Source organism: Pteropus medius, unplaced genomic scaffold (genome assembly GCF_902729225.1).
Source record: "Pteropus medius unplaced genomic scaffold, Ma_sr-lr_union100, whole genome shotgun sequence".
Classification (NCBI taxonomy): domain Eukaryota; kingdom Metazoa; phylum Chordata; class Mammalia; order Chiroptera; family Pteropodidae; genus Pteropus; species Pteropus medius.
Genome location: NW_024347791.1, coordinates 8,350,442 through 8,471,757, shown reverse-complemented (window position 1 = coordinate 8,471,757; position 121,316 = coordinate 8,350,442). Strand labels below are relative to the sequence as shown.

The window sequence follows — 121,316 nt, the reverse complement described above, 5'->3', positions numbered from 1 at the left end:
ATTAATCAGAGGGGAAGGAGTAGCTCTGCCTGGCTATGCAGCCCAGGGGGAGAACATTTTGAGATGGGAATTTAAACATTCTTCATCCAGACTCTCCATCTTATCTCCTGTATCAGTAACCCCTGAAACACGCCACCCTCTTCAGAGGAACCAATGCCCTGAGAAATCCAAGTGTCTTAGCTTTCCTACCTTAGAAGGTGATGCCATTTCTCTTCTTTTAATCCTTATAACACTTTGCTTTCATCACTCGTTTGATACCTAGTACATGCTACCTTATCTTTTTGTGACCACATCGTATTGCCAACCTTTGTAATTTCTATTTTGGTCAGAGGCCAGTTTCCATTTCTTTATATTCCTTTACAACTATTACGGAGCCATGCACACGATAGACAGTTAATAGCTGGCTTATTTTTAAGTTAAGGAGTTAGTATAAATACTAAGTGAAATATTTATCATGGAAAATGGAGTAAAGAAAAAAGCACACGAGTAAAAAAAATATCACCCATGGTCACTCTTCTTAGGACTAACCATTACCATTTTTGTAGAGCCAAGATATTTTATCTTGAATTCACGAAGTCAGATTTTTCTCTCATTGGTGGGGGTATGAGAGGTAGGTCTCAGTCATGTCTTTTCCTTAACTTTGTACACCTTCTATAGCACTGTCCTCTTCATAGAATAACCTCCTCCATTTATTTAAAAAGACACCCCCCCCCAGCAAATGATGCCACTATCAGCTGCTTCTAATTAACCTCCCCTGGCTGTTTCAGTAAATGACTCAGCACCTGGACTTCTTAGAGCGGTCAGGTTTTTTTGAATCAACCACATAAAATCACTCAACACTATTCTGGAAGTTCAACATCAACATTTCTTCCTGTTGCCTTGTTTCTAGAGTCCAAAATGGTCATGTTAGAACCTTTGCTACTACCCTTTAAAAAATGACTGGGCCAGAAGGTGTGAGCCAGTCAGTCTAGGAAAGCGATTCATAATATTTTCCAGTATGAGAAGCCCTTTTTAAATGAAAAAAAAAAAAATGTGAGGAACCCCAGATGATTGTGGTTGGATATTTAATATTCACTGAATGAACACACACACATTGAGGACTTAAAATGAGAATATTAAATGGAAATAGTGAACTATATTGGGATATCCATCTTAAAATCCCAAATTTTTATTCAAAGATAGTATTTCACTCCCTTTTAGTTCCTGAGCTATGTTCTATTAGATTTCCCATAATATATCCTGCCTTAGAAAGTCTTGCCTCTTATATAAGACATAGGCGGGAATGGTTTAAGTATTTTGGTTTTCATCTGAACTTGAGCCAAACCTGGGGTTACATAATAGATATCAAGATGACAGGCACACCTTGATAGATGTGGGAACTTTTAAATCCTCTCAAAATTCCTGAATGAGTTCTTCAGAATTAACTCTCTGAATTGAAAGTAAGTGTTCTTTTATTATTATTTTTATGCCTATAGCACCTGTTCTTCCTAGGTGGTCTCCCATACCAAGTACTAACCAGGACCGACTGTGCTTAGCTTCCAACATCAGACATTGGGCTTGTTCAGGGTGCTGTGGCCGTAGACCATGGATTGTGGATCCACTGGGAAATGAACCCAGGGCCTTCTGAGTGTAAAGCAGACATGCTAACCACTACACCATGGAACCACGTCCAAGAGTAAGGGTTCTTTGGTGAGCTCACTCCTCCTACTACTTGATGGTATTTCAGGGAAGAAGCTGATTGCAAAACATCTGAAGTCAGTATCTGCTAGGATTATGTGAGGAAGTTTGATTTTGGAGTGATCTATAATCTCTCAGGAGGTCATATAATCTCTCAGGAGGTCATAGCTTCAAAGGAAAAAGAGGATTTTGATAGTTTTAATAGGTATATAACATTGAGAAACTCTTGCAATAATTCCATTCTCCCAGTTATTTGTTATCAATAAGTTGGGAAGCAATGAGCGAGGGTTTTGTAAAAATTATAAACACATGTGAACACATCTTAGTTATCTGGCAGGTGAATGGAACGATGAGAAAAGGAATAGGTCAAAAACACCAAAAAAAAAAAAAAATTCCAGAATTGCTCCATGGCTTGGGGCTTAAAGTATTTGTGGGGTGAGATCTCTGATGCAGCTGTATATATGACCAGATCATACACTTGCTCAAAATCAAGCACCAGGGAAATCTTATTAGAGCTCCATAGATTTCAGTGATGGATATACACACAGATGTTGTCCTTGGTACAGGAAGTTTGGAGAGAGATGCATCATTGGCTGTTCACAACACAGCTTGAGGCGCTAGTGTCCAATGCTCAAGAGAATTAGCCCTACAGAACATTTGGCAAGGTATATATATAAAACTCCAGAGAGTCTAAATCTTAAAGAAAAAAAAAATTTTTTTTCATAGGCTAGAAACCAAACTGAGCAATTATACAATAATTGTAATGAGTTATTTTATCTCTAATAAATAGCTACCTAGTTTTCATACTGGTAGAAGAAAGAACTAGCTATTAACCAAGGAAACATTAAATTAAGAAAAGATGGAAGAAAGAAGTTCTTTAAAAAATAACATACTGGTCTGGTTTAAACTTAAAGTCAACTAAGAAAGTCATTTCTTACAATTATAGTCTAAGTAAAAATGAACCAAAATGAATAAATTTGTTTAGGGAGTCTATCTTCTTTATTGCTGTGGCATAATTTATCACTAGTTGCCTCTGGCTTACTTTAGGGGTTCGTTGTCTGGGGCTTATTTCCTTTAAACACTGTCTCAAAAATAGAGATTTCCTAAAACAGTATTAGAAAGCTCTTACTTGAGATGGTTGCAGAGATTAACCTTAATTTCAACTAGAGTCTAATCTTCTCTGGATTTGGCTCAATGATAGGACAGCTGTGTTTATAAAAAAAAGATCAAAGTTTTGTGTTTAACCACCATTAGAAGCAAAGATACCAGCAGCATTTATTGCCTTTTACTACAAACTAAGGAAATAGGCTCTGAACTCAATACAGCACTAAAAATGCAGTTGGTAGAAATGCTTATTTCATACGCCTTTAAATCTATTGGGTTACTCAAATTGTTTGCAAAGGCTGAGAAACCTGGTGGCCTCCCCTTCAACTTAGTGTTGTTCATATGGATTTTATAAATTTTTATGTAAGTGTTACAAGTCCCAAGGTTGAATATTGTTAAAAATTAGTTGAGAAGGCAAATAGCTATATAACAGACATAAGTTAAACAGAAATAAGCTGATACTAAGAAATTTCCAGGCAAATGTAACTTGATCCTACAAAAGGGCAACAGTTGTTTTTACTAAGGTAGTTCAAAGAACAGCTGAAAAGGTCAGAAAGTAGATTCAATGCTTTTGTATTACATTTCCCATTAAGGCTGTGTCCATGCATACAAAAGAAATTGGTTCTGCTGAGTTTGAGTAATGGTTATGTCATCTAATGTGCATTCATTTTTCCTTTAGTGAAATGAGATCCTCAAAGCTGACATCCTAATTATTTTGTTGTTACTGTGTTTAGTTAATAAACAGTTGCTATACATTAAAGTCACGTTAATATTAAGAAAAGTACCTATTTTTTTAAAGGGCATATTTCTTTAAATATATAATTAGAAACGAATGTTAGCTGTTTTGAAAATCTTTTCCAATGCCCGTTAAAATAAATGTTTTTGAATCAGCAAGGTGTTAGATTAAAGAAACAGAGTGTTCTCTCCTGTTCCTGTTCCTGAGGACACTGACAGCTTGATAATGATATACTGGAACAGAATGCTGCTTCTGAGGACCTAACCAAGCTCTCATGAGGAAAATGTGGAAATGGACCATCATAATGGTAATTTTTATTTGTAAATTTTATTTGAGTTCAGAATTAAGGCTATTACTGGTATGGCATACAGTTGGGTTAAATTGAGTTTAACTTTTTGAGCTACAGAAAAACATGGGAAATAATCTGGAACAAATACTTTTTCTCTCCTCAGAAATTAGCGTTGGGCACAATACTGTCTCATAACTTCCCAATCAGCATTTCTGGGATAATGTCAGATTTTGGACAATTACAAAAAACCAGACACAAATGTGCAAACCAGATTTCAGTTTCTTCTCCACTGACATGAGATTTAAAACAGCAACAGGAACATTTCTAGGTCAGTGTCAGTATGTAGTTGCAAATTACCAAAGAAACAAATTGGAGTGCACGGGTGTGCAATTTTGAGTTTTGGCATGGGAGAGACATCGAAATATTCGCAATGTACAAGCCAAATCATAAAATAAAATGGGATGTATGATCCCATCATTTTGTAAGAGAAGGATTTAGTTATGACATCTTGCAGATTTGTGATATCCTGACTTTTGCTTCAACAGTCCTAAATAATACAAGTTTTAGAACATCTATACAACTTTTTTTTTTCTTTTCACAATGTAAGTGAAGCAATCTTGAGGAAAACTTAACTTCAACAAAAGAAAAACCATCTTAGACATATTTATAAACATGGAAAAACTAAAACTAACTGGGACACACATAGGCACACACACAATCAGATCTCATGTTATTTAGCAGGATTAGAAGTGATGACCAATAACTAATTCCCCATTAAACATTTCTTCCTGCCTTAGTCTAATTTAAACATAGTTTACTAAGAATAAAGTTTACTAATGAAATAGAATATCATTACACTATTAAAAGTAATTGAATACACTAAAGTTTAACAACAAAGTATACATTGTAAAGTGGTTGCATAGCCTTGTATGTAAGATCTAAAGAAAGAAAAGGTTACAGTTTTCAGTGCTTACTCAGGATAAAATGTATACCATTCCTGAAAATAAGAGGTAAAGATATCCCTCTCATTTTTTGAGAATGTCTTACCTCATAGTCACCATATTAATTTCCACCATTTTTTCTCTTCAGGGGAACATTATCTGTCTCTCTTTGGCACAACTATTTACACAACCACCATGAGTTATCCCAAGGCAGCTTCCCTTAACATGTAATAGTTCTATTGAGTAATTTCATCAGACAATTTTCATATTTGGTTAAGCCCTTATTCCAGAAAACCTATATCCTAGACAGCCAAATACCCAAGCCCAATATACTCACCTCTTCAATCTCCATCCCTAAACATAACCCACTCAATTCCTAAGTCAACTTTACTAAGTGCAAGAAAATTTTCAAATATATTGGTTCAATTTGTCATTTCAGGACGTATCCCTTATTATCAGGATATGTCCTGAAATGACAAATTCTTTGGCCCATTCTGATGTTTTTATGGTTCTCTGTTGCATCGCAGAGACTATTAAAGGGAACCATGTCAAAATTCTCTGCCCTTTGCTTTTTTTAAGTTCAAAATCTGTTTATAAAGGGGTAAGGGAAGCTATTTCTATTAATTGGTAGTAATATTTTACTGTATTATATAATATGGAAATTGCTGTAATTTTTCATCTGTACTTTAAAACATATAACAATTTATACCAAACATTTACATTATAAAACTTTCTTAAAAATTTTAAAATTACCTGCAACATTTCCCTTTCTTAAAGATAATTTTCTTGGTTCCCTCAGATACTTATAAGACATCCCATGAATAGAAAACTTGAGTCAAAAATATTTATTGGGAAGGGGGAGGAAGGTGGGTAAAAGAGGTCAAATATGTGGTGACAGAGAGAAATCTAACTATGGGCAGTGAACACACAATGCAATATATATATCACTTACTGTTGAATTGTACACTTGAAACTTATGGATTTTGTTAACCAATGTCACCATAATAATAAAGTTAGTGATACAAAATAAAAAAATTATTGGCATTATTAAAAATAAACTTCCAATTTCTCAAAAATAAGAACTATACATCTCTGAAATAAAAATACCTACAAATCTCTGAACCGTGTGGCAGACACTTGTTAGGTATTTTTAATCACCTTTACTTAATCCTCACAGTCACTCTATGAGACAGTGATTCCTATCTCTATTTTATAAGAGGAAATGCAGCTTTAGAGATGGCATTAACTCACAGAAATGCAGAGTTTGTAGAAATTTATTTAACTCTATACCTACTGACAAGCAGAACCCTTAGCTTATACTCCTCTGATTACATTACGATGCACCATTAGAAACATGATATGGCTGCCTTACATAATAATGATTTCAGTGAGCTTTGAGACTGTGAACACAGTTCTAGTGCCACTGGATGTCATCTCAAAAGCATTTAAATTTCTTGATTAAGAATGGTGAAGATTTATAAAAGGTAGAGGCTGTTAAAAGTATTAAATAAGTCATTTTTCAAGGTAAGCTTTATCCCATACACCAGATGTTCTAAGAATGCTGAGACATCCAGTCAAAAGGAATTTGCACAGTAAACAGGGTTGACTAACATAATCAGTCACAATTTAAGAAATCATTTTTATATTAAATTGAATAATGATCCTTTACAATTCCTGAAGAAGTTGTAAGACTCCTACACATAATAGATTACTAAAAAAATGCATATACCCACATATACATATTCAGCTACTTCCAGAGTAACAGTGAAAGGAGACCTTTTTCTCCTTTTGTAAATGTTTGTGTCCCTGAGAACTAGGGAAACAGCATATAATTAAGGTATAGAAGATGGGATATACTTTGGAAAGTGTATCCCAAAAAGTTTGTACTTTTGATAAAATCAAAAGCAGTTTCTTTAGTCATCTCTTTTCTAGAGCTGCTGAGTTAATTATAGTCAAGAGATGATTAAAGCGCGCGCACACACACACGCACACATAGAACAGAGTAGGAATATAATTTTTCAAACCATCAATCTTTTATTTAACAAAAACAAATGGGACATTTCTAGAGCTTACAGTATATTTAATATAAAAATAAGGAATTCTACCAAATATGTACTAAAAATACAAAGTTTATGGATCTAAGGTATCCAGAAAATTTATTTTACATTTCAGTCACCCAAAACAACAGCTTGTGGTCTCCTCCAATTGCACATAGTGGGAGAGTTCTATGCCAGGAAAGGCCAGATCCAACCGGAACAGAACCAATGAGGACGGGCTACAAAACAGGTGAAGAATTAAAGAAGCTCAATAAATCATCCAAGTTAATAAACAAAAACAACCCTTCGAAAATAAGAAATGTTTTGAAACACTGTCTATTTATAGGAGAAACCTCATAGGTGAAATAAGCATTATTTGTTTGCAGCTGGCTGAAATGAAGTATATAAGTAATCTATGAAAAACTGGTACAGCCCAGGCTCAAATATTTTTGCAGTCTAAACCAAGCAAGCAAGCAAAATTATTATATTTAAATGGAGGAAGTATAACAGAAGAAATAAAATGCTTCTTATATGAATATTGATAAAAAGTCTATTACCTCTAGTGATTTAAACAACTGGCTATGACCAAAAAAGTAGAAAACATAAAATTAAAAATATATATGCCATAAAACATCTCCACATTACCTGAGGGTGTCCTAAATGATGGATTTGAAACTGGCTTGCCATTTTGCCAGGATAACCAGTGGTTGCAAACAAGTTTTCATTAATTGTGGACCACCTAAGAAAAAACAAAGGATAAACATAAGCATAGTATCTTATTGATAACTACAAGCTTTTCTGAAACAGGTTATTTGTTTTTGTACAAAAATAATAATTTTATAACCCTAAATTTGATAATATGGCTTGACAATTAGACTGGGAATTCCAGGGAAGTCAATTTCATTTTCTCATTCTGTAAATATTAAGTGTTTACTGTGTGCCTCTTTGTTAAGTTCCAAAGTTACACAAGGTTAACAATTCCCTTCTTATTACCAAAAGGCTGACAGTGTGGTAGGAGATACAAGAAGGCATCAGGCAGATACAAAGTATTTCACAGTATAATACATTAAAAAACACTTTTAATGTTCTTATTGACATTTGTTATAAGTTAACGATAAACTCATGTGTTTAAACTCCTTGGGATGATACAAACACCCAGAATATATAGATAGCTGAATATTTACGTTTCAGGGCAACCTAGATATTGGAATATAATGAGTCAATGAATCAGTGAGTGTTAATGGAGCTCCAGCGACATGCTCAACATTATAGTAAGTGCAGTAGTGTGCTTGCTTCGGCAGCACGGATCCTAAAACTGGAAAATATAGTAGAGGAGATATAAGAAAAAGAAAGGATTCCTTGACAAAAAAAAAAAAGTATGGCAGACATTATTATTTGCTTGTCCAACAGCTATTCAACCTCTTTCCTTTGCTAACTGAACCCCAACTACATTCTGGCACAGTGTGTCAGCCCCCAAGGTATGAGACACAATTGGTTCAAGGCAAGGATAGCAATCCCCAATGAAAAGGGAGTGCTCTTTCCTCTCCTCTTTGGACAATGTGATATGAAGCTATGATGCCTGGAACTCTGGTAGTCAGTCGTCTTATGACTATGAAGCAACAAGTTCAAAGTCTCGCCATTGAGCAGGCAGAGGGAAAGGTTTGAACTCCTGATAACACTAATGAGCTACTAAACCAATCCTGAGATTGCTTCCTCCAGATTTCTTGTTTAGTACCATAGTTCATTGATTTTAAAATGTATACTTACATCTCTGAAATCAGTATACATTTTATAATTCATGGCATTCTTACATTTAGTTGAATACATTTTTTTCTTAGGAGTATATAAAATAATGGTGTCTCCAAGTTCTACAATTTTATTGGGGATATTTTAGATTGGTATAATATAGCATATAATAAATGTTGTACCGGTTTTAGTATCTGTTAGTAAGTTTTCCTAGTACTCGAAACTGAAAGCATCCTAAACGTTATACAATGGAATGTTGTGCAAAAATAAGATGAAGAACAAGGTAGACGTGTATGTTAATTTAAGCAAAAAAGAGCAAATTACATATATATAATATCAAGCAAGTTCTCATTTAAAGCACAAAAATGAAATGTATTTGTGTAAAACATGGGTCCTACATTTTATATCTTTATCAGAACGAAAAATTAAAAAGCATATGCTCCAAATTGTTAGGGTGGTACTGGAGTGGCAACATGTTTTGTTTTAAAAAAATTTTTAAAAAGAATATTGAAAAACCAAATCACTCCCCTGTCTAAACCAAAAGACAAAAACAAAAACTTAATTAAGAAAGGAAAACAGCCATTTATAAAGAATCATAAAAAAAAAATAAGACCTCAAACACACAATATACTGCACACACACACACACACACACACACACACACACACACACACACAAACAATCAGGGCAAAGGAGAGGATTGAGAAAGTATTCTAGATGGTGACACAGCATGAACAAAATAACCAAACTCAAAAAATCAAATTATAGCTCCAACAAAAACAGTACATTACTTGAATAAGCAGGCTCGATCCATGTGGACAGGTCTCTTTTCTTGAGGGTAACTAAAAGATAATATTTTGGATTTTATGAATTATGTGCTGGTCTCAAGTAGAGGAACTTAAATTAAGGTTTAAAACCTATTTTCTTTTTAAAAGAAACAATGCCCAACATATTTAAACTGTGACAAAATTCCAAATAAGCATGGGATTAAAATAGATGAAATGTGATAAAGACAGAAACATGATTTAGAGCTATTACAGAACACCATCATTCAAGAGGGTCAGTGTTTTTCTTCTTTTTTTTTTTAACATTGCTCAGATCAAAGATTTCCTCCTCTGCATTTTTCTTTCAGGATTACTATCAAAATAAATCTGCAAAGCACAGATGCCCACCTCTGTTCTGTAAAAACCCACGGCTCTGGCCCTTCTATAGGAGACACTTGTTTTTGCTCTATAGTGAGGGCGACGAATACAAAAATGGCTCAGTGGGTCACGGAGCAATAGTGACTGATTATTTTAGTAAGCAATAGATAAACATATTAAGGAAGTACCTGGACCGAGTAATATCCCAAATTAACCAATCATTCCCTGCAACAGCTCCAACTTTGAAGGTGTTTTTTAAGCACCAGTGTGCTGACATTAATGGCATCTGTTCTGATTCAAGAGATAAAATAGCCTGTTGGGCCAAAAGATCATAAAATCGTATTGTTCCATTCTTCTCTGCAACCATCAGCTGTAAGACAGAAAAATAAAGAAAATTCAACTACCTAATTCACTAGCCGATCTGAGAATTAGGCGAGATTCAATTTATACAGGATTGAGCTTTGAACATGAGTGAACTGCGTGGCCACTTATAGGAGGATTTTTTCCAATAAATATACAATTGACCCTCCATATCCCCAGGTTTTGCATCCATGGATTCAAACAACGGACCAGCAGTAAGACCTCAACAAGTTTAAACACTTTTCATCTCAGTCTCCTCTTCTGAACCCAGGTCTGAACCCAGGTCTTGAACCCAGGTCTGTCTAACTACGATGCTAGATTGTGAAGACTGAAGAGTGAGTGGTCTGGTGTGTAATTATGGTTAAGTAATTTGCTCAGCTCTAGCAAAAACCAAATTACATAACCAAGGGTGAGGAAGGACTGGAAGTGGGAGGAGACCAAGGAAAACTTATCAGGACCTACTAAAAATACTGGAGATTTTCAACCTGACTCAAAATCTTGAGGAGATCGGGTATAATTTATGGACTATGGAAGGGCCAAGTCTATCAGGGCCCAGGTTCTAAACGAAGAGGGGCAATAAAGCACGGTGGGTTAAAGTGTACAACCTGGGTAGCCACACTGCCTGGGTAAGTCCTAGCTCTGCCCTCAGGAGCTATCTAATCTTGAGCAAATAACCTCTCAGTGCCTCAGGTCCTCATTAGTAAAAACAAGGCTAATAACATTACCTACTTCATAGGACTCCTGGGAGACAGTATGAGTTAACACATGTAAAGCACTTAGAACTGTATTAGTACAAAATAAGCACTCAGACAACATTAGCTATTATAGGTTGAAGTCAGACTGAAAGCTCAGCTCTAGCAAAAAAATCTGCTTCTTATTTACTATTTCTAAAACTGTCCTCAATTGTGACAATAGATTTTGGGGGCGGGGGGAGGTGTTAAAAGCAGAGTAAAAGACTTAAGTTTAGGAACTGCTGGATCTAAAAATGTTATAGGAGAATTTTTCCTTTAGGACTTCTCAGAACCATAAACAGTAATATGCACTGAATTTTCATGGAGGAAATATCTTAAGTAGCACAGAACCAGACTGAGATCAGATCTGTGACTGTGTGATCTTGGGCAAATTACTTAACCATCTGGTGCTTCAGTTTTCTTATCTATGAAATGGGTAATGCTACCAAGCTCAGAGTGTTCTGTGAGGACTACATGTGAGAACACATGTCAAGTACTGTGCACAGTTCCTGGCATGGAGAAAGCATTCAACAACTGTGGACGACTACACCTCATTTCCTTTAGGCTCTCTAACCTTTTTCCTTAGGGCCAGAGTCTGAAGGTCCTCAGACCCATCTCTCTGATCCCAAGACATGTTAAACTCTTGGTTCTGTTATTATTGCTTCTTGAAATCCTAGCTTCATTGGATTTAAGAGTTTAGTTTCTGGAGAACTTTTGATTTTTGTATCTTTTACTATTAAATGCTAGAATTTGCTTTGTGCTTTATATATTAAATGACACTTGTGTAGTTTATATCTCATATGATTTTCATAAAAATTCTATGAGATAGGTAATCTTTTCTGGCTGCCTCATTTTTAGAACCAAGCATAACAGAGCAAAAATTCTGGGCTGATCTGACAGAGTAGACCACTGAGAACCACTAGATTGTGTTAGTAGTAACAATAACATCAATAATGACAAACAGCTAAAGGTGGCTGACTGATTATTATTCTCTTTTAAAGATTTTATCAATGTTTACTCATTTCTGGTTCATGAGCTTCCACTTTACGAGATGAGAAAAGTAAAAGCAGTGTTTGAGAGCTTTTGTAACTTGCCAGAGATCACACACTTAGTAAGTAGTGAACTGGGATGTGACTCTAGGCATTTAACTCAAGAGTCCATACTCTTAATCACTTTTGTGTCATCTTTCTGTATTTTAGGTTTTTAAGTTTAGTATTGACATGTTGAAACTCGTATTTTAAGATCAGTCTAACTAAAGCAGGCAAGAACAATCAAAGAGTGGACAGCCAAAAGATTTTAGAAAGCTAAGGCTTACCAAGAGCTACTTGTGAGAACAGAAAAGTGAAGAATGCCCCTTAATGATAGAGAGAAATGTATTCCAGTAACAGTGAAGGAAAAGTTAAGGGACCTAAAAAAGTTTGTGTTATAGGGAAGGAAGATATCAAAGCTAAGTTTAGGATTCTGGGTTTACGTGACTTAGAGCAGGGACTTACAAACAAAAAAAAGAGATGGGATGGGGTGGGATTTTAATGATATCTACAAGAAAAACAGAAATTAAAGCATATGGGAGAAATGGATCTGAAATAACTACAAATTAAGAATTAGATAAGTTTTGGGATAGAGGTTGTAATAAATATTCTCATTCCTCATCTAGGTCACAGTTTTTAAAAGTAGCATAATGTATTTATACAGGGCAATATGAATATTTTGGTAGAATCCCTGATTATGCTTCAAGTAGATTCACTGCTATAGGGGAGAAATCTAGCTATAAAACAAAATTTAGGACCGGGTTCAGAAATTATACTTATACATGGAAATAATCCCTATGTATGTAACATGAATAAATTAGAAAACTTCACTCATGCAAATATACAGAGTATAATTCTACTGATGAAAAATCCAATAGGCCTAAAACAAGTTGCCATGGAATCCCAGGGCTCAGAGAACTTACATAGTCTGGGGCACCTCAACTCAGGACTACTTCCTCTGTAGAGGCTGTGAGCATATCTGATTAATCCTTCATTATGTTATTCTTCTACTTACCAGATTTTTTTTGATTCTAATACTTAAGGTCTATGTTGCTATATGTGCATGTTTTTCTCTTTTATAAGCCAGTGTGTAACATAAGGGCAAGGACTTAATTCATTATTTTACACTCCCTTACAATAAAGTGTACAGTGTGAGAACTACCCCTTCCAACAATTCACAAATACAAGGTAAAAGAAGAGTTGACAGAGGAGAAAGAAAAAGAGAAGATACATGGAAAGATGCTCAAGAGGACATAAATAATGCAGCTTTAAAGACAGAATGAGCAAGGTTTCAAGAAAGAAGTGAGCAAAAGTATAAAAAGCTGCCTTGAGATTAAGAATGGAAAAAAAGCCCATTGGACTTGTTAAAAACATCACCAATGACTTCTGAGACAGTAGTGGAGACCGAATGAGATTATAGAGTTAGACCAAGGATTGGGGAAAGATGAAGTGAAAGGTTCAAACATTTAGAAATAGGTGTGAAGAAAATAGATTAAAATTAAAAAGGGGAGACAGAAGAATGTACTGGTTAAGAGCAAGAAGTATGCGGCAGGCTGCTTGGGTTTAAATGCCAATTTTTTCAGTTACCTAGCAGCTGTGTGATCTTGGGCACGTTATTTAGCTTCTCTAAGCTTTCTTTGATTTCCTTAGCTATAGAATGAGGATCATCATAGTACCTATCTCATAAGGCTGTCATGAGGATTAAATGAGCCAACATATGAAATGCTGACAATGGGCCAAGCGTATGCAAGTACTTTATGTTTGCTATGATGAATGAAGCTTTTCTTTTTGTGCAAGTGTGAGGGCAGAAGAGTCAGTGGAGAAGTATGAAGACATTAGAGGCCTATGAACACAGGATGCCTAAGGAACTGGCATCTGCTCTAAAGAATTTAAGGATTAACTTTAAGAAGATGAATGTGGTAACTTCTCAGATTCTAGGGAAAGATAAAATAAAATGAGTGATGCCCAAGAGAAGGTACCGGAGGATGAGAGAACTCTTGTCGAATGGTTTCCATCTTCTGAATGAAATTAGTTAAGGTCAAGTGGTATTTTTAGAATTTCAGAAAGCTCTACTTTGAATAGGAATTGAATATCACTGCAGCTAGGTAAAATCTGCCTTATGCCTCTGATGTTTTCTGTTTATACACTATGGCTCAGAAGCATGGATTTAACTTTTTTTTTCTCTTTTATAGCCTGGGCATCAGTTTTTAGATTGCAATTTACCAAGGCAGGGAAAGTGTACTCTGAATAACTGCCATTTATGGATGATGGTTGTTAAATAAAAATTATAGCTTTTAAGGTAGAGATTTCTAGATGAATCTAAATACATATGTGACAATTAGAGTCTCTGAGGTGAAAGTCATTGATTTCTTCTCCTCCATATTACATATGTATATGTTTTTTTTCAGTTTGATAAAAGAAAGCTAAATTATAAATAACAACCTTAAAAGTTTCCTCGGGATGCCAACACACACTCATTCCAGGGGAATGAAGAACAAAATGAGATGTCTGTAGTCCTTCCAAGTTCCAAATCCTATGAAAAGAAAAGGAGCATGATTTTAAATATTTGATATATCACTACTAAAAAAAGAAAATTTCCATGAATTTACTCAATGCTATTAACTAAAGATTAAATGGTAGACATCTGTACTTAAAGTATGTATTTTAAAGAAAATTAGAACATAATTATTTTAGACAGTGTGAAAGAGGTATGAAGAACTTAATTTTTACCATATGTAATCATGGAAAAACTGTCACGTACATTTTCTAATTAGTTTAACACAACAACACAATAACCAAATTCAATTATTCATATACTCCTTATTTTGTGGGCAGAATCTTAAACTTATCTGGTTGTATTCCTACATCAATAGTCATTTCAATTAGCAGTAATTTCTACTAGGGGAGCAAACCCTCCCCCATCCACACACACCAGTGCTTCCATTTTCAAAATAACATATAAAGAAGCTAGTATGAGCTGATGTGAATTTAGGGAGACAGTGATATTCCATAGTTGCTTATTCCTTCTGCATTTGGGTTTCCAAGCCAGGGGCTACCTTCTATTTTATATTTTTTGATCTGGCTCACCTCCCTGATTCTTTTTCTCAAAGGTGGACTTGATTGATATAGCTATCAGATTCAAGGTGGTCTGAAGTAAAAGATACTTGACTCCTTCTAATATCCCTCTCCTCAATACTTGCAAATCCATAGCAATAAGGATCAAGCTAATCACTGACATGACTTTCCATCTCAATTTCTTTACTATCCCAAATGGAGATCAAGACTCAGAAATCTTAGTAATTGAACTTTGTTGTGAGATGTGCTAACCACCACCCAAATTGCTAGTTTTCCAGTTCATTTTCCACACTCAGCCACTGTTGTATCTTACTGGTACAGAGGGTGGCACAGAGTAGGCATGGCAGGAGACAGAAATCTGGTGGGTGTTTGGCAAAGTGCGTACAGAATTCTGGTCCTTAAAAACTGAACCTATTCATTAGAATGCCTTGGACAATTTCTTCTGGGTTTTATAGTTCATACCTCATTATGGATCATAAAAAATTTCAACAAACTTAAACAATATATTTTTAAAGTCCAGGCAAAAATTTACTTCAAAGAAAGTAGATGTTTATTGAACAATGCTACTTATTCTGCATCAAACCACATTATTCCAAATGTTTTTTCTTCCTTGGAGAAATTATAGGGTCTCTAATATTGAAATATCATAGTAACACATAACTAACATAATGTTTTTCAAAATGATGACATATTTGATTAGATAATTTTGAAGCATACTCTTTTCTCTTGCCAAATCAATACTTTTCATCTGTATTTACAACACAAGGGAGAGAATTAGAATTTAATTGAAGAGGGGAATCACATTTACTAAGAATTTATGCAATTCTGTTTCACTCCCCATGATGAATAAGATTATTAATTATGGCAACTGAATATTTCTTTCCTCTCTATTGCCTTTTGCATAATAAAGTGCTGGGCTAACATATTTTTACCACAATTAAAATAGTAGGAATTTGTCTTGCTAATTCAGTGAGTCCCATGAGAGAACGGTTTGAAGGCTCTATTCTTTTGATCTTATTCTAATATGTATTTGGTTTTTGTTTGCTTTTATATAAATCGAATAAATAGATAACAGAATATTTTCATAATTTTTTTCTCTTTCAAATGAAGGAAACCAAAAAGGTAGAAAATATGGATAATCTATAAAAACAGGTCAATTAATGAAGTGTATTCCTATCCAATGAAACAAATTTTTTTCTAATTTTTAAACAGCATTTTATCTGAAGAGAACCTGACACTTTAAAAATAAACAACTTAAAAATAAGAAAGGTGATCCAGATTACTTTACAGGACTAGGATAAAATGATTTATGGTTTATAATTATATGCTTATTAAATAATTCTCAGTGGTTGCATAATCCAAGTACTAAGTATGCAAAATATAACAAATTAGGCTGAAATGAGTTATCATAACTAAATTAGCTACAGATGGTACACTTTAAGTTGTTAAGTCTTATTCCCCTTTTTGATAGATTCCATAATTAAGCTCTTCTCAAATCCTTTTGTGGAGCAGAACACATTTTTCTGTGTCTTTACTACATGGCTCGTCTAGTTAATATTAGTCTCATCAGATAAATCTCTTTTTTTTTTTTTTTGATACATTTTTTACAACACAGCATACATAATAAAAATATACAAATCTTAAGCATACAGATCAAAAAGAGCACAAAGAGAACAGTACCCAAATTAAGAGATTATTTCCAGAACTCCAAAAGTTGTCTTATGCTTCCTTCCAGCCATATTTCCTTGCTCTCTCATAAAAGGTATCCAGTATCCTGACTTCTAACACCAGAGCTTCTTTTGCGCGTTTGAAGATAATATAAATGGCATCACATGGTATGTATTTTCTTGGTCTAGCATCTTTTACTTATCATTATTTTGTGAGATTTACCAACATTGTTGCATGTTGTTGCACTCTCTGTTCATTCTCATTACTGTATGTAATATTCCATTAATTAAACTGCAATATACTTATCCATTCTACTGGTGGCAGACATTTAAGTTGTTTCCGTTATTACCAATGCCGCTATAAATCTTCTTGCACATGTGTTTTAGTGAATACAGAAACCCACATGCCCAGTGCCCCACTATACACACACACACACCTGCTAGGTACAAACCTAGGTGTGGAGCTGTTGGATCATAGCTTACAAATATGTTCAACTTTAGCAGGTATTGTCAAATAGTTCACCAAATAGGCTGTACCTCATTTTTCTTTCATATTTCTTTTAAATTACTAACTGAAAAAGCCTAAACTTTCTCTAACACATTTTCTGATATCATGTATTGATGGATAAATTTGCATCGGTTTTAAAATGTAGTGAACACAACATATACAGTAAAATCTCTCTTAACTGACCTCCTTCTGATGGACTCTTCCTTTTCCCTCTGTGGAACTGACAAGAAGAAGGCCACTTCTTAATATTCTTACATGTGCATTGTTGTAGGCTTACCAAGAGGGAATATGGGTTCTTTGCTAGCAAACCACTGTTTGTAAGTGACATAAACCCATGCTTATTAATATAAATAATTCATATTACATAAGCTGACAGAATATGAATGTGAAAGAGTGTCAATGAAATTAAGTTGATGCCAACTAACTTGTCTGTTAGGGAGTTCGATGTAGAAGAAAATTTCTGCTACCAAATGTTTTTGACAACAGAGTCAAAGAAGGAATGGATGACATTAAAGGACACATCTGTATCCATTTGGTCCTCTGTAACTGGTATAGCGAAATATATAAGGTTAGTTAAGGTAAGTTTCTAAATTAAAAAAAAAAGCCTCTTAAATCAGGTACATGTGACAGTTACAAAAGATTAAGCAATAAAAATCATAAAAATCTAGATATATTTGAATTAAGACTGCTTAGCAAGTGTTGTTTTCATTGTAGGCACTGTATCATGGATGTGGCTTATGCAAAAACAGAGGTCCAATGGTAATCAATGAACTCATAAATTAAGGGGGAAAAAAAGCCTTGGCCTAATGTCAAAAGATTGGCAAGTTGACAAATTCATATATATGTCGTATAGGAAAATAAAGTAGGTAGACATCCCTTTAAAATGATTTCCTGAGTTTACTGACTTTTGCTTATCTAAGAAACTATGAGTTTAGACCCTGTCAGATAAGGGAGTTTCTACTGTAATGGGAAAAAAAATTCATAAATATGGAAATTCACATATCACTATTTCCAAATTTGTTAATATATTCATTTATAATAAATAAAACCACCTAAAAGTTAACTGTAACTATATAAACAGACTTTTCAGAAAAGTGGTACATCACAGAAAGAAAAGGTTTCACAGCCTTGTTAATACATATAATCAAACATATGGAAAGTAACAGACCATTTATAAAAGTAGAAAAATATAATATTATCAAGTTAAACTACCTTGATCCAAAATCAGGAGCTACAGAATATATATGTATGCCTATTTAAATGTTTGCAATGAAAATTTCAAAGAAAAAGGTTTTAAGGTAAAGTTAGTCTGCTGCTATATTAAGAAGCCAATAATATAGAAGACTGAATCAAAGGGCACTGGAGTAAAAATTGCATCACTCTTCAAGTGTAGAAAAACGACAGTTTCGACCTAATTTGACTATAATTATAGCATCTCCAATCACTCCCAATTCTGTGGTCCTACGTAGAACTCTAACATTTAGCTGTAAAATGTATGGATGAAGAGCTATACAGATCTAAGATCATGAATTACATCTACTTTACTTTTTCTAGTTTTATTATTAAAATTATTTGGTAGATTATTGTTAAGTCATTTCAGGCTGAGTGCTTTCCAGCAGAACATCAAGTATTCCCACCATATATTACTTAAATGTAGCTGTCCCATTTAATAAGATCTCATTAAGTTGGTTGTTGGCAGATTGGGTATATCCTAGATATTCTCAAAGGTCTTTTAAATTGTCAGTTAGTAGAGGGAGATGCTCCCTCTGAGAATTCAAAAGGAAATTTCCTGGGTGATACTCTGTTCTTGTTATTCTCCATTTTTAATTGGCAGCTCATTGTCTATTAGGGAGTTCAATCTAGAAGAAAATTTCTGCCACCAAATGTTTTTGGCAACAGAGACAAAGAAGGAATGGATGACATTAAAGGACACATCTGTATCCATTTGGTCCTCTGCAACTGGTATAGCGAAAAATACAAACCACAATCTAAAAGACATGACTGGATCACATGAATCACTGTATTAATTAAATATGAAAGCAAGAACAAACATAATACTAAGATGTGATGAGAAGGGACTAAATGTTATAATGTTATTAGGTGTAGGAAAGGGACCTCCAACATTTTTAGACAAGAAACATATTTTTCACTGAATTTGTGATAGCAAAATGAAGATTTACCCCTTTCATTTCTAAATAATCACTAAGTTACTCATCATGCTATGGATATTCAAAAAAGAGATAGACATGGTGTATTTCCTTAGTAAGGGAACAATTAGGAAGAAAAGTGAAAAAATTACAAAATAATTCAGTGCTAAAATATCTGGTTTTAAGTACAAAATGAGTTCAGATTTGGGGAACCATATAATTGAAAGCACAAATCTAGGGTTTGATGGACAAATCTTGACAGTGGGGATGGTAGGTTAGAGTGGTGAATAAATAAACTCAGCTCGTGGCTCAGACTACAGAAAACTTTGGCAGCTAGGCAAAAAGCCTCAAGAGCGGAGGCAACAAAATGGCATAAGAGTATAAAATAAGAATTTTGTAAAGAGTACTTTCAACATGTATGTTTCAAATATATTCAGAAATAAGACTAGACTAATTCTGCTTTTTTGGTAAGAAACTACTAAGCAAGTAATCTTAATGTACTAGTAGTATTAATGATAAAAGAAATGCATTACTAGAAATTTTACTGACTTAAGATTAAAAAAATTCTAAGGGTGAAAATGAGAGATAATTACTTAAACTTACTATTTTACCCTTCAATAATTAAAAATAATGAGTCAAAAATAGGTCAATAATCAAAGGCTGTGTTGTGTTGGGAAAGGAGAAGTGGCCTGTTTCAAACATAACACTAATAAACAACTATACCATACAAAAAACCACCTACTACTGTACATCTTCAGAGACGTGGAGAGGTTAAAAAAACAAATTTAGCAGAAACTATCACAGTGGTGAGAAAACTACCTGAGGCCACCCCAGAGGAGAATTAACATCTTATTTAACTTACATAGATAATCAGATATATTTCTGAAGGATAGGAATTGTGAGAAATTTTGTTACATTTAAAAATAAACCTCAAAATTAAACTCTCAATCACACATACAAAAATACCATATGGTAGTTTTCGAGCAGATCATATGTAATGATTTTATCTTCAAGGACTTTTCCTAAATACAAATACCAGTTATACTACCTTGCAAATATTAGTATTTCATTATTTCCAAGAAAAATTTTGATATACTTTATAACTTAAAATTTGGCTGTATGCTGTAAATGTGGGCAAGTATTCTTATCAGTCACATCAGTAGACTTTCAAAATAAACCTGAAAAATGTTTATGGATATGACTTTCATTTATATAATTCACTTACTGCAACCACATGAGGGCCACATAAAGCAGGCTTAAGTTACTGCAATCACTGATATGGTAATACGCTTTATGAAGTACTGGTTTTGTATTTCATCTACAAGGGCACAAGAGAGAGAACAAAGAATTGAATGCTAGAGAGTACCGTTACCAGTATACGATCATATAAAATTTCAGAAAATTCTTTTATCACTTTATAACTTTCATTCTATTATAATCTTTCATTAACATATTATTTCATTGATTGAATTTTAAAAAGTCTACAAAAGTGATTAACAGGTTTTGGTATAATTTTTGGATAGTTCTTATAAATACAAAGTCCTTATGTTCCATTTGCTGGAGACAAACTATTACCAAATTTAACACAAACTGTCTACTTTATCCGCTTCTTAAAGAAAGCTCTTGTTAGAACTATGAAAGAATAGATCTTCTTTAAAATGTTATCAAAAATTAGAGAGAATTTTAGATGACAAGCAGAGAACTTTATTTTTAGAATTATTTAACCATGACATTATAATGAATAATATAAATTCTCCTGATTTCACTTTGTACCTAGAATTATTTAGACACAGTTTATTTGCTCCTAAATGGAGATTAACATCCCAAGGGATGCTTCCTTGGCCTACCTTTGAAGGCTCTTTCTCCCCTTCATTCTCTGTTTCCCACAAGGACTCTTTTTAAGTAGATCACATATTTTGTGATTCCAGTTGGGGTAAAGATAGGGGAGGAAAACTCCATCTTAACTAGGGATCTTGAAGACTCTCAAATATACATGAACAGAGGTAATTTGGAAAGAACTCAGCTAGCATGGGGTACAGAGAAGACGTGAAAAACATTCTTTTTCCTCTTATAAAATTTTTCAAAATATGACACTATTGGCTTATGAGTATCTTAAGTAATTTAGTATTCCCTTATCCAGTGATTTGTTTAAATCCCTAAAAAAACATTCTTACTCTATATTTTTTATATCCCACTACTCCCATTTCTTAAAAAAATGATGACAGCTAGAACATGACAAGTACTAATATCCCATGTTTTATAGTCAAAGTGAATGGCAGGCACATTACTTGCCTCTATTATTTTCGTCTTAAACTAAGAATTCCTTGGTTTCTTCTAGAAGCCAATTTTCCTTCACTATAAATTTTATCTATTATTTTAAAAGATATTTGTGGGGGAGGAGGAGGAGGAAAGGGATTTACTTGACATCCTTTGTAGTTACAGTGAGTACTGGGTCTTCTATTTCTTTTGTATCCCCCAAAGTACTAAATGTTGGCTATACTAAACATGTTTAATAAATACTTGTTGATCTGACTTGTTCTTACAGAACAGTACTGTTTTTAATATACAAGAACATCTGTTATTTGGCACTAACTGGGAATGAGATGTTCTGTGAGTTTTTAAAATAATAAGCTTAACCCATTAAACACTTATACACCATTTTTACCTTCTTTTGGAGGTTGGGGATAATAAATCTTTCCAAATGAATATGTACTATTTACCTCTCACATAGAATTTTAACCTTCTTTTGATGATGCTGGGTCATAATTATGAACACCAGTATTTATATTTTCCTGTGCGTATGCATACAGATACACACAGATATTTATGTTTATGTGTATAAGAATTTATGTTTATGCATATTTTTGCATACGGTGAATATAACGAATGACCATAAAGGATATGGTATAGAACATGAGGCTGAATGGCTAACAATCCTACTATTTACTTGAGAATTTTCTTCTTTGACACATCTCCTGTCAGATGCGTTGTCTGATAATGACATCTTTTTTCTAAAGACATGGTGACAATTTTATTCATTCCTTTACCCACTTACTCACTGAGTACCTCCAAGAGCATCCCTCCAGGTGCTGTGATAACTCTGAAGTGGTAAAGCATGGCTGATTCCGCAAACTACCTCATTAGTGAAAAAACCAGAGTAGTCTACACTAGAATAATTTTCCTCATCTGAGAAAAGTCTGTTTCTCCTCACTCTTCTTCCTCATCTGAAAACTGAGTCAATGAAGTGTGAAGAGAGGACATGACATCCTCATTTCAAGAACTGAGTATTTTAGCAAAGATATTTTTCAAAAATCTAAATTCTTCACAAGCAGAAGTACAATCCTATTGATTTTATTAAACGCTACATTATGCCCAATTTTGATTAAAATATACAGGTAACACGAACATCTGCTTTTTCAATATTATAAAAAGACCTAAACTTCTTAAAGAACCTTAAAGTAGAAATAGCATAGTGTAGTGCTTCAGAGCCAGACTGACTGGGATCCTCATCTGCAAAAAGGGAATAGTAAGAGAACACATCACATAGGATTAATTCATATGAAATACTTATAATAATGCCTGGTCACATATTATTATCTAAGTCAATAATTCTCAACAGGTGGTGGTTCCAACATCTCAGGGACATTTTTGATTGTTCTAATAATTGGGGTGCTCCAGGCATTTGGTGGATGAGAAACAGGGGATGCTGGATATCCTACATTGACTTTCAAATGCCAGAGTGAAATTTAGAAAGACCTCACAAGGTGGGCACATTTCAAGACAGGAGATATGTTTTTTTGTGATCTTTGTTAGTACTCCATACCATGGCAAAAACTGAATTATTTTGATACCATCCATATAAAAACTGGCTGATTTGCAAGAATATTATCTTTCCTTATTTTATCAACTTGACATCCTATAATTTGTCTTGCCATGTTATTTCTATTTTGATCAACATTATTTCTCTCTTTTATTTACCATATTTAGTTTTTTTTTCTGTTACTCCGGACAGGAGTTTTTATCCCCTTAACTAGTTTTGCTCAGGGCTATGACACTGCAGAACTCCAGATGGCACTATTTACATTGTACGCTATGCAAACCATATCCCTGGAACTGTGCGACTTGGCAGCCTTGCCTCTGCCCTGTGCTTTCCTGTTATCTTATTTTTCTGACAGTCAAATTTATTAATTGTAAAATGGGACAAAGACTACCTCACTGTGTCTTCTTATGTAGTTGTATCTGAGTATATATACATTGTGTTGTTTTGTTTTCTTTTTTATAGAAATGTATAATATAATTAAGGTACAATAATATTTTTTATAATTATATATTTTGATAGGTTATATTTCCTGAATTTCATTTAAGATTGTATAGTAGGCATTAAAAAATATGTATTAAAAAAGATGGTATTGGGATTGATAAAGAACCACAGACTTAACCCAATTTTCTTATGAACTTACACAGTTTACAAAATGCTAAAACTAGATGAAATCTTATATAAAATTTAATTTGTCATCTTCTATAATCACATTTCATGTAGCACCTTGGTTCATAGTTTGAATAGCTATATTACAGAATGTAGAGAAGAAAGATCTAAAATATTCTTAGAGACAAATACCATCTCAGGACAAAGTTGAAAACTGTCACTCAGGCTGAAGAGTGAGTACGAGTGAGTGATTTAAGATGCAGGTAAGCAGACTGCCTGATACTCTTATTCCCCTACTTAACAGCTTGTTCTTTTCTGTAAGTTCCATAGCCTCTCTAAACCTTGTATCCTCATCTTGTAAAATGATCTATCTGAGAGTGTAAAAATTGAACAAATTTACATAGGTAAGGCTCTTAGAGTGGTGGTGAGCATAAAGTAAAGCACTCGATACAATATTTAGTAATATTCACTTATTAATATTACAATTCATATATAGGAAATATATACCCCTGTAAGTCTTAGAAAAGCCTAAAATGGTTCTGAAACCATTACTCACAGGTTTAAAAATAAATCAGTAATTACTGAGTACATAGCACAATGACCAGCACATGACAGACACTTGATATTTGTTGAATGAATGAGCTAATCTATAATTTATTCTCAGTGCACGTACTTGTTTTCTATAACAAGAGATAATAAGTGACAAGTTTTAAATGGATAGACTGATATACTAGTGCAGTGAGAACTATCTTCATTTTGTCTGATTCAGAATTTGGCAATTTTCAATAAAATACATTAACTTTATGAACCTGTTCAGGGGTTAGACAGTTTTGAAATGGTGTCCTTAAGGCCACAAATCTCCTAGCTGATTATAATATTGTATTTCTCTTGGAGATGCCAAAGTTAAACATCAGAGAAATATGCATAGATCAAAATACTGAATTTATTTTAAAAATTATATTTTTAAGTTGGAACTGATTCAGAGAGGAATATCCCTCAGCTCTTTACAGTAAAAAATGTTGAGAATCCACACTGTAGGACTTCTCCTATGACATAGTCTCTTTTGTTATATATACGTGATAATGTAATATTCCTTTGCATAAGTTATACTATTTTACATAATATGTCTTAGTATTTAAGAAATTTTATTTGCTTATTCATTTGTCTTATCCACCATTTAAACTGTTTTAAAGTGTTTAATTCAGGGGCAGTCAACTTAGTACATTCACAGTGCTGTGCAACTACCTCCACTATCTAGTTCCAGAACAATTTTATTATCCCAAAAGGAAACATCGTACCCATCTGGCAGTGACTCCTAGTCTCTTCTCTCACTGGTCCTAGCACCACTATCTGCTGTTTCTATAGATTTGCTTATCCTGGAAATTTTATATAAATGGAATCATAGAATATTTTATGTCTAGCTTCTTTCACTTAACATAATGTTTGTAAGTTTGATCTATGTTGTAACAGGTATCTGTACTTCACTCCTTTTTATAGCTGAATGATATTTCAATGTATGGCCATACCACATTCTGTTTATCCATTTATTTATTGATGGACATTTGTGTTGTTTCCACCTTTTCGCTATTGTGATTAGTGCTGCTGGGAATATTCTTTTACAAGGTTTTGTCTGAACACCTGTTTTTAATTCTTTTGGGCATATACCTGTACCTAGGAGTGGAATTGGTGGGTCACATATTTAACTTTTGGAGGAACTGCCAAACTGTTTTCCATGGTGGTTGCATCATTTTACATTCCACCAGCAAAGTATAAGGGTTCCAATTTCTTCACGTTCTTGCCAACACTTGTTATTTTCTGTTGTTTTTTTTTTTAAAGAATTTTATATATATGTGGCTATCCTAGTGAGTGTAAAATGCTATTTCATTGTGCTTTTGATTTGCATTTCCCTAATGACTAATAACATTCAGCATCTTTTCATGTATTTATTGGCTATTTGTATATCTTCCTTGGAGAACTGTCTATTCCAGTTCCTTGCCCATTTTTTAATTGGGTTGTCTTTTTTATTGTTGAATTATAAGAGTTCTTTATATTTTGGTATGAGGCCCTTAACAGATACATATGCCCAAAGGTTTAAATTTTGATGAAGTCCAATTTATCTTTATTGCTGCTGTTGTTATATGCACTTTTGGTGTCATATCTAAGAAACCACTGTCAAACCCAACGTCAGGAAGATTTGCCCCTAGGTTTTCTAAGAGTTTTCTAGCTTGCTGTAGCTGAAGATTTTTGCACTTATGTTTGTAAGGGATATTAATCTGCAGTTTTCTTTTCTTGTCATGTCTGTCTTTGGTATTAAGGTAATGTTGACCTCACAGGATTAGTTAGAAAGTGCTTCCTCTTCTTCTATTTTCTGGAAGCATTTGAGAGAATGGTGTTGATTCGTCTTTAAATGTTTGATAGAATTCACCAGTGAAACATCTTGTCCTGGGCTTTCTTTGTTGGGAAGTTTTTGATTACTAATTCAATCTCGTTATTTGTTATAGCGCTATTCACATTTTCTATTTTTTTCATGAGTTTTGACAGTTTTGTGGAAATTGTCCATTTCATCTAGGTTATCTAATTTGTTAGTATATAACTGTTTACGGTATTCTTATTACCCTTTTTATTTCTGTAAGACTGGTAGCAATGTCCCCACTTTTTCTGATTTTACTAATTGGAGTGTTCTTTTTTTTTTTGTCTAGCTAAAGGTTTGTCAATTTTGTTATAGCTTTTCAAAGAACCAACTTTTGGAGTCACTGATTCTCTCCATTGTTTCCCATTCTCTATTTCTGCTTCTGTTTTAGTCTTTATTTTTATCTTCCTTCTGCCAGCTTTGGGTTTCCCTTGTTCTTTTTCTAGCTCTTTAAGGTGTAAACTCAGGTTATTGATTTGAGCTTTTCTTTTTTAATGTAGTGTTTCCAGCTATAACTTTTCCTGTGAGCACTGCTTTTGCAGCATCCCATATTTTGTATATTGCATTTTCATTTTCACTCATCTCAAAGTATTTTCTAATTTCTCTTGTGATTTCTTCTTTGGCCCACTGGCTACTTAAGAGTGTGATGTTTAATTTTCACATATTTGTAGATTTTCTAGTTTTTCTTCAGTTACTGATTTCTAGTTCGTTCCACTGTGGCCCAAGAAGATGATTTCTGTAATTTCAATCTTTTAAATTTTATTTAGATTTATTTTGAGGCCCAACATATGGTTTATTCTGGAGATTGTCCCATGTGCACTTGAGAAAAATGTGTCTTCTGCTGATGTTGGGAGTCTGGAATGTCTGTTAGGTGTATTTGGTTTATAATGTTCAAATCCTCTACTTCCTATTGACCCTCAGTCTAGTTATTCTATTTAGCATATCTTTTTAAAACATGGTATCACCTTCATATGAAACTACTCCCAAGGTGACACAGGCTTTGACTGTGATTGGACAAAGATATACCTTTACCACCAACATGCAGACCAAGACCATAGAAGGCATTATTTTGGTATAGTAATAGGAATGATTCCTGGGATACAAATGGTTTTTTCCTTGGCCCAAATTGACAGCTGCCATTTTGCTGGTGTCTTTATCTGCAAATTGGCAATTCTATACTGTGAGTTAATAAAGAGAGCTGTATTGAAACATTTTTCTATTGTAGTTGGTCTCCTCAGAATTCCTTCTTTCCTTTGTTACTCTGAGAGTGTATGACACTAGTCTTCCTTACTTTAAACTTTCTGATTTACTTGTATCTTGTTTCTTTTAAAAATTTTGTCTATATTGCTTACTTTTGGCCCAAGAGGTTTGACTTTAATAGCCAATCAGAGCATCCTTTACTTCTGGTTGGCAAACTAAGCTGATGAATTCTAAATTTAGCTCCCTAGCTATTGCTACAATGACGTTATCAATCCCCAAATCTCACTAGCTTACAAAAATAAGCATAAATTTCTTGCTCATGGATGTGTAGGAAGCTCTATTTCATAATGCCAGATGGGTCCGTATGTGCTCCATGTGTTTCTCATTTTGGGACCAGTAGCTATCTAGGACATGCTCATTTTAAAGCAAAGACAGAAGCGAGTAGGTCAAGACAAACCAAGTAAGACATTTAAAGTGTCTGCTTGTGTCAGACCTACTAACATTACATTGGCCAAAACAAATCACATGGGTAAGCCCAACAGAGTGGGAAAACCTCCTCCTATGGGAGTGGGGAAGAGAGAGCAAGCATTTGCTGAACAATAACACCATCGACCACAGCCTTGCAAAATAAGACAAGTAGGGGCAATGTAGTGAGTTTTTCAAAAAGTTAAATTTATTTAAATTAAAGGACTTACTTTGAAGTTAAACCCTTTGTTCTTTTTAGAGTAATAATGTTCTTTCTTTTATAAAATTATAGTAATAATAGAAGGCAGTAGAACTTTCAAAGTTCTTATTACTTAACAAAATAAAAAGTTGGCAACCCTCTGTCAGTCGCCAAAATTTTAGGACAATTTTACCAGTCTACAAAAATCCCAAAGTCTACTACAAGAAAAAAAATAATCACAGACCACTGAATGTAATCCCAGGACTCTCTGGCTTTTGTTGACTATTCAGAGGCTACTCCTTGGCTTGCAAAGACATTCATTTTCTCCCTTCTCAGGTTTCATTATTCCAAATGCTTGTGATTAGGAAAGTCCATGTGTGAGAGAACTAAAATGTCATTATTTATTTCTAGTGATTTAATCTAACTTTTACCTTAAAAATGGTCCCTTTTACTCTTCAGGTCTATATATAAACTTGGTTTTGTAATACTTGGGGCCCTAGAATCTTAATGTCGTATAAATCTTTCATGTCCCTGACATGAAAGTTTTAACAGGCCGTACATAAAGAATAATGGCCTATGACTCTGTAACTTTAAAAAGATGAGCTCTTATGAAGATTAAAATTTAAAAACTAGCTAGTGGTTTTACTTCCAATGTGAAAGGACACATTTAATATCTATATACATTTATGGGTATTTATAAATACTAATGATTTGTCATAGCCTTATCAAACATTAAAACTGTGCAAAATAGCAGCGTTTTGTTTGGTTTTGTCCCCTCTCACAGTACTATTAAAGCAAATGAAGCAATTGGCACTCCTATGATGACTGATTCACTCACTTCGCTCCTGACTCCACAGCTTATTCCCACCTCCTACTCTGGCTCTTCATCTTGTTTCTTACTTGTGATATTCTCCAGCTTTAGGCGCTATTAAAATGTTATAGCTACCTCATCGGTTCCAAACTGGGGGTGGGGTGGAAGAATGTGATACTGAAATGTATTACATACAAAGAACACCTTGTATAGAGACTTCTGAATTGGTCAAAACACTAAGTTTTCCATGAGTCTTGCTTTTGCAAAAGAGATTCACAATTCATTATTAAATACTAACTCATCAGACAGGATCTGTGAAATAACTTCACAATACGGCAACTGCCTTTTATTATCCTACTGATTTTGCTCAATATTAGAGAATTTGACCCAATATATATTTAGATTTCATAAATGTGCAAATCTAAAATAAGAGGCAGATACGTACCTATGAATCAGCAAGGGAAGCTTCCAAAATGGGATGAGAACTTAACTCATCCCATGTTTTGAAAGTCATGTTTGTGTCATACTTACAATTTAAATGAAGTATGTTTCTTTTACAACAGCTTGTGGGGTATATATAGAAGTTACATTTTCCCTAACTTTGAAAATGTAATTCTTATTAAAATAAGGTGAAAATTTAAAAATGTGCTTATATCATAAGCAACATACCTGCAGGTATGATCATCACTCACACTTGCAATTTCTTGGCCTTCTTTGGGATCAAACACCAAATCATTAATGAAATCTGAGTGGCCCTCTAAAACCTGACATAAAGGGAAAAGTTAATAAGAACATAGGGAAAAAAATCTACAATATTCCTACTTAATATTTTTACTTCACAGCCTTAAATGCTTTCACTGCATGCTTCTCTTTTCCATAAATATTTCTTAAGCAATCTGCTATTTTTAAAGCATGATTTATACACCCACTTTTCTGGAAGGTTTATCTTGGAAAGAAGCTGATTATTCAACACACTGCTATTAGCTTGATCTTTCTTTTCTAGTATGCATTTCTTACAAAAACACACACTTTTTTACTGTACCTGTCCTCATATTACCTTCTTTCTTACTTGTTACATAAAGCTTAAATAAAAATTAAAGCTAAGAGAACTTTCTAGGGGCACTGAGATAGAGTCTCCTTCAACTACCTACCTCATATCTGCTGCTCTGCACACTCACTGTTACCTAATAAACACACAGTATGAACTTCACCTTCTAGGGTCTTTATTCACTTGTTTAATGTGACTGCCAGCACTGGAGATAGTGTAATAAGGACACAATGAAAACCACCCAGAAATCCTCTTCTGGCTACAGAAGGGAAAAAGTGGAAGGTGCAAGATGGAGGGCTATGTGAGCAGGCAAAGTTCGATTAGTTTAAATCTTTATAACTGAAATCCTTAAACAGACCTGTTAAATATCAGATACTTAAATATTTTAATGGATATTGTTCTTGCTTCCTCCATTCCTTCCAAAAACTTGAATTTGATCTCAGTTCTAAGATTAATTGAGTAGTTCTATTTGGAACTGTTTACTATTTAGAAATATATCATGAGGAAAAAAAGGATTTGATTTAAACATTCCTGTGTAACTTTAACTCAGATCCTCCAAATCATTCTCCAAAGTGTATGTCACAGTCTATAGACAAACTAAAATAACATTAAATATTTAATGTCTATTACAACTAGCACATTAACTTTTGATGGGTTAAAATATTATGTGCCACTTGGCTATCACTGGTACAGCCTTAATTAACATACATAGTACACTGTACTATTGTATAATTGTGTATAGCCCACTGTATATAGCTCAGATCATATTTTTTACTCTTTTCTAAATTGTTGGGAAGGTTTACAGTTTATCTTTGTTTTAAAACATTATTCATATTTTTGATTTACTAGAAAGTCATGAAGGCAATACTGTTCTCGCAAAAAATATGATGCAATTTCAATCCAAACTAAGAGGTATTTGTTTAATTTTTTTCCTAACTTTACTGAGATATAATTGACAGATAACACTGTGTAAGTTTGAAGTGTACAACATGATGATTTGATACACATATATATTACAAAACGATTACCACCATAAGGTTAGTAAATACCTCCATCACCTCACATAATTACTATTTTGTTTTGTGTTGAGAACATTTAAGATCTATTCTCTTAACAACTTTCGAGTATGGAATACAGCATTGTTAACTCTATTCATCATGCTGTACATGAGATGCCCAGCATGTATTCAACTTATGACTTGAAGTTTATACCCTTTGATCAACATCTCCTCATTTCCCCCACTCCTAGCCCTTGATAATCACCATTCAACTCTGTTTCTATGAGTTTAACTTTTAAAAATTCCATATATAAGTGAGATCATACAGCATAGTTGACCCTTATACAATACAGAAGTTAGGGGTGCTAACCTGCAGTCAAAAATCTCCGTATAACTTTGGACTCCCCTCATACTTAATTACCCTCAGTATCTGCTGGAGACTGATTCCTGGTTGCCCCTCTCCCCAACTTTGTGGATTCCAAAATCCACAGGTGCTCAAGTCTTCTATGTGAAATGTCTTAGACCAATGAATCCATGGCCCTCCACATCTGCGGACTGTCAACCATGGATCAAAAAATACAAGTATTTACTGAAAAAAATCTGTGTATAAGTAGACCCATGCAGTTCAAACCTGTGTTGTTTAAAAGTCAACTGTATTTGTCTTTCTCTGCCTGACTTATTTTACAGGGCTAGTTCTTATACCAACAGAAAACACATATATAGGGCTTACTATGCACAAAAGCATTGTTCTAAGTGTTTCATATAAATTAGCTCAATCGATCCTCATAACCCTATGAGGCAGTTGCTATGATTATCCCCATTTCACAGATAAAGAAATGAGCACACAGAGACTGGAAATGTGACCAAAGTCTCACTGTTACTAAAGTGGTAGAGTTGGGCTTCAAATCCACATGGGTTGGCCCCTGTATCTGTGCTCTAAGCAATCTGTAAACCTGCCCTGCACAACGAGGTACTGATCGTTTGTTTCTTTGAAGTTCAACTCATATTCAGTGTGTGTTCATGTCTATTATATTCCTACTATGCCAACTGTGAATTTCTAATTCTCCATCATCTGCTGTGCCTATCCAATATTTTAATTCAATAAGTGATATCAGATTTATACTCTGTAATCCTTTCTAAGAACCTAGGTACTATGGCCTAAAATACAGTAAATGAGACCCTAAATTTCATACTTTAAAGATGACCATAAAAAGTCATTTTAAATTGGAATAAATCAAATTTAAAAAGCAAAAAAAAAAAATAAATGTATGTTTTAAGATAAACTATAAATTTACGAATTATACTTGTCAACATACCTTGTATTCATTTTTATCTTGAAGATCGGAAGTAAACAATCTAATTTTCATATCAGCAGCTGAAGTACAAAATCTAGAAGTAAAATAAAAACGAAACCACTTTTAGTCTCTGTAAGTAAAAATTCTCCACCTCCTCTACCTTCTCCAGTCACCAAAGCTATTTTCATAACTTATAATTGTGCTTTCCGTTGGACAGAAGGGGTATGCTATGGCTCTGTTGTAAAAAATGTTATATAGCCATTACTGAAAATAGAAGGTACTTCCATTTTTTTTTTGAAAACATACAAAAATTAGTATATTCTGGATGTACCTTGTCAATGACAAAAGTGTACAATTTTATTATAAATCATGAATTTAATTTTTAACTTCTTCTTAAAAGAATAAAAGGATGGATTATAGAAGTATCTTCATTTTAGCTAAGTCAATATTAGATATTAAAAATACTGTTACACATTTACCTGTCTTTGGCTTCTTCAGTTATCCATAAGCCTTTTTACTTTTTTTCTTCCAAATAAATTAAATTAGATGAAAAAAAAATATTTTTAAACCTATAAAAGCTGGTATATTTATATCTACTAAAGCTGGAGTAACATTTGTACTGACCTTAAACTTTAAAATATTTTTTAGTAGTTTATCAATCTACGGCATATTAAAAAAAAAAACCTAAGCAATAAACAACTATTTTTTTTTAACTTTTAAAGTTAACCTTTAGTCCTAAAATTTTTAGATTCTCAGCATATTAGATTATGGCTGAAGAAGAAAAAAATTATATTTATATATTGAAAAACAAAGTTTTATTTCCAATTGTTTTAGGTAAATGAGTATCATACAAATCTAAATTTCTTTAGTTTTGACTATGTGAAAGTTAACCATTTATTTCTCAACCAATTATTTAATAAAATTTAAATTATATAAAAGCAAGGCTCCTACTCTGTAGACCTAGACGTGTGGGCAAATCTCTGCTACCACAACTCTTTTCAGTGGCTGGGGAGGGGTCCATGGAGGACTTCGGGGATATACGTATCTCTTTTTGACATGTATGCTGCCTTTCATACATACAAATAAAAGATAAGAAAAACTAAAAACCAAAACTCATTCTAATTGCCTTCCTTTGAATCTGTCCTGTTACCATTTTGGATATTCATTACTTCCCTTCTCCCAGGAGAATCCAGAACAAATCTGCTACATTACTATTGTGAGGGTCTCCGAAAGCAGCTTTTCTCATAGTTATGGTTTAAAGAAATCATTTAAAAATCTCTGTTCAAAAAATCTCATCGTTAAAACAGATTAAGGCTATTTTAGTAGATTTAAAAAGCAATATCTCAGGCAAAAGAGTTTGTAAAGAAAGTATTACTAGAAAATGAGGCCAACTTCAGTAAAAACATCAGAGAACAAAGGAGTTACAGGGGTCAAAGTATCTTTACTTAAAAAGAAAATTAATGAAAGAATTTTATTAGGATTAAAAAAAAAAAAAACCACAAACCACAAAACTTTATGGCTAACCTGGTGTTGCTCCCCTCTTCTCCAAATCTTTGCTGTTTTAGTTTATACATGTTAAGGACATTTAAGTCGCCCTTTAATTAAACCAGAAAACCTGAGAGAACTGCAGTAAGGAGAACAGTTTATTCTCCATCAAGTGGGTATGGAAAAAGAGTTGAAAGGGAGAGGGGGAGGAAAGGAGCGAGAAAGGGAGGAGGAAGCGGGGAGATGGGAGAAGGGGGGAAGACAGAGAGAGAAAGAAGACAGAATTGAAGGGAACTAAATGCTAAAGATAAAACAGTAGAAAGTGTTTCTTTCTAACTGTAAGATAAAAGTTAATAAAGGTAAGAGATGCAAATTTATACCTCGGTCATTTCTATAGACCATTATTCAGTGATGAAAAATATTATTTGCTGTGAAATTCTATGGAAAAAGAAGTAAAATAGGAAGTAAAAAACTTACATATACAGTTTAACTAGAATTGTATCAAGTTATTTATGAAAAATGGAAAGGATTGGGTACATAGAGAACATTAAAAATTTTCTGCATTTTCTAAATTTGATATAACAAACGTATATTTTTACAGTAAAAAATATATAATTTGAAAATAAAACGGTATGTCAGTTTGTTCTAAAAATATTGTTTTTAAAATTAATGGCTGGTTAATGTTTTAAATTATTTATATTGGTATAGTCCCCAAAAGGCTTTAAGAAACTTATCAAAAAGCAACAACAAAGATGAAACAATACAGCAAATCCATTAAAAGAAGTCAGGAAAACAGGCGCCACACAAAACCATGGAAGGAAGATGGTTTCTATGGCTTTTGCAGTTTGATAGAGAATGCAAAGAGACTGCTGACTGACTCTAGCTCCGGAGTCTGTGAACACTTCCTTTTTATAAAAGGAAATGAACAGCATACTATTAACAATGACATATGTATGTTGACGAGAGCTGTTGTGTAGATTATTCAAAATTCAGTTAGCTAAAACCTGTGAAAGCTTCTAGAACAAAACACAGAACGTCTTCAGTCTTGTTATAGGCAAAATTCCTTAGATATGAAATAGAATGCACATGGAAAAGTGCTCAGCATCATAGGTCATCAGGTAAATGTCACTGTGGTACCAATCAGAAGGGCTAAAATTAAAGGCTGACAATAATAAATGTTAGAGAGCAGGTACAGTAAGTTGAATATCTTTATATTATTGGTGGGGATATAAAATTATGGAACCGCTATGGAAACTGGTACTGTCTTAAAATGGTAAACATACACCTACTCTCTGATTCAGTAATTCTACTCCTAAGAAAAATGAAACTATATATGCACTGAAAGTTGTACAGAGATGCTCTGTTGTACATAGCAGCTTTAGTCATAACAGTTAAAAACTGCCAACTACTTGGTGTCCATTTATAAGAGAACGGATAAACAAATTGTGGTATATTTATACAATGTAATGGAATACTCAAAAATAAAAAGAAATGAACCGTTGGTATATACGACATGGATGAATCTCAAAAACATTAAGCCAGATACAAAAAATATTCTGTATGATTCCATTTACATGAAGTTGTAGAATAGGAAACACTAATCTGTGTTAATATAAACTGGATCAATGGTTCCTTTGGAAGGGGATGGGGTATAGGGACTGACTGGGAAGGAGCACAAAGAGTCTTTTGAGGGTGACAGAAATGCTATGTATTACCAGTGACTGGGTTACATGAATGTATGTATTTGTCAACACTGATCAAACTTCTACTTAAGAGTTCAGAATTCCACTGTATGTAAATTATCCCTTATTTTAAAAAATTAGGTTAGCTTATAAGAGCTAACTTATGGTTAGCTAAATACTGTTTACTAAAAGAAGATCTATCTTTTAGATATGATATTTGTGGAAGAAAGGTTAGTGTTCTGTCACAAACCTTAAATGATCTGACATATTATTTCCCCTGTGAAGAAGGTTTTAGCAGTAAGTGCTAAGGTTTTTCTCAAAAAACTGTTCTTTTCAAATGCTTTCACAAAAACTGAAGCCCAAGGATTATAACTATAGTTTTATGTACTGCTAAACATAAAAACGTGACCTTGGTAGTATGAATGATTGATGACTCAACCAAATTTAGTTATTTTAACAGAGATATGTTTTCAATAAGCGGTAAATGTAGTGAAGAACTGTGAAGACTTAAAATGATTCAGATGAATCTCAAGTAAAGAGCTTTGTTTAACATGTGTTCAAGGCATCACTGTCAAGGCTACATATTTAAATCACAAATTCAGACAATAAGCCTAAATTATGAAATAACAGCACACATTAAAATATCTACTATCTGGAATTGGGGAAAACTAGAGGAAAAATGTTCCTAATGATCAAAGGCTTCAGAAGATCATTTAACACAAAGGACATAAATAAATACTGCATTTAATAATTTTAAACTTACTTGATTACTGGAGGCAATGAATCAAGTCTAGTCTCGGGGCTCCAAGCTATGCCATCGACCCTGACTCCGTGGTGAAATGTTCGTAATGTTTTATACTGAATTCCTTCAATGTCTGCTTCTTCTTCCTAAGCACACACAATAAATAAGTTAGGAGAACAAACAAAACTGTGTATTTGATTATGATGAAGAATTTATCAGGAGGCCATGTACAGTAAGTCCTCACTTAATGTCAATGATAGATTCTTGAAAACTGTAACTTTAAGCAAAACAACGTATAACGAAACCAATTTTACCAGAGGCTAATTGATATAAAATAGAGTTAAGTTACTATGGCATATTTCTGGTCATAAAAACATCACCAAACTTCTAAATAAAGACTCAAAGCACTTCTAATATTAAACACTGAAATAAATGTGAGCTATGCACACATAAGAAAGATTAATAACAACAAGAAAGTGATTTTCCAACCTGCTTATTCCAGTTAGGATCCTGGGTGGCCAGAGCCTCTCTCAGCAGCTCACAGTGTAAGGCGGGAACCCACCCTTGACAGGACACCCTTCCATCACACACCACTCACTCAGATTGGGACAACTTATCCAGGCCAATTCACCTCACATGCACATCTCTGGCATATGGGAGGAAAGAGAGTCCCTGGAGAAAATCCACAGACATGGGGAAAACATGCAAACTGCAGAGACAGTGGCCATGGCTGGGAATCAATATTTTTTTCTCATCAACATTAAAATAAAATGAAGTTGAACTAAATGACATTATTTGAGGACCTGCTGTACATTCTTCTGAAAAGTTCAAAAGCAGATTAAACATTGAGATTTAACTGGTTTATTGAACAACAAAAATATCCAAAGCTACCTAAGCCTCACAAAACAAACAGTAAACATGTTATGCTTTATCTTACTCAGAAAACATTTTATTCCTACTAGTAAACACAATTCACAGCAAACACAATGAAAATGGAATGCTCTAAGAATCAGAATATTCTAGGTAAATGAATTACCATGCATGGATTATCGACTGACAATATAGAAATACACACCAAAGTTTTGATATGCATAACTTTGAAACCCTATGACTCAAAGTCATTATAATGAGTATCAATGATTTTCACAAAGTATTACATATGGCACTATACACGTGTAAGATGTTATGAATTATTCATCTATACTATTGCAATCTATGAACAGTAAATATGCAAATAACCTGGTTAATTTAGTCTTTCTGGTATTTGATTCTGGGTAAGATGTTTAATAAAGTCAGCTTATTTACCTGGTTCAGTACTTCTAAAATGATTCTAGTTTGTTCTCATGGGAAGATGAGGAAAATAAATAAATTTTAAAAAGTCAAGTAATCTATGTCTGGACAATATGGACGATAACCTGAAAGGCTTTCTTATTAAAAAATAATGCAAAAATTCAAATCCAGAGAAGCAACTGGGCACTGAGGCATGTGGCTATCTTAAGGACATCGACCCACATCCAATTAGTAAGAACTTCAGTTTGCAGGGGACTCAAGACAAAGCTCAGTGCCCGCACAAGAAAGATGCAGATCAGAAACCTCTGCATAGATCCAGGACCTTTAATGGGGAAGTAGGACATCCCTCAACCTCCCCCCGCCAAATAAAACTGCCATGTAAAATACCTACCATGGGTGAAGGCCAAGAAATAGAAGAAGCCACCTGTGAGAATCTCAACCATTTAATGGCCATAACATGAATTTAGGGCTTGAAGTCACATTAATTATGTGCTCTAGAAAATGAGCATTTATTTCAAAATGGTCATATGTTGGGTAGTGGCCCCAAGCATCTAACAAAGGCTTTTTCTCTTTGGGCGAAATACCTCTACCCAGGTTTCTAAAAGTTCCCATAGATACAGTTCATGTATCTATGCATGTATTCCTACATGTGAAAGAGTTCCATAAACACAAACAGAAGAATCAAACTTGCAAAGACATTAAAAAACTAGATAGAAAAAAGATATATTTTAAGGCAATAGAAGAGGTAATCAAGTCTTAGTAAGCAACGAGAGATTACCAATGACCAGGCAGATTTTAAAAAGAAAGAAATAAAACTTTTATAACAGAAAAAAAGAAATCAATGCTGAGTAGCTAGAAGGCAGATTTGAAAAAAAAAAAAATCAGAAGATAGCAAACAGAAGATAAAAAGTGATAAGAGGGAGTCAATGAGAAGCTCCATCATATATCTAATTTGGGTTGTAGGAGCGAATAGAGGAAATGGGTGAAGAGGCAATATTTGAAGTGATAATGGCAAAGGATTCTCCATACTTGATGACAGGCACCAATATACATATTTAGAAAGAACAATAAATCCCAAGCAGCTTAAATAAAAATAAATCTGCATGCAGATAGATACAATATAGTGTAACTTCAGAACACACCCAGGAATTCTCATGGTATACACATATAGAGAGAAGAGGAGGAAAGAGGGAGATTGAGTGAGTGAGTGGAAGGGAGGGAAGAAGGGAGAAAATAATTCTTAGCAACAGCAGCCAAAAATAAAAGTTTCCAATAAAGGAGACTTCCTATAAAAGAATAATAACTAGAATAACCATCAACTTCTCGGCAGAAACACATGCAGGAAGACAGTGGAATGGTATCTTCAAAATGATGAGGAAAACCCTAGAATTGTAGACACAACAGAAAAACAAAACCCAAAAGTTGGCATCAATAAACTCTCACCAAATGTTCTCCTAAAGCAGAGCCTGGCAAACCATGGCTCGCAGGCCAAATCTGGCTCATGAGCTTAGAGTCATTTTTATATTTTTAAGGAGTTGCAAAAAACAAAGAGTTGGCAACAGACGCCTAAAGTGGCTGGCAAAGCCTAAAATATTTACTACCTGGCCCTTTACAGAAAAGTTAAGTAGTAAACTTTTCCTGTGGTAAAAGATGTGTTTTCGGATGAAGAAAAATAACCCTAGAAGGCAGGCCTGAGATGTAAGGAATAGTGAATAAAAAAATCAAAAGCAAACAGGCCATTAAATCTAAACAAATATTAGCACATAAAACGCCATCAAATTTGAGAGTTGAAAAGAAAAATGAGAGAACTAAAATATAACAACAATGTAAGTCTGTAGGGGAGAATAATAATCCATGTGTCAAAGGTCCTAGTTTTGTTCATGAAGTTAAAGATATCAATGTTGACTTTGTTAAAGTATGCATGTTAAAGTGTCTTTCGTAACCATTAAAATACAAATGGCACTAAAACTTCCAAAATATCAGGAAGGGACAAAATGAAAGGAGCAGGTAACAAAACACAGAAAGAAGATAAAAAAAATGCATATTGGCAATATTTTCACTAGTAAAACTAACAGTAACTCATATATTCAACAGAAGAATAACTTGTACAGTCATATTGTAAAACACCATACAACAGTGAAAATAAATGAATATGGACATGGAGGAATCTAACAAATATAATGTCAATAGCAACAAACTGTAGAAGAAAATACTACAGAATAATTTCATCGATATGAAGTTTAAGACATGAAAAATATATTGCTTTGCAACACCTATACATGTGGTAACTCTATAGAGAAAAACAAGGAATGACAAATGCAAAATTTCAGACATAGTTACCACTTGGGGTGAGAAGGCAAGGCAATAAGGGAAGAATATCCTGGGGCTTCCAATTAATTGCTAATGTTCCATTTCTTTAGCTAGGTAGCTGGTATATAGTGATCTTCTTAATTATTATTCTTTCTAACTTATATAGATAATATATATTTTAAATATATTTTATAAGCTTAAAAATTGTGATTTTAAAAGTAAAGAAATCATGGTTTTGTTACTTAAATCAATACCCTAACTGGGTCTAGAGACTAAAGCAAAATATTTTGTGACAAATTTTCCCAAAGAATCTTCTGTATTGACTATAGATATCTTTTATAAAAGTTTATAGGTTTGTAAAATATCAGGGAAAAGTCTAGAGTAGGTAAAATTTGACATTTAATGGAATAGTATATCTACATGGAATGGAATTATTTGAATCTAAATGCAAAATTTTATAACATTTTAATTTAATCTAGTGTAATGTATTGATTTTTTCCAGGATAGCCTTTGAGATCTTAGCAAAGTCACTTCACAAATATATTACGTGTCTTTCTCTATATAATTCAGATAACCGATGACAATAAATTTAAATTCCATATGAACTTAGAGTTAAAAGCAAAAAGTTTTTCCATAAATGAAAAAAGGATAAAAATGCATTTATCAAGGAAAGAAAAACACTGTCAAATTTTATTACTTCATAATTTGTGTGTATAATAACTGTATGGCTAACAGCCAGATATGCCAAGGCAGCAACCACTAAGCAATTTTAAAATAACATTAGAAGTCTAATCATAGCTGACTTCATAGTTTGGGTTACATCTATTTTTCCACACTTGACAAATCAATCTTCTAAAAATGAAGTTCTTACCATCAAAACACACACTATTTTGCTACTGTTACAATGGTGTTGACAATTAGGTCCTATAATTTGTTATCCAAAGTATATATGGAATCATTGGGTGGTCGTGGGGATAAAGAAATCCCAGGGACTATATAGCCGGAGCTTTATGTATTACCAGTGAAACCTTTTTTCCTGGCAGCAATGTCAGCCATTGAGCCAACTAAAAGGCCAGGGTGTGTGTGTGGTATAGGCAGACAAATGCTATTTTGGGTTTAGTTTGGGTGTAGGCAGTATTGTATAGGCAGGAAATTAAGATACTTTGGAAAACTTGCTACAATACAAATCATTATACAAGGTTCCAGCATATTTGAGGTTGGGGCAAAGCCAGGTTGACGAAAGGGCTATTCTAAGGATATGAAATTGGCAGGCCTTTCTACCACACCCATTTAAGGCCAAATACAGAATTTTAGTTAGATGAGACTGTAAAGTTTACCTAGTCCACTTCTTTCAATGAATGCTTGAATCTCTAGCACAACATCTAAAAAAGGACATTGTACAACCCTTCTCTGAACACTTTCAGTGACAGGGAACTAGCTACTTCTTGGGGAAGCTTATTTCATTTGGGGGTAATTCTAATAATTAGAAGAGTTCTCTTTAACATTAAATCAAAATCTCTTGCCATGTAAATTCTACTTCTGACTGCAAATTCTGCTCTCTGGAACCATGCAGAGGAAGTCTAATTCAGTGATGGCAAATACCAGGCCATAGCTGATTCCTCCTAGGTGAATACACTCAAAGGAGATTCAGCATGTCTTAATGCACTATAAGCAACAACTCCACTCAAATAGAACTGACAATACAAAATACATTTATCACTGTGAGTCTAATCCCTCTTTTATATGACAGTTTAAAACATTTTCATACAACTGTGAAATTTGTCTTCAAATACATTATCTCATTTGAATTATAATACACTGCTGAGAACTGAAGTAAGCATTAGATATTACTGTCAATTTACAGAGAACATAGAGCCGTGCTGTCCAGTATGGTAGCAACTAGACACATGGGGCTTTGAAGCAGTTGACATGTGGCTAGTTCAAGCTGAGATGTGCATACTTTATAAAGTACAAAATCCACACCAGATTTCAGACTTAGTATAAAAGAATGTAAAATATCTCATTAATAATTTATATTGGTCACAAAATTGGTCATAAAATATTTGAATATGCTAGTAAAAATTAATTTCATGTTTTTCACTTTTCATAATGTGGTTACTACAACATTTAAATTTATATTTGTGGCTAACATTGTATTTCTATTGGACAGCACTGAATTAGCTCCCTTTGGCAGTTTAATCTTTGCATTGATTCATGGCGAATATCCAGGTGACCAAAAACCAGTCACAATTCTCTCTTTTAGCTCTAGCGGTCTATCATTTTAAGACTTTATATTCATTTGTATTAATTTTAGTTTGTTCAACTTGACCCATTAATTTAATCTATTAAACACTATTTGGATTCTGAGCAGAATCTGGCATACAGTAGATGCTCAAAAAATATTTATTAAATGAAATCTGCCATCCAAAGCATTTAGGTATCCTTTTCCGCTTCATGTTCTATATAAATTGAATGTGCTTGCCTAAGTGTTTTATCCAAGTCCCAGCATTGGCCTTAATTCATTATTGATGACCCTCTGAATAGACTTAGGGCAGTGCCCTTGCTTTTTTAACATATGTATTACCAGTTCCCTGCACCAGATCTGCACTTAACGCACATTTGACAAATAATGACATCAATATTACTATCATTGAGCTCAAATTTCCATCATATTCAAAAGAACACCATGAGACTCTGAAAAGTGGTTTGCTGAAATTCAAATTCTCTATTGGCTGTGTTTTCCTAACAGTACTAGAATAAAGATGGCCTGAAAGGAATGTGGAACTCTTCAATTCGATTTACCTTAGACAAGGAGGCATTAAATTGGGTACAATGGAACTTGAAGGTTCCATTTGTATATAAATAAAAGCAATGATTAATATTGCTTAACTCATTAGATAAAAAATAACTTCAAAGGGAAGTAATAATTTATTCTGAAGTCCCAAGGGCAAATTACTGGAACTCAATTCTCTTCCATAAATGTTTGAACCATGGCTTCAACCCATCTGAATAGCAGCACAGAAAGAAAAGGACAGGGGTTTAAAAATAGGGTCTAGATCTTGTTTTTTCATTTACTAGTCATACAAATTCCTGAAATTCTTTGAAGTAGGATGGAAATTCCATGAGGACAGGAACAATTGTTTAACCATATCTACAGTACTTGGCACAGAATATTATTTGTGTTCACTACTTAACAATTAATAAAAATGCAATTCTTTCCTTAGGTAATTTGGGGATAAGACCTACATTGGCAGTCTCGGAGGTCTGAGGAGTAAATAGAAACAAAGCATATGACTGCAAACCATATGGGGCAATACAAATGTTTTTGCTAGTTCTTTTTTCTCATTTTGTCATTTTCTCTTTTTGCTCCCATTTCTCTCTCTGCTACCCATCACCTCCGCCTTTCCTTTTTCCTACTTTTTTCTCCCTTCTTGACTTTCTCCCTGAACATTTCTTAGCTGAACATAAAACTGGAGATAAAGCTAATATTTTTTCAATATTTTTGAATTCAATATTATGTTCACAGCTATTAATTTTAAAAACAAGTAAATATTTAAATTGAAGGGGGCTGCTTTGTTCTTTTGTAGATTGGTAGTATGAATTAGAAAAATGGTTTCCCTTCAGTCTTTTTCAAGAGTGTGTTATATTATTCTTTTTAATGTGACTTTTTATCATCCTAAACTGGGAGTACAGCTAAAGTCAGTCTGAGGGTCATACTTAGCCTAAAAGCTAGAAATTCCTACCCCAACCCTAAGAGGCAATATGGAATAATGTAAGAGCTCTTGTAGTCTATTCAGAAACCAATACACTGAAGCCTTAATTCATACTTTCCTTTTAGGATAAAATAAGCATGCAATCTAATTTTCTATACTTTATATATTTATTGCACTGTAAAATGCTGAATTATAACATGTCAAAACATTATAAGATACTGAACTGCCTCCTGAGTAAAAGAGGGAACACTATTTATAAATATCATTCTGGCGATAGTTATTTTACATCTTTAAAAACTGGTCACTCTCAAATTACCTCATTGATTAATCTTAATTTGAGAAATACTGTTCTATGAATAATATTCTGGTAAACAAAAGTTTAACCAGAGATTCCTGATATTCAACTATTGTTCAAAGTCTCTGTTACATGTAGAACTAGCTTCCCTGTGAGAAAACATGGTATGTGCTAACTACAAAACAATCTTAAATATGGGGCTGTGCCTGAGTGTCACAGTTGACCAAATCAACGACAGCTAAAACATATGTATGTATTAAATGTGCCAGATGCCTTCCAGGAACTTTATATGTACTAATTCATTATATTTTCCTAAAACCCTAATATTTTCCTCATTTTTATAGAAGAGAGATTAAGTATCTACACAAGGTCATATAGCTATTCAGAGGTAAAGCCAGATGGAAGTAAAAACTTAGGCATTTTGGCTCCAGAGTTCATTGTCTTAATGACTATGCTAAACTGCCTGTTCAATTAATATGATCCCATATTTTGTATATTCTAGATGTATGTTTTGTACACTTTAGATGTATAAAAAGTATGCAAGTATATTAATAGAAAAGTAGAAAATCATGACAGATATAAAATTTCCTGGAAGATAGTTTAGGCTTTCAACATTAGTTTGTTTCCTATCTCAAGGTGGAATGTAGAAAAATTGGATTAAATAATTTATTAGATCTTATTTAATTGGTATTTCTCCTGTATATACTTATGGTCAGTTAATCATAACCTTCAATTATGAAAATATTCGTAATTTCTAATTATGAGGCAAATGAGAAGACTTATATTGTTCTTTTTCACTAATGTTTGCACACATCTTAGGCATATAATACTGGTAATGTCTTTGTAGTTCTTCGTATCATTTTTTTACATTCAAACTCAATATACTTTCAACGTTTAGCAAAAGTTTACCAGTTTTTACTTTTCTTATCAGTGAAATATCTTCACTGTCATTCACTGCAATTTTGTACACTAACCTGAAATGTACACATGCCAATGACCACGTAATTATTGCCACCATAGGCAATTAGGTTTCCTGAATCCCCACTCTCAAAGGGATTAAATTCTACCACATGCACATAATCTTCACAATTCACAGTGTAGGTAGCACTTCTTGTGGCATCTTGCTTCATCTTGTATGTCAAAGGTTGAGCAGTTGTAAAAATAAAACAGCCTTCTACTTGGACAAGGTCATGAAACTGTGGATTACAGCACAGATACAGTTAGATAGAAACAATCAAAATGTTACTTTCAGCAAATGAATCAAAGTAAGAACATTATTGCAAATGCCAGACAGCTCAAAAGAAATTATTTAAATACTCTGTGAATGATAACTGCAGTATAAATCATCATAATTTTGTTTAGATTGTCTAAAAGATAATAGGGAGTATTTAAAAACAGAATCACTTTAATAGTAAATATATTTTAAAAAATTAATGTTAATATTTACAAAGCACTATTTGCAGATGCCATGTTATGCATTTTACTGATATTATCACACCAAATATTTGCATAAACTAAGACGGAGGTACTAGCTATGGTTCTCATTTTACAAATGAAGAAATCAAGGCTTTAAGACGTTAACTAGCTTGCAAAGCTTGTAAGATGAACCAGAATTTGAAAACTTTATTATGTGTTGGACACCAGAGCTAGAGAAGAAAAACAAGAGCTCTCAGTCTTGAAAGAGCTCACAATCCAGGGATAGTCAATGGTTCAGCGTGAAAAGTGCTATAAGCAGATAGGAAATACAGGACCTAGAAGGAGTGCCAAAAAGTGTGATATAAAAATAATATTCATAAAACCAGGCACAAAATTTCCATTAACCTGTCGTGGCCTGGTGTGCACTCTGGAAATAACATTCCTAGATGAGACTTAAGAGTTTTTGTTGTTGTTGTTTCAATAGGATGCAAAAGTGGTCCTGAAAATAGTTGGGCTCAGTAACAAACACGCAAATACTGATGAGTATTTAACTAAGAATCAGACGAGATGAGTCCAACCTCACGGAACCTATACACTAGTAACCTTAACAAGTGGACACCCTGGACTGAACATTTGTTAAGTGTGACTAGCAGGTGAGATGCCCTCAGACGGACAGCGGTGTGGGAAGTGCAAAAGATTCAAGGCTAAGATCCTCGGTTCCTATTTTTATTAAAGTAGTGCTCGTTCTCACTACTTCATCAGAGTCTAACAGTACAGGGTGGGCTGGACTGGTCTCTCTGAAATTGGAAGTGTAGAAGAGGGAGAGAATAAGAGAAGTTCCTGCAAAGAAATCCGAAGCCTCTTCGTGTCAGGCAGGCCCCGCGAGACCCCGCTACCGCCTCCCCCAGCCAAGATCGGAGAAAATACGGGTGGAAAATCCCCGGGGAGCGCGGGGTGGTCAGTAGCAAACCGGTGCGGTCCCCAGGGCTCGGTGATACGCACCGGAGACCGCCGAGAAGCGGTCAGAAGCAAGCTGATCTCGGTAGAAGGATGCCGTGGCTCGCGTCGATTCTGCTTCCGAGTCAGAGGGCGGAAGCGGCGATTGGCTCCCACGCCCTCCCGCGAGATTTAAAATGTAACCGGAAACGACTTGAACAGCAAAGAGACTGCAGCTGGGTGGGACCTTACTTCAGTTGAGTGTGCAGCACTGGGGTCTTCCCCAAGCCAGGTGAGTCTCACGTCTTCTTAACCTGCCTGTCACACTTTCAGTGTTGATTGAAGTCGCGAGTATTTCGGTGACAGCCAACTGCCATGTGACCAATTGGGGCATTATTTGTGCAGTGGCTTCGCTGTAGAGCCTGATTGGGTCAGGGAGTATTGAACAGAGTTCACAGTATCTAGTAATGGGTGGAGCTGAGAGGCTGAGGCCCATAGGGACCTACTTAGGTTCATTATTTAGGCACTAAACCAGATTTTTAGTCCCCAAACATCCGAAGACTCCAATTCTGGTACATTCGCTCTCCGTATTGAATCCTCCCAAGGGACGTTTTGAGCCTGCATTCTGACAATGATAGCAGTGACTGTCGTTTTCTATTGAGCACCTATTAAGTGCTTGGCATTAGGTGGGTTATTGTCTCGGCAACGTCTCATAATCTTATAAGGCAGGAGATATCCTCCCCATTTTACAGATGAAGAAATATATGCTCATAAGAGATTTTAAATACTGAAGGGCATACAGCTAACAAATAGGAGAGCCTGGATGCCGATCCTTGACTTTCTGACTCAAAACTAGTTTTTTTAATCATCTCACACTGCTTCCCCAGTGACAATTTTCCATCTCACAATTTTTGTTCCAGTGCAGCTTGGAATCCCGTTTTGTAAAGCAAGTATTCTTATCGCTTCAGCCTTCTAGTGTTTTCGTGCAGTGCAGCCTGACATTTAGAGTGCTTGCATATTCATTATCTCATTGACTCCTCATAACTGGCTGGAAGGTTTTATTCCTGTTTTCTATCTGATGTTACCTCACCTAAAGCAGTCAAGTGTAAAGATTATTGCCTAGGCTCACATAGCCTGCTGGCTACTAGAAAAATTGAGACTAAACCAGAGTTGGCAAACTCTCCGCAATGCCTGTTCTTGAGCAGCCAGCTCCCAAGCCAGAAATGTATTTTATATGTTTAAATGGTTGGGGTGGGGAGATCAAAAGAAAATAATATCTTGTGATGTGTGAAAATTATGTAACATTCAAATATCAGTTTTTATTAAGTTTTGTTGAAGCTCCTTTGTTTATGTATTATCCATGGCCATTTTCACACTGGAAGGTCATTAAGTTGAAGAGTTGTAACAGAGACTAGCCTGCACTCCTCAAATATTTACGATATGGCCTTCTCCAAAAAGTACTGACCCCTGAATGAGACTGTTGGCTTTTTTATGTGCCACGTACTATTTTAGAAACTTAACTTGTATTTATGTCATTTACTTCTCATGAAACCCCATGAGATAGGAACTGTTATTATTTTCATTTGTAGTGTAAGGAAGCTGAGGTAGGGAGAAGTGACATAACTTGGGAAAGATCTCAGGCTAGTAACTGGTGGAGCCAGGATTCAGAACAGTCTAATTTCAGATTAGTCTTTCTTTTTAGTAATCTGAACTCATAGTACCTTTAAATAATACCAGTAAATAATTTACTACTAAAGATTTATTTCAGTCATATTGATCATCTCACTGAAGCTTTTTCTTATAAGAGATGAGGGGGATATTTTGAAGAGAAATATAATTCTTAGCTATTTACCAGGATTTGTGTTTATGTAGATACTTTACCTTACAGTCTTATACCTGTATCTTTAAGTTGAATCACTGATTATGTATAGAATTATTTTATAAATGGCATATGCCCATTTTCTTGATCATATAAACCCAGATACACAGTAAATATCTAAGATTTTGTTTATGCCATTAAAGAAAGAAGAAAAAGATCACAGAAGGAGTAAATAAATGGGATGTGTACAGTACAATACCTCAAATAAGATAATATGTGAATATGTTGGAGACTGGGGTAAAAAAAACACACAACTTTTTAGCAGGCACGCCTGTAAACTTAGAGAAAGGAATTGGCTGCCTTACATAGGCTTGGGTATGTAAAACATTAGAACTATCTCCAATTATTTTGGAAGCTTTTTGTTTGTTAGGATAAGTTATGTAATATAGTGATTTAAGAGCACAGCTTATGGAGTTAGGCGTCTTGGGTTTAGGTCTGTTTGATCATTTGCTAGCTAGTGACATGGGGTATCAGTTTTTTCCGATGTAAAATGAGGATAATAATAGACTTTCCTCATAGGACTCTTGTGAAGATTGAATGAAGTAATAAATATGAAGCTTTTGAAAAGTATTTGGTACCAAGAAACTTCCTAAATTAGATATTGTGTTGGTTATCTATTGCTGTTTAACAAACCACCCCAAAACTTAGTGGCGTTAAAACAACATATTTGCTTATGATTCTGTGGATCAGCAGTTTGGGCTGGACTCAAGTAGGTGGTTCTGTTGGTCTTTTCCTGGGATTGCTCCTGTGGCTGCAGTTCATCTGGCAGGTCGATTGGGGCTAGCTAGTCTTAAGATAGTCTCACTGGCATGTCTGTGAAATGGTATTGGTTGTCAGTTGGGGCACCTTGATTTTGCTTCATATGACCTTTCCAGCAGGCTAGCTTGGACGTCTTCATATGGCAGTCTGAGAGTGAGAGCTAATGCCTCAAGGTTTTATGTCAGATGGCCTCAAAGACCACCTTCTGGTTGGATGATTTTCTGAGAGAACTTAGAGGACTCAGCATATAGTTGTACTCACAGCTATAATTTCTAACAGCAAAGAGATACTAAGCAAAATAAGCAAAGGAAGCAAGCGCATGGGGAAAAGTCTAGGGGAGACCGGCACAAGCTTCCAAAGTTCCTCTTAGTGGAGTCACACAGGACATGCTTAATTTCTTTAGCAACGAGTTGTGACAACGTGTGAAATGTTGTGTGCCAGGGAAACTGTTTAGAGATTCAGTGCCCAGAATATTTGCTGGGGACCGAACACGTAGACATCCTCTGTCTTTATTCCAAAATTCCAGACTGAGAAGAAAAGCATGTGTTCAGCATAAACTGTATTGTTTGTGCAAACAACTTAGGCACAGTGAGCCCCTCTTACTGGAATCCCTCCTGAAATCTAAGTTCCCAGATGCCAACCAAGTGCCAATCTTGTAAGCAGGATTTTCAATGAATAGCAGCTCTAGGCCTGGAACTCCCACGATGTCCTTCTTGACACTTTCTGTTGGCCAAGTTAAGTTACAAGGCCAACTCAGATTCAAAGGGGTGGAAAAATGGACCATCTCTTTTGGGACAATATAAGGACGAGGAGAAATTGGCTTTGTCACGCTGCCCCAATCTACCACAGTTACTACCACCTATCTCAGAACAAATATTTCTAAATACAACTTTAATTAGCTATGTCTGTGTCTTTAATTATAAGTTCATGGAATTGGTGTATCTGTTTTGTATGAAATTTCAGATTGAAGGTTGAATTTTGTTGTTTCAAATGATTTGGCTTAAGAAGACTAAAGGAAAGGAAAATATGATTGGGAAGAAATTGTTTTATTCTGTTTTCCTAAATTTAATTAAAAGTAATCTTAGTAAATATGAAATGACCTCTCATTCATTACTTATTTTTCTCTAACTCTGCTTGCTTACATATGTTAAATATTAATTTCCAATTAAAATAAAGCTTTTTAACATTACATTCTGTCCTACTTTAAGAGGATGGCTGTGTTTAATCAGAAGTCTGTTTTGGATATGATTAAAGAGTTCAGAAGGAATTGGCATACTCTTTGTGACTCTGAGAGAACTACTGTATGTGGTGCAGACTCCATGCTCTTGGCATTGCAGCTTTCCATGGCAGAGAATAACAAACAGGTTAGTAGACTAAATACAGGTTAACTTTTATTTTAAGTGAATTTTGGTTACTGCCCATTTGAATAAACTTTGTTAATTTCTTTTCAATAGATTTCCTCCTATGATGATACCAGTGTGCTGTTTACACAAATGCTTCTGCATATCTGTGTCAAAAATTACTGTTGGATTTGAAACGATTTGTTTAAAAATTAAGGTCTTCATATGTATATTTTAACATAGGACATGCACATTTGATGTTTAACTTGAAGTCTTCAGATAAACATGCGACTATTATGTATTATGGTTAAAAATTATTTTTACTTTATGACTTTTTTTTTTCTCTAAAAAATTCTGGAAGGCACACAAAAATAATGTTTACTTAAATATAATCAAAATATTTTTGACTAATTAAAGACTCTGTAGTTTAGATTAATTGTTCCTAGGCCAGGCTATGAATCAGAATCATTTGGGAGGGCTTTAAAAATATATTGGCTCCTGTGCCTCAATCTTGGAAATTCTGATTTTCTTAAAATGCACTGAGACACTGGAAATTACTTTTGTTTAATCTCTCCAAAGTGATTGCTACATAGTTGGCTTGGGCCAAACCGATCTTTGGAATGAACTCTACCTTGTTCAGGTAAGAGAAGGATGAAGGTAGGCTCAGTGGTAAGGGAAGACTTCCTGACTTTTAAATAGTATACTTAAGGGAAGGGAAGTCTTTGGATGGGAAAGGTTTAAAGAAGGGATAAAGGGAGGGGAAAGTTCAGAAGAAGCATCCAGGGGGATCAAATTCATGATGGTTTGAAGATGGTAAGGAGACTGTCTTGACTAGAAAAGATTTTTAGAGTGTGGAATTGGTTTCCATGGATCTGCTGAGCTAGGTAGTGAAGTGACATTCTGATGAATTATTTTAATCCTATATGCGAGTCATTCCCAGAATTTTAGATTTCATATACCAGTAAAATTTCCAAAAAAAAAGAAAAAGGACATTGACAGATTTGAACATTTCTCCTGTTGGCAAATAAGGCCATTAAGAAAAAATAATTACAAGAACCATCATTTTGAAAAAGGACTATTTTAACGCCTAAAAATTAGTAATTATGTTATCTCAAAACAAGAGATGATCTTTCCTATGCCTGGATAATTGGCAGTTTTGCATATTTAAAACAATCTATATTAAGAAATTCTGAACATAGAAAAATTTTGACAAAATTTTTTACTAGTCATTCTTTCAACAAATATACATTGAGTTTTTACTATGTGCTAGACATTCTATGCATTAGGAATATAGCACTGAAGGAAATCATTGCTCTTATGGAATTAATCTTTTATTCAAGAGAATAGCTAGTACTCTAATAAAGATCTTTAGTGTTTTAAGTCATAATAAGTGCTACAGAGATATAACTCAAGAATACATGGAGGACTTCTTGCAATTTAAGATAGAGTGATCAAAGAAAGCCTCATCTAGAAGTTGCTGTTTGAGCAAAGATTTGAAAGAGGGGAAGAAGGAGCTAGTCATGGGGATTTAGGTGGGAAGGGACTACTAGGCAAAGGGAGTAGTAGATACAAGGGCCCTGAGGTGAGAATATGCCTGGCAGGTTCAAGGAACAGCAAGGAGGACAATTACAGTTATTTATATAAATGTTAATTTCTTCTCTTTCTTCCTCCCTTCCACAGATTTATTTTCCTTCCTTCCTTCCTTCCTTCCTTCCTTCCTTCCTTCCTTCCTTCTTCCTTTCTTCCTTCTTCCTTCCTTCCTTCCTTCCTTCCTCCCTTTCCTTCCCTTCCCTTCCCTTCCCTTCCCTTCCCCTTCCCTTCCCTTCCCTTCCCTTCCTTCCTTCCTTCCCTTCCCTCCCTCCTCCCTCCTCCCTCCCCTCCCCTCCACTTCTCTTCCCTCATTCTTCTGAGCTTTTGTGTGCCACCAGGCATTGTGATAAGTGTTGGAGTTAAAATGGTGAGCAAAACCAGACATGACTCCTTAAGCTTATTGCATAGTAGGTGAGGCAGACATTAAGTAGAAAATAATACAAATAAGTGCAAAATTATAGCTGTGAGAAGAAGAGGCATATGATGCTATGGGACCAGGGAGTTGACCTTGCTCAGATCAATATGAGCTCTAAAGGAAGGAGAGAGGTTAACTGGGCAAAAGAGTCAGGGGCAGGATACGGATGGAAAAACAGCATATGCAGAGGCCCTGTGGCAGGAGACTGGAGATAGAGTTTGGGAAAATGCAAAAGGGCCAGTGTAGTTGAAGGGGTGATCAGCGGTGGTGGTTACATGTCCAATTTTTTTGTTCCTTAGTTTTAATCATAGTCATTGTTAAAAATCAATTTTACTTAGGTTTGTTGAAAAAGGAAGTAGCACTTTTTTGACATTTTATTTTGAAAAATATTAAAACTTCTAGAAAAGTTACAAGAATAGTACACTGAACTCATGTGTGCTCTTCACTTAGATTCACCAATTATTAACATTTTGCCACATATGCAATCATTCTTTTTATGTTTTGTATGTATATTTTGAATGAATATTTGATATTTTATATGTATGTAAATATATAAAATAGGCACATGAATATATTGTACACACATAAACACACACACACACATATATACTCATACATGCATACATACATGTTGTTATTACTCTGTATGAACCATTGAGTCTTTATCCCTAAACACTCTTGGGGTACATTGTGTGGGTTTTGACAAATGTATAACGACATGTAACCGCTATTATAGTATCGCACAGAATAGTTTTATGTGCTAAAAATCCTCTGTGTTCTGCATATTCATCCTCCCTCTCTCTAACTCTTGACAACGACTGATATTTTTACTGTCACTGTAGTTTTGCCTTTTTCAGAATGTCATGTGGTTGGAATCATATAGAATGTAGCCTTTTCAGATTAGCTTCTTCCACTTATATGTATTTAAGGTCCTCCATATCTTTTTATGGTTTGATAGCTCATTTCTGTTTAGCAGTGACTAATATTCCATTGTATGTATTTATTACTTTATTCATTCACCCTGTTTTACTTTTCTTTCAACCAATATTCAATGAGATATTCAATATTTAATAGTTTTTTAGTTTGATAATTATTGGATTTTCTGCCATCATCCTAATTATTTCCAAAAGCTCTTTTTTTGTTATCTCTATTTTAAAATATACTGTTCTTGCTTCAAGGGTATTATATTTTTTCCTTTGAGATTATTTTGTTGAGGTTTTCTTCTTGCATAATCTGTTTCCTGTAAGTTCCTTGTTTTTGTTAGTTTTATTTGGGAAGAATTTCCTTTCTTCTTATTAGAGACTTTCTTACATGATGATCTGTGGCCATCTACTTACATTTAAGTGGAGCACTAGCATGCTATTGGCTGCTCTGTATGCAGGGTTACCGCTCTCCATTCTGATCTGCCTGGCCTTTGGTTGGGGGAGGGGGGAACTTTGATGCCAATATCTTTGGGAAATCTCTTGGAACTGTTTCCTCAGAAAAGAGTCTTCTTTCTTCCTGCATAAATGGTGTAAAGTTGAGCTGCCGATGTGTTGGGAGCCTGAAAGGGGTGTCAGAATTTAAAATATAAACTGTCATGTGATTCTTATGGTTTTCATTTGTGTACTCTTCTCAACTGCACTCTTTAGTCCAGAGACTGTGTTTTACCCTCTCCAGGGAATAAGCGTCCAGTTTTCTGCCAAAGCAGATGACTGCTGTTCTCTGTCTCAGCCAAAATTAGGTATTAGGCAAAAATCTAAGTGAAGGTTACCCAGAAAGGTAAGTGCAATACTGAGGCTACTTCAGAAATCTCTTCACAGGCAAGTGTTTCTGAACACTGAAATCTGCTGGGCAGATTTTTTTTTTCTAGTGGACATGTTAAGAGAGTTGTCCTTAAGGGGCTTTGGCTTTATATGGCAGGGTGGGCAGGGAGGGTCTCTGATCCAGCTTCCTACCTTTCTTGAGCTCTGCTTTGTCTCTTAAACTTTGTGCTCGGGTTCAGAAAAATCAGATTTTCTTGAGTGCCAGGGAGTAGTAGACACCAGCAAAACAGAGGCCCACCGTTTGCTTACCTCTCTCTGGCACTTTCTTACTGTTTTTGACCTTTTGTAATTTCCTGTTTTTTATGGACAATTCTAGTCATGCTTTTCCTATTTTTTTCCTGCAGTTTTAGGTATTTTATACCAGGAAGGGCATCTCTGTATATCCAGACACACATGTTAATGTGTCTATTATAGAATTACAGCAGATGGTATATATTCTTTATACATTCTTTCTGCATCTTGTCTTTATTATCCAACATTATTTTCAAGACCGCTTCAGGTACTGATAGACAGAAAAAAATTGATCTATTTCATTCATTTCAACAGTCATCTTTTGTATGATTGATACATTTTATTCATTTTTGGATTTTGGATTCAATTTTAGGTATTGCAAACATTTCTGCACTGAAATGAGATGTCTGTGCACTGATCCAGAGGTTCTCTAGGCCCCATACCCAGCAGGTCATATGACAGATACATCTATAATTTGACTTGATGCTACCATACTTCTCTTCAACTGGCTATTGGAATTTACATTTGTGTCAACAGGATAGGAGAATACCATTTTCTTATCTCTGTCCATTTTATACGTTGTCAAACTTCATTAGAAAAAAAATTGGTACTTCATTTAAATTTTTCTGGTAACCAGAGCATTTAAGCATCTTTAAAAATGCTTATTTTACCATTTAGGTGTCCTCTTCTTAAACTGTCTATATATCCTTTGCTTATTTTGCTGTCGAGTTGCTCGTGTCTTGTTCTTTCTTACTCTTTGAAAGAGTTCTATTTGTATTTTAGATACTCTCTTTGTTTTATGTACACTTTATTGATACCTTCCATTGTGCCCCATTTTACCCACTTTCACTGGATATGCTTTCCTTATGTTATTTTACCAGTATTTATATGCCAGACCTCTCTACTGAGTCTTGCTTTGGTATGATCAAATACTCACTGGACATTTTACCTTGATGTCCTATTGATGTCTCTGCATCACTTTTTAAAAATAGACCACATCGTTTGCTCCCTCAATTTACCTTCCTATTCAGATTCTTATTCTCAGTGGTATCTATCATTGTTCACTTCATCACTGAAGCTAGATCTTATTTAAGGGTGACGTTAGAGTGTTTTTCCTTTGCTCCCCATTACAATCCATATCTAAGTCTTGCCAGTATTACTGCTGGAGCATTTTTAAATATCTGTCCTTATTTAATAATCTGAAGAAATGGCATTAAGATAGGTAATGGATTCTGGAGATATTGTATAAATGGAAAGGGCTGGCTGAAGTTTAAACCTTGGTGACCATATACTAGGAAATAATGAGAGAGAGAAATTGAGGCAGTTATTAAGAATCGTTGTTTAGTGATTGAGTGCCATTATTCTGGAATCAAACAGAGCATGTTTAAATCACCTCCTATTGTTTATTTACTTGTTTATGAATAATTAAAGAATAAATTAATCAACAAGCTAAGTGAAATATAGCCTGAAAAAATTTTAGTTATCTTTGTAAAAAGTTTGACATATCGAAATATTCAATCCAAGTCAGTTTTTCTTCAGGGCTTGCGTATGTAGTATTCACTTAGGATCTCTTTTTACTTGTTAATTTTCTATTTGCTAATTCACTATATTCACTGTGAAAGTTCAGACTCTGGGAAGGAAAGGAGGGGTGGTGAATTGCAACTGAGTTTTTCACAGTTTGTGTAGGTGTGCGCACATGTGCAGTAGAGATGGACTGCAGTTCAGTTTTAATTTAACTCTCCACGTACAGAGTTAGCTTAGGCATTTCCAACTGTGCCCAGACTGCCAAATCACTCAGCAGTATGAAACAACATACACATATGCCTGCAGGTGCATTCATAAGTAGCATAGAGTAATAAAACAGTGGAGTTGGTTGTATATATCCTTCACCTATGTTTTTCATCCCATGTTAGCAGTCTATTTAGGTTTTTAATTCCCTGAAGTTTGAGAACATGAGCCCCTAAAGTATAGTCCTTATAAATGAATTTGACTACAGTAAAACTTTTGAATACTTAGAATTGTTAGTCTGTCTATTGGCATGTTTGTTTTCTTAACTACTTTAGTGGGGAAAAAGAAAACATTAAAATAATCTTTGAGTTATAGGTTTTTTGCGTGTTTTCAGAGGAGCAAGATATTTTTGCTTAAATCATATGACACCTCTTTGGCAGTTTTATATGGTTGAAGATTTAATCTATATAGATTTCATTGACCTTATTATATGGTAAGTATATATGACTTTATTAGGTTGCAAATAATATATTAGCTTTTTCTTTTTTTGGAATTGGCTTCATAGTTAGACTCTAGCAATTATGTTATACTTTTCACCTAAAAAGCCTTAAAAACATTACAGAGAAAGATATTAATTTTATAACTTAATGGAAAGCAATCATACCACCTGTGGTTGACTGTCAGATTTGAAAATGACCTAACAATGACATAACAAGAAACAATTTTAAAAATTAGATTACATTTAAAACAAAAAGTTGAAATTAATTTTAATAAAATAGTTTATTTAATAAAAAAAATTTATTACATTTATCAGACCTCCCCCAGCAAACTAAAATTATTTTACTTTTAATAGGAAGAGAAAGGAAACTGATATTTTTGATTATCAGCCATTTATCAGGTATTATTTAATCTGTACAATCTCATTTTATAACCAGGGAAACTGACTCTGGGGCATTTCAGTATCTTACCCAAGTTCACACAGCCAATTAATGCTCTCATGTAGACTACCCTTTCCCTTTTGTTAAAATTCTAGTTAAAAATGTAAAGTTTATTTAAAATTTTGAATAATTATAAATAATTTTGATAAAATATGTGAAGTAAAAGTGCTCTAAAAAGTGTAACTCTTGCTTTTTCTCATTTTATTCTCGTGAAATACAATCCTTGCTATGTCCATCAAAGAATTAAAGCATTGAACATTTTGAACTTCCTTCAAAAAATTAGCCAGCTGGCATGTTTTCCTAGGAAAACATTTTCTGATTTGACCACAGACTCTCTCTCAATCAGTTGTTACTGGTTTGAATAATAGAATATGCTGTCATGGTGGGCACCTGATCATGAAAACTGATATCTAGAGTGCATTTTTATTTGGATTTAAAATGTTTTTACAATCCCAGTATAAACACTGTTAACTAGTCAGAACCTTTTCTCACAAGATCAAGGACTTGCATAGTTTTACTTTAACTAGTTATAGTCAACAGGATGAGAATAGATTGTACATTTACTTAATTAAGCAAAATCTTAATTTATTTTTAACATGAAGGATGTTATACCAAACTAGTTTTAGGAATTTTTGAGATAATACAATTTAGTTTTGAAACTCTTAAGTAGCTCAATTTATTTGACTTAAATGCCACTTGGAGATTTTATAGTATGTAACCTTTATGAGATTGGGAAGTAAAGTATATAGTTTATGACTCAGAACTGAGAAATTACAAATCTGTCTTGATTTTAGAATATGGATCCAAGTTTTGAGAGTTACTGATTTTTTGGTTGTTTATTAAACTAATTTTATGAAATATTAATTTTTACCAATGTGATGTAACAGGTCCCTACTCTATGGACAATATGGACAATTTTCTTAGTTGCCTTTATATGGATGAGTAAAGAGTTAATTATTTTAAGGCAGTTTGTATACTTTGTCTTAAATTTGGATTGTAACTAGATATCTGGCTGATCTTTATAAAAGATATAAAAATATATTTTGAAAGAGTCAGATATATAGACATAGTACTATATTATTTGATTCTGTTTGATTTCTGTTATTTTTTATTGGCTAAATATGATATTACAATTTAGTTCCAGTGAATTATAGTTCTATTGCAATACCCACCTATATTTAAATGCAATTATTGGAAAGTTCTAGGTGTTAGCAGAAAATGCTAACATATTAACAGAGCTTAACTGTGGAAGAGAGTGACATTGATACATTTCACAAAACCTCACAGGGATACTTAAAAATATTTGTTACTCATATGCAACATTGGAAAGGGATAGTTAGAATTTTTTATGGAATTATGGTTGGCCATTTCTGGAGGGCACCATTATTAATGTTTGGGATATAAAGTGGGAGCAGAATACAATCAATTAAAAAATAAACACCTTCAGAATGTTCACTGAAATAATTTGATATTAAAGAGACAAAAAGAACAATTTTGCTTGATTAGTAACACCTGACAACATATAGTAAGAAACCTGACTATGGCTTTTTAGCATTTGTTTGCTACAGTATAGTGTGTCCCTGAGGTTTTAGCAGAGATATTTTGCTTTCCCTGGAAGAATAATGAAATAAAACAATTTAAAAAAATTTAATTTTATAATCATGTTTTAAGACTAATCCTTAGGATATGTGGTATGTGGGAATCCATTATGGCATTGACAGTTTTAAATAAGAGATTAAAAATACATCAGCTGAAAGAACTAAAAGGAACTAAATATTAATAGAATCAAATGTTTCTCTAATCAGTAGTACTTAAGTTCAGCTTAGTGCCTACCCATTTCCTCTACTTTGAGTAGAAGAAATTTAGTGAAGCTCAGGTAACAGACAATGACTATATGCCAATTTTGTCATGGACAAACTTGTCATAGTTGTTCATATTTTATAAAATCATCAAAATCTTTTATATCTGATTTTAAAATTATTTCACAACTCAACTTGGATGTTCTTTACAAATCCTCAAGAATTCATTGTATACTTTTCTATAACAAGATTCAGTTTGTACTTCCCATCTCAATTATAAGTTAATTAATATTCTGGCACCCAACTTTATCGCTTATTTTTGGCATTGTCTCTTTCAGCATGGTGGAGAATTTACAGCTTCTCTGAGTGATGTCTTATTGACCTGGAAATACTTACTACATGAGAAATTGAACCTACCAGTTGAAAATATGGGAACGATTGACCATTATGAGGACATTAGGAGGACTTACGATGGTTTTTTAAAGAATAGTAATATGTTAGATCTTATCGATGTTTATAAGAAATGTAGTGTTTTGACTTCTAATTGTGAAAATAATGCCAATGTATCTCCTGTAAGTATTTTTTTAAACAATTCTATCTTAAATTAAAATTTGGCAAGATTTGTTTTTATTTTAAACTATGATATCAAGCTTTTATATTAACTTGATAGTACTTTTATTTTTCAGATCATGTTAAGAATGGAAAATTTAGCTACCTGAAAGCTAGTCATTACTTGAAAGAAATATTTTAGTGGTAGATTTTGTTGAACTTGTGTTATTATTGTTTGGTCAAAATATAAGACCAGCTTCTTATTAGATTAAAAAAAATGTTGTTTTTTTTTTTTTGAACAAAGAAATCAGTCCCAAATGCATGATTTCTTGTTGAATTAAGTCAAAGATAGCTTTTCTGTTTTGCTCTCTTTGTTTAATGTGCATCTCTTCATCTGGAATATGTTGTATAAATGATTGCTATGACTCTTTCTGTGGATTAATAATAATATTTTACTGAGATGGGAGTATCATTTTGTGAGGCTAGCATGATACAGTATACATGAGATAATATACACCTTTTTTTGCACATATATTCATTCTTTTTTATGGTGTATAAATTTTAAAATTAATGGAGTAGCAACCCTTGCTGTTTGGTTTTGTCTATATCAGAATTAAACTGTTTTAGAATATATTTGGTTATATGTAGTTTGTTTTATAGTGTTGAAAATATTTTTCTTTATCTTACCATTTACTGAGTGTCAATAAAGTAGTAACTAAATAATGGTAATAACTAAATAATTATAGCTATAATTAGAAGAAAACGTTTACTGTATTTTCTAAGATATTAAATATTTTATAAATATTTCTATCTGATACATGGGAATATGATTTGGCTGCTTATAATAGAAATCTCCACGATGACAGTGGTTTAAGAAAATGGAAGTTTATTTCACTTTTTTATAAAAAGATGTCTAAAGGTTAAGTATCCAAGACTGAAGTGATATCTCCATGGTTATCAGTTACCTAAGACTTTTCTGTCATTTCATTCTCCTGTCTTACTTTTTGACCTCTACCTTCAAGATTATTTGTAGTCCAAGATAGCTGTTACAGCTCCAGACATCGTAACAGCATTCCATGCAACAGGAAGTAGTAAGAGAGCACAGCACTCTGCTTTTGAAGAAACATAGCTCTTTTTCTTCCATCTCTTTGCCCAAAGCTTAGTCACATTGCCACATGAGGAAGCTAGGGAGGATGGAGAATATAGTGTTTATTCTGGGTAGTAACATGCCAGAATAATAAGAAAAACTCTGTTAGTTAGTAAGTAGGGGAGAATGGATATTGGTGGGCAGTTTGCTATCTTTGCCTCATTGAGCTATGATGGAAACCTTTGTCCTGTTGTAAGTTTCTCAAAACACGCATGCATCCATTTACATACATACAGACACCCACCCATGCGCATCCACAGTACAGTAAAGAACTTGTGAGTAAGGATAGTATTTTTTTATTCCTCTCTAGCTATATATTTTTTGCTTGTTTGTAAAAATGGTTTTTTACGGTTAATTTAGGCTAATCAAACATAAATATTGGATTGTAGGACCAACAAAGATCTTTCGGGAAGCCAATGAGAGTATAATCCGCCTGAGGTCTCTGGACACATTATTTTCATCTTATCCTTTGCCCTAAATCCTCTAATAAGTCGCTTCATTTAAGCGAACCAATATATAGTATGAGATATATAAGGGTCTACATTTGAGGGAGTTCTGTGTCTCCAAATATCAACATGTCTCCTCTGCAGAACATCAGGAATGAAGCAGGAGCTGCTGAGATGGTAGTAAACGAAGTAGAACATTTTCTGTATTTATACCTAAGAAGACCAACAACTTGATCTCTGATACTTAGGTTTGCTCTAGGGAAATTTCCAGTGAGGAAAAAGTGAGCAGGAAAACATACCCCTAGATTAAGTTCTAATGCTAAAAGTGTCTTTAAAGATATATATCAGAAAATTCCAAACAATTCTGAATTTCAGGATCCTGAAATTTCATAATTCTGATAAAGTTTGTTTATTTCTTATTTAATGTAGCCTAAATAAGGCAGGAATTATGAGGAATTAAGATAAAAGTAAGACAGGGCTGCTCCGGGAACATGATAATTTGACTAATGTCTCTTTGTCCTTTATTTCCTACTTTATAATCCCTTTCTTGAGGAACATGGATGCAGGGCCCATGGGCACCTGGGAGCATATAAGGCCTCAGATTATAACGAGTCAAAGTAGAGAGCATTAGTACAGAGCTTGCTTTCTCATGGAATGAGCAATTATCTGGTGGACAACATCAGAGACCTAGGCTAAGGAGCAGAAATGGTAGATCCTAAGAAGAGCTTAGCAGCTGTCAGAGATCTGGGAACTCTCTAGAGGAGGTCAAGAAACGCCCTCTGTGAGAGTGTCAGGATTCCCTAACTCTCCAAAAGCCTACGAGTAGCTGAATGGATGGGCTGACTGTTGGTGAAGCTTGAGAGACCACAAGATGATTTTTCCTTGGCCTAAGCAAGTGACTCGCAATCTGTTTATTTTTCCATTGCTGCTCTATAATGAGCAGAGACCATGTCAACTTGCATAACTTGTAGAACTGTCATCACTTAAGGTACCTCTACAGTCAGACTTGGCCCCAAAGAGCCAATGAAAAAAAGCAACAGCCACTTAAGGAATTCCAGCAGCCAGAGAACAATGAGTCAACTGAAAACACACATACCCAACAAAATATTGCTGCTGGAGGAGAATGACAACAACAAATAAATACTCAAGGAGATCCCAGGGTACACCCAAACATAAGACTTTCTAGATGTTAAAAAGAAAGAAGAGAAAGAAAAGTTTCCCAATGCAATAGACCCAAATTAGTATCCTGGAAGTCAAATACAATTAATATTTAAAGCACAGAGAAAAAAATATAAAGAAATCATGAAGGAAAAGTTAAGAAATTTGGAGTTTGGATCTATAGGATTTAACATGCAAATGATAAGAACCCCAGAAGGAGAAAAAGGAACAGATACCAAGGTATCGTTTACCAGCCCAGTTAAGGGAGGGATTTGTGAAGATACGCAAAGATTTTAAGAATGTCATCTTCACACCTTGCGTGAAGAATTTACCTTTCCAAAGACCATAATAACTAAACAGGTGAACTGGAACAGTTATCTACCTAGGGAACGATGGTAGTGAGCAGTAAAACTTGGAGTGTGTGTGTATATAGTTAAAATGGTATGGATAGACTGGAATATGTGTGCTAAAATGGAAGGTTTACACTAAAGGAAATTCTAATATTAGTTTAGAATTAAAACTGCTAAACATTGTAGTTTGTTGAGGGTTAAAAGCAGGTATTATCACTTTAAAATAATAGAGAAATATGGATCTAAACTGAGTGCAGAGAAAGTGAAGATAACTATTAATGGAATGGAAAAATATGGTACATTTTCCAAGTTATTAATAGGATAAAAATAGAATGAGTAGCAACTTATCAAATCCTAGGCTTTCTAGTTTTTTTCTTTTATATGAACTCTTTCTATCAATGGAATTTTGGCACATGTTACTACTTTTTAAGAAATATATATTGGTGAGCTATTTTAGTTATAACTTTTCAATATCTGAGAGGAAAAGTGGTTTGCAATCTTATTAGGTTTTGTACCTTCGCTCCAGGTTTACTCATCAGGAATTCCTTAGAATAAGTGAAATAATATGGAGATATGGCAGGATGAAAGCAAATATCTCTTTATAAATTATATTTTCATGGAAACTATTTTGTTTGAAATATTGTGCTGCATTGGACACTAGATTTACTTATATTCCAAAATGAAGCATTTATTGTAGGCCTGAGGTTAGACTTTTCTTAGTCTTTAATTTTTTTCTTTTATAAAAATAAAAGGCTCAGATTAAATGTCTAAGGTTATCTTTTAACTCTAAACTTGTAAATACAGATGCTGTTGGAAACAGATTGAAGCTTTTTTGTTAGGAAGTTTAATTTCCATGTCTACCTCTTGCTGACTGCTAGCAAAAGTCAGGTAACACAGTATATACTGAAGCATCAGTGACACTGCATAAAGCTAGGTGTGAAATATTTGTTATAATTGGCATAGCATTTTATAAGTAATATCCTGTATTTCCTACAGAGTCAACTACGGGATTTTCTGTCTGGTAGACAGTATGCAATAGATGATGAAACCGATCTTTATGTACCGACATCACCAATGAGTCAACACAACCAGGATAACGAAAAGGTAATCATAAATTGTGAATAAATTAAAGCAGGATGTGATCCCCTTTGAACCTCTATGAATTTGATCACACATTACAGTTACTATTTTTTTAATTCAAAAAAACTTTTAATTTGTTTAAATAAAACTGTATTTGCAAAGAGCAATACGTTGGAGACTGGTGAGAGTTACTTCATGGTTTTAGGCCAACGTAACAGGCACTGTGCAAAAACAGGTATCACTCTCAGTATCAGAAAAGTAGTTGAAGGTCCAGATTGCCAGAGTTCTTTGAATCTTCGTCTAGTGTCCCTTGGTAACTGCAGGATTGGTTCCAGGACCCACCTCAGATACCAAAATTCACAGATGCTTAAGTCCCTTATATTAAATGGTGTAGGTCATGTCTAGATTACCTGTAATCCCTAATACAATGTAAATGCTGTGTAAATAGTTGTTATACTGTATTGTTTAGGGAACAATAACAAGAAAAAAATACATGCATATTCAGTACAGATGCAGTCATCATAGGCCTAACTACATAGCACACATCAGCAACAATGTAACTTTCTTTTGTTTTGAATATTCTTATTTTTTTCTCCTGCCCCAAATCTTGACAAAACATATCTTTTCTCAGTACATCGAGGAGTACATTCATACATCAAGAGGGTAGATAGTTTACACATCTCTTTTTCGATCTGTCTTACAAGCTCTACAGGGTGGAAACAATAATTGTTATTGTGCCTTTTAATTAAGAGGAATGAACTAATTTGTACATGTAAAATGACCTAAGCTTTTAGAATTTTGACTTACAGATATGAAACATTATCTTAAAGGTATGCCCATGAAAAAAGATTAAGTAAATAGAAACCTATGGGTATTTACTGTAAGTATATAGTTTCCTCATTTAAAAAGTGATAGTTTCATTGTGTTAATCCTCTACTTTTTATCTTTTGCCTTCTTGGATTGTATTCTCTAGGAAAATTTTAGCTACTAGTTAGCTGATGGATTAGATTTTATGAGGACTGTTAAAGTAGCAGCCATCCTCTCAGCCATTTTTCTTTTACTTGCAGAGTTCTAATTTTTCTTTTTACAAAGTATTTTTGGAAGGCAATATATTTCTTCTAAAATCCCAAAGTAACTTTTTGGGCCGCAGTTCTGCAAAGATACATTTTTATCACCAAATGTGCTTACTAATGCTATACCAGAGTCCTCAAGTATATGATCAAAATGAATTTGAGAAACAATATTTTTGTTTCCTTATTTTATTTTACTTCATTTTATTTTTCCTAAGGTACTAAACTGTTGCTTTAGAAATTCTGGAGTAATGAAGAAAAATAGAATAAAGGCCCCAAAAGAAAATCATCAGTTAATTAAAAAATTCTGCCAGTATATTCTAGTCCAACTTTTTTTTTTGTCATTAAATGTAATTATGTGTTGGCAAAGAAAGTAAAAAATACTTGTATAAATTGTTAATCTTAATTTAGAAAAACTGACTTCAAACTGAGATTGAATATGTGCACTTCAGTAATAATTAAAGGATAGGAAAAGAAATTTGGAATTGTCAGAAAGCTTCAATAAAATTGTTCAACTTCTAAACAAACATTGCAAATACTCTGTGGTATGGATAGAATCAGTTTATTAAACAAATAAACAGAACAGTATCTTTATTTTTGGTATCTTGGTAAAAGCTTCAATCTTGTGGATTTTTTCAATTTAGGCCCTTGCTTCTGGACATCATAACTGTATTTATGTGGAATGCTTTGCCAGAGAGCCTCTTTAAAACCCACTTGCAAATACAAGAGCAGAGAAACCATAACTGCCATGTTATCTGACCATAATGATAGGAATAGATTTCCAATTGCAGCCATGGTTAAAAGAAACCCTCTAACTGTAAAGACTCCAAGATGTTTTTCCTTGATGTTTGCCGAGCATCAAAAGGACAAAATTTGCCAACCTTAAAGAGCAAAGGGTAGATGGGGGAGATTTAAGACCTGGTTTTGTACTCAGTAAGGATCAGATATGTACATACTGATAAATCCTCATTATTTCGAGATAGCAGAAGCACAATGAAACTAAACGTAGTTTTATGAAATTAACTGTAGAACAAGTAAAAATGTTTCTGATTACAGTGTGAATATCACTATTTCTCTACCTTGATTTTTTGGCAAATTGTGTTACTCTTCCTAAATATCAAAGGGTTAAAGAAGAGAGATGTTTCAGATTGTATTGCACTGTGAAGTTCAAATAGAAATCTTCGTATTATAGATTCACGTGAAGTATTGTGATTTACTATAAAAGTAAAGATAAAAGGACATTTGAAATATAAGCAGAAAATTATGCTATACCTTAGTTTATAAAACTTTAGGACAGATCTTAAAGATGATTTTAAATTAGTTGTACCTTAGAGTACTTTTTAAGGTAATGTGATAAAAACATATGAGCACTTATTTGATCCCACATAAATTATCAATAGTTTCAATTTCAAAATATCTAAAAGGGCCAACCAATTTTGAAATATCTAAAAGGGCCAACCAATTTTGAAATATCTAAAAGAGCCAATCTATGCAGAGAATTATAATTGGCTGGTATGCAGATTTATAAAACAGGGTGATAAGAAAAGGAGTATGTGAATAGCTGGCCACTTTGTATTGGGGAATTAGGGAGCCACTCTGCAAAGATAATAAATGCTAGTATCTCTAATATTTTAGGAAAAAAGTTCCATTGAGTTAATGTTTAAAATTCTTTTAATCAATTTTGCTTAAATTATATTTTAAGTCTATATTTCAGGCAACATTTTCCTGTCCAATGAGGCTTTTTTTAATTGACCCATGTTTCAAGAATTGTTTTTCACATAAAATTTAAATAAATCAAAAGCACGTTATTTTTAAAAATACTTTTTAAGATGTGTATTAACTTGAGACTTCCTTAATAATTATCTATGAGACTTCCTAATGACTTGTAATTTTTTCTTGCTACCTTCTTAATTCACTTTATTAGCTTTATTTGACTGTGTATGAAAGAACCGATGCTCATATCAAGTTCTCTCAAATATTTATCTTGTGCGTGAACGATCTATAGCTCTGTTTTAGGCTAGTTACTGTCAACATCAACTATTTTCTTAGCATTTGATTGACTCTTCATTTTAATACTTAGTTGGTTATTTGGTATTGTCAAAGTCAGTATCTTAATAATTCTCCCCAAATTTAACTATTTAATTCTGCCCTTATACATATTCCTGTAAGGGACATAGGTATAGGACTAAATAGTGCCCATTGGCCCATGCCCTAGACTTCAGGGGGCTTTATTTAGTGGCATATGTATGCAGGGGAATGGGATTAGGCCTCATCAAAAATGGAGACTTTGGACTGTATCATTTTCTAAGAACCAATATTTAATAATTATTAATAATTATGATAGTTGGTATTTACTCATAGCTTTTCATCATGGCAAGTTGGTTTCATGAGCAAGGATATGTTAATTGTCCAACTCAAACTTTTGGTTTATTTGGCAGTTCTTTTTCCTAAAGATCTGAGTGAGATATTGTTATTGAATGATTGTAAATATTTTTACTACATATAAAAAATTATGGATTTAGAACAACTTCAAAAAAGAAAATAACTATTTTATTGTACAGGTGAAGTTACTAGCAAAGAAAATTATTTGCTCATATTTAAACCTGCTAGTGAATTCAAAGAATGACTTGGCTCTGGCTCATATTCTCAATATTCCTGATAGAGGACTTGGAAGAGAAGCCTTCACTGATTTGAAACATGCTGCTCAAGAGAAACAGATGTCTATCTTTTTGGTATGAATATGTTACATTTTCAAGAATTTTCAAATAAAGACTCTTTGAACATTGGATCGTATACCTTACTGTAGAATTTTTATAACTTTAAATTGTTACTTAATGTTTTTGAAAATCCACAGGATTTTTATTTTTTACTATATCCTTCAAATTTGGTAAGGGAGAATTTCTCTAAAGCAGTTTTTTCCTACATGTATGCTATAGAATGCTAGCCAAAGGCAAAAAGCCCCTTTTAAACACTTCTTGAATAAATGTTTCCAAAGGCAAAATGTTTGGAAACAGTATATACCCTTATTGGATATACATAAATTCATGTTTGTATATCATAAGCTCCGAGAAATCCTGCCATGAAGAAATCTTAAGTTAACCTTGTTATTTAATCTATTGTTTCCGAAGTTATTTGACTATGAAAGTTTTCCTCAAATTATTGAAATTTCATAGAATTTGTCTTTCTTAAGATGTGTTTTGGAAAATACCGCTTTAGAATATTTCATTTTTGATGGAGATGCTTTTAATATATAGCCATTATATATGTATTTTTATCATTGTAAAGGTAAGGCTTTTTGAATTGCAAGTGATCAAATAATCTGAGGTTGTAAAACTAGATCAGACTTAGTCTATCTGGGCTAAATTTTTATTTTACAAATAAGGAAGCTACTGTTTGGAAGAGTTTAATTAATTGCCCAACCTTGACTAAATCGACACAGTTGACACTGAAAACCCCTTTGTTCCATGTAATAATTTCAGTAGCCAGTAGTCAACCTATATAAGAATATGTTTATAAATTAATTCTTTATAGTCAATGATATACTTTTATGAACATATCGTGCCCTTAATTTGTCTCCTAACTCAGCTTCTGGGTGTCTGTCGGTGTTGCCATCATCCTTGCTGGCATGAATTCTTCATGGCACCTGTTTCTTTGATTATCTGCTTCTGAATCAGAATGTGCATATGTCATAAAAGTGCTTCACTTGTATACCCAGAATTATATAAATGCATGTAACAATAAAGTAAATTATAGTTTTAATTTACTAAATTATTAATCATAACTAAATCATCTGTTTTAATCCATAGGTGGCCACATCATTTATTAGAACAATAGAACTTGGAGGTAAAGGATATGCACCATCACTATCTGATCCTTTAAGGACACATGTAAAAGGATTGTCTAATTTTATTAATTTCATTGACAAATTAGATGAGATTCTTGGAGAAATATCAAATCCAAGGTAATGGTTTTTCATAATTTACAAATGTGTGTAATTAATCTATCTTTAAAACTTCACAGAATTCGAGGTAGGAATATAAGAGCTAGGAATATAAGAGCTATTGAAATGACCAGTCATCAACCAAACAGTAGGGAGAAGAAAGAAAATATATAGATGAATAAAATATAATCATGTGACTAATCCCCCTAAATTTCTGCCTCTCTGTGATTGCAAAATTTTTGCTAAAGTCAAAAGACATGTTCGAATTAAATTTGATTAGAGAAGAAGGTTTACCATTTACCTTTATCTGGAAGAAACAGTTTTTTAAAGACTGAAATGACCTAATAGGTAATTCCTTTAAACTTTTTATTTGGCAATAAAGGAAATGCATATCAAAAGTAAGTAAGGTAATTGATAAAGATCTTATGAATTCTCTGTTCTATTTTTTGCTAGTTTTTTTTTCCTCATTTTATTACGCATAAATCTTTGATTCATCTGGAATTTGTATTCATATGATTTTGGAAGTAAGATTTTTTTTAAATCTGATAATTATAATATAGGTATATTGGATTGTGAGTGATTATTAGATTAATTTAGGAGGCTGAAGTAGGTTCTGTATTCTAGCAATTGTGGTAGATCACTATCAATTTGGTTGGTGTGCCATTGCATAGTACTAATAAAATAACTGGAATTTATTGAACACTTATTATGTGTCAAACGCTGTACTGCGATCTGTATGGGGATTATCATTTATCACAACAACCTTACTATATAGGTACCCAATTTAGAGAGGAAGACACTGAAGCACTGGGATTAAGTAATTTACCCTTGTCTCACTGTTAGTAAGTAGCAGAGCTGGGATCTGAACTCAGCCAGTTCTGACCCTGGAACCCATTCTCTTAATTACTACATCTTATTACATGAAACTTCTTTCCATCTTGAGATTCCAAGAAGAATTTTTTTCAGGATTTTATTCTGAATTGTATCCTTCTGTCTTTTTATATGGATATCCATTACAAGGAAGTAAATTTGGAAGAAGGTTTTGAATATGACTTGTAGTCAGTATCAGTGACATCTTATGAACTCCTAGGTAATACAATGGCTGGCCATTTTTTCTGAGATAATTAATTTTTAAAAAGTTTTTTTTTAGCAAAGTGATACATGTATATTTCGTTAGTCAATAGACATAGACACATACTTTTCTTCCTTTATCCTTCTAATACAGTTATATGATAATTTCAGGTTAAATCATTAGGTTATATTATTGTGACTCTATAAATATTGCGTCTAGCTAAGCTATATGATATATTGTGATTATACTTTTTTTGTATAAATTTTTGCTTTTTTCTAGAGTTATAATTATCTTTTTTCTTTATATATTTTTATCATCACTTCTTTATCAAGCTTGTCAACAAATCTATATAATTTCCTCTTAGAATTAGGTCATTTATCCATTCTGATTTTTGCCCTTGAAGACATTCTTTTTGGAGAGTCCTCTGTCTTCATTCAATCTGTACTTTTGCTCACTAGGCTTGTTTCAGAGTGGCAACAATGAAGCTTCATCATCACCTTATGAATTTTCGTTGCTTGTGCCTTGTATTCTTGATCTCATGACTTTATTTTTGATTGGTGTACCCCTTATTTTTCTCATGTAGCTTTCTGAGAAAAAGTAAATGAGAGACAAATATCTTTATTTTACTTTCATGTTTAATTAGGTGATCCTACCGTGTTTTATTTATTTAATCTTTAAGATTATCTACTTCTTGATGATCTTTGTTCTATCTAAATTGAGTGTTTTTGTTTGTTTTGGTCTCTTTCATGTTAGAGATATTCCTAAAATGTATGGTAATTCTGGATTGTCCTTTCATATTTAAGAACAAAGCTCTATAAAGGTGATTAGCAGCTCTGCACACTGGACTTCATTATAGTTTGGTAGTCAGTGGCTCTTTGGTTGAGGATTCTCCAAATATCAGTAACGGTAGGTCTTTTTGAGGAGACTTTCCCAAAAATGTCTACAGAGGAGGTATCCTTTAGTCTCTTTCTGAAAGCTGTAAGTCTGGCTAGCAATATTCTAGGATTTGAGGTAGTGTAGGTTGATACTGAGTCTCCTAGTTCAACATGTAGCCTTTTACTCAAAACCTCTGTTTTCAGTCCTTGGTGCTTCTAGGTCTGGAGCTTCTCTGGCTTAGTTTCTTCAGAGTGAACCTACTTTCCATGCCGAGGTGAGAGAAGTGTGCTAGCTTCACTTGTCAGAAGAAGAAAGGATGGTTAGGGGTCTAAGTGTTCATTTTTTAGATTTCCAACCAGCTTTCTTATTTGCAACCCCACTTTTACCATAGTCTTTAATATTTTCTTTAATATCTGAGAATATCATAGGTTGTTTTTTACTGGTGTCTCTTTTAGCAGTTACTTAGTTTTAAGCTTTCTCTGTTCTGGGTAGTCAGTCACCACTTGTCCATCTACTTTTCATCTTTCCATACTTTCATAGTATTGTCTCTGCTATCATTGGATATTGTCTTCTCTCCCATTTTCTCTTTTTTCATGGATCTAAAAAACTTTCACCTTTTTGTCACTTTCGTGGGATTTTGGGGAGGGAGCAGATATAAATGCATATGTTCAATTGAATGTGATTTGTTAAAATTACATTCCCTTTGGAGGAATTTCTGGTTGGGGTAAGTTATCAACAAAGTAGAAGTATATTGGTACATGCACATTTGTGCAGCAGGGTAGAAGTAATTTTAGAGGCATCTAAGGTGAGAGAATAGACTTAAGATCTTTATATAAATTCTTAAATTCTTCAGTAAGTTATCAGCCAGTTATTTTGGATATTCTGTCTAGTTATAATGAGTAATTACTCTGTGTTCTAGGGAAGACACTGAAGAAGTGGGTGTCAAAGTAATGGGTATATTCAGACGAGTATCTGGATAGTCGACTTGAGAAATCTTTATTTTCTTTTTTAGGATGATTTTTTGTATATATTAAGTATATATTCATATCATAACTTTAAAAAGTAAAGTTATTAAAACTTGAAAACATATCCTTCCTATGCACCAATAGAAGGATATACAGAGGAAAGCACAGTTGACCTAGTTTTTGAGAGTCAGGGATAAGAATGTCAGGAATGCTTACCTGGAGGGTTGTTGCAGTTGAGCTTAATCTTGAAGGATGAACTTGAAGTAATTAGCCAGAGAAGGAGAATGGGGGTGAAATGAAGCCCAGATGGGGAGAAGGAAGGATATTTCCTACAGTGAGCACAATATATGTAACCTATTGGGACATTGTTTCATCAGTTATTCATTTTGTCTTATAGTTTCAACTTCCTCTTCTACTAGTACTTTAGCCACACGATTTATAAAGATTTTAAGAAAAAAAACAAACTGTCTTCTCATACCATCATCTTTTTCAGTTCCCTCTCCTTTTATAGCTCAAATTCTTGAAAAAAAAATATTGTTTTTATTCCACTTCCCAATTTCTAATTATTTGTTATATATTTCTCACTAGACTGTAAACTCTACGAGGGCTTTTTTGGTTTTCTTCACAAATATTCCCTGGTCCTAGCACAGTTTCTGGCGCAGAGTTGACACTCAATATTTATTAACTTGTCTGTACTTAGCTGATTCACACTCATTCATTTTTCTACTCTATTGAAGCTGTTCTGCCAAAGATCACTTATGATCTTTGAGTTGTAGTCTTTGGTTTCTTTTGAGTCTTCAAATTTGATCATTTTCTCTCTTAGAACTCTTTTTCTCCATAACTTATGAAATTTCATTCTCTTATTTTCCACCCAGCTTTCTGACTATATATATTCAAATTCTAAATCTATATTTTAGTGAAATTCAAATCTCTTTCCTGAATTACAGAAATATTTCTTTGACTACCGATGTGTTGTTACCTCAAAGGCAACTCAAACTTAACACGTCCCAAATTAAATCTTCCATCTTTCCCTGAAAACCTGCTTTTCCTCTATAAGTACTCAGCTTGATAAAGTCTCTCTCCCTCCAGTCACCCAAGCAGAAACCTGGAACAGGTCTTAAACTTTTTTTTTCTCTTTTCTCTATCCCTTCAGTCACCAAGGTCCATCCACCAACATTTTTGACATTCTTTCTCATCTTTATTCCTTTAACTACTGTCTTATTTCCATTCTTTATACTGTCTCTTTTCAGACTGACTTCCATCTTTTCTTGTCTGGATTTTTTCACTTATTTCTGATTTGTTCATTCTGCTTCCAGTCTTGAGTTGCCCCATCCTATTGTCCTGAGCGCTGCCAAAGATCTTTCTAAAACAACAAATTTTACTTCCATGATTAAAACCCTTCAAAGAGTCCATATCAGGTACAGGATAAAATTAGTATGATATACTGATTCTGTACTCTAAATCCTGGCTGTATTTTTCCCTTTGGCCTCTGTCTCGTCATCTTAAAACTTAAAGATAAAAATGTATTTAATTTTTGTAACTGAGGATAAGTTTGTACTACTTGTCTTGTAATAGGGTGATGGTAAGGAATCACAATTATCTATGAGTCCAAAGAAAGATGAGGAATAGACAGAGGGAAGAAATCAAAGTATCTATTCTCATATCTTTCCATGGCCAAATTTTCATTGGGCCATCTTAGCTATAGTTTGGCTGCATTTCTACCCTTTGCCAGTAGGTGCCACCATAAAATGCATACAATATTTTACCTGAAAAATGTTTTAAATTAGAGGTTTCAGTTTACATAAATTAGTTCTCTTATTTTCAAATATTTAAGATTCTGTATTTCAAGTTTATTACACAGCAACTTTTTAATTCACACCTGCAGTATATATATTAGACTAAATATTATACATTTATAAAATATTAAATCTGATTAAAAATATCCACTCCAAAATCCTAATGTTACATTTCTCTCATTTAAAAATACTTTAGAAGCATTTTGATACATTTTATGTAGGACCTTTAATCACATTTAGTTATTAGAGATATAATTCATTTTAGCAAATAGTTATCAAATTCATGAAGATGGTGAGGAAAAGCCAATCACTCTATATAGTAAAAGTAGTTGGTAATTATATTAAAGTAGTAACAATCATTTCTGCATTATTGCTTATTGTTCTCTTTCAGTCACTATGTTTTGATACAAGCTTAGGAATTTAATTTTGTTTTTGCTCACTAGCCTCATTTTTCTTTTTCTGCTCTAGGGCTCTAATGTGATGCATTTCATAGTCAGGAGCTACAGTTTGCCTTTCTCACCTAAATTCTTCTATTAATGTTTATCCAGAATAGTCTAGGGATCGTTCCTGAATACCTCCTTCTTCCCTTACTGCCACACTCAAATCCCTCCATACCTTCAGTATCTCAGTGTATCACGATCAATTGTGACCTCTTAAAGAGAGAGTTTTTTTCGATTTTTTTTATTTCCAGTGCCTAGCACAAATATCCTGATGTCATTTGAGTTAAAACTTCAGGAGTTTCTAGGCTTTAGAAGCAAGTGTTTGAATTAAGCCATTATGTTGCTGAGCAGATATTTGAAGAGTTAATGGTTGGGTAGTATGTAGTGAATGTATAGCAACAGACCAGTCATAACAGTAGTGCTTGGGGTATTTTGCCAGGTCAAAATATTGACCTTGACAAGTATCTAAAATACAAATCTTATAAATTTTTTTTCTAAATAAAATATAAGCAGTGAATTATATCATCTTTAAAATTTAGCATATTTGTTCCTGTGGAAGGAATGAGAATAGGGAGGCAAAGGTGACTTCAACCTAATATCATTTAGTGCTTCTTTTTTTTTTTGATTCTTGTAATTGCCTAAGACATTCTTTCATATTTTATTATCCTTTTGACTCTTTTCCAAAACTCTTTTCCATTAGAGATTAATTACCAGAAAAAGCACATAATGTTAATTGTGTTTTCACTTTGGCTACATTTCATTCAATTATTTTCTGTGCTTTTAATTGAAAATTAAGAAAAACTTAGTTGAAAAAGAAAGTTCCTGTATATGTAAAAAAATTCTTTGAGTTTCTTAAGGGTTCTGACTATGGATGTGTGGCAGACCAGGTCTGCCGATTGACCTTTCCATTGACAATAATTAATGCTGGATAACATACTTTAAAAATGCTTCTTAATGCATTGATGAACAGTAAAATGTAATGACAATACAGGCCAAAAACTAGGGGAAGGAAGAAAGCCAGAGAGGGAAGTCAAGAAGGGAAGCCAGCTTTTATTTTGAGAGTATTTGCTGAATTTGTTGATTTGGAGAGTCTGTTCTTACAGCCACCAAAGTCTGAGGGGACAAGACAAAACCCAAGGACTTCCCAAGGTCAGGAGTCTATTAGTACATACTCACCCTACAGAGCTAACCCCTTAGTGTAAAATGAACTAAGATAAGGCCATTAACCTGATAAAGGGTCTCTAAGAAAACCTACTTAATGGTAAAATGTTTTAGCATTCTATTTAGGGTTTGAAAAAGACAAGAGTTCCTGCTTCTAATCGTTTCTTTTCAATGTTAATAGTAGATGTCCAATTCACTGTAGTAAGGCAAGAAGGAGAAATTGAAAAGGAAGTACAACTCTAATTGATGATGATATGATTATATAGGTGCAAAACTCCAAGAATCTAAAGATCAGTTATTCAAATTAATAGAGTTTATCAGTGTTTGTTGGGCACAAGGTCAGTAAACAAAAAGCAATTGTATTTCTATACCATCACTGATAGCAAATGTTAAAAAAAAAAGCTTCAAAAATATAAAGTACGCAGAATAAATCTAATAAAAGCCATAATAGCTCCTTCCTCCTTGGAAGGTTCAGATGGAATTTGAAAGTCTCTGGTTGCCCTCTCCCACCCAGGGCTTTGTGTCCTGATCACAGTGTTACTAGAGATTTTTGTCCTCAGGAAAACCCCATTCATCCTGTACGCCCACCACTCACAGCTTCCAACTTTCCACTCCAGCTCTTGTTTATTCCTTTCTTGGGGAGAGATTGGGTGATTCTTGGAGATTTCCTCCTGCCAAGCTCAGTAAGATGTTCCCCAAAAGTATCTAGTCTGTCACATTGTAAGTGGAAACCCCCTAAGTGCTTTGGTATTGCTGCTGCTACTACTACTACTACTACTACTACTACTACTACTACTACTACTACTACTACTTTGGATAATAGTAAGTATATATCTTTTGTCTTAACTATTAAAAACTTCAGATTGTTGTATGCAATAATGGTCATTTATTCAACAAACATATCAGTCATTCATTCTGTGAGCCAAGTGTAAACTGGTAATATGAAAATTAGTAAAATACGGTTCTTTCCTAAAGGAGCTAATTTTTTCCTGAAATGTTTCCCAAGCTCGTTTAGTCATAAGAATCACCTGTAGTACTTTTAAAACAATGCAACTATTCAATGTCCGTCTCTGGAGATTGTGAATCAATAGGGTGGGATCTGGAGCTGATCTTTTAAACAAATACTGCACATGATTCTGCTGATCAGGCAAATTTGGGAGACACTGGTCTAATGCACTACCATACATCATCTCTCTCCATTTTTTTTCTAACTTTCCTTTTCTATTTGGACCAACTATTTAAATGTAAGCAATTGTATTTCCAGTGATTGTTAGGGAACTTGGCTTGTTCCCTAAAAAAAGCCTGGCAATGAGCCGGTGAGGATGAAAACTTCAATTCATAATTTCCTTTATGCCACTGTAAAATTCATGGAGTTTAAGTAGCATCCCCAAGGTAGAAAGTGGTGGAGCTGCGACCTGTGCTAGGCACTTGAACTCCACACTCAGATCACACCACCTGCTCATTTGGCACTGTGCAGCCTTTCCAAGGATACTTCTAGGGATGAACATCTCCCAGCTTTAAAAAAGAGCCCCTTTCTATTGTTGGACACCTCTAATTTCTTCTAGTGAACCAGAATCTTTCCTCCTGTATATTTCTCATATTGGTTTTAGATCTGCTTTCTAGAGCAGGAACTGCAACCCAAATTCATTCAGGTTCAGGCTAGCATAAAGCAACAATTGAAGGCAGGTGTTTTAAAATATTTGTCTGTTGGCCATAGCTGGTTTAGTCTCTGGTTTGCAATATCATATGTTTTAGGTCAGTCTCCATCCTTACCACCTCTTTGCTAGCCCAGAGCAGTATGTGTTCTTGGACAAGCTATTTAACCATTTTGAGACTCAATTTTCTCATCTGTGATTTAAGGGTAATAATACTTACTGCATTGGTTTTTAGGTAATGTTATGTAGGATTCTAGGTATTCAATGAGAGGTAGTTGTTTTTTGTTACCTTAGTTGTATCTAAAGGTATATACGTTAAGTATATTGCGTTTCTATAACTGCATCTGAATCTGTTATTACACATCACATATAAGTTTTCAAATAAAGAAAGAAGTAACTTACCTTGTTGAAATGACTCGCTTTTAGAAAAACTTTTTAATTTTGCTTCTAATGTTCTCATCCTTTTCTTAAATGTGTTACCGTTTGATTTATAAGATCAAAGCCGTATTCTTTGACAAGTGTTGATTAACTCCGAGAATTATATTTTCAAGCTTATGAGTATATTGGCATTTCTAATACTATTATAAAGGTGGTCTTATTTCTATTTTCAGCATTGCAGGGGGTCGGATACTCTCAGTGATAAAGATGCAGTTGATTAAAGGCCAGAACAGCAGGGATCCTTTTTGTAAAGCAGTAGAAGAAGTTGCTCAGGATTTGGATTTGAGGATTAAAAATGTTATCAGTTCTCAACAAGGAGATGTAGCTGTTAGCACCACTGACATCAGTCCTGCCCGGGTAATGAGCTTTTTATTTATTATCCTTCTGTATAAAACATGTTCTCTTCTACTTGTTGTTAAACTGGTTTGCTGTTGCTACTTAAGTCAGAAGAATGTGTTTCCTGTGTTATGTTTTTGAAAATTTAAGTTTCTCAATAGGATTATGTAGGATTATGTTTGACTTGGGAAAATCATAACATCTTTGGACCAAATTGTCTGTGTTTGTTAAAGTAGGGCATTGGATAATCTTCGATATCCCTTCAAGCACTAGAAATTTATAATTCTCGGATATTAAGATATTTTGTCATATATTTCAATAATTATCCTTATAAAACAATTATTTTCCTATTTACTCAGATATAAAATAAGAGCCTGGTATCTCTGGTTCTGACCCCAGTACTAGGCACTCTATAGAACAGCAACAGAAATGGTTTCTATTCAGTAGTTTATTTTTCTTTAATAGAATTTTCCTATCTCTATAATTTCTTATTTTCTATGTCCATTGCCAGCACACTGCGAACATTAGGAATTTCTGCATAGTTAGAAATCTTTTAACTCCATATTCCTAGAACATTCACTTCTTTTTTTTTTACATAATCAAACATTATATAGTATTATAACTATAGTATTATGTGAAAAATTGACTACCAAGTTTTTAGCTCTAGAACACAGTTTTAGAGTATGTATTTCCATTCGTTGCAGTTTATTCAAGTAACAAAAGCTTCTTTTCATTAGGTGTGATTGTGATAGCCAGTGTCTGAAGAAAGACTTTTACTTATTTTTTATTACTTATTTATTCATAGTCCCTGGGGACTATTTTTAGCTATTTTTCTATAATAGTGCATGTTTTTAGATTAATTTGCTGGGGTAGATTCTGAGTTGTTGCCCTATGTATCCCATGTATGTTAACACTTCCAGTGACTAGCTTGGCTCAAATGACAACCAGATTATTACTAGAAGTATAAATCAGAAATTGTCACAACTCAGATAATTAAGAGCATCAATCTCTCTCATTTCTTGTCACAAGAAATAAAAATATGAATGACCTCGTTCTTAATAGTGTATTTTCAACCAGATCAGAAATCTTTGAAAAATATATCCCAGTAATTCTCAATGAAGTTAATATTAGAAAATGTGGACTTCTTTGGTGCTAAAGAAAAACATATATGTTAAGCACTAGATTATGATAGGTAATTTGTTAAAATTCCACTGTGGCTATACATTATAGTTCACTGGGTGCCCGAGCCTGGGTCAGCCAAGTAGAGAAAAGAGGCCAAGACCATGGTGATGAAAGTTGAGGAAAGTGTCCTAGCAAGAGCAACTTTGATATCCAGGCACACTGTCCAACAACCTTATTGGTTAGGCACTATATCATTACCCCTATTTTACTCGTGATTTAACAGAAGCATATTGAGGTTGAGCAACTTTCCCAGGGTTCTGTAGCACACAGAACTAGTAAGTTGGTATCAAACCCAGTCAGAAATGCTCCAGAGTTTGTATTTACATGTATCTATATATAATGTTATATTTTTCCTTATTCTATCTAGTCACTTTTTTTTAGTTCTCCTGTTTTACTCTACTTTTTTAAAATCTTCACTGCTACTCTCTTCCAAACTAGACTGTTAATCTCTTAATTTGTCATCCTGAATCCAGATTTAATAACATTCTTACCTTGGAATATGTTTTACACATTGCTATCATTTTTCTAAAATCTAAATAGTATTGTTTTATTTCCATCTTAATAAACCAAGAGACTTTAACTCTGTAACAGACTGACATAACCTCTTTGCCCCACATCAAAGCTTTCCCAGACTCATCTGACTATCTCCCTCTCTGCTACCCTGTTGTTCAGCCATATCGTGCTACCTTGTCTCTGAAGTTACCAACTACCCCTTTATTTCTCCTTCATGGAGCTATCCTTGATTCTAAGGTAAATTGATCACAACCTTTCGTGTGCTCCCTCTGCACCATGTATGCATACTGTTAGATATAGCACTTAGCAAACTCCAAAATGCAATTATTGGTTACTTATTAATTTTATCAAGGAGACTGAGTTTCTTGAGGCAGCATTTACCTTGCAGCCTTAGTTTCAAACACACTGCTTGAGACTTAGTATGTACTGATCGGTGATTACTGAATAAATGATTGTCAACTAGCTTTTCATTTTTATATTTAAGCAGATATTTATAGCCATCTGTGGGGTTGGTATTAAGATCACCAGAACCCCATCTCTCTTTGGTATAAAAGAGAAAAAATACACAAAGAGGATAAGTCATGAGGCCAAGGTCACATAGCTAGATAGTAGTTACATTTTCTGACTTAACACCTAAAGTTATTTTGGCCAGAACCTAATGTCTTCCTATGATGATACTATTTTTTTGTATTCTTTCATGCTTCTGGAAGTTGATAAGATTGATTTTAGGATGACTTGAGGGAGAAATATTCATGTGCCTTCAAAGCCACTTCTCGTGGCTGATTTTTTATTACCTTAACAACATAGGAGGAAGGAGAACAGTGGTAAATGAAATGGAAAAGAGTGGCTGATTGACCCAGCTGGGGTGATTATGATCATTACATAAAATTATTTTTTGTTCTAGCCAAAATCTTATGCCATAAATCATGGCACAGCATATTGTGGCAGAGATACTGTGAAAGCTTTACTAGTTCTTTTGGATGAAGAAGCTGCCAGTGCTCCTACCAAAAACAAAGCAGAGCTTTTATATGATGATGAAGACGCAAGTCATTATAATGGAACTTCTATTCTTACACTTTTTAGGTAAGTAATGTGGAAGTTATATGTATGTGAATGTTAATTCTAGTCTATAAAGGGAATTTTTGAAAAAGTGCCCCATTGATTATAAAAGAAATACATGCTATGGTAGGAAAAACTTGGAGACTACAGAAAGTGTGAAGAGGGAAAACAAAAGTTAGTTAAAAGGAGATTGAACATTTGAATGTGAGGAAGTTCTATATAAAAAGATAGTATTTTGTAAGAGTATGACAGGTTTTACTTGTTCTTGTTTTTTGCTTTGAAAATATTTATTTGCTTTGCTATGTGTGACAAGAACTTTGCTAAATGCTTTTACTTGTATTATCTCAGCCCTCATAACAGCTTCTTTTAATCATAACCTCACTTTATAAGTAAAGAATTAGAGACTTGAGAGAAATATTAAGTAATTTACTAAGAGAGCTAAGTTAGCAAGCAGCAAAGTGTCTTCCTTTAAAGCCTGGGGTCTCTGCTCCAAGGACTGTGCTCTTCTGTCTGAGAAAAAGAGAGAGCATAGCACCAAGTTTGCACTGGAATTGACATTTACTGGTTCTTCCTCAAATTATGAAGAAAAAGGCTTACTAACTTAGTGTTGATATTCTGTTCGAGACATTAATACTCTTCAGTTTTAACAACAATTAGGTCAAAATTTAATAGGTCGTTGATATTTTTAATTATTGAGCATTCATTTATAAACATTAAAAATTTTAGAACAACCATTTTAAATTATATTTAGTTCAGTGCAGAGAATTTTTACAGTCAATCCTACCATTTGATCTTTTCTATTTTCTGCTTGAGCTACTTTTTAGAAATCTAATTTAGTCTAAAATTGTTCCTATCCATCCATGATTGCTTCATGCACTCTCCTGTGCCTCTCTGTCTTTTCTCTTTAAAGAAAAATTTTAATGGTCTATCATTCAGTATTGTCTTCTAATTCCTTTAAATCTCATCTTCTTCACCAGCTTTCCATAATTACTGTTTTATATCCAAGCATAATATAATTCTCCCACATTCACCTTACAAATGCCCAAATATTTTCCTAACAGTAGAAATTTATTTTATCAGTCATTAACTTATATTCTGTGTTGGAATCTCAGAAAAGAATATAAAGATTTGTGCTTTTTTTTTTTCTCCTTTTACTTCTGTTTAACAAAGTTTTCTTTTAGGTAAGAATATAAATGATTTAAATTTTCTTTCAGATTTAATTCTGCCATTTTCTTAAAGAAAGTTATTTCGTGTTTATAGTATAGAATTTTCTAAGACAAAATTAATCCTCACATCTATTTCAGAGAGGTATTTTTCTATATTCCATCATGTGGCCAGATACATTTCAGTTGCTTACAGTTACCTGGGCACTTCCAATTGTCATTGTGCAGACAAGTACCAGTCCATAGCAAAGTAAATTTTTAATGGTCTGCATTGCAATGATAAAATTAAGGACAATGCGGCATATGAATATAAGCCAATGTAAGGTTATAAACTAGTCTTTCTTAGAATAGACTGTTCTTTATTCTTATATAATGGTCTTTTGAGTTGAGGGGATTATGAGTCTGGCTCTGTTGAGCCGAAAAGTAATTTATTGAGGAGCCAGGTTTGTCTGGCTCCAAAGCTCCATTGTCTTCTTCTCTGTTGTGCCCTCTCTGACCCTCCTATTTATAAACTATGTTTTTTTCTTTTAAATTCCTCTGCTTTGGCACTTGTCCTTTTTTATTTTGACTTATAATTAGATGGATGTCTTATTTTTTCTTACTTAGACTTCAGGATGCCTGAATTCAGGGCTAATGAGTGAATGAACTTTATATCCTTCACAATATCTTTTTTTTTCTTTTAATTTTTAATTAAGTTTATTGGGGTAACATTGGTTAATATGATTATATAATTTTCAGGTATACATTATCATTTGACATCTGTATATTCTATTGTGTGTTACAATATCTTATAAAGTGCTTTATATATAGTAGAAGTTCAAATATTTAGTGATGGAATTAAGTAAGCAAATTATTAATATTTAGACCTGGCAGAATAGGAATATTGATGTTTTTATATAGTATTATCAACAATTAAATTCTGTTGTCTTTTATTCTGTAACTGCTTTTGGGTAAGGGAGGGGCGGAAACTAGTTTAAAAGCTACTTTGGTTTATACATTTTTGCTCTTTTGGGACATAGATCTCCAAAGCAAGTGAATAATTCATCGATGAAACCCCTAAGAGAACGCATCCATAAGTCAATGCAAGAGAAAAAACTTGAGGTACAATTTAATGTACTATCATGAAAATGATAAAAATTGTTTAATTTTTAGAATAAATAAATATATAATGCTGAGCGGGATATTGTGAATATGCATTGTACATGGAACAATAGAAATTAAATGGAAGATGAGTTATGACAGCTGGCCTACAGAAACTTTTCTTTTATGCAGTTTAGGCTAATCTCTTGTGGCTTATTCAATCCACTGGGTCTAAAAAGGAAAGAAATAAGCACCTGCTATGATAAATTTTCAGTAAATATCTGTTCAAGGGAAAATCAGGAAACATGTTTCTCATTTACATTTCTAATATCTTAAACTGAATCTTGAGAGACTATCGATTTCATTCCTGTCTGAGGACTTAGGTAGTGTAAAAAAATAGACTGCTGTAACTGTGGTATTTTTGTAAGCAGTGAGGCAGTCCAGTACTCATGATGTTAGAAAATTTATTAGATATCCAAGTTTAACCTTTCGGGTATTAGACAACTAATTTCCCTCCCCTCAAAATGATGCTTAAAATACATACAGTAAATTTCAGAAACTATGGCCAAGGAAAGAAATTGAACACTTCAGAGTAAAGAGGCACAGCATGACTAGCCCCAGTCCCCAGATAGTGTACTAGTGAGTTGAGAAAATACTGAGAATTATCACTAATATTTTCAAAACTGAGAAGCCAACTTAAAGTGTGTTCCTTTTTTTTTTTCCCCTTGTCAGAGAAATAGTAGAAGTGGCAGCTGGATAGTAATGTGGATAAAATGTGGAAAATGAAACCTGGGACTTACATACTTACACAAATGAAGGCTCTAGTGCTATTAACTTACTACTTATTGGGGAAATTATCCAAATGATCTCCTTTTATTTGAATGAAATGATCTCCTTTTATTTGAGTACTTGAGTGGGGGGAGCGAACTTCCTTATAGTACGTACAATACATAATAAATTCTTAGAAGAGAGTGTGGAACCCAGAAATTTCTTTAAACTGTCTATAGCCTCAACTGGACACTACTCCTGCCTCTACCATTCCTCAGGCTACAGAAAAAAATGAGGGATAACAAAGTATTCAGCCTTCAAAATATAACTGAGAAGAAAATAAAATGCTCTCAAATAAAGAGGGAACAGAATCAAGAAATCACTCACGGACTTGGAGGCTTCTGTTTCTAACTAGGATATAGTAGGTCATAGCAGGATATCATTTCTGCTACAAGAACAAAATAAAAGGCAGATAAAATGGAGAAAATATATTTTAAAGACATAGGAAAGCTACGTAAGCAAAGCAGTTTAAATAAACTAAAAATCTAGAGAGGGCAAAATTCTTCTAAGGTGAGCAGTCTATTATCAGCTATTTTCTTCCTTGGGATTGTTTGCCAGTTTTTTGGGGGAGCTAAGGATTGGTGTTGGCCCATGTAAAGGAACTCTACTGAGGAAAAGAGGAACCAACAAAGATTTTGAATGTCTTGAGGGGTTGACAACAATTTGGAGACTTCAAGAGCCCTGAATGCACTTATTTTTATCTGGTACACATATGCTGAATTTTGGAGCTGAGTCAAAGGCTACGGCACCTCAATCCAGTAGACTGACATCATAGTGCTAATATTGTGGTCTTGAGGTAGCTCGAAGACAAGGCTCTGCTTTAGGAGTAAGACCTGCCTGAAACACATGGCTGTCTTCTTCTCAAGATATTTGCTACAATTGGAAATGAAGTGAGATGAGAGGCTAACGAGCACACTGTAAAAACCTCTGAAGGGCAGACTGAATCCGTAGACTTTCAGGTCAGAGGTGATAGAGATACACAAGACTCTCAGTTGAAAGCCTGGGAGGGATATTCCCGAGGAAGAAGTAAGGGCCAGAAGTTGAATATCAGCTATGACAACTATAACCCACCTCAGCCTCTGACTGCACTGAGTTTATCAGCTCTTCACTGTGTCTGCCTAACGGAGGCAAGGAGAACCCTTCTAGATAGAAGGCCCTTCATCCAGATCCTTATAGTTCCTTTATACACAATATCCAGCATGAAATAAACATATTCTGGACCGGAAAGAATAATCAAGAAGGAAAAACTAACAATAGAGGCAGACTCATAAATGATCCAGATATTAGAATTAGCCGATGAGGAATTAAAAATTTTTCAACATATAAAAGTAATTAGAAGAAAAGATGGGCAAAATAGATGAAAAATTGGGGAATCCCAAGAGAGAATTAAAATCTATAAAACAGAACCAAGTAAGAACTGTAAAAACATTATCTAAAATTACAAACTCATTAGATGAGTTTATTAGTAGACTGGACATAGCATTAGGTAGCATGTGTGGACTTGAATATAGGTCATTAGAAAAAAATCAAACTAAAGCAAAGAGAGAATAAAGAATAAAAAACCAAAGGAGGAGAGAAAGACACAGAGAAAGAGTCTACATTTTGCCTAATTGGAGTCCCAGAATGAGAGGAGAAAATTGGGTGGAAACACTATTCAAAGATAAAATGATTGTAAGTTTTTTCAAAGCTTAATGGGTCCTTTCACATGGTTGTAGTTAGAAGTCACGGGGAACAGATGCAGGCTTCTTTTTAATACAGAGTTGCCTAAGGGTTCCAATGTTATGAACCTAGCAAACAAAAAATGTCCCAGAGTCTTTTGAGAATCCATTTGTAGCACAGAAAAGTGCCACAGAACATAGATTGTAAAGCTTTGTTCGAGAGCAATGCTGTCCAGTAGAATTTTCTGTGAAGACGTTCTGTATTTGTGCTACTACTGTAGGTGCTAGCCGCATTTGGCTGACGAGCACTTGAAATGTGGCTAATGCAATTGAGGAACTGGATTTTTAATTTTAATTCATTAACTACATGTGGCTGGCATATTAAACAGTGGCAGTTCCAGTGGATTAGAGATACCCACAAATGCAATAACTAGAGACCCGAAATAAGTAGAGGAAGTGGTGCCCTGACCATGAGAAATTAGAATAATAGAATTCGAATAGGCAGTGAGAATGGAAGAGAGCATTTCCGACTGAGCAAACAACCTGATGAAAGCATTAGATTGCCTTAATAGTATAAAGCCACTGTGTATTGGCTTTATAAATAAGTGAATAAATAATGTGGATTAAGGAAAGTGTGGCTTTTGTGGTTTTAAGGAATAGTTACTTTTTGTAAGGCTTATTGTAAGGATAGGTGCATGAGAACCAGAGAAAGGTGGAATATTTAAGAACTTGAAGGGAATGGTGGATATAATGGATCTTAAGAACTTCAGTTGCATGGTTCTCTGTGTTTATATGTGATTTAGCTTTCCTCTGCATGTATACTTCTCTCGTTTCTGTACCAAATGGTTTCATTACTTATTTTGAACAGAGTTTACTCTGTACATGTTTTTCTGTCTCAAAGCTTTTATCTTTTCAGTGATTTAGCTATTTTTTGTGAGTTTATTTCTCTCATTTCTGTATCATGTAGTTTTCTTACTCTCCATTAAAAGAGTAGAATCTATTCTGTACATCTTTTTCTACTTCCTAGCATTTGCTTACTTGTGTTTCTGTCTCCTCAAACCTTCCACTTGCATACACCTGTTATAGTCTAATTTTACTTAATTCACTTAACAAGCATGTATTAAATGCCTCTTGGATACCAGGATCTGTCCTAGGCATTGACGATATATCAGTGAACAAATCAGACACAAACCCCGGTTCTCATGTACAAGTCTTTTTCAAATATTTGTGGGGCCAGGATGCAAGAATATAAATAGAAGCCCCCAACCTACTCCTCTACCCCTTCAACCCTGGTTCTGTTCTATACTCTTAGGGATACTCCACCAAGAAGTGTACACACCCACTTCCCATCACTCTTGCCGTAAATAGTCATCCCTTGAGCCTAGAAGAAGACAGCAGTGCCAGCCCAGTGCCTAGGACAGTTTGAATAGAGAATTCTGGCATCCCAAGTCCTTGGAACAGGATCTAAAAGGGGAGTCATTATCTCCTAGTGGGCATGTCCGAGGCCCTGTGGATTCTTCACCCTGTGGGGATAGGAGGGCCACTGGTTAGTTGCCAGACTAAGGGTTTTGTTCATGGAGCTTACATTTCAGTTGGGAGAGGCAGACAATAAACAGAAAGAACAAGTGAATTATGTGGTGTAGTAGAAGGTTATCAGTGCTATGGAGTGAAACAGTTGGGAAGGAGAATAAGGAGAGTGTGCTCCTCTGTGTGTGTTTTGGTTTAAAATAGGATCATCAGTAGATGTCTCTTTGAGAAGGTGACATTAAGAAAAGACTTTGAGTAAGTGAGCAGCACTCTTTGTTAGAATGAAAATGGGATGTTTGCGTTAGACTGAACTAGACATTCAATTAGAAATTGAATTCATTTTGGCTGGAGTAATGAATTTGAGTACCTGCTAAGTGTCAAGTGTTATACTAGACAGACATTTTATATCCTTCATCATAATTAATCCTTGCTCAACTCTAGAAGGCATAATTTTCCAGACCATATAGCTAGTAAGAAACAGAGCAAGGGTTTGTATTCAGGTGTAAGACTTCAAAGATTATGCTGTTCCTAAAGAGTAAATAAAGGCATAGTAATTATAATGTGGAGTCATAAAAAGGTAATGCTACTACTTAAGTCAAAAATACTATCTGCTATTTAGCAGAATAAATGAAGTTTCAATGATGAATAAATGGATCCTTCGATATATTTAAAAATTCATGTCATTATGATAACAAATCTCTGTTCTTTTGAAAATATAATGTAAGAATTAAAATGAAATTTAGAGTATTTATTTTTAGTTACATATTTAATAGGTATGTAGAGAATAATTTCCTTTTTCAAACTTGTTGATCTTTTTATCAGTATAATGGGGGCTTAGAACTTTCATTTTCTTATTAATATAGCTAACTGAGAATGTCTGTTACTTCTCAATATTTTTGACTCATTCTTCTTAATTTAACTGGAGTCAGGCTTTCCTATGTGAAGTACTATTTTCCTCAAACTGGGAACCTACTAATAATTTCAATTTAAAAAGAACTTGTGGCAAAAGGAGTTTTCCAATTCTTGGCAAGTTTGAAGTTCATTACAATTTTACTGTGGATAGAAATCTTTCCAAAGGGGGGAAATCACTCTACAAAGGAAAACTTTCAATCCTTTTCTCTCGTGTGACGAACATAAAATGATTTTAACAGCCATGTATGAATCTGGACATTATTCTCAGTTGTTTAGTACTTCAAAAGCACTTTCAAGAGATAATTATGTTGCTTATTTGTGATTCCAAATCAAATACACAGAGAGATTTGGAAGATTTGCAGCAGGAAGTAATCTCAACTCTATGTAGCCAATAATCTTGTGCAGAAAAATTCAACTTTTATGAACAAGGGAAAAGCATTCTCTTTTAAGTTATAAATACAAGCCAGTATAGCTTGTATTGTTTTTTAATAACTAAAACGAAGATGCTGATTGTAAGTTCACTTTTTGAATTATATTCCTAGAATCATTTTAGAGTTAGCCTGGTCCTAAGAAGTGTTAATTCAACAGATTTCTTACTCTACGTGTTGTCATATATGTTATTGCATTAATAACTCTATAGTATCTACATAGATCTCTAGATTTTATATAGCCCTTTCATATTTTTAACTTCATTTAATCTTGACAATTTTGTGAGATAAATATTATTCCTGTTTATGTGTGGATGAGTGAGAAGTTGGGAGGTTTACCCACAATCATCTAGTTAATAAGAGTGATAGGGCCAGTATAGAAGCCAGGTGTTTTGATTGCAAACCTGGTGCTTTTCCCATCATATCATTGGTTTTTCTGCAGATTTCTTAGCTGGACATTACATTATTGCCTCCAATCAAGTTCATGATCAATTAAAATCTCTAGATCTTTTTCATATGGTTCTCCTCATCCTGTACATCTGTGAATGATATTTTGAACTTAAATACAGGACTTTGCTTATTCTCATTCATTTTCATCTGATTATTTTCTACTTACGATTCTAGCCTTTTTAGGTCTTTTCAATCTTGATTTTGTTATCCAATTTATTTATTATTCCTTCCAGCTGTGTCAAGAGCAAATTTTATAAGTAGAATGTCTTCATGATTGTAGAAGCTGTCTGAGTACTCTCTTTAGTATGCTGTGTGCCTATCACATAGTTGGACCTTAATAAGAGGTAATTAATAAAAAATAATTTTGTGTGGGATAGAGAAAAGAAAACCCACATACAATGTTTTATAAAAGAAAAAAATATATCCTCAATATAACTACTCCCAGTTTTTTCTTTTGGACATAAATATTCCAAGATTACCAAAGAATTATTGTGGTACTCTCTTATATTTTGATATGCTTATATATAATATTTTCATGGTAAATAAAGCGGCTAACTATTTTCCTTTCATATCCAATCCCATTCTTAGTATTTTAAGAAGCTATTGCATTGTAACCTAGTTTTCTGAAATTGCCCTGCTGTCACTAGGGCTAGAGAATTTCTCAATGTAGGGTTTGGAGAGTAGAAATCTAGTTGAAATGAAGTCCGTGGAACTTCGTGACTATTTACATAGCAAAGAAAAGTTTTTACTTAGATGTATGTTAAAAATTAAGGAAAATAACAGCTTTCTAAAGAAATTTTTGTTTATACTAAATGTGAGATTGAGAAATCATCAATTGTCTGTACTAAATATAATTATTGGATTTTTATTTGGTGTTTTATGGGTGGTACTGATGAAGATTTTGTGGTGAGAGGTTAAAGTCCCTCAAGCCACCTGTCACTATCTGGATACTATGGGAGTCATTCTAGCCAGCCACTTTGCATTCATTTGCCTTCATGGGCTTACCATTCTGTTTATAACTCTGTGAGCAGTAAGTTTATAATTCTTTATAAGCAATAATTTTGGTGAAATGAAGGAAAAGTTGTGTGAAAATGTCAACAGTATTGGTTTTGCGGAAAAGTTTTTAGATAACTTTACTATAATAATGGTGTGATGTAATATAAAGTTGATTCTATTAACAAATTCATTGAATAGCTTTATCAATTGCTTTAATTTGGTATTTATGGAATTAATAAAGTCCTTAAAGGGCTAGTTAAAACCTTCAGTTATATTTCAGAGCATCTCATGGTGGAAACTGTATAATAGTAGCTGCATTCGTGTGGATTTATGAAGATATGACTTTGTAGTTTCATCCATTGTCGAGCCTGTTCTATTTAACTTTAAAAAAAAGAATTTTGATCTTTTACATTTTCACATTTTTTTTCAATTTTGTGTATTTTTGTGCCTAAATGGAAGAGAACAAACTCCAGTGGCCTAAATATTCAAGCAAATTAAACATGATTTTTAGTGATCGAGGAACTGGAGGTTTTCATAGATGTCATTGATCAGAAAGATATAAAATCTGTCACCCAAAGAAAACTTGCTTTTATGATTAGTTGTACTGGAGACTATTCTAATTTCTTTTAAACCATAGTGGATTTCCCTGCCGTTATCTTTGCAAACAGCTGAGTGAGTTGTTAATGTAGTGATATCTCTGAATATATAACATATGACTACTGAATATATAATATAAAGTTGTGCTGTTTTAGATTTCATGAACTATATCAATATTCTGTAAGTAATCTTTAACATCATGTACTTTAAAGTGTTAAAGTCCTCTTATTCAATCATTTATTTGATATTTAAACTTTATTTTTGAAAAGGAATTAGATGATTCTGATTTAGAGAAATCTCCCCCTTATAACTGAATGGCATTGCACATCAGCTGTAACTGTTAAAATTTGCATTATCTGTATAGATTACTTTGTTCTGAAATTAATTTCTACCTCCAAAACAACTACTAGTTTTGTGTTTGCAGAATACATTCCCAAAACTGCTTTCTTGGCATCCCTTTTAGTGGTTAAGAATTAAATTTAACTTTCTAATTTCCTCTTCTTTGAAGATAAATGCAAGAGTATGTTTTAGATAGTCACCCATTAAATTACTTGATCAAATCTTAACTAGAGTGATTATTTGAATCATCTTTCTTATTTTCCTAAATATTTCAAGTTTTTAATCAAGAAACAATGCATTTTAGTCACCATTTTGTTTTATCATTGTTTATTTCCTCGTTAGTTTTCTATTTTTGTTTCTTTTGCCTTCTCTTAGTTCTCTTTTTCATCTGAGCATTTCTCTCTTCCTCAATTTCTCTGATTTTTTAAATTCATGTTATTTTTTTTCTAAAAGAGTTATACTTTATAATTCTTAGAATGAAGAACTTGTATTTTTCTAGGATTATGTATATCAAGTATATTATTATTAATCTTATCATAAAACACTTTCTAAAGCAACTCAGATAGGAATATCTAAGAAAGGCTTCTGAAGAGACTAAAATTGATCTTTTTAAATTGTTAAAAAATATGAAAAATATACATAAAACTGATATTGCCAAAATGAATAAAAATGCTAGTTATAGCAATGAATGAATTTGCAAACTTTGAAACATCGAGGGTTAAAAGTTCTCAGAGAATAAATGAAATTTTGAAGGGAAATTTTTATGTTACCTTGATTGCTGTAGAGTTTCTATCTTGGTGAAAAAATAAAAATAAGAATGAATTGCATATTTTCTTCTTTCTTCCTGTTACCAGATGAAGCAAACCTTAATTAGATCCCAGTTTTCTTGTACTTACAAAGATGACTGCCTGACAAGCAGGAATACATGGAACAATGTTAATTCAGCATCAAAGCCATTGTGTGTTCCTCACATGGAAAATGACCTTTCTGGTAATTGATTTTATTTGAGCAATTAAATAACAGTTTAATTCTAGTGTAGTAATTGTTTTTAAACAAGTAAAACCAGATTTTTTTCTTGCAAAGTATAAAATGTGAAATGTAAAGTTTACATTTTTAAAGCCTTTGGTTTACTTAAAAAGTTAAATCTAAGTACAAATTTATAGATATAAATAGGATACAGTTTTATTTAACTAAATGTTTTTAAGAAATAGCTTGTTGCGTTTAAGGATTAAGTGTCATGCATTCAAACAAAGCAAATAATTTGTTGTTTATAGGGATAAAAAGTGATATGATAAAATAAAAAGTAATGTAGTAGTAATATAGCTGTATTTGTTAATCATGTAATTTATAGCATTATTTGATTGCAAATCATAAAATTTTGACTAGTTTTTAATTGTTTTTAAAGGTTATTTTAAAATTCTCATGTTTAATAATACTAAATATTATATTATTCCTTCCTCTTTTTATCTTGCATAACAGAAGGTGTCAATTCTTCTGTTGGAAGACCAACAGTTGGAACAAGATCTGGAAATGTTCATCCGGACAGAAGTAAAAATGAAAAAGTAGAAAGAAAATCAAGTAGTCAAACAGGAAATAAAAGCTCAAAAAGGAAACAGGTGGATTTAGATGATGAAAATATTCTCTGTGATAATGGAAATGAACTACGTCGACATAAAAATGTTAAGTTACCTAAGACATCAAACGATTTGCAGAATAAATTGGATGGCAAACTAGCCAGAGGAGCAAAAAACCAGTGTACTGCCAAGGACAAATTGATTACTGGCCAGACAAAGTTAACTCAGTTTTTTAGACTGTGAATTTGCTTTTATGTGCTTTAGATTTATGTATGTATAAAAACATCTATCAAAGACATTTACCCAATTTTTAAGAGATGGTATAAGTTATGATGCCTTATTATGTAAGCTTAGTATGTTAAACATTGTTTAAAAAATACCACTAAGTCGTAATTATGCAGAATATTCACAAAGTTTAATGCACAGATAAAGCATATCATTTAGGTTACTGATATCTCTGAATACTACTTTTAAAACAGACATTTAAAATAATACAAGTCATAGGAACATTAAGGGCTTTTTCCACCACAGGCAATCAAGTGATTTTGTTTTCTTCTGAAAAGATGATGTGGGCCAACAGGTATCATCAGACTTGCCAGCACGGTCGGTAGACTCTCCCCAGCATGCATCTGAGCACTGAAGGAAAAAAAAAGTTTAAATTGTTTAAAGGACTGTTATTATCACACAAAATTTACTAGAACTAAAAGACTGAATCTAGTGTATCTAATTCTGAGGAAATAAAAATTATAATAACTAATTACATGTTTTTTAATTCCACATATTTGGCAGGGATTACTTAATATCAAGTGTATTTAAACCATGTTCTTATTTAATTTTATGATTGGATTTAAATTCAGTTAAACTCAGATTTCTGTTTTATGGTTTTAAGATATAAGAATTGAATTTTAAAGGACTACTCACTGTCAAAATCTCTCCTTCCTATAGGAAATTTAGCTGAGTTTTCTTCATCCCCCATTTCTCTCTTTTCTTGTGTTGATTCAGTATTCTGAACTCCATTCTCAGCTGGAAAAGCTACAGATCCTTTTAGTGCAAGATAAGGTTTTCCAGCCAGATTCAGTGGCAGACCATGATTTAAGAAATTATGTTTGGAGCCTGCGTTCTGTAAAGAAAAGGTTTATTTGTGTTTTAGCTGTCTTTTTGGGAATGGTAATATAATACAGATACATAATGTTCTTATTGATCAATTCAAAGGTGCTCTGCACTGATTTGCCTTTTTAAAAATACCTTAGATATAAAGTTTTTTTTGAGGCAAAAACCTTTTGGAAAGGAGTTGTCCAAAAACAATCTGGTATGTATGGAATTTCATCAGTCTTAATGTATATTGTGAGTATTTGCACATAGCTTCTGTTTATAAAAGTATTGACTTTACTTTCATATGGTTCACAAAAATCATTCAAATATCCATTGAAATAAAGGACAAGTCATATTGCCACTTACCTTTGAATTTTTGTTTTCCTCATCGTTCATGAAACTGCTTTCATCATTTTTATATTGTTCCAGGATAGGAGCAACGACTGATTTTTCTGCAGTATCTTCCTTCTGAAAGGCTTTCCCCAGCCTAAATGTGTTAAATACCATGTCATCTTCTAAATTTCTTATGGACTTGGATGCTGAAAGAAAAATGCCTTGAGAAAGCAAAGAAAAAGTTAGTATTAATACATAGGAAGAGAGACTCATTTTTGCCATTCTTAGTTCGATGTTTGCATCGAGTTAAGCAAGGAAGTGTAAAATGAAGACAATTTCTCAAACTGCTTCATAAATGATTCCTACCTTTTATATATTTTCCAGCTTGAATAGAAAGCACTTCAAAGACAGACTTTCATCATTTGAGAAATGAGTAATCAGATAGAGGCTAACCTTTTGTATAGCTGCTAATACCTACATTGTTTTGGTTTTAGTGGCATATTGTTTATTTTGAGTGAATTTTCTCAGAATCTGATTACGATCTTTTGTAGAATGCTTTCTGTTGAGCAGATTATAGTCTCTTGAAAATGGATTATTAAGGAAGACTACAGGACGTCAGGCTCTCCATATTCTTATTGTTTCCTTCTGTATATTTAGTTAAGATTAAAACTAAACTTATTTCACTCGGTGATGATAAGGATAAAAGTTTTATTTACTGTTAATCCTGATTAAATTGAAATAATCTTCAAAAAAACATTTTCTTTCATAAATGCTTGATAGAGTCTTTGGCGAGTCACATGTATATTCTGTCAGTGTCAACAAAAACTCATTCATGCTATATCTAAAATTGACCTGACAGGTGTGTTTTATCTCTGCACTTACAAAAGAATGTTACTGATATTTAGTAATGAATTTAGCAGTTAAATAATATTAAGTTCATGAAGAGAATATTTATGTGCTCTATAAAAATTTGGAAGATGATTATGTTGTACGATTTAAAATTAAACATTTCAGAGTTAATTTTGTAATTTTGACCCCACCAGGTAAGAGAACAACACATTCTTGTATATTTATTTCGGTACATATGTGCAAGAGTTTTTCTAGGGTATATATCTAGGTATTGAATTATTAGGTCATAGAGTATATGCATGTTTAGTTTTACTGATACCAAAATGTTTACAGAATAGTAGCAACCAATTTAAGCTCCCACCAGCAGGGGATGAGAATTCCCCATTGCTCCATGTCCTAGCCAATACTTGGATATCTTATTCGCCTTTTAATTTGTATTTCTTTAATTATCAAAGAGGTTGAGTCTATTTTTGTATGTTTGTGAGCCATTTATCTTTTCTCTTATGTAAAATGCTCTTAAAAAATATTTGTTCATTTTCTATTGGGTTGTTTGAAAATGGGTTATTAAGGAAGACTACAGGACGTAGTCTTATTGATTCATGGGAGTTCTTTATACATCTGGATATTAATTCTTTGTTATTTATATGTACCCTGAGATCATTAACATATTTCTATATTCTAAAAGTTTAAATGTTTTGACTTTCACATTTAAATTCTTAATTTATCTGGACTTTTGTGTGTGGTATAAGAGATACAATTTTACTTTTTTCCAAAAGTCCTTACACATTTCTTGAATAATTCATCCTGTCTCCACAAATCTGCAGTGCCATCTCTGTAGTATATTAGGTTTCTATACATGTGTGGGTCTTTCTGAGCTATTTATTCCACTGCCAGATCTATAGTCTTATTATAACTTTAAAATAATTTTTGATATTTGCTGGGACAGGTTTTTCAACCCTCTATAGTCTTATTATAACTTTAAAATAATTTTTGATATTTGCTGGGACAGGTTTTTCAACCCTCTACTCACCCATCAGTTTTTCTCCTACAGCAGTTCCTTGGGTATATTACTCATTTCTTTTCCTTATAAACCTTAATATCAACTTTCAAGTTCTATGAGAAATCTCAATGGGATTATGACGGAAATTGCATAGGTTCTATAGGTTGCTTTTGGAGGGGAATTGACACCCTTAAGATAATTTATTTTTTTATCCATAAACATGATTCTTTTCCATTTTTTTTTAGATCTTTAATTTTTTAATAACATTTTATTGTTTTCTTCATAAAGGTCTTGTATATCTTTTGCTGGAAGAATTATAATTCTTTATAATTATAGTTAAACTTATTTTTAGTTATTGTAAATGGTATCTTTAAAAAAAATTTACCTTTACTACCATTATTGCCGATTTGTGTACATGTAATTGGCTTTTGTGTAGTACTCATATATAAACTTCTTAATACCAAATAGTTTATAGATGTATTAATTTGGAGGATTTTCCATGAAGACAATTCATATAAAGTAAGTCCTTCTATATTTGTATGTGTGTGTGTTTATCTCTGTGTCTGTCCTTGTGTGCATATACACTGACCAAAGCTTCCAGTAAATGTTGGAAATGGAGATAACAGCTTTACAGATTTACTGATTTTACAGAGAATGCTTTTAATGTTTCATCACTGAGCATGATGTTGGCTATAGGTTTTTTATAGACATTCTTTATAACTTGTTCTCCTATTTCTGGCTCATTAATAGTTTGTCTCATGAATTGTTAATGTTACTGAATACTTTTTTTGCAGCTATTGAGATGATCACATCATTTTTCTCCTTCAGTCTTTAATTTGGTAAATGAACAGATTTTTGTCATGTCAAATCAACCATGTGTTCATGACTCAAACCTTTAAAAAAAATATTACTGGATTCAATAGATTGATCTATAATTTCCCTGTCTTATATTGCCTTTGTCTGGTTTGGCATTAAGGTTGTACTAGCTTCATAAAATGAACTGTGGAACAAGGTTTATTCCTTTTCTTTGCTCTCCTGTAAAACTGTTTGGACTTAGTGTTTTCTTGATGAGATTTTTTTTTTTTTAAATGATTGATTCACTTTTTTCAGTAACTGTAGGAATGTTCAGCTTCCCTCTTTTTTTAGTTTGTTTTAAAAATATTTTATTGTAGAATATGTCCATTTTACTTGTTTTCAAATTTGCTAGTATAAAGTTATTAATAATTGTCTTCTAAATATTTTAAGCCTCACTCCATCTCTAGTTGTCTCATTCTAATTATGTTTATTTGTGTCCTCTGTCTCTGCCTCTCTCTCCTCTGCCTCTGTCTTTTGATCAGTCTTGCTAGAAGTTTATGAATTTTGTTAGACTTTTCAAAAAACTAATTTTTGGCTTTGTTGATCTTCATTATATATTTTTTTCTATTTCACTAATTTCTTTTTATTTATTGTTTTGAAGTTTATTTTGTAATTTTTCTAACTTTTTAAATTGGAAAGATAACTCAATATTTAGGCTTTTAAAAAAAATCAGCATTCAAGGCTCTATATTTCCTTATATGTATTTTTGCTAGGTTCCACAATTTTGATAGAATATTCAATATTTAGTTCTACGTTTTTATAATTTTCATTATTATTTCCTCTTTGACCCATCAATTATTTAGCTATTTTTAACATTCCAAATATATGGGAATTGAAGTTTTGAGGGAGAGGGTACCGAGTTCCTGCTAACTAGGGTTGTTGTCAGAAATCTTAGTCTATAGAGTATTTGAAATCTGTGTAAGATTGAATAATATGTAACTAATGATTTTCAACTGTTTTTGATGTACAGGTAGTAATTTCATATGGTTCTTCATATAGAAATTTGCCTATAATATCTTCAGTTTGCATTAAAAATTCTATTTATTCTTGAAAAGAGTATGTATACATTATTGTTGAGAGCAGGGTCTATATGTGTCCATAAGATGAAACATGCTTGTATATTGTTTAAATCTTGCATGTCTTATTGATTTCTTGCCTCATGAACTATCAGTTACTGAAATATTTGCAAATCTTTCACTGTAAGGGTTTACAATCTAATTCTTTTTATAGTTTGCAATTTTTGCTTTATTTATTTTGAGCTTATGTTATTAGGATGTTCAAATTGAAAATAGTTTCATCTTCCTCATAAACCAAACCACATATTATGACCCTCTCTAGCTTTAACAGTGTGTCTGTCACTATCAGTTTTTCTCTATGTTTTAGATGTGTCTATTGTAAATATCGTGTAGCTGAATTTGAATTTGGAATTTTTAGTCTGACAATATCTTTTTCTTAGAGAGTGTAGTCGATTTACATTTATTCTGTTTACTGAATTACTGAGATTCAGTGCTACTATTTTATTTTGTGAATTTTATTGTTCTAATAGGTTCCCTCCTCCCTCCTTTTCTTGCCTTCTACTTTACATTTAATCTATTTTTCATTCTTTTAGAGGGTACCCTAAACATTTTAATATCATCTTCAGTTATTTACATTTAAAGTTAATAAGTATTTTTTACTCGTCTCAGGTAATGTAAAGACCTTAGAATCTTTAACTTCAGTCACCACTACTAGTCACCACTACTAATTCATATTGTTTTATTTTCTAAAACTTAAGTTCTATCTTGATTTTTAATGAAACAAGTTAGAGATTATTTTGTTTTATATAGTTACATTTTTTCAGATTTATCTACTTTACTTTTTTTCACCATTTTTTTTTTTTTTACATCTGAGCTCTTCCTTTCATAGCCATATATCTTATTTTCTGAACTACATTTTTCTCAGATATTCTAAAATGCTACCTTAGTGAGGGTCTGTTAGTAGTGAACTAAGGTTTGTTTTAATGAAATATATTTTGCTATTCTTGAACAATGGTGTTAGTGACTATATAAATATTCAGTTGACAATTATTTTCTCTTAGTACTTTATTGTTTTAGTTTCTTCTGGTTTTCATTGTTACTGCTGAGAATGTAGTTGTTTTAATAACGATTCCCTTATAGGTAATCTCTATTCTATCTGACTGCTGTTAAAATCTTCTCTTTGGCTTTGACGTTCTGCTTTGATGTGTCACATGATGTGTCTGGATTTCTTTTAAGTTTATGTTTGTTTAGATTCTTGAATCTGAGGGTTGGTGTTTCTCATAAATTCAGGAAAATTGTTATTTATTATTTCTTTGAATTTCGCCTCTCCCTTGTTCTATTTCTCCTTCTGGAGTAGATATATCTTGGGCTTCCCTGTTCATTTTATTCTCTGTGTCTTTTAACCTCTCTTTCCTATATTTCTTTTTCTCTCTGCTGCATTTTAAATAATTTCTTCGGGGTTATAGTCCAGTTCACCAATGCACTTTCACTTGTATCTAATCTGATGTTTAACTGTGTATTGAGCTTTTATTTTTAATTTAATATCTTTTATTTTTAAAAGTTCTCATTTCCTTTTCAGATCTGCCTGGTCAATTACAGTTTTCTAGTTTTTATTCAGCACATTTTCAATCTCTTATTGTTTTAAATCTATAAAACACATTTTCATTTTTAAATGTTTATTTTATATTTGAATCTAATTATTTCAGTATCTTCTATCTTTGCGTATCTGATTCTGCAGTTTATTATTTCTGCTGATCCTAGCTCATGGTGCCTTCATCATGTGTTTAGTGACTTTCCATTTTGTGCATATATTTATTGAACTGTATCCAAAGGAATTCTTGATATTCCTGTGTTTGCTTTTGCCAGGCACCTGGAGCACTACCATTCTCGGGCCACTTTAAACTAAAATTTATGCTTCAGGCCACAGTCGGTACAAATACTAAACTAAGTGCCTTTGCCATTAGGAATTCTTAGAACTATATGTATATTTCTCCCCATTCTCTCCTTTCTTCCCAGAGCCATTTCTGACCCAGGCATGTCTCCTTCTACTACCTGGATTTTTTCTAGTTTAATTCTTTATGCGGGTTCCAAGCTTTATGTGAGAGTTTCTAATTTGCTCTCTCATCTTACATAGGTCCTGAGTTTTGCCTTTTGCCCCAGCACATATGGGTCATTAAAACCAGGTGGCTGGTCACCAGGAATTTGGTAGAATCTCTCAGAGCACATGCCGTCTCTAATCCTTGTTAACCTCAATGAAATATCCTAGTTTCCCATAGGAAACCTCCTCTGGTTTTGTTTATTTTACCACCAATTCAGCAATACTTTATGAAAGATGTGTTTTTATTTTTTATTTTATTTTATTTTTATAAAGATATTTTCATCTAGCATTTTAAAGTATTTTTTATTGAGAGATGTTCTCTACACAAGTAGTCTGCCATATTGCTAGAAATGGACATCTCAATTCATCCTTAGTGGACAATTCTCTCTGTAACGGAATTTGAATCATTTGCACAAAATGTACATGTATTGCATATCAAATTATTTCTTTTTAGTTCTCATTTTATAGGGCTATATTTTAAGTTCTGAAATGATATTGTTTAATATTCTGATTTCTTTAAATATATTTTATCAGAGATGGGTATAGTTAGCTGTTGATTCTCTTTGAGACTGTTTAAATCTTATTAGGCATATGTTTTCTGAGAGTGTACTTATCAGACTCTGAAATCCTCTGACTTCTTTGTTCATGGGGCTTTTTAAAATCTTTTTAATGTTCGGTTTTGTCCTGGTTTGTTTCTCAAGGTTTGAACCTGCTTTGGAGGTGGCTGTTTAATCAATAAAAGTCCTTGCCAGTAGTAACCTTTTTTCTTAGCTGCTATTCTGGAAGTGTAATAAATATCAATAATTATGTATTTTGTTTTAAATTTCCACTGGATGAATTGGTTTGGCTGATCTTCACCTGCAATTTGGACTGAATCCAAACCATTTTGAAGGTTTAGAAAAGTTAGTTAATGTTTTATTTTGCTTAAATTGTCATAGCCTCTGAACATTATGAGGTTTCTTATAATCATTTAATTATGGAGATTGTTTCCAATTTTTTTTAATGATAACTTTTTTTTTAATGTTGGTTACTCTGATGTGCAATGGAGCATAGTAGATTTCTTTTCCATTGATGCTGAAAATTAAGTGTCCCCACGTGGTAGAAAGGAACTTTGAAGACGAAAAACTATTGCCAGATGGGCTTTGGGAGGTTCAGGAAACCTTGGAAAGGCAAAATGTTTATGCAAAATGTGATCTTCATTTTTGGAAGCTAGACTACTAACACCATATATTTGTAAATAAGTTAATTGAAATTCTCTTTCCTCCAGGTAACATATTTTGCTATGCGATACCAGTAAATTCAATGCAGATCAAATAGCGATTAGTCATTGTTTTACTGAGAAACCTGAATTTCTTAATGGCTAACTTTATGAGTCTAAAAGCCAAGATTGCTCACTTATACTAAACAAGAAAATTTAGAATTCTTTTCCAAATATATACAGTGAGTAACCCAAATAACTCCACCTAGATTCTACTTTTAATATTTTACTCCACTTGTTTTTGTTATCTATTTTCCTATCCCTTCCTTAATTACATGATTTTAATGCATTTCAAAATATATTACATACATCACTGCTTATTCCATTAAATATATTACATACATCAGTGCTTATTCCATTAAATTCTTCAAATGCATATAGTTAACCAGAATTTAGTATTTGTTTATAATTTTTTCTTTTAAGGCAAAATTTACAAAATGAAATGTACATATAATAAGTGTACATTTGCTGAGTTTTGACAAACGCACACACCTACGGAATCTAGATTCCTTTCAAGATAAGACATTGCCATCATCCCAGAAAGTTATCTTTTGCCTCTTCATGGTTACTTGCCATCACTTCCCCACCTCCAGTCCTCACCCTGACTCTCTGTTGTGAGAGAATCACTGCTTTGATTTTTTTAAACTATGAATTGGTTTTGCCTGTTCTGGAATCATGCAGTTACATAGTCTCTTGTGTAAGGCTTCTTCTACTCAGCATGTTTGTGATGTTATGCGCATCAGTAGTTTCTATCATTTCATTCCATTGTATGAATACATTACAATTGGTTTATCCATTCTTCTACTGATGGACTCTTGAGTTATATCTAGTATTTTGCTGTTATGAATAAGGTTGCTATGAACATTTTTGTACATGTCTTTTTGTAGACCTCTTTTCATTTCTTGTGGGTAAATACTTACGAATAGAATTGTTGAGTCATAGGATAGATGTATATTTAATTTTATAAGAAGTTGCCAGACTATTTTTCAAAGTGCCTATACCATTTTACACTTCATCCAAGAATATATTAGAGCTTAGGTTGCTCCATCTAATCCTCCTCACCCACATTTGATGTCAGTCTTCTTAATTCTATCCATTTTGGTAGATATCTCATGGTTTAATTTGTAGTGCATGATAACTAGTGATGTTGAGCACTTTTTCATGTGCTTGTTAGCTATTCACATGTCTTTTGTGAAGTGTCTGTTTAAATATTTTGCTCTTTTTTGGGGGGAGGGATGTTTCTTTTTATTATTGAATTGTGAAAGTTGTTTATACATCGTAAGTACCAGTTTTTTGCCATATGTCTGTGTGTGTGCGTGCATGTGTGTATGTAGTGTCTCTCAGTCCATCTCCTGATTATTCATTTTCTTACTGGGTGTTTCAATGAATGGAAGTTTTTTATTTTGGTAAGAATTTATCGTTTTTTTTTCTTTTCATTATTACTTTTTGCATCCTAAGAAACCTTTGCTTACCTTATGGTTTTAGCTTTTACATTTAGATGTATGATCCACTTCAGATTACTTTTTGGATGTGGCGTGAGTGTGGCGTGAAGTTAAGGTCCTTTTTTTCATGTGGATATCCAGCTATTTAGTCACCACTTATTGAAAAGATTTTTCTTCTCCCAGTGTTTTGCTTTGGTGCCTTTATCAAAACTAAATTATCAAAAGGACAGACCTACTTTTGAGCCCTCTGATTTGTTCATTGATCTAATTGTTGATTCTTATCTCAGTACCACATTATCTTGATTACTGTAGTTTTATAATAATATTGAAGTCAAGAGGGTAAATGGCTCAACGTGGTTCAGTTTTGAGACTGCTTTGGATATTCTACGTTTAAACAAATTTCATGTTTGAAATCACAGTATATTTTCTTATCACACTAAACTTAAACTAGAATTAATAACAAAAATAGCCAAGACTATCTACAAGTGTTTAGATATTTAAGCAACACACTTTTGAATACTGTGTGATTTAAGAAAGCAATCACAATAGAAATTAGAAGATACCTTGAACTGAATATAATGAAAATATGATCCAACCGGTGGGATTTAGTTAATGTGGTGCTTATAGGGAATTATATAGCTCTAAAATGTATGTTTTAGAAAATAGAAAAGATTGAAAAATCAATGATCTAAGCTTACATCTTAAGGGATTAATAAAAGAAAAGAAACGTAAACCCAAAGAAAATAGAAGGGATTACTAAACATAAGAGCAAGAATAAATAAAATAGAAAGCAATTATACAATATAAAAATTTGCCATAAGATTAATAAATCAATGACTTGTAGTAAGACTGATAAAAAAAAGAAAGATTAAAAAACGCAAGTTACTAATACCAGGAATATAAAAATGGGACATTGCTACAGATCTTATAGACATTAAAAAGATAGTAAGTAAATATTATGAACAACTTTTTGTTTTGTCAATTTAACAATTTAGATGAGATGGGTCAGGGATTGCCAAACTTTTTCTGTAAATGGCTAGATAGTAAATATTTTAGTTCTTGTGGACCATACAAGCACATCTACTCAGCTCTGTCATTGCAGCATAGAAACAGCCATGCACATATGTATCGATTGGCTGTGTCACAATAAAACTTTAGATAGCCTGAGGGCCATGGTTTTCTGACCCCTGAAATAGAGAAATGCTGTAGAAAAAAATAAAATAAAATAAATGCAAGACTGGCACAAGAAGAAATCGGAAATTAAAGCATTTTTATATCAAATAAATTGAATCCATAATTTAAAACCCTTTGTCACAAAGAAAACTCCAGCCCCAAATGGTTTTAGTGGTAAATTCTTCCAAGCAATAATACCAATCTTATGAAAACTCTGTCAGAAAATAGTAAAAGAATAAACAGTTTCTGTGGTAGCTTTGTAGTGTATTGACTTGCCTGAATATCATTTTCTATGGGAGCCTGAAGTGTGAAGCTGCAGCCATTTTGCAGATCGCACATGATATCGCTTATCTGCCAGCTCATCCGCTCATCAGGCAGCAATAAGGCCCACAACTGCTCTACCTTCCCCCTGGATCCACTTTCAGTTTGTATCACTCCTGAGACATGTGCATGTGTATAGTTCTATGATAAAGGGCTCTCCTGCAGGGCATTCATACCAATGTCAGCTGTGTCAAGATCAGATATTCATTTCAATCTGTCCTCATTTGTTTCAGCTTATGTTTTTGGATTCCAGCTTCTTGCTCTTGCTCTTTCCTACTTTACATCTATCTTTCCTTCCCCACTGCATGCTCTGCAGATTCCAGATTCAGATGGAGCAATCTTCTGGAGACTGCTCATTTGGCTTCCATAATTGCATGAGATCGAATCACTGTAACAAATCATATATATGTTTATGTGGGTATATATGTGAGTGGTTCTGCTTCTCTGATCGAATTTTGATACATTTCCCTACTCTTTTTGTGAGTTTGGCATAAACTTGGTACCAAAACCTGATGAGGATATTCAAAGATGGGACATTATAGGCCAATCTTAGATATAAAAACCCTAAACAAAATATAGAATCCAGTTGTATGGAAAGGGTTATATTTCATGATCAGGTGTGGTTTATTTCAGGAATGTAAATGGTTTAACTTTCAAAAAGTTAATGAAATTTACCACATTAAATGCCTAAAGGAGAAAAAACATGATCATCTCAATAAATGCAAAAAAGCACAGTAATCATCTGTGCCAAATGTGAAGAGGTGAATAAGAACTGAGAATGCATCTTTGATTTGGCCATGTGGTAGTCACTGGTGACCCTGATGAAGTTTCAGTGACAGAGGCAGAGAGAGATTTTAGAAAGAATGGGAAGAGAATAGTGGAGATGGTGAATATAAATGATATGCCAGCAATTTATGCTGAGGAATGCAGAAAAATTAGGCTGTGGAAAGAATAGAGTGTGGCGCCAAGGGAAGATTTCTATTTAAAGATGGAAGATATAGTACGATGGTAATGAAGGGAAAGAAATGGCATTGCCGAATCTGTGGGACTCAAGAAGGTTTTACATGCTATTGACAGTGTGGAATAAAAAGGACATTCATTCTCCTTTTGAACCCTAAAGTATGTGTGGTGGTAAGATCAGTGAAATGGAGAATGCTCTAAGGGTGTTTATTACCCAGAAGGCATAGTGCAAAGACTGGAGATGGAGGGCAGAAGAAGCACAGAGCTGTTTGGAGATGAGAGTGGGGGAATTTGATGACCAGAGTGCTCACATTTTGATGGAGAACAAGAACAACAAGGTATGTGGTGAGGTGGATTTGGCTGGCAAGAGATTGTCCTGGAACTTCCTTAGAAGGGGTGGTGTTTCTGTATGTGTGTGGTGTTCACACAGTTGGCAGAGAAGGGTAGCTCCTGGTGAGCATTTAGGCCAATCAGAATTCAGCAGTGCAATTAGAGGTTACACTTCTGAGAGACTTTGAATCTGGCTGATGAGTTGACTCCATGGGAAGAATCAACTTTGAGTCTGTCTTCAATCTGAGGGCTCAGAGGAGCTTTTCAAGGCTTCCAGCACCTCGGCTTGTAGGGCATGTTTGAGATTTTTCATGGATGTGGGGCTCATTGAGAGTCATGGAGGTTGTAAGCTCTTTGGTTTTGCTCCAACAATGGGGGTGGGTAGGTGTCTTCTCACCACGCTCAGTCCAGTGGATTTGTGGGATAGTGGGTGGGAGATATGGGGAGTTGGTGATGCTCTATTGGAATTAGTCCAGCGAATGTGAGACGGTTATCTTCAAGCTTTGTTCCACTGTTGCAGTGGTTAATTGATTTAAATATTTATATTACTACAATGTGTATTTAAATCATGGGCCTGCTTTGCATATGGTTTTCTCTTTATTTAATTATATAAAGGTTTGAATTCATCTCTGTCTATGAACACTAGTGGACTGGCTGTTTCCCTGAGTCTCATTACTGGATGACATGTTGGCTATTAGTGTTATATAAGCAGAATTAATAAACTTGTTTTAAGAGCCAAATGAAGAGCCTGTTTTATTGAATTATACATCAATAATCTCATACATCTAATCTAAAGGTTAGATTAATATCTCAAAAATTGCTTTGAAACCTTAATGCCACAAATCAGGATATTAGTAACATCAAAGAGTTACACGAACATGCCTGAGATTATGTTTGTAGCCAAATTTTTCACTTGCCTTGCAAAAATGATACTTGGATTTTTGTTTTGATTCTTAGCAATTTTGGAGTTATCTGATAGCATGCTTCCCAAATAACAATCTGATGATAGTTTTCAACATTGGGTTACCAAAAAGGATTGTTCTATTTTATACATTGATTCATAATTTCAGGTTTCTTTACATTATGGTGAATACTGTATTGAGTCTTCATATTACATGTGTTAGGAATCTTATGTTTATACTCTCATGGCTGTCTTCAGCCCTCAGACATTCCTGATTATCACACTGAGAACTCTAGGCTCTCAAAACATTTTGAAATGCAGTGGTTTTTACAATGTAGGATAAATACAAGATTCGTTGGTTCTACTTCATTTTCCTTTGTGATAGAGACTGGATCGGATGGAAGCATCTTGCTGTTGGTATACATGCCATGTTTTCCATTCTGTGTATGTACAATGCTCTTTTCTGCTGTCATAACTTCGTTCTTGTTGTTCCTGCTCTTAAAGTGCCCTCATCTTGTCCCTCAACCCACCTAAATTTAAAATATCTTTCAAGACCTTCTCTTTGCGGCTTTTCCTGAGTATTATAGTCAAACCCCTTTCTCTAAACTCCTACAACATCTGTAATACATTGTCATCTTATTTAGAAAATAATCATTTCTTATATTCATTAGAATGTAATGAATATTATAGTCTATATATAAAGATTATATATAGGTCCTATATATCTGCAGAAGCTTGCCTCGTTGGCTTCAATTGTTCATTGTTTACTATATCCCTACCATCCATGTAACTTTGCCTTCTCACCGTGGGGAGGGTGACCTGCCCATTCCTTGACTCTGACCTCAGGCAGGTGACTTCCTTTAACTAATGAGATGTTATATCGTGCAAGCAGAGGCTTGCACCAGTCTTGCACATTGGGGATTCCTTGTTGAACCTCTGCCCTCACCATGAGAACATTCCCCTGCTAGCCTGCTGGAGAGACTGCCATGTGGAGCGGAGCCCCAGTTGCCACAGCTGAAGACATCCTTGATCAGACATACATTTAAACACAAGACACTAGCGCAAGTCCTGTTGAGGTCAGCAGAGCTGCCTAGTGGACTCCCCGCTAGCCTAGTGGACTCCCCGCTAACCCCAGAAGCACCAGCTGTAAGCATGATGTTTTGTATGTGCTTGCTACACAACATTATTGTAGCAATAGGTAATTGATACAAATGTCCTACATGGCCTGGCCCATGCCTACCTCTTTCATCACACTCCAGCTATATTGGCCTTTCTGTTCCTCTGATACGCCCAGATGATTTTTGGCTCCAGATCTTTGCCCTGTTCCCTCTGTCAAGAGCATCCTCCTCCTAGTACTCGTATGCACATTTACCCCTCATTAGCATGACGCTCAGCTCAGATGTCATGGTTTCTAACAGTGCTTCCTTAATGCCCCTTTCTAAAGAGCCTCCTTCCCAGTCATTCCCTATTCCATGTCATTATTTTTCTTCACTCTGCTTATTATTTTCTAAAATTCTCTTATTTGTTTACATGTTTACTGTACATCTCCCCCAGTGTCCATGAGGGTAGAGACTGTTTACCTTTTTATCCCAACTATCAAGAACAGAGCCTGGCACATAATAGTCTTACAACAAATAAAAGATAAATGTGTGAATCATTTTTTATTAATCAAGAGAACAGACGGTACCGGGTATGATCGGTTCTGGAATATGATGTAGAACATTGCATTTCCTGGGGTTGCTTTAACAAATTATAAACTTGATGGCCTGAAACAACAGACATTTTTTTCTCATACTTCTGGAAGCCTGAAGTCTGAAATCAAGCTGTGGACAGGGCCACGTTTCCTCTACAGGCTCTAGAGGATTCTTTTTTGCCTCTTCCAGCTTCTGGTGGCTATTGGCATCTCTCTCTCATGGTCTTCTCCTCTGTGTCTATCCTCTGTGTGTCTGTCTGTAATATCCCTCTGCCCCTCTCCTAATAGGATTCATGCAATGGCACTTAAGGCCTACCAAGATAATCTAGAAATATCTCTTCATCTCAAGATGCTTAATTTAATCACATCTGCAAAGATTCTTTTTCCAAATGAGGTTTCATTCACAGTTTATAGAGATTTGACATGGATACTTTTGGGGGCTATATTTTGGCCTACCACAAGTATAGATATGATCAACTCTACCAAGTGGGAGGCAGAATAGCATAGTTTAAGAGCCTGTGCTGTGGAGCCAGAGTGTCTGGGTTTGAATTGCAGTTTTTGCCTTGTATTGTGTGCACATGATCATCTTACTTAACCTCTCTGCGTTTTGTTTTTTCTCCTGCAAAATGCAGATAACAATAGCAGCTCCTTCGAAAGGTTGTTGTGAGAATGGCTATGGAAGCCCTCAGTAGTTCCTGGGACATAGTTCAATAAATGTCATTACACTTATAAAGAAGCACTTACTGAGCATTCCTGTGTGCCTAGCTTTATTCTAAGAATATTTCACACCTTAGCTCATTTCATTCTCACAACAACCCTATGAGGTAGAGACTAAGCCACTTGTTCAAGGTCATACCTCTAGCTAGTGTAGGAGGTAAGATTCAAACCCAGACATTCTACCTCAGGAGTCTGTGCTCTTAACCACCTCATACATAGACTATGTCGCTGCTGTTGTTGTTTTAAAATAATTGCTGTGAGATTTCTATTGGCTATTAACATTTCCTGGAAAACCAGAGGTTTCTGGGTGACGTGGGTTACTGAGTAATAGCCATGAAGCTTTATAGCCTTGATTTAACTGGACTTTCCTTTTGATAATATAGTTGTTTATTAGTCAAGACCTTTTGTGAAACCTTTTTACTGGTAGATTGTGGAGGCATCCACCCCCTCTTTAGAGATTTAAGTATGTAGAATCATACTTAACAAGCTAGCCTCTTGTTTCTTATCTTACCCAGTGTAGCATATACTTGACATACGTCTGTTGGAAGCAGCTGCTTATCAATCGTTTGTTGTTGTGGCAGGTATCCATGTAATCATCTTTTAACGAGTTGTATATATTATGTAATTAAATAACTAAAGCAAAGTCCTTTGTAAGATTGAGAATTACTGGCCTTCTAGTCATTAGAATGTGCTGAGGGCAGGGGATTTTGTCCATTTTGTTCCATTCACCCCACCCCCCCCCCCCCACCCCACCCCATTCTCCCAACAATCTCTTTTCAATGGAGCATCCAGAGTAGACCTTTGAAGATACAAGTCAGATAATTTCACTCGTTGATTCAAAAGCCTTTGAAGATTTCCCATTATCCTTAGAATCACATTTAAGATCCTTATAGTAGTCTCCGAGCCTCTCTTTGATCTGGTGCTCTCTCTGACTTTCTGATCTCTTCTGCACTCCTAAACTTGCCCTCTCGGCTGCAGACACATTGGTCTATTTGCTAATTTCTGAAGTTCTGTTTTCTCACCTGAAACTCTCTTTCCTCAGGTATCTGCTGGCTTGCCCCTTTACCTCCAAGTCTTGTCTCAAAGGTCACATTTTCAGTACCGTCTTCCCTAGTGAGCCCTTTCCCTGTGTGCCCCGCCCCTCTTCCCTGTTTTCTGTTTTCTCAGTAGAACGTAGGACCACCTGACGTGCTATATATTTTAATTTCTTTGTTGACTGGTTATCTCTTCTCTGTCCACCAAAATGTAGACCCCATGAGAACAGGGATTTTATCAGTTTGTTCATTGTTGTATTCCTAGTGCTTTATATAGCGTTTGACACACAGTAAGCCCTCAATAAATATAATTTGAATAACTGAATGAATCTTCTGCAGTATGACCGTTCAGTTAGCCACCCTGCACTGCGTGGGCTCGGTTATGGTCTGCCTATTTAACACTGTTATGGAGATAGTATTTCTGTGGATTTATTTGTATTCTAAATGTTCGGTTTTGTTATCTTAATTTTTAATATGTACTTGAAATGCTGTTAGTGTTCTAGATAGTTAAAGATGGCTAAACTTTCTTCTCTCTTTTCTTTAACTATAATTTGGCAGAGTGGAATTACCTGGCAAACAACCTATTAACCATCTTTCTTGGATTTCTGTTAGTTCTATATACTTTAGGGTGCAGTGGTAATGGGGGGAAAGGAATACTTTAATGGAAAGTTATGTTAGGATTCCCCATTCTCTACTTCAAACTCCAAGAAATTCTTTCTTTAAAATAATTTTTAAAATTTTTTTGGTTATAGTTGGCATACAATACTATATTAGTTTCAGGTGTGCAACATAGTTATTATGACACCACACATAGTTATTACAATATTATTGGCTATATTCCTTATGCTATACTTTCTATCTCCATAACTATTTTGCAACTACCAATTTGTGCTTCTTAATCCCCTTTCTCTTTTTCACCAACCCACCTCTCACCCTCCCATCTAGTAACCCTCAAAATGTTTGTTTTGTTATTTAGATTCCGCATACACGTGCAATCATATGGCATTTGTCTTCATCTAACTGACATATTCCACTCAGCACACTACCCTCTAGAGCCATCATGAAATACTTTTTTCCATCCCTTTACTTTCTGTCTGTGTGTATTTTTTAATCTAAGCAAGTCTCTTATAGGCAGCATATGTAAGAGTCTTGTTTTCTTATCCATTCAGCTACCCTGTCTTTTGATTGGAGCATTTAATTCTTTTTCATTTGAAGTACTTGTTGATAGATATGCAGTTACTGCCATTCTTTATTTAGACTATTTATACATATTATTTTTTTCTTAAAGAAGTCCTTCCAACATTTCTTATAATTCTGGCTTGGCGGTAATGAACTCCTTTAGCTTTTTCTTGTCTAGAAAGCTCTTTATCTGTCCTTCGATTCTAAATGATAGCTTTGATGGGTAAAATAATCTTGGTTGCAGGTCCTTGCTTTTCATCACTTTGAATATTTCCTGCTAATTCCTTCTGACCTGCAAAGTTTCTGTTGAGAAATCAGCTGACAGCCTTATGGGAGCTCCCTTGTAGGTAAATATTTGCTTTTCTCTTGCTGCTTTTAAGAGAGTCTCTCTTTGTCTTTAACCTTTGGCATTTTGATTATGATGTGTCTTGGTGTGGGCCTCTTTAGGTTCATCTTGTTTGAGACTCTCTGAACTTCTGGGGTTGTATGTCTATTTCTCTCATCAAGTGAGTATGTCTATTTCCCTCATCATTATTTTTTCAAATAGGTTTTCAATTTCTTGCCCTCTCTTCTTCTGGTATCCTTATGATGCCAATGTTCTTACACTTGATGTTGTTCCAGAGGCTTCTTAAACTATCTTCATTTTTTAGGATTCTTTTTTTCTTGTTGCTGTTCTGATTGGGTGTCCTCTGCTACCCCATCCTCTATGTCACTGATTCGATCCTCCGTTTCATCTACTTTGTTGATTCCCTCTAATGTACTCTTCATCTCAGATATTGTATTCTTAATTTCTGACTGGCTCCCTATTATGTTTTCCATCTCCATTTTTATGTTTTTTTATCTCTTTGTTAAAGTTCTCACTGAGTTCATCTACTCTTCCCCTAAGTTCCTTGAGAATCCTTATAACCAGTGTTTTAAACTCTGCATCTGGTATATGCTTGTCTACACTTAAGCAAATTCTTTTTCTGGAGCTTTGTTCTATTCTTTCATGCGGGACATGCTTCTTTGTCTCCCCATTTTGGCTGTCTCCCTGTGTCTGTTTCTATGTATTAGGTAGGAGCCGCTCCTAAGTCTCCCAGTCTTAGTAAAGTGGCTTTATGTAATAGGATGCTATGGGGCCCTGTGGCACAGACCTGTGAGGGGTCCAGCTGCAGGCCAAATTCAGCTGCAGGCCAAGTCCAGCCACAGCCTGTGCACCTCTGGGGCCATCTGGTAAGAGTCACCAAGCAATCCACATATGTCTGACACCCGTGCTGGGCGTATAGGTAGGTGCCTCAAGGGGCCAAGTCTGAAACTGAGGCTGGCTGCCACTGGTGTGGGGCTTGGGGCTGCTCAGCAAGAGGTACAGAGCATGCTAAGGCCAGATGCTACTTCTTTGGGTTTTGTGAGACTTTGAGAGATTTCATGAAAGTTCATAGCAGGAGCCAAGACAATCCATTTATATGGAACAAATCGCTAGAAGCGGCTTTGGGTGGGCCCACTAGTTGGGAGAGGTGGAGTCTCAGGAATCCCTTGGGCAGAGCGGCCTTTGTTATCTAGGTTGATGGCATCTGCGGCTGCATCTGGGAGAGAGGAGGGTTCAACAAAGGAACAATGGCTTCTGCCTTCACCTCTGTCCTGGAGCCAGCCGCCCCTTCAGGCCTCATCCTGAAGCCCAATAGTTCAGTGCCTTCTCGTAAGTCCCTGGTGCCCCTGGAGTGGCTGCCCCAGCACTGGAGCTCAGAGTGCACAAGTCCTGTCAGCGAGTAAGGCCGCCCTCTGTCTCACTCAGCCACAACTTCCTCTGGTTTTCACAGCCAGAGGTTGTGGGAACTTCTCTTTCCAGCAGTGGAACCCTAGGCTGGGGAGCCCAGTGTGCAGCCGGCACCCCTTAATCCTCAGGTGGGGGAGGTGGCTCTGCAGCCAAGATGGCCCTCCCGATTCTCAGTCGCCACATGCAGTTGTGGGACCGGGCTGTTTCTTGTCTCTTTCCCACCTGTTTTGAGGTGACCTGTTATTTGAGGTGACCTAGTTGTAGGGCTTCTGTTCAGCGAAACTTCTGGTGACTCTGTGTACTGGTTGCTCTGTAGTTTTGTCCCAATCTTTGTATGGTCACTAGAAGAGGTATGCACAGGCCTCTACCTTCTATGCCATCTTGAATGTTATCCCAAGAAATTATTAATTTAAATTTTAATAAAAACCAGATGAGACTACATAGCATAAAATGAGAATGGGGTAATATAGTGTAGTTGCACTAGCCACATTTTAAGTACTCAGTTGCCAGTTGCCACATGTGGCCAGTTGTCACATTGGATAGTGTGGTTATTACAACATTTTCGTCACTGCAAAAAATCTTTTGGATAGCACTGCCCTAGAAAGTGGGAATTGTAAAGATTAATCTAGGTAATAAGATATCGTTATTTTATGTTTTGTCACTTAAGCGGGGAGATGTAAGTGTTGTTTCTTGTAACCCTCTTGTACCTTTATTCATTCAATAAATGGTCATCGTGCATCTAATAATATATGCCAGGCACTGTGCTAGGTATTGGGATTCATTAGTGGATAAGGTAGCTTCAGGCCCTTCTATATGTAGTTTATATTCTAATGGGAGAGATAGTCATTAAATAGACAATCATACAAATAATTGTAATCTGCATAGTGTTGGGTTTACATAGCTATTTAAAGGACTGTTGATTAGCTAAAGTGTACTGTCCTACCAGCTTCTTAGATCCTAATGTATTGGAGGCACAAAAAGCTACATAGTAATTTGCAGTTCAAGTCTACAGGCAGCATCTAAAGTTTTACTGAAGTCAGTAAATTTAGTAATATTCAGGCCGTTTTTTCTATCTTTCTTAATTCTGATAGAGAGCAAAGATTATGTCAGTTGCCCTGTGGTTTAAAGCCACAGTTATTCTGGGAGTACACAGTTGCCATTACTAAACAGTAGCTGATCCAAAAGAATTCCAGCCAGCATCTTGCCAGTAATGGAAAGAAATGTGTACTAGCAGTTGTCAAAAAGTATATTTTCCTCGTTGATGACAATTGTGTCTTTGAAGCTCTTCATATGTTGTGGCATATACATATATGAATCTTCCCTAGGAGGCAGAGATCAAGCTGTCAAATTCATTCATACAGTACTTACTTCTGTATAATTTGCAGTTATAAAGATGCCTACCTAATAAATGTTTTTGCTGCTGCTGCTGATGTTGCCAATGGCATTCTATAGAAAGAAGACTGTGAAGACTGGCACTTTACCATTGTTTATTATTTTATTTCTATTTTCCCCTTCAAATCATCAAGTCTTGCTTATGCTATTAAGTCCTAGCAACTGTTCTTTAATATGGAAGTGGACGTGGAGTGTAATTTTTACCTCAGAATTATTTTCTTCTTATTGACTTTTGCAACTTAATTCAGACTTCTCTAAAGTGATATATCTGTGTGTGCTCTTTATTTTTGGACAACCCATAATAATCAGAAAGATTATTGTATTAGTTAATAATTAGCCAAGTAACAGAGATTCACAATAGAGGTACTTAAATAAGTTAGAGGACTTAGTTTTCCTGTGCAAAGAGAAGTTTCTGAATAATCAGAACAGGGCCAGTGTGATGGCTCTAAAATGTCACCAGAAACTAGGTTCCCTCTTTCTTCTTGGCCATACTTAGTATTGGATTCCATCCTCAAGGTCACCATGATAGTTTCTGTAACGCTAGTCATCTATTTTCCTGATTGGCAGGATGTGGAAGTGGGGGAAGGCAAAATGGTACATATTAGTTGAAAGCCTCACACAGTATGACTGCCTACCTCTCACACTCCTTATTGCAAGGGAAGCCAGGAAGTAATTTTTAGCTGAACTCAGTTGGCACCTCAAATAGTATTGAACTTCTGTTAGAAAAATTAGGAGTATGGATAGTGTGCTGATAGCTTACAGTCTTGCCCATTGCCTAGCTACTATTACTGGTGAACGATGGGCAGGCGGAAAAGCTCGGCTGTTTTAAGAGTGAAATTACTGATGAGTCAGCTTTCATGAATGTGGCTTCAATGTAGCTGTATGGAAAGCTAAGAAAATATACTATATACTATTATAAAGAAAAAACTGGTTAAGATAATAAAATATTTTGGTAAATTTTATTTGATTATAGCTAGTGAAATATTTTCTGTGACTTGAAGTATCATTCATTCAAGAAAGAAAAATCAAGCACATCGTAGGCACCCAATAAATCTTATTGAGATGAATCATATTTACCCATTGTTCTTCAATAAAAGTTCACCATGTGGCTTCCTTATTAATACAGGATAATGTTATACTAGCATGAATGGTTAATGCCATTCGATGAAGGATGTCATCATGCAAACTGGACTTATTTCTTTACAGAGTTTAGTTTCCTCATTTTAAGATATGACAGCAACATTTTCTAAGTACTTATTTTAATAAGGCAGTTTGTGTATGATCAGTAAAATATATGCGAATAGCAAATATTTTGTGGAATGTTTTGCCATTTTATTGTAAAATAACACACAAATACAGACAAAAACCATACAAATGTATAGCTTAATTAGTTATTATAGATAAAGTAACCACCACTCAGGTAAAGAAATAGAACTTTTCCATACGCCCCACAAGTCCCTGTGTGCCCAGTCTCAATCTCAACCCCACAGTATCCCTCCAAATGTTAACTACTGTCTTTTTTTTTATAGTAACTAGTTCTTTGAATTTCTATGTACTTTAAATACTCAAGTGTGCATGCCTAGACACCATAATTCACTCTTGCTCATTAAAAAAAATTGTTGTAATTTAAATCTCTTTTAAAATACAGACTTCTCCTCCATCTTTTTCTTAGTTTATCTGTTGATTAACCCAAGATATTTGACCTGTAGAATTTCACAGTTAAGATTTTGCTGATTATGTACTTATGTGAAGTTCATCATATTTATTTGCTCTCCTTATTTCACACAAATTGGTTATAGAATCCAGAGACTTAATAAGAATCATGTTTGATCCCTGGCAAGAGTATAAGTGAGGTTTTTTGTTTTCATTTATTTTTTAAATTAAGAAGCACATAATTATTTGTGTTGTTATCAGTCACTGATGCTCAAAATATTGGGTGTTCAAGAATGGTGATATTCTAATTCAAGTTTTATCTTCTTTTCATTTATTATTTAGAATACTTTTATAAGAGATGAATCCCTTATCTAATAATTTATTACCCAGTGGTACAGTGTATATGAGAAATGCAAGATAAATGCTTGATTCTTTTACTTTATTTAGTGTTCAAAATAATGAATTTGTTCCCTCCATCCTCAAAAGGTGATTATTTACTTTCTCTAAATATCAATATGAACTCATGGATTTAAAATATTTGCTGTATTTCAATCAATTGAGATTATCACCCAACTTGGAGCTCACATCGTCCCATCTTTAGCCAGTGGGAGCTTCTTTATGTGGGCTCCTGAGTCTTTGATGGCTTTCTTGCTATCTGGTATGACACAATCTTCAAGATACATGTTGTACATGTCTTTCCTTACACCTGGAATTTGTTATTTCTTCAAGAAGTCTAGAAGTGAGAGTTAGAATTTCACAATGTGTGTAGCAGAGATTTCATTGCTACTGGGTTGGTCATTTTTTCTAAACCTCTTCAGTTGGATAGAGCAAATAAAAATAATATATTTTAAAAAATCCGATGAATTTATACTGATGCTTCTAATTCAAATTCAACTACAGGAATTTTTAACTTAATCTCTTCCGCTTTATATCTGTACCTCTATTTTCCCTCCTAGTGAAAATCTTAGTTCTCGAAGACACAGAGGATAATAGAATCTCATAATTACTCATTTATTTTGTCCTAAATAACATAAATAACAATCTCAAATTATTAATCTACCACTAACACTTCCACTACCAATGTAATTACTGAGAAGATTTCAAAGAAGGTGTTATTTTTTGCATACGCTCACTTTATTTTTCAGCATTGTATAAGAGATGACCGTTATCTGAGCATATAATTATTACATAATATTTTCTGTCCTTTTAAAACTCTTTTAGTATTAGTTTTACAAATAACAATATATTTAGTGCTCATTACTAGACTTACATTGATGTCTCTCTAGTTATTTTGGTTGTATAAAGCTAATTATTTTGATTCCTCAGTAGGACTCATGGGAACGATGCGCCCTGAGTTTTGCATGTTGTTAATCATTTGTACTCTTTATCATTGATGAATTTTGCTGGATATAAAATTATTAGCTCACATTTTATTTTCTTGAGTAGTTTATGATTATCTTGACTAATGCCTAATTAAATTCCACAGCCGTTCATGAAAAAAAAAATAAATTAGAAATAACTTGCAAAAGAACATATGTCATAAACCAACACCAATATAATAATTAACATTGAAACATTTTTACTATTATCAGAAATAAGACAATGTTCATTGTTATCACTATTTTTCGTCATTGTTCTGGAAATTTCAGAAAATACATTAACAACAAGAAACAAAATATATTCTGTTATTTATCATATTGGGGAAGACAAAATTGCCATTGTTCATGGATGATATAAGTGTCTAGCTAGAAAGACTACAAAAGAATTAAAAACAAATATGTTCGGTATGGTAGATAGGGCCAGTGTCAATATACAATATTATTAGCTCTCCTATTATGTAGGAAGGGGTTAAATCAGAAGGTCTGGGTGGTTCAAACCCTGCATATTCCCAAGAAAGGCCCATTTTCAGGACTGGCCTTTGGCTGGCTCCTGGGAACTGTGCTCTTGGAATGTTTTTTCTAATAAGAATGTGTTTTTTCATGCCTGAGGCCTTGAGCCATGCTGTACCAGTTTGTCCAGGTAGCTTAAGCTAAAATGTGATTTAGAGTGAAAATCTGCTTTCTTTTGGGATTCTGGAGCTTGAGTAACTAATATTTGTTATGCAAGTGATATATGCATGCCTACATGAATGACCCCTATAAAAAACCCTGGACACGTAAGCTTGGGAGAACTTTCCTGGTTGGTAATACTTTGCATATGTCGTTGCACATTGTTACTGGAAAAACTGTGTCTCATGTTACTCTATTGGATGGGACATCTGAAAGCTTCATCCTGGTTTCCTCTTCTACTCTCTATTCTTTCACTGTAATAAACCATAACCATGAGTTTAACAAACTTCTGAGTTCTCTGAGTTCTAATGAATCATCGAGCTTGAGGGTGGTCTTAAGGACCCCTGACACTTCTATATACTGGGAATAGCTCCATGAAAAATAAGATTCCATTTGTCAGGGTGGCAAAATAGAATTCTACCTATAGAACACTTAGAAAAAAAAAACTTTTCAAAGATTCAAAAGACCAATACACTTTTAAAAAGACTTAAAATGCAAAAATTTACTAAGAAATTTAAGACTTGAATAAATGGAGAGGGCTTATACAAATATCAGTTTTCCCCAGATTATTAAAAATCTTAACTTGTTCTAACTAAAACCATAGTTTTAAAAAAAAAACTTGATTACCTGAGAAAATAGCCTACGCATTTTGAGGAAGAGTTCTGAGTAGGGCTTTACTGCCACATAATATATTTTTTAAAAAGCTGTAATAATTAAAATAGTATGAATAGTAAAATACTACAGAACTAGTGATAGACAAAAGGAATTTAATGAAAAGCTCAGAAATATTCTTAAATAATTATTAGAATTTAGTATAAGCTGAAGACTGCATTCAAATCAATGAGCAAAAATTGTTTTATTTAAAAAAACTCAGGTTTTTAAATGTCCCCTCTGAGTGGAATAACATGGACACACTTTCTCCAGTAACAATATATGACTGGTGCTGAGAAAATGGGCTGTTTGGGGAAAAGTGAAATTAGAACTCTATCAGTCCTTATAGAAAAATGCAGTCTAGATAAAAGTAAATATTTAAATTATTAAAAACCAAACTGTAGAAGGACTGGAAGAAAACGTAAGAAAATGGTTAGATAATCTTATGGTAGGAAAAGACCTATATATAATCCCAAAGATATACTCTTAGAGAATATATTTATGTCTTATAAATATTCAAATCCAATTTCTGTGTGGCAGAGTAACAACAAAACTGCAAAACCAAAAACAAACATTAAAAAAAAAGCCATCTCTCTAATAAAGAAATGCAGTAAACTCCAGTAAATTTCTGGAATCTTCCTGTTAGATTGGCAATGATTTAGAAGAATGCTAAAAGTCAATATTGGTGAAGATGTGGATATTTAAGGACTCTCATATGCTGCTAGTGGAAGTATATGTTGTAATATTTCTGGCAGGTAATTTGAAAATATGTAGTACAATACCTCTAAAAGAGATAAAAGTAATTCCAAATCTAGAAATCTTTTCTAAGGAAATAATCAGGAAATACGTCAAGAGATATATATAAAAATGTTTTTTGAAAAATTTAAACTATTTAAATGACCATAAGTAGGGAATTGGCTAAACAGGTTAGGGTACAGCCATATTATGTGGTGACTAAAAATGACAATGTAGGTATATATTTGTCTACATGGACAGATGTTTTTAATATAATATTTAATGAAAAAAGTTACAAAACCATTTTAGGATACCTTTTAAAAACACTAAGCATATATTTGTTATTTGTGTGTGTGTGTGTGTGTGTGTGTGTGTCAGATTATACACCAAAACGTCAAGAGTGTTATTTCTGCATGATAGAATTATAGGTAGTTAAAATACATGTATTTATTTTCTTTGTGCTTATCGATATTCTGAATTCTTTATATTAAACCTTGCTATGGAAAAATAATGAACTGAAAACAAAACAACTCACCCCTACTGCTTTAATTATATCAGAATTCATATGGGGGTATGCTTTAATGGAGGAATCGCTTTTTAAAAAATGATTTAAAACTCACATAGTTTATTTTATCCCCAGCCATATTGTTACTGATTTCCACTGATTCCACAGCTGCAGGTCGTGACTGCTTCCTGCACCAATGCATGTTTTGATCTACCTCCTTGATTCTCAACATCCCTATTTTGCCTGTGACTAGCAGTTTCCTTTTCGTCATGACCCTAGAACTCCCCACACCTGATGATTGCCCTGTGGTCAGGGTTGTTTGAACATGCTCCCCTTCAGAGGGTTGTTATGGATAGTTATGGCCTTTCATGATAATATTTACAAAAATTTGAGTAAAAGTATTTTTTATCTCCAAATATTGGTGGTGGAAGAGAGGTTAAGCATCTGAATCAGATGCACAGCCTCGCCTCAGTTAATTCCTTTAGATAAACATCCAGGTTTTGCTTGGTTAAGGGGGTTCCAGTGGGAGAAGTGAGGAGGCTTAGGTCCCAGTACTTCCAACATGATGCTGTTCCGCCGGGCTTGTGGAGAAAATCAGTCAGAATCTGGCTTGGTTGCAAATGACTCCCTTTCCATTTCCTAAGAGAGAGGCTTTGGCTGGGTCAATATGATGTTTGTTTATTAAGCAAAAGTTTATGCCAAGCAACTTCAGATGCATTTGGTTTCGTATTTAGCCACACTGGAATTGTGTATGAGCAGCTTATCACAGACTAGCGATGTTGTGGTTACATTTGCCCTTTTTTCATCCTTGATTTTGGTGGGTCAGTCTTCCTTGAAACTCCCTCTTGACATAGACCATCGACACGGAACTCTGAAGCTCTCTTGGATGGAGCTGGTCTCTGAGTTGGCATCCATGTAAGCCAGGAGTAGACTGCAGGATGCTTATGGAGAATGACACAGTTCTTGATTGTATGTCTGATCCATGGCTTATATTGTTTTTACCACACAGAATGGCTCTGCTATGAAGTCCTTTTTCTCCTACTTTCTTTGCTTTTTGCACAACTTCTTTTCTTCATACAATTCTACTCCATTTTTGTGGGTCTGTAGAATTCAGTGAATTTTCTAAGCCCAAAGGCTTAAATCGGAACATCCCTCTCTCCCCTTCAGTTCCTTTCCCAGGGTGGCACTGAAGATGTTGCCATGTTTGTTTAATACTAGTTATCATTGTTATGATAGATAATTGTTATTTTATTTCAATTCTGAACTAAAATTACTGGCTTGCTTTTTTCATTATGCTATGGTTTTTAGGGACATTGTACTCCAGGTTTGCCACTGAATGTTTTAATCAATATGTTTTAGGAGAAAAGAATGTAAGAGAAATTTAGAAAATTTAGAAATTTAGAAAATTTTAGAAAATAGTTTCATAGTTGACCATGTGACTATATTCCTGTCTAGGCCTCCGTCTTCTCTCCATGCAGTTAGTTACAACCTTGGAGGACTGCTTCTAACACTGGCACCAAGGAGGTCAGTTTTTCCACTCTCTCTCCCAAAAAAGATCAGGAAGTGCAATAAGGTTCATGAAAATTTAAGCTTGAAGTTTAGAAAACTCAAAACAACCCAAACCCTCAAACATTCAGTTTGGTTTGAATCTTGGACAAAGGTTTGCTATGCAGCTAGTGGAGTCATTCCAGCTTAAGGGCTGTAGTAACTTCATTTCAGGGCTAGTGATGGGGAAATTATGAAACCATAACTTGGATCTTATTTTAACAAAACCAAGAAACAAAAACACTTACTGGGGAATCTGCATGGGAAAGGGGGCCTACCTAACCCCAACTGCTGCTATTTTACTGTGGCAGCTCCTCTTACTATAGGAATTATGAAACCATTCTTTCCAATCCCTTTGTAGAGAGCTGACTTTTGAAAGTGATTGAGTTGCCTGCATCCAATTTATAAACCTCCTGATGTGCACAACAGGGAAAGATCTTTCATAGGTGATTAAATCCAACAGAGTTAAGGCCTGTCATGGTGATCTCCCTTGTGGTCAGCTTTCATTTCAAAAGTCATCCCAGGAGAACAACTGTTCTTCTTTACCTAGTTGACTTCTGAAACAAATTTTCCACTTCAAAGAGAGCCCAATAATTTAGACCCTATCCTTCTTGGATACCGTTTATTTGTTCCAGGGATAAGAATTCAACTTAATGACTATTTCTTGAGTGGCTTCATTATATCTGGCACAGGACAATATATTCCAGGCACGGGTATACTACATAGAAAAAAAAATTTTCCCCAAAGATCTTATGGACCCGTCTATAACCAACAGCAAAAACATCTTAGAACAAAAACAAACACACAAAAGGATTCATTCTGAAATAATTTAGAAAACTTTGGTTGATTTCTAAACATACCCAATAGAGTATCTCACCTCATTTACAGTTGTGCATTTGTCAAATATTACAGAGCAAAATGAGGTCAAGGCTCACCTCTGCAGATGTGGGAGGCAGTCTGGAAGGGCAAGGACTCACTGAGGCCTGCTGAAGATCTAAAGCACACCGTCTCAAAGGGTTTTCGAAAGATTTGGGGCCTCAGAGCACTCAGAGATACAGAAAATTTAATAAAGTACATACTCGCTTATTTAGGTAGAGACTTAGTTTCCCTACAGTGGAAGTAACTAAACTGACAAGGTTGCAAATAACAAAAATATTTCTCCAAAGTGTCCATATTATCAAACTGGCTGGTTCTCTTATTTGGGAATATACTTAGTTACTGATTTAAGTTGGATTATATCAAGCATTCACCATCCGTTTAAGAGATTGTTTTAGCTATTATGTGGAATCATGTTACCGTGAAATTTGAACTAATTCACATGAAATTTGATGAGTCACAAGCCAGTGAACTGTAGTTAATGATATTTGTTGTAACTTGATTTTTTCTTTCTTGCATTTCTGTTTAAATATTTTTTAAAAAATATTCTTCAATGACATCACCATCTAACTCCTTTTCTTTTTCATGTTTGCACTTTAGAGTTTCAGGAAGCAAGTCTGTTTTTTAGAATATAAATATATCTAGTTAACTTTCCAAAATCTAGAGATTTTCTAGAACTATTTTCTGAACTAACTGATGCCATAATGATTACAGTTAATAGTGGAACTATA

At 34.0% G+C, this 121,316-nt stretch overlaps 3 protein-coding genes across 6 annotated transcripts; 1 reads left to right on the top strand and 2 right to left on the bottom strand.

Annotated features, from left to right (window-relative positions):
• Window positions 1–6,758: 6,758 nt before the first annotated feature.
• Window positions 6,759–46,116, bottom strand: NUP37 (nucleoporin 37). The gene is made up of 10 exons (XM_039877958.1): window positions 45,974–46,116; window positions 44,530–44,751; window positions 35,969–36,093; window positions 32,060–32,132; window positions 29,368–29,462; window positions 14,233–14,323; window positions 9,860–10,041; window positions 9,321–9,371; window positions 7,429–7,522; window positions 6,759–7,022 (listed from the first exon to the last, which is right to left on the bottom strand). Exons 2-10 carry the CDS (start codon window positions 44,683–44,685, stop codon window positions 6,909–6,911), a joined length of 981 nt encoding a protein of 326 aa, XP_039733892.1. The 5' UTR covers window positions 44,686–44,751; window positions 45,974–46,116; the 3' UTR covers window positions 6,759–6,908.
• PARPBP (PARP1 binding protein) lies at window positions 46,101–92,633 on the top strand. 4 transcript variants are annotated; one of them, XM_039877954.1, is made up of 11 exons: window positions 46,101–46,199; window positions 49,754–49,909; window positions 58,730–58,963; window positions 63,038–63,145; window positions 66,753–66,923; window positions 67,998–68,152; window positions 76,708–76,891; window positions 79,470–79,648; window positions 81,807–81,888; window positions 90,457–90,592; window positions 91,082–92,633. In XM_039877954.1, exons 2-11 carry the CDS (start codon window positions 49,757–49,759, stop codon window positions 91,417–91,419), a joined length of 1,740 nt encoding a protein of 579 aa, XP_039733888.1. In that variant the 5' UTR covers window positions 46,101–46,199; window positions 49,754–49,756; the 3' UTR covers window positions 91,420–92,633. The 4 variants fall into 4 exon arrangements, with proteins under 4 accessions (XP_039733888.1, XP_039733890.1, XP_039733891.1 ...); XM_039877955.1 differs by lacking the exon at window positions 46,101–46,199 and adding an exon at window positions 56,049–56,147 and having other exon boundaries at window positions 49,770–49,909; XM_039877956.1 differs by lacking the exon at window positions 66,753–66,923.
• On the bottom strand, window positions 91,573–93,057 carry PMCH (pro-melanin concentrating hormone). Its single transcript, XM_039877959.1, has 2 exons — window positions 92,635–93,057; window positions 91,573–92,296 (listed from the first exon to the last, which is right to left on the bottom strand). The coding sequence occupies exons 1-2, from the start codon at window positions 92,881–92,883 to the stop codon at window positions 92,090–92,092; spliced, it is 456 nt and encodes a 151-aa protein (XP_039733893.1). The 5' UTR covers window positions 92,884–93,057; the 3' UTR covers window positions 91,573–92,089.
• Window positions 93,058–121,316: the final 28,259 nt, after the last annotated feature.

Excerpts from the sequence above, each read along its gene's own strand:
- PMCH (XM_039877959.1), bottom strand. The coding sequence starts at position 92,883 with ATGGCAAAAATGAGTCTCTCTTCCTATGTATTAATACTAACTTTTTCT. Across the intron at positions 92,297-92,634 it reads AGGAAAACAAAAATTCAAAG|AACGCAGGCTCCAAACATAA; the intron begins GTAAGTGGCAAT and ends TTTTCTTTACAG.
- PARPBP (XM_039877954.1), top strand. The coding sequence starts at position 49,757 with ATGGCTGTGTTTAATCAGAAGTCTGTTTTGGATATGATTAAAGAGTTC. Across the intron at positions 63,146-66,752 it reads ACAACCAGGATAACGAAAAG|GTGAAGTTACTAGCAAAGAA; the intron begins GTAATCATAAAT and ends TTTATTGTACAG. Across the intron at positions 81,889-90,456 it reads TGCAAGAGAAAAAACTTGAG|ATGAAGCAAACCTTAATTAG; the intron begins GTACAATTTAAT and ends TCCTGTTACCAG.
- NUP37 (XM_039877958.1), bottom strand. The coding sequence starts at position 44,685 with ATGAAGCAAGATGCCACAAGAAGTGCTACCTACACTGTGAATTGTGAA. Across the intron at positions 32,133-35,968 it reads TCATTGCCTCCAGTAATCAA|ATTTTGTACTTCAGCTGCTG; the intron begins GTAAGTTTAAAA and ends TTTTACTTCTAG. Across the intron at positions 29,463-32,059 it reads AAGATAAAAATGAATACAAG|GTTTTAGAGGGCCACTCAGA; the intron begins GTATGTTGACAA and ends CCTTTATGTCAG.